Here is a 112,658-nt window from a genome sequence, read left to right on the forward strand (position 1 = left end):
TTATTTTATTATGCATTTTACAAGTTTGAGACCAGTAGCTAAGAGAGTATATGAAGGGTCATGGTGAAAAAATTAAGTAAAACTGTAGGCCTCTTTGAGTAATAAAAAAGTTAAATTGAACATAAGGGAAGAGATGTTACTGAAAAAAGTTATATGAACATACACGTCTTTAAAAGTTATATGAACATACACGTCTTTAAAAGTTATATGAACATACACGTCTTTAAAAGTTATATGAACATACACGTCTTTAAAAGTTATATGAACATACACGTCTTAAAAGGGGCAATTCAGAACCAAAATATGCGCACATAAATAGAACTTAATTCCTTTTTCATGCACTTTCCTGTCTGTGCGCATTCTGACCTTGAACTTTGGGGAAATGCATGTACCAGCCAGCTATTCGTTTGGGTTGGAGATTGCAAAAATGGACGTGTGGCAGAGGTGTCTACGGATATGCGTATTCTGACCTTGACTTAATTCCACCAGCTTTATGTGTGAGAAAACCATTAATAAGTTTGAGCAACCTGTCAGGTTCCAAGTGGGAAAATAGCTACTTAATTTTTTCCTTTTAATTACCAAACTGAATACTGCCGTTTAACCTTTGTGCACTCTCGAATGTTAATTATATGCTCCGACTTCCACTATTTTCCATTTGTAGCCTATCATGTTAAATATTGTCCACTATCCACCATCAGTAATACAAGTTCCGAGTTTTAATACCCACATAACTAATTTTAGTATTAGTACCCTTCAATTTGTAGCCTGCATTTTGAGGGAGGGAGGGAGGGAGTAGGAGAGAGGATGCAAGGAATCAAGGGAAGAATGCATCTCATGTCTTAATAGGACATTCTGGTTTGAACAGAAGTAAAACATTGATCTCCAACAACCTCCAGCTGTATTGCGGTTTAACGGAACCATCTACGGGGAAAAGGTGCAGGGATCTTAGACTTCCTTATAGAAAGCTGAGACGCCCAACCCGGGTGTGAACATGGCAGAGCGATGGTTCCAGAGGAGAACAGAGAGGATGACACAGTGGACCCTCAGGGGTTCTGTGAGAGAGCTGTGTGAAAGTGAGGCTTCATGCTGATATCATACTGTTCTGCTCTGTTATACAAACATTCCAAATCAGCTTGGCTTTGAAACAATCCATTCTGATATAAGTCTAAAATGTTTAATGTTTTTCTAATTCAGCAAAAAAATATCCAGACATTATTAGAACAACTGCAAAAGAAGCTGGAGAAATCTAACGACCTAGATGTGCCTGTTTCTTTTCCGGAGTCTGCTGGATTCTCCGTGAAACACATTGTGTATAGCTAGTATACCATAACTGTTACAAACATATTATGGTACTACAATGCATTTTTAAACAGAGAAGACGGACCGTCTGACCGCATACAGCTTTACACATGGTCCTCATACTGTCCCGATATTATGAGCATTCTTTGTACAAATTTCAAGGTGAGAAAATAATACTAAAATCACAGAAGCATGCTATAGTAGCACTATAGTAAAACGGATAGGTCCTTTATCTTAACACTGTTATAGCTAAGTTGACAAACGTATTTACATGGCACAAGGTCAGTGAAAGAGCCAGACCAAACCCTGGGTATAGGGGCTCAGTGAATGAGTGGAATGTGAACAGGTGGGTCAGTGCACCAAAGGAGATGCTGTAGAAGTACAGAGTACCGGCCGGCCAATCCAGATAGACACCTACTCTGTTGGTGCGGGATGAGTGGACAGGTAAGATGGTTTTATGATAATTGTGCCAGAAAGTATGTCATCAGAGCACTCCAGACACTAGGACTTGTTGTTGAGTCCAATCACTAGCTTCCCCTGTCCTGCTTATTGTTCTACATGCCACCCCTATATCAACCCTCTTCCCCCTCCACTCTACCTCCCAGTAACAGCGTTCAGTCAGACCCTCTCTACACAGCACTTGTGACCATTCCTCAAACTTCTCTGGGTGATCAGGATACAGCTGTTCCTTTTTTTCCCCCATGTCACGTTTCTGTTCTCCTTAGACCGAATCAGATACCTGTATGCTGTGTTTAGGTCCAATGTGAGCTTGCAAGCATATGTTGGACAGGATGAAATCAATTGTAAAAACCATTGCAAACCATTAATATTGCATTCTTGACAATTTCATTTTACAGTCGTGACTTACATTTCAAGTGCCCAGCTTTGATCTGTCATTTTCTATTGTGGTCCACACTATATAAATAACAGAGGAACATATTAGTGATATTTTCTTCATAAAACAAAAATCACACACAAGCTAGGTTGGTTACAGATTTTCATGCAAATATATTTTTAAAAATGCATAAAAAGAAAATGTGCATTTTCCCACCAGAGATGTGTTTCCATCAAATTGACTTGTTGGGGTTAAAAGGCTGTGTGTGATGACATAATTCAAAAAAATATATATTTTGCATTTAAATTCCCATGTACCGAATAAAAAATACAAGTTAAATGGGTTTCCATCTCATTTTCAACTCTACTGATGGTTTTCTCACAACCAAATGTTGCGTTATATAGCGAGTGTGCCCACTCTGGTATTGGCACGTGCACTCTAGCCAACAGCTTGCAGATACAGTGCGGGCAGGGTGCGAATTACAGGGGAGCCAGAGGGCGCTCAGCTACCCTGAATGAGACCTAGCTCCCTTAAATGCAGCTAAAGTCTAACCTTGGAGGGGTCTCTAAATAATGCTAATTTAACCATTCTCCTATTTGTTTAAAATGCAGTGGTAAATATGTTTTACAGTGGTAAATATTGAAATAAAAGCTTCCAAATGAAACAAACACCCACACCACTCTGTCGTAGAAATAAATAGCTTGAACTATATGGCTGCACAAACAATCTCCCTGTCCATGGCGCTGTCCACTCAGGTTTGCTGAATTTCAGGTCTCAGCTGAGGTCTCATAGATTTTCTTTTGTACTTGCTAATTTCCCCCCCAAAATTGCCATGCAACCTTGATAAAAATAGCCTTAGTTGCAATACATGAGATTTATCATTGTTTGCGTTTGTCCGTCAGCTGTTTAGATGGCTCATTGCTTTGTTTTTTAGGTGCGAGCGGGTATTGGTGTTCTCTGTGCTGTCTGTGGCCAGAAGTAGTAGACCATTTATTTTCTATCTATATTTGTTTTATTTTTTGGATAAGCTGATGATGGTCGCCAATATCACTAGACAACTAGCCTACAGCTAGACCCAAATGCGCATCTAATACATCCAATATTAATGAAAGTAGGACTATAGTTCTCCTTTGGTTAGAAGCATTCCATTTAGCAATAGAAGCCTACATTATTTTGGATTTGTGTGCCCATGAGAACTGTTTTCATGGCGAAATACAGTGCATTTTACGAGATCTCCAAGATCCAGGAATTGTACAGGGTTTAAGTTCAATGTTCTAATTAAATAGGTAAATGCCTAATATAGACAAATAACACTGTCATTCATGTCATTAATGTAAGGGAAAAGAGGTAGTGTTTAATGTCACACGATCTGTGAAGACTCCAATCATTCAATTCATGAATTATGGACAACTCATGAACTAGGGTGTAAACAACATGTTTTGATTCAACTCCTACCTGTGTATCAGTGGAGGCTGCTGGAGGCTGCTAATAGCTGGAATGGAGTCAATGGAGTGATATCAACCATCAAACATGTGGTTGATATCATTCCATTGACTCCATTCCAGCCATTATTATGAGCCATCCTCCCCTCAGCAGCCTCCACTGCTGTGTATTATATTGAATGTAGGCTACCTGTTCTGCATGTGTTCATGTGTGTAAAATTGTCTCGGCTGAGAGGGTAGACTACCGGCAGTGGTGTAGGCCTTGTGGAGGGTAAACAACTAAACGCAGTTTACCCACCTTTTTCAGAAAAATGCATTGAAAGAATAGGGACTGTTTATTTTTTCACTGCGACCAGCAATCAGTTTAGCCACCTATTTTCTTACCTCTACATAACTGGCTACGGTAGACCTATTTGAAGTTCATGGTAATAGGCCTACACATTGTAACCTAATCTAGTAAATTGATTGTGTTTTTCCCGCGACAGTTTCAGCCCTATTTCAGGTGTCCCGACTTATCAGGCTACAAAAAAGGTACATTTGTAAGCAAGACACATCAATTAATGTAGGCCTAATCAATGGAAATCGCTGAATGACATTAGGCACACTTTCTGGTGTTTTGTCAACAGATTTCTATTTCCATTCATCAAAAGGCACGAGTATACATGCATTGCACTGCTTGGATTATTTTGGAGTGGACGAGCATGCCTACTTTTTGAAGTGATTTGTTTGAAAATCAGATGAAGGCATCATGACTGGTTGTGTTCATGCCACACTAAGAGTAACGTTTTGTGTGGACAGTGGAGATTATTTGTTTATAGAACGTGATAACACTCAACAGTGAACCTTTATATATTCTTACAGGACTACAAGGCCAGTAGGCCTACTGTGGCATATTGTACTTTATTGAAGAAACACTGCCTGAATTGGAAAGAAATTTGGTAGGGAGAGTAATTTTGTATTATTTGGAAGTCGTTATCTTAAAGGGATACATTAGGGATTTTGGCAATGAGACTCTTTATCTACAGTACTTCCCCAGAGTCAGATAAACTCGTGGTTACCATTGTTATGTCTGGGTGCAGTTTGAAGGAAGTTGCTAACTAGCGCAATGGTTAACTAGCGTTAGCATGCTAGCAGATATCCATAGACTTCCAGTCATTGCACTAAAGCTAGTTAGCATTGGCTCAGAAAACTAACATCCTTCATATTGGACACAGAGACATAAAAACAGTATCCATGAGCTCATCTGACTCTGAGAAAGTCGATAAAGGGCCTCATTGCCAAAATCCTAAAGTATTCCTTTAACCAAAGCAACCAATGCAAGGTGCTTTGTTTTATATTGATATTTAAATTGTCTATCACAAGTTGCTGTATTCCATATCACTTTCATTTATAATGTGGTAATTAATTAAAAGTTGGTCTTCAATAACTATTTTCACAAGAGTAACCTTGATTTAGGCATAATTTGGCTTAGTAATTGTCTGCAATTAAACAACCTTGTTAGCTAACTAAATCCTAGTAATTAACATATTTCAAGTCTAATCGTTTTATTTCAGTTGGAATATGTCACATTCTTCCATTTATCTTTTTGATGTTTCTATTTTGTTCTAACCGACTTGCCAAAACTATAGTTTGTTAACAAGAAATTTGTGGAGTGGTTGAAAAACGAGTTTTAATGACTCCAACCTAAGTGTATGTAAACCTCCAACTTCAACTGTAGATGAGGCTAAATGTAAGAGTACAGCCATTACGAATTATGTGTGGCAGAAGAGGTGGAACAGTGAGCCCAAGTGCTGGGATTTATATGCCCTACAAATAAAGTTTGGTTGACCAAGATTCAAAGGTCAGATTAGGAAGGAAGAGGGGGTGTTTGCTCAGTTGTGCCTAGGACATTGTACATTGAACTCATTCTGGTTGGCAAGCATGTGAATGGTTTGTGTGCGGAGTGTATTGTTGATGGCAGTACCAGTATGTGGAAGAGGGGAAAATATTGATACGTAGGGTTTAATGCTGGGCTCCTTTTTTAATTGTTCTTAGTTGTACAGGATTAGGTAGGAGGGTTTAGTTTTTCTTAATGTTAGTTATTTTTTTTGTTTAAAGTCCAAACTGAAATAGCTAACTATCCTTACCTTAACATAATAGCTAGTTAGGTAACTGTTGGCGAGTAAATGACTGGGACGATTACCATGGAAGTAATGGTTGAGTCCAACTCAATGGATGGCAAATTCGACTCTCTGTTATATCAACTTTGGAACGAGTAATAGCTACCCGGTCTGTTTGTTGAGAACACTCTAACGCAGTTAACATTTTCAATTCTGATTTCTTAATTGTGATTTTTTTCATTACAAATGAATAAATCCTTTGGTGGCATCCCATAGTGGTGGCATCCCATATAATCTGGCGGTCAGACAGTTTTTAATGGTCATTATGAATTAAGACGCTTTATGTTGGTGTTAACTTTATTTTGGCAGTTACATGCAGCAGCAGGCTGCACAGAAAATGGAACAGGCGGATAGGGGAAACATGACATTGATGTAAATGACATGTTACAGGTTATTGTGATGGGCTGTCGCTGTTAAGTAGCTCTCTGTAACCCTGGAGGGACATCCATCTGTAGTAAGCGAAACACCTGGTGCGTTGGCAAATTCATTGACAACTTCGGCTTTAGTTTATATAGAGTGGCTAGGACCTGTTATTCTGAAATGGGTGCGAGAAGGTGAAGTTCGTAATGTGGCTCGAGCACTTTCACTGAGAGGCTGAATTTTTTTCTTCTTCTTAAAACTGAAGAATGGGCGCATATCCGCAGCTATAAATGTAGGCCCAACCTTTTGCTCTTGTAATTTCTTTGGACCGGTCAGAATCAGCTGCAAATAGCTGCTCGACAGCAGAGGGGAGACAAAGTTGTGCTGTTATTGCGTTTTCGTCTTGTTCTGGTGGTATGAATACTGGGGTGGTGTCAGCGTAAATGTGTCAACATGTTTGTGTTGTTGGCAGCTGTATAGGCTATTCTCGTTGAGCAGTGGCGACAAACTCTGTCTGTCCATCTCCATTGTAATCTACTGGGAAGACTAAATGTTCCCAAACTGTAGATTTAAACGACAGAGAATCCTCCTGGTTTATCGACCCCACTACTTACCGCTGTACAGAACTAGTTCCCGGCTGCGCCTCTCAAACGGATAGTTTGAAATGCAGCAATTAAGATTATAATTTTGATTACAAAGTGAGGATAGGATCTAGTTGTTTTAACGGAATAGCCTTAAATGTTTTTATCATCTCTGATTTTCTCAAGAGGCATACAAAGCAGCGTAGGCATAGCCTATAGGCCTAGTGTTTTTATTTTGTAAATATTTTTTTATGTATATTTTCTGGTTCAGAGGGCCCTTACCGAATGGTTCAGTACAAATACGTGTACCAGTACACCCCTACAAGGTATGACACAAGGAATCATGTAGTACCCAAATAAGTGTTAAACAAATCCAAAATATATGATATATTTGAGATTCTTCAAATAGCCACCCTTTGCCTTGACAGCTTTGCACGCTCTTGGCATTCTCTCAACCGGCTTCACCTGGAATGCTTTTCCAACAATCTTGAAGGAGTTTCCACAGCATGAGCACTTGTTGGCTGCTTTTCCTTCACTCTGCGCACCAACTCATCCCAAACCATCTCAATTTGGTTGTTGTCGGGGATTGTGGAGGGCAGGTCATCTGATGCAGCACTCCATCACTTTCCTTGGTAAAATAGCCCTTACACAGCCCGGAAGTGTGTTGGGTAATTGTCCTGTTGAAAAACAAATGATAGTGGGACTAAGCGCAAACCAGATGGGATGGCGTATCGCTGCAGAATGCTGCAGTAGCCATGCTGGTTAAGTGTGCCTTGTATTCTAAATAAATCACAGACTGTGTCACCAGCAAAGCACCCACACACCATAACACCTCCTCCTCCATGCTTTACGGTGGGAAATACACATGCAGAGATCATCCGTTCACCCACACAGCGTCTCACAAAGACACAGCGGTTGGAACCCAAAATCTCCAATTTGGACTCCAGACCAAAGGACAGATTTCCACTGGTCTAATGTCCATTGCTTGTGTTTCTTGGCCCAAGCAAGTCTCTTATTATTATTGGTGCCCTTTAGTAGTCGTTTCTTTGCAGCAATTCAACCACGAAGGCCTGATTCACGCAGTCTCCTCTGAACAGTTGATGTTGATGTTGAGATGTGTCTGTTACTTGAACTCTGTGAAGCATTTATTTGGGCTGCAATCTGAGGTGCAGTTAACTCTAATCAACTTAACCTCTGCAGCGGGGCTAACTCTGGGTCTTCCATTCCTATGGCGGTCCTCATGAGAGCCAGTTTAATCATAGCGCTTGATGGTTTTTGCGACTGCACTTCAAGAAACTTTCAAAGTTCTTGACATTTTCCATATTGACTGACCTTCATATCTTAAAGTAATGTTAGACTTTAATTTCTCTTTGCTTATCTGAGCTGTTCTTGCCATAATATGGACTTGGACTTTTACCAAATCGGGCTATCTTCTGTATACCACCCCTACCTTGTCACAACACAATGATTAGCTCAAACGCATTAAGGAGGAAAGAAATTCCACAAATTAATTTTTAGCAAGGCACACCTGTTAATTGAAATGCATTCCAGGTGACTACCTCATAAAGCTGGTTGAGAGAATGCCAAGAGTGTACAAAGCTGTCATCAAGGCAAAGGGTGGCTATTTGAAGAATCTCAAATATAAAATATATTTTAATTTGTTTAACATTTTTTTGTTTACTACATGATTCCTTATGTGTTATTTCATAGTTTTGATGTCTTCAATATTATTCTACAATATAGAAAATAGTCAAAATAAAGAAAAACCCTTGAATGAGTAGGTGTTCTAAAACTTTTGACCGGTAGTGTACATCAGGGATGGAGCGATAAATACACACAACCACATTAGAGAGACACGTACACAGGCCATGGGCATTGCGATACACTGAGTCTTAGGTGTACATCAGGGATAGAGAGAGATCCGTACACTGCTACCTGTGAGGCCCCACCAGGTAGGGCAGTGTGATGTGAGTTTGAGGACTCCGGAGGCGAACATCATTCTGAAAAGCAGCTAGCGGATCAACCTGAGGGTCACATGGTCATGCTCTCTGCCCCACAACCACCCTGGTACAGACTTCAATGGGGCATTGAGCACATACAGGAACCCTGTCTCCAGGAGAAGAAACTCCCTGGATACCAGGGATACCAGGGGAGGAGAGTGGAAAACAGAGAGAGCAAGGTGGAGAGTGTTAGAGACTGAGCATGCCCAGACAGGGTTGTTGTTGTAGTGATGTTTTCATCATGGTGTTAATATTACATTTTTTATTTAACTAGGCAAGTCAGTTAAGAACAAATTCGTATTTACAATGACGGCCTACCGGGGAACAGTTGGTTAACTGCCTTGTTCAGGGGCAGAACGACAGGTTTTTACCTTGTCAGCTCGGGGATTCGATCGAGCGACGTTGCGGTTACTGGCCCAACGCTCTAACCACTAGGATACCCGCCGCCCTATGTGGATGTTATCAATGTTGTACATTTTATACACTTTTTCTGAAAAAAATATTGTTAACCAAGACCAAAAAATGTTTACCTTTTGATGGGTAGGCGCCAGCCATCTCTGGCAACGTGGGTCACCACAGAGTGAAGGCAGTGATCTCTCAATAAATAGCCGTAACCTTGTTAATAATTACCTGCGGTAAACCAAAAATAATTTGAGGAGATGGAAACTCCATTTAAATCGTATTAATGCCAATTGTGTCTGTTGCCCATGCATCGTCAATGAGCCGCACGTTGTATTCTGGGCTATTTTGGGGCAAGGGGAGCTCTCCTTCAAGGAGTGAATGGGAGTCAATTGGGCGCTAGCTCAAAAACCCAACATTAGCATGTATTTTGTGAACAAGAAGTACAACATTACAAATATTTTCAGAGATGTAAGATAACTAACTTCTTCTCTGTAATGTCATATAGCTTTGGAATCGTGACATTACGTACTTTTGAGGAAAATAGATTTCTCGACTCATACTCTGATTTTGAAAGGGGATTGCGTGAAAATCAGCGTAGCAACCGTGTGATGCAGCATTACAACGTGAACTTAATTGGTCGACAGTCTGCTCGGTGGGGCGTTATACAGTCCTCCAGTCATTGCCCGATTGGATTCGTCTCTTATTTTCTCTAATATCTCTGGGTAAGCACACAAGCTTTACATGGGTACCCATACAGCCAAAAGAGTTCAAGAAGAAACTCACTCACTTTTGTACATCGCCTTGGCCCGTACAATTGACCTTATTTTAGCGCCCCAAAATGTAATACTTCCAGATCAACTGTAATGTCAATACCATTGTAAAGCACAATTTCTCCCCTTTCCATCAATATTAATGACATGACCTCCAAGCTGCCCATTTCTGCATAATTCAATGAGCTCCGTCTGGTCTTTTTAAAAATGGCAGGTGGGGAAGCGAAACTAATGCGTGGTAGTGAGAAGGAGAGGAGATGTGTGGGAAAACTGCTTTTTTTCACTCGGATCTGTCCAATTTATCACCTTATCGCCTCTAAAATGTAAATAAAACACTATAAAAAGTTTATATAATGTGTCATTAAATACCTATTTGAAGGTTTGTGTCGAATTTGAATCGGGTTTTAGGGCGGTGCTAAAGTGATCTTCAGAAGTAAATAGCGGCTTTGAGAGTCATGATCGCTTACAGTGATGACGCAAAAAATGACTAGGTATCCCCCCCTTATCCCCGTCACTGTCCATTTCTTGTTTTTAAACAATGCGAGAAGTGCTACACCTGGTGGAGAGAGATTGTAAGACATAAATAGTTGCTTTATGCGTGCTGTACGTTACGGCATGACACGTCACGATGTAACGGAGGGTCAGTTTTTTAAACTTTTCTCCAATACTACAGAGCCATTACCATGTTGATCAACACTTGAATAGAAACGTAGTTCACACCCCAAATTTTGAAGTCAGCACAGTCGTTACAGTCCCATTAGTTTTCTTTGGAGCCTCGTTTGAATGTCGCGGTTGCGCACATTTGTACGGAATGGGGTGAGTTTACATTACTTGAAGTTGTATGGAAGGAATCTGGAGAGGGTGGGAGGGTTTAGGATCCTGGGGCTCTGGTGTGACACATGGGCTGAGCATATTAACAGGGTAGTCCTCAAATGAGAAAAAAAATGAATGTGATGCGTTGCTTGTCAGGAATGTATTGGGGTGCAGATAGAATGGCAGTGATAATGATATATAAAGCGCTGTTAAGGTCATCACTGGGTTATGGAAGTATAGCATATGGATCAGCAGCTCAGACATCTTTTAAAAAGCTAGATTTAATGCAGGCCCAAGCCCTAAGAATATGTTGTGGAGTACTCAGGACCTCCCTGGTGGCAGCGATGCAGGTAGAGTTGGGAGAGACGTGGTTAAAGACGACAACAGCTAGCCATGACATATTGGGTAAATCTACAAGGACATAAGGCTACACAGCCTACAAAAAAAGGTAATTCTAGAGTGCAGGGAACATGAATGAAATCTGAATACAAGCTAGGCAATGGCATGGCGAGAGAGATTGGGTTATTTGGGAGGGCGTTTAGCCCCTCTGTGGTTCTTCCTGCTATCCCACCTTGGTTTCTCCCTCAGCCAGTGATACATCTAGGGTTGATTGAGAGGGTAAGATATGTTGAGGAAGGAGTAGATTCAGTTGTAAGTGAACATTTAAGGCCACAATACTATGCTTTCTTGAATATATTCACAGATGGACTCAAACAGGGAGGACAGGTGCAGCTTTTAATGTTCCTGAGTTTAAGGTGGCGGTGACAAAAAGAGAAATGGATCATTTATCTGTTTAATCAATGGAGTTGTTGGCCTTACTATTGGTTGCAGAGTGAGTGGAGGAGGTGAGGCCAGACAGAGTAGTCATCTGCTCGGACTCCTGTGCAGCACTGAGGAGCTTAAGTTAGTGTCTCAGAGCGACATGATGTACTGTATGAGGTTTTGCGGTGCTTGTATAGGGTGAAAAAAATTGGGGTATTTGTGATGTTCCTCATGTGGGAGTAGAGGGGAATGAGGATGTGGATGTTATTACCAAGCAGGCTCTTAAAACATCCTAATGTTGAGATGGAAATGTCTAATCAGTAAAGCAGCAGCCAAGGGGTTAATAAGAACAGTGGTTAAAAACAAATGGCAAGAGTTGTGGAACAGGGAGAAAAAGGCAAGACACCTGTACAAGATCCAGGAAAAGGTGGAGGCAGGGAGGTCCTCAGGCCGAGATAGTAGGAAAGTATAGTCACAAGACTGGGACACACAAGGCTCAATAGTACATTAAAATTGGTGGGGAAACAGACTGGGAGGTGTTATTATTGTCAGGAGGTGGAGACAGTGGAATATTTTCTATTTCAGTGCCAGAAATATGAGGGAAAGGGAGCGATTGTTATTAGATTTGAGGAGTAATGAGGTAATGAAGAGCCAGGATTAAGTGAACTGCTGGGGAAATCTTCAGGGGATGTAGTATTTAATTATGTATTTTGTTTCCTTAGGGAGACGAGAATATTGGATAGCATTTAGATCTTCACAGAAGAAGTAGCTTTACGTGGGTAGAACTCATTGCCAACAGTGACCATAGCATTGTGACGCAGAACAGTGGGCTGAGAATAGAACATTCGGAAGGCGAGTTGGTACCATGGTGCTCAATAGGAGCTGGCAAGGTGAAAAATCCTGTTTTTTCAGGATTTTGCATACAGTAATTTTATGAAACTGGGCTCCATGGTGGATGCAATGTCATGTGTCCAGTCTATTCGGCTTGGTATCCACTAGATTCGACAGCCCAAATTGTCTAGAACGTAAAAATTAATAACAAATTAGCTTATTGGTCTTAATTTAAAAATTAACAATTATATTTTAGAAATAGATACATTTTAGAAATATGCAGGGTTTATGACTGTGGCTATGGAATCTAGTGATGACCCTCCATCTCATCCCTTGGCAGTAGTGCTGTAGATTACTTTATTACTGACCTCAACCCATAGTCTCTCAGAGCGTTCTAAATTAGCCCACTGACACCCCTATCAGATCACAGCAAAATCACAGTCTACTTGAACAGAGCAATACTTAAATCACGAGGCATCAAAGCCAAAGGAACTGCATAATAATAAGAAATGCTATAGATGGAAGGAAAGTGGTATAGAAACATACCAAAAAACACAATTAGGCAACAACAAATTCAATCCCTTCTAGACAACTTCCTGGACAAAACGTTTCACTGTAATAGTGAAGGCGTAACTTGACAGTAGAAAACCTAAACAGTATATTTGACCTCTCAGCTTCCCTATCAAATCAAAAAAATTAAAGCAGACAACCTAAGAAAATTAACAATGACAAAAGGTTTGATGACAAAAGAATAAAAATAAATAAGAAATTGAGAAACCCTTCCAACCAAAAACAAATATTATAGACCCAGAAAATCTGAGCCTTCAATATGGTGAATCACTAAAATACAGAAATACACTATGGAAAAAGGAGGAACAGCACATCAGAAATCAGCTCAATGTAATTGAAGAATCCATAGAATCAAACCACTTCTGCAAAAATTGGAGCACACTAAACAAACAAGAGTTATCTATCCAAAATGGTGATGTATGGATAAACCACTTCTCCTATTTTTTGGCTCTATAACAAAGAACAAACAGCAAAAACATATACATGATCAAATACAAATTTTGAATCAACTATTAAAGACTACCAGAACCAACTGAATTCTCCAATTACATTGAATGAACTACAGGACAAAATACAAACCCTCCGACCCAAAAGGCCTGTGCTGTTGATGGTATCCTAAATGAAATGATAAAATATACAGACCACAAATTCCAATTGGCTTTACTTAAACTTTTTAACATCATCCTCAGCTCTGGCATTTCCCCCAATATTTGGAATCAAGGACTGACCCCAATAACTACTGTGGGATATGCCTCAACAGCAACCGTGGGAAAATCCTCTGCATTATCATTAACAGCATACTCATACATTTCCTCAGTGAAAACAATGTACTGAGAAAATGTCAAATTGGCTTTTTACCAAATTATTGTACGACAGACCATGTATTAACCATGCACACCCTAATTGACAAAAAAACAAAGGCAAAGTCTTCTCATGCTTTGTTGATTTAAAAAAAACTTGACTCAATTTGGCATGAGGGTCTGCGATACAAATTGATGGAAAGCGGTGTTGGGGGAAAAACATACAACATTATAAAATCCATGTACACAAACAACAAGTGTGCGGTTAAAATTGCCAAAAAACAACATTTCTTTCCACAGGGTCGTGGGGTAAGACAGGGATGCAGCTTGAGCCCAACTCTCTTCAACATCGACATACTGTATATATCAACGAATTGGCGATAATGAACTTCCCAGTATGGCTTTACTGCCATACAATAACTCGACAGTCTGCAGCATCTGACTAGAATCTGAAGTCAAATGTCTACTGTTTGCTGATGATCTGGTGCTTCTGTCCACAACCAAGGAGGGCCTACAGCAGCACCTAGATCTTCTGCAAAGATACTGCCAGACCTGGGCCCTGACAGTAAATCGCAGTAGGACAAAAATAATGGTGTTCCAAAAAAGGTCCAGTTGCCAGGACCACGAATACAAATTCCATCTACACACCGTTGCCCTAGAGCACACAAAAACTATACAGTTGAAGTCGGAAGTTTACATACACTTAGGTTGGAGTCATTAAAACTCGTTTTTCAACCACTCCACAAATTTCTTGTTAACTAACTATAGTTTTTAGGACAAGTCGGTTAGGACATCTACTTTGTGCATGACACAAGTCACTTTTCCAACAATTGTTTACAGACAGATTATTTCAATCATAATTCACTGTATCACAATTCCAGTGGGTCAGAAGTTTACATACACTAAGTTGACTGTGCCTTGGAAAATTCTAGAAAATGATGTACCTGTGGAAGTATTTCAAGGCCTGCCTTCAAACTCAGTGCCTCTTTGCTTAACATCATGGGAAAATCTAAAGAAATCAGGCAAGACCTCAGACAAAAAATTGTAGACCTTCACAAGTCTGGTTCGTCCTTGGGAGCAATTTCCAAACGCCTGAAGGTACCACGTTCATTTATACAAACAATAGTACGCAAGTATAAACACCATGGGACCACGCAGCCGTCATACCACTCAGGAAGGAGACACGTTCGGTCTCCTAGAGATGAACGTACTTTGGTGCGAAAAGTGCAAATGAATCTCAGAACAGCAGCAAAGGACCTTGTGAATATGCTGGAGGAAACGGGTACAAAAGTATCTATATCCACAGTAAAACGAGTCCTATATCGACAGAACCTGAAAGGCCAATCAGCAAGGAAGAGGCCACTGCTCCAAAACCGCCATAAGAAAGCCAGACTACGGTTTGCATCTGCACATGGGGGACAAAGATCGATTGGAGTAATGTCCTCTGGTCTGATGAAACAAAAATAGAACTGTTTGGCCATAATGACCATCGTTATGTTTGAAGGAAAAAGGGGGAGGCTTGCAAGCCGAAGAATACCATCCCAACCGTGAAGCATGGGGGTGGCAGTATCATGTTGTGGGGGTGCTTTGCTGCAGGAGGGATTGGTGCACTTCACAAAATAGATGGCATCATGAGGGAGGAAAATTATGTGGATATATTGAAGCAACATTTCAAGACATCAGTCAGGAAGTTAAAGCTTGGTCGCAAATGGGTCTTCCAAATGGACAATGATCCCAAGCATACTTCCAAAGTTGTGGCAAAATGGCTTAAGGACAACAAAGTCAAGGTATTGGAGTGGCCATCACAAAGCCCTGACCTCAATCCTATAGAAAATGTGTGGGCAAAACTGAAAAAGCGTGTGCGAGAAATGAGGCCTACAAACCTGACTCAGTTACACCAGCTCTGTCAGGAGGAATGGGCCAAACTTCCCCCAACTTATTGTGGGAAGCTTGTGGAATGCTACCAGAAACGTTTGACTCAAGTTAAACAATTTAAAGGCAATGCTATACAAATACTAAATACTAGACTTCAACTGTACGTACCTCGGTCTAAATATCAGCACCACAGGTATCTTCCACAAAGCTGTGAACAATCTGAGAGACAAGGCAAGAATGGCCTTTTACGCCATCAAAAAGAAACATCAAATTTGACATACCAGTTAGGACCTGTCAAAAAATACTTGAATCAATTATAGAACCCATTGCCCTTTATGGTTGTGAGGTCTGGGGTCCGCTCACCATAGAATAATTCACAAATTGGGACAAACACCAAATTGAGACTCTGCAGAATATATAAAAATATCCTCTGTGTACAAGGTAAAACACCAAATAATGCATGTAGAGCAGAATTGGGCCGATAGCCGCCAATATCAAAATCCAGAAAAGAACTGTTAAATTCTACAACCACCTAAAAGGAAGTGATGCCCAGACCTAAAATTAAGGAAAGCTTTGACTATGTAAAGACTCAGTGAGCATAGCCTTGCTATTGAGAGAGGCTGCCGACGGCAGACCTGGCTCCCAAAAGAAGACAGGCTATGTGCACACTGCCCACAAAATGAGTTGGAAACTGAGCTGCACTTCCTAACCTACTGCCAAATGTATGACCACAATAGACAGATATTTCCCCTCAGATTAAACACTCACAAAGAATTAGAAAACAAATCAAATGTTGATAACTGCCCATATATATTGGGTGAAATACCATAGTGTGCCATCACAGCATCTAGATACCACAACAATCATAGCGAACTGGTTAGAAAGCAATGACTGTATGCTAGAAAGCTATCCTACCTAAAATGGGACAGCTAGCTTGATAGCTCATCTGGTATGTGCAGGTAGAGGGAGACAATGGCGAACATGTAGATGAGAGCCATGCGCCAGAGGAACAGGCGGCGCGGCAGAGTGATACAGCCCATGTCTGCGCTGTGTGGAGCCCTTTACTGGGTGTCTCCTCTCCATTTACATTACATTTACATTTAAGTCATTTAGCAGACGCTCTTATCCAGAGCGACTTACAAATCCTCTGCTCCTGCAACAGGGACCATCAATAGGCTACTGTAGCGGGACTGGAAGACAAGCACTGAGATGGAGACCATTCTAATGCGGTGTTCACATGCATACAAACTAGGAAACTCGGAAATGTCCGACATGCTACCTGGTTGAATGCGGCACGTGTACGAGGAGACTAGAGGTCGACCGATTAATCGGAATGGCCGATTCATTTTCATAACAATCGGAAATCGGTAATTTTGGGCGCAGATTTTGCAGAATTAAAAAAAAAAAATCTTTTTTTTTTTTTTACACCTTTATTTAACTAGGCAAGTCAGTTAAGAACACATTCTTATTTTCAATGACGGCCTATGAACAGTGGGTTAACTGCCTTGTTCAGGGGAAGAACGACAGATTTTTACCTTGTCAGCTCAGGGATTCAATCTTGCAACCTTACAGTTAACTAGTCCAACGCTCTAACCACCTGCCTCACGAGGAGCCCGCCTGTTACGCGAATGAAGTAAGAAGCCAAGGTAAGTTGCTAGCTAGCATTAAACTTATCTTATAAAAAACAATCAATCAATCATAATCACTAGTTATAACTACACATGGTTGATGATATTACTAGTTTATCTAGCGTGTTCTGCGTTGCATATAATCGATGCAGTGCGCATTTGCAAAAAAGGACTGTCGTTGCTCCAACGTGTACCTAGCCATAATTATGACATAACATTGAAGGTTGTGCAATGTAACAGGAATATTTAGACTTATGGATGCCACCCGTTAGATAAAATACGGAACAGTTACGTTTCACTGAAAGAATAAATGTTTTGTTTTCGAGATGATAGTTTCCGGATTCAACCATATTAATAACCTAAGGCTCATATTTCTATGTGTTATGTTATAATTAAGTCTATGATTTGATAGAGCAGTCTGACTGAGCGATGGTGGGCACCAGCATGCTCGTAAGCATTCATTTCGAACAGCACTTTCGTGCTTTTTGCCAGCAGCTCTGCTGTTATGAATTCAAGCCTATGAACTCCCGAGATTAGGCTGGTGTAACCGATGTGAAATGGCTAGCTAGTTAGCGGGGTGCGCGCTAATAGCGTTTCAAACGTCACTCGCTCTGAGACTTGGAGTAGTTGTTCCCCTTGCTCTGCATGGGTAACGCTGCTTCGAGGGTGGCTGTTGTCGATGTGTTCCTGGTTCGAGCCCAGGTAGCAGCGAGGAGAGGGATGGAAGCTATACTGTTACACTGGCAATACTAAATTGCCTATAAGAACATCCAATAGTCAAAGGTATATGAAATACAAATCGTAGAGAGAGAAATAGTCCTATAATAACTACAACATAAAACTTCTTACCTGGGAATATTGAAGACTCATGTTAAAAGGAACCACCAGCTTTCATATGTTCTCATGTTCTGAGCAAGGAACTTAAACTTTAGCTTTCTTACATGGCACATATTGCACTTTTACTTTCTTCTCCAACACTTTGTTTTTGCATCATTTAAACCAAATTGAACATGTTTTATTATTTATTTGAGGCTAAATATATTTAATTGATGTATTATATTAAGTTAAAATAAGTGTTCATTCAGTATTGTTGTAATTGTCATTATTACAAATCGGCATCTGATTTTTTGGTCCCCCAATAATCGGTATCGGCGTTGAAAAATCATAATCTGTCGACCTCTAGTAGAGACACGTCGCTACAGGTGGATGAAAATGTTCAGCGGGAAAGGAAAAGACTGCAGCACATGCGCAGGATAGACACCCTAAACCCAGTTTCTAAACCCAGAGGCGCAACATCACGAGACTCCCGGGAACATTTACGAAAAAGACCAGGCCGTGGTCTGGGGTTAGAGAAGTCAACGAGATAAGTGAAACATTCTTCCTTATTTGTAAATTTTCTCGAAATCTAAAGGAACAACTTAGATTGGAGCCAATATCTTCAGTAGTTGAACATGTTATCACTCCAACCCCGTGAAAGTGACACACTGACATGTTTCATTTTAGTCAAACTATACATCGAAGGTGTGTCTGATTTGACAACCTGCACAGGTCGAACTGCGCATAGGCATGAGCTTAGCTAGCCAACGTCCCCATGACATCGCCTACAACTTGATCAGGGATTTATATTGGAGAAGCAGTTCCTGCCCATCTTCATACTGTACCGTCTTAGCCCTAAATCACGTAGCTCTGGTCCTGAGCTTGACGTTATACGTGCGGCCTCAAACACCAAACTTGTCTTTTCTCGTTTACAAATGAATCATGATTTCAAAGCAATGTTATCTGCTTTGACATTGAGGCAGGAACAGGCACTGGCAAGCTGTTTTTCACTGTATCAAATTACATTTTATTCATCACATGCCTCGTAAACAACAGGTGTAGACTAACAGTAAAATAGTTACGGCCCTTTCCAACAATGCAAAGGGAAAGAAAACAGAAATAATAGAAAAGTAGTAACACGTAATAATAAATACACAATGAGTAGCGATAACGTGTCTATATACATGGGGTACCAGCACCGATTCGATGTGCGAAGGCATGATGCAATTGAGGCAGATATGTACATATAACTAGGAATAAAGTGACTAGTCAACAGGACTAGTTTAGTTTATTGTGCAGGACTGATCATCTCAGGCAACGAGCAGACAGACAGTCATGGCAATAACAGATACATGCAGACACTAAGCAACAAAGTCTATGTATGTATGTACGTACATTCAAGTCCTACAGCGAAAGAGAGACTGGTTATATTCATTAACAGTAGAACAGATCACTGTACCCTTACTTCTCTTACACCATATAAATCAAACTTCCAGAATTTCATTAGACTTGACGAATATAATTTTACATTATAAAAATACTAAAATCTGATTGTAGCACACATTTACACAAACACAAGTAGCATCTCAACAATGAACAAAAATGTGTCATCGCAATTAGTTTTGTTTTCCAGCATTTACATGATCGTTAAAGACAGGAGAGTTCAGTAGTATGGAGACCTGGAAGGCTGCAGTCATGACAGCCAGGAGGATGGCAGGAGGCTGTCCACAGGGCATGTGTGTTAGCCCAAATATCGTCTGACAGACAATTAAAACACTTATTTCTACAATTTTGTTCTCTACCATGGCCATCTACAGTAGTGACTACCCTGTACGGAGCGGTCTATCAATAAATACCATGTCTGCTTTAGCATGGCCGGCTAGTGACTGCTGAGACTGGATGGAGAGGGATAGCTTCAACCATGTTTTGGAATGTCTATTATATCAAAAACAGAGAGAAATGACAGACTGCCTCCCTAAATGGCTTCTGTAGAGTAACTCAATGGACAATGAGAGACAATTTCTCCAACTTGTCAACTGTGTGTTTGTTTGTGTGTGTAATTTGTGGGGTCCTACCTAACCTTAAGACATTCCATCTGTTTAAGGCAGACACAAATCACGATTATTTGGATTGCTAGACTCAAGTGTGTGTCATGTGGTCCCGTCAGCTCCAGTGCCGCTGGTCTGTCTGCTGGTCAACAGAGGGGGTATGGCCTCTTGGTCTGATTCTCTGATGAAGATAACAGCATCACCACTAACATTAATCAGACACTGAGCCTGGAGAGAGAGAGACCAAGAGGGAGAGAAACCGAGAGAGAGAGAGAGAGAGAGAGGGGGGGGGGGGGGGAGGACAGACATGAGGTTCTTTAACCTGTTGGTTCTTTGAGAAAATCTTGTAATGCTATAGGCCTCCAGTTCTTTAACTAACAGAGCAAATTAACAGTGTGTTTTTGTACCTGGTTCTTGTTGGGGTTTTCCATGAAGACACACTCCTTCATGCTGTATGACACTAAGGCGTTGCCCCCCAGAGCTGCTACATGGGCACGGACCATGGCAAACACCTCCGCTATGAAGGAATGGAGGAAGCCACTTACACCCCCCTCCTAACACACACACACACACACACACACACACACACACACACACACGTAAATATGAAATATGCTAACCATTGCGATATCACTGCTATGAGCGAGCAGAGGAACCGACTACGCACACCACAGAAACATGTAAAAATGTCCTATTCATCCCCGATGACATCTTCAGGAATCTATCACACAGACATGTGTATGCGTGTACCTCTCGTAGTGACGTGGTCTCCCTAATGAAGAACATGTTGATGATTCCTAAGTATTTCACAATGCGCGTCCCAGGAAGGAAGGACAGAGGAGTCATCTTCACCACAGTAACAGGGGCACCGCACGGCAACGACCTGGTGGAGCGTAGCGACCGGGACCGCCCCTCTGGGAGAGGACTGCAGCGCTCTGAAGACGAGACTGGAGGAGGGGTGGTGGGGGGAGAGAAAAGGAGTGAGAAAAAACAACAGGAATGGATGGCAATAACAGACTCAGCCTTTAGATGGCGCTAAATAGAATAGCAGACATGATGGGCTATGAGCTGGAAGAAAATGGATGCAGAGTGTGGAATTTGAATATAAACTATAAGCTGTGTGTGTATGTGAGCATGTGTGCACAGTAGGACAGCATGGTGACAGTATAATCACAATGATGAAAGCGTAAGCTGCCAGGCAGTGACAGACAAACAGCCATACAGCCTCAACATTGGCCAGGCCTCAGCCACGTGTATGTATTTACAGTGCCTTCAGAAAATATTCATACCACTTAACTTATTCAACATTTTGTTGTTATAGCCGGATTCAAAACTGATTAAATACAACAACAACAAAAAATCACCCATCTACACACAATACCCCATCATTTGCAAATGTATTGAAAATGATATACAGCATAAGTATTCACATCCCTTTGCTATGACACTCCAAATTGAGCTCAAGTGCATCGAATTTCCTTTGATCATCCTTGAGATTTCACTACAACTTGATTGGAGTCCACCTGTGGCCAATTTAATTGTTTAAACATGATTTAGAAACAAACACTATTTACACAGTTGACAGCGCACGACAGAGCAGAAACTATACCATGAAGTCCAAGGAACTGTCCGTAGATCTCCGAGATATATGCCTCATCACAAATTTATCTGGGGAAGGGTATAAAACAATTTCTAGAGTGTTGAAAGTTTCCAAGAGCACAGTGGTCTCCATCGTTGAGAAATGGAAAAGCAGGAACAACGAATGGAGCCAAATACAGAGTGCAAACGACCTTGGAATGTAAATCTTCGCCCCAGTCTAACAGGACAGTGACCCCAAGCACACAGCCAAAGCAACGCTGCAATGGCTTCAGAACAAGAATGTGAGTCGTTGAGTGGCTCAGCCAAAGCCCAAACTTGAATCCCATTGAAAATCTGTGGAGACTTAAAGATTGCTGTTCACCGCCGCTCTCCATGTAACTTATGAGCGCTTGAGAACATCTGTAAGGAAGAATGGGATAAAATTCCCAAATTCAGATGTGCAAAGCTGATCCAGACATACCCAAGACGACTCAAAGCTGTAATCGCCACCATAGGTGCTTCTACAAAGTATTGACTCAGGGGTGTGAATACTGAGATATCTGTATTTTATTTTCAATAGATTTTCTAAAAATTTCTGAAAACATGTTTTCACCATGTCATTATGGGGTATTGTATATAGATGAATGGGGGGGGGGGGGATTATTTAATACATGTTGAATTCAGGCTGTAACAAAATTTGAAATAAGTCAAGGGGTATGAATACTTTCTGAAGGCACTGTACCTGTGTGTGGGTGTGAGAGTCCCTATGTGCGGTTTTTTGAATTAGCGTGTGTGTGTGTGTATGATCGATACAGAACAGAAACACAAGGCAGTCTGCTAAGCAGAATGATTGAAACAAGCCAGAGTGTGAAAGATGTTCCATCTTTTAACATAGTGAATGACGCTTCAATCAGACCAGGAACCTTCACAGACAATTTGAACAACATTAAGTCTGCATCTCAAATCACTCCCCAGTTAGTGCATTACACAGGGATCTGCCATATGGCTCTGATCCGAAGTAGTGCATTATAAAAGGGGATACAGTATGATTTGAGATGGGTTGTGACATTTAAACCCAGTTAATTATGCTAGTTATTATCACAGTTTATGAAAGTTTATTTACGTAGTGCAGAAATATCAAAATGCATTTCCCCCAGTCAACAGCTTTAGTGGGACATTTTAAGTGCGTTTTAAGCATGTTTTAAGATACTCTTTGACGTTTACTTCCTCCATGTCAGTCACTATTGCGAGTCAGAGGTTATCCACTGGCTGTTGGTTGGCTATCCCTCTGAGGGGCGGGGCTTCAACTTTCACACTCTAGCTAAACAGCTAGAGACGCTCCACCCCCCAGCGGCATGCGGGGAGGGATGTGTGCGTGTGTACCAGAGTGTGCTAGCAACTGTGTCCTCCTACTTGTCTTAACTGATCCTCGTCTTATGGTGTGAGCTTTCAGCCTAAGCAGCTCTAGCCAGGTGCTGCATCTGTCTGCAAAGGAACCGTAATCAACCGAGGGAGCTGGAGAAAAACACACACACACCACATACATGCACGCACACACAGACCCCACGTACACATGCACACAGACAGAACACAACATCCACACCGCATACATGCGCGCGTGCACACACACACACACACACCACGTACCGAAAACCGCATACATACATGACATAACATAATACAGACGCACATAAAGAAAAGAACACGGGACAAAATAAAAAATGTAAGGATGAGAACTTAAAACAGGACCGTGGTAGCCATGGCAGCAGGTAGGGGGTGGGATGGGGTGGGGTGTGGGGGGGGGGCCTACCTCGAGACGAGTGGACCATGGCACTCTCAGGAACACCTGTCGACACACACACACACAACATGATCCACCGCCAGGTGTGTTGACTCTTCAGACACTTCCTTTCCTACGTTCTATTCCCTAGTCCTACTACCTGGTCCTATACCCACATCTTGTTCCCTAGTCCTAAATCCCATCTTCTAGTCTTGGTTGATGTGGAAGGCAGCCATTTTAGTTCAACCCCTCCTCTCTCTCCAGACCAATGACGAGCAGGATTGTTTCTCTTCTAGACATACAGACAGAGCTGCAGGTCTAAAATACCTGAAAGAAGATTTACCTGGGCATACTGTTACAGTATTTACCTGGTGATACAGTCTCAGGTGGTAAATTCACATTTAACACAACCACCACAGAACACATTGAAAAAGACAGAACACTATGGGTTAAGGGAGCTTCAAGGGTGAGAGGTTACAGGTAGTTAGGGGGTTTCTGATGTTATGACTGCTAAGGGATAGTTATTGGAGGTTAAAGGTTAGGCGGTTGTTAGTGGTTAAGGTTATAGGTTATAAGGGGTAAGGTGTGGTGTTGTACCTGAAGGCTTGGCTGAAGGCTGGTTGTTGGAGATGGTTGACTCTCCACACAGCTCCATAGAAAACTGGAGCTGCTCCTCATTCTCACCACTCCCTGGAAAACAAACAAACACACAGAGTTCAATCTCTTTCCCCCCTCAACCCACCCGAGTATACCAACTCAAGTAGAGGGTCTTATCTCTTCAGCTCGCCATAACTCCAGAACCTTCTCTAAGCCTTGACATATAGGCTTTCAGAATACTGACCCCTGGTGAGAGCCCTGTCTGCTGCCTGCTGAGTCTCCTTGTCAAAACTCATGGCTACGGCTGTCACCGCCACCTGGAGGGGAGAGGGGATGTGAGAAAATGAGAGAGAATGAAACTCTTTTTACCTTGTTGCTATCATTTAATGACACAAATGTAAAATAAAGATACTGACCAAAACTAAGTTAAGATGGACAAGATAGGAGAGGTGTGCTCAGGTATGTATGTCCTCTCACCTGTATGAGTTCTTCTTCTGGTACAGCTACAGTGAAGTTCAGATGGCAAAGACAGCAGGGGATCATGGAACGCAGCTTAAAGTATAGACTCTACACACACAGACAAATAAAAAGCAGACAGATCAATTTAATATGGAAGTAAGAGGAACACCAACGCCTAACCCGTGCTTCCCTCTTGTGTGTGGTCTTACTTTGAGCAAGTTCTCACAGAGGTCAGTGAAGATCTTGTTGAGGCCCTGGTTGGTCAGATTGGCATTACTGAGTCTGTAGACCCGGACAGATGTAAACATCTTGGGAAGAATGGAAGAGAATGAGTAAGATATTATAAATCGCGAAATAAGTAGTAGTCGTCGTCGTCGTAGTGTTTCAGTGTGCTAGTCTGACCTGTAGTCCTGAAGTCCAGTTGTGAATCCCAGGCATGACCTCCGTGTTACAGCTGTAGAACCCTGGAGAGAGACAGACGGATGGACGGACATGGTGAAAGAGCAGAGTTGAATAGAAAATACAATTTCTAGTAGAACAGTGTGTATACCTGCAGGTATGGGGGCATCAGTAAGTAGGGATTGGATGTCCTCTACTGCATCAGTGTCATCAATCTGAAGACAGGAGAAGAAATGCATTAACACACCACATCCTATACTATGCCCACACACTACAATTTACACATCCAACATAACACACCCACCCTACAGTACACACACACACCCACCCTACAGTACACACATACACACCCTACAGTAGAGGACACCCAGCCAGCCATACCTCCAGTACAAAGGCATCCTTCTTGCCGTGGGACAGGTCTAGTTCGGACAGCTCATCTGAACTCTCAGAGGTAGACCTGAACAGTCTGCTGGACCGCTGTCTGTCAGGGATAGGAGACCCCACCACCTCCTCTATACACTCCTACAACAAGAGCAATAAAAACAACACAACAATAGGTGTGTGTGTGGCTCCGACCAACCCTGTCCAGGTTGTGAGCCGCTGAGTTAGTCACAGTCCCATAGCAACACCATCAGTTCAAACCACAAAATAAGTAGCTACTTCCATATCACATCCAATTCACCCACACCCAAGAAGGCACTATCATCAGAGTAAGTTTTATATTAGTTAATAGCACACACAACTATTTAGTGGAGGGAGGAAATGTGAGAAGACTCTTCAGGGGCTGGGTTAACGCAGAATTTAGCTTTTTTCACTCCGAAAATTTCAGATAAAATATCTTGCTGCGTTTTTTAAATGCAGATCTAAAATGCTTCTTATTGTAAATTCTGCTTCAATCATGGTTTGCGCCAAATCATCATTGGAAGAGGACAAATTTCATGCTTTAGTTCCACTTCTCCACTCAGATGAAATATCTTTGCTCTAGTCATTGGATCACCAGACAGAGCTCTGACTGGTGTAGGTTACTTTTCCCAAGTACTTTCCTCCGGTGTAGTTTTTCTCCAGTAATAAGTTAAAATGCAAACAAAACATAAGGAAATGTAGCTGGCTACATTCTTTCTGTGATAAACATTAGAAATATGATGGCCATGCATCGTTTTTGCTAAAAGAAAATACCTTGCTTTTGAATTGTAAGCTAATTTACATGTGTTAATGCTAGCCAAGTAGCATTGCACTGCTGTTGTCATCTGATAAACTATTTTCTGCCATATCTGTTGCACTAATGTATTTTGTGATAAGAAAAACTATAGCCCCTTGAAAATGCATGAGCATACAAGCTGTGTTCTTGAGTGTACTATCATTGAGCTCTGATTCTAGACTGTACTTAGCGTTGTGATTCTAGGGTGTATGCATTTCCGTAGATCTGTGATTCTGGACTGTACTCATACAGCTGTAATTGTAGGACTAGTCATATTGTGATTCTAGAGTATTGTACTCATATAGAGGTTTAATTCTTGAAAAGCTGTAGTTCTCATACAGAGCTGTGATTCCAGAGTATTGTACTCATAGAGGTTTAATTCTTGAAAGGCTGTAGTTCTCATACAGAGCTGTGATTCCAGAGTATTGTACTCATAGAGGTTTAATTCTTGAAGGGCCGTAGTTCTCATACAGAGCTGTGATTCTAGAGGGTGTTGTACTCATACAGAGTTGATTAATAGAGAGGGTAGTGTGGCATGCATCACTAATTGGGCATGCTCAGTACCGTATTCAGGCCGGTGAATGCCTCAGGGTCCAACGTAAATAACTTCTTAACAACCAGAGAAAGACAGGAGATAACTATCACTTTCATATTTACACAGAATTACACCTACACACATATGGCTGTGTGTGTGTGTGTCTCACCGGGGGGTGTATGTTGTAGAGCTCCTTGTTCTTGGCGATGGTGTCATCGATGCGTTTCTGTATGGTGGAGATGTGTTGGTCGTAGCTCAGGTCACTGGGGGTCTTACCAGCTATCTGGATACCACCTGGAGCTGGCAGCGCTGACAGGTACACACCCGTTGCAGACTGGACACACATACACGACACACACACACGTCAAAGAGAGGGATACACACACCCGTCAGATACACACCTTGTAGAAGACTGGAGGAGAGGTAGGCACGCACGCACGCACGCACGCACACCACACACACACAGACTTACAGCTAGTCCCAGAAGCATGTTTTCTCCCACACTGATCTGAATGCGGAGTCCAAACAGAGCATTCATGGAGCGCAGTTTGAGTTTGTTCATCAGCTGTGTGTGGAGCTCATACTCCATGAAGGGGAGGAGGTTAGAGATGGATGTAGCATTCACCTCCCCTTGGGCCTTCTTCTTCGTTCGACACAACCTGCAATATAACATCATTTTACACACCTCCCTGGACCACCTTCCTCATACGAAACAACATAATAAACATAGAAACGTCCCTTTTTCAGGACCCTGTCTTTCAAAGATAATTCGGAAGAATCCCAATAACTTCACAGATCTTCATTGTAAAGGGTTTAAACACGGTTTCCCATGCTTTCCAAACAATTAATGAACATGCACCTCTAGAACGGTCGTTAAGACACTAACAGCTTACAGACGGTAAGCAATTAAGGTCACAGTTATTATTTAGGACACTAAAGAGGCCTTTCTACCGACTCTGAAAAACACAAAAAGAAAGATCCCCATGGTCCCTGCTCATCTGCGTGAATGTGCCTTAGGCATGCTGCAAGGAGGCATGAGGACTACAGATGTTGCCAGGGCAATAAATTGCAATGTCCGTACTGTGAGACGCCTAAGACAGCGCTACAGGGACGGCTGATCATCCTCGCAGTGGCAGGCCACGTGTAACAATACCTGTACAGGATCGGTACATCCGAACATCACACCTGCGGGACAAGTACAGGATGGCAACAACAACTGCCCGAGTTACACCAGGAACGCACAATCCCTCCATCAGTGCTCAGACTGTCCGCGATAGGCTGAACTGAGGGCTTGTAGGCCTGTTGTAAGGCAGGTCGTCACCAGACATCACCGTCAACAACATCGCCTATGGGCACAAACCCACCGTCGCTGGAACAGGACTGGCAAAAAGTGCTCTTCACTGACGAGTTGCGGTTTTGTCTCAACAGGGGTGATGGTCAGATTCGCGTTTATCGCCGAAGGAATGAGTGTTACACCGAGGCCTGTACTCTGGAGCGGGATCGATTTAGAGGGTCCGTCATGGTCTGGGACGGTGTGTCGTAGCATCATCGAACTGAGCTTGTTGTCATTGCAGGCAATCTCTACGCTGTGAATTACAGGGAAGATATCCTCCTCCCTCATGTGGTACCCTTCCTGCAAGACAGGAAGGGTGAAGAGCCTGGATCTCAATCCCATTGAGCAAGTCTGGGACCTGTTGGATCGGAGGGTGAGGGCTAGATTCCCCCCAGAAATGTCCAGGAACTTGCAGGTGCCTTGGTGGAAGTGGGGTAACATCTCACAGTAAGATAGTAAATCTGGTGCAGTCTATGAGGAGATGCACTGCAGTACTTAATGCAGCTGGTGGCCACACCAGATACTGACTGTTACTTTTACATTTTGACCGACCCCCCCCCCCCCCCTTTGTTCAGGGACACATTATTCAATTTCTGTTAATCACATGTCTGTGAAACTTGTTCAGTTTATGTCTCAGTTGTTGAATCTTGTTATGTTCATACAAATATTTACACATGAAACACTGAAAATAAACGCAGTTGACAGTGAGAGGACGTTTCTTTTTTTGCTGAGTTTATTACCCACACATAGACAGGATATATGGTGGTAGTGTGTGTATGTTACCTGGCCTGTATGAGGCAGCCCTTCCCAGTAACCTCAGCCTCAGCAGGTAGGTCTATGGTAGTAAAGAGCACATCAGGGACCTTCTGTCTCCTACAGTGGTAGCAGTATGTAAGCTGAGCTGGGAACGGCATGTTGAACTCATCATACGGGATGTGAACAAACCCGCAGCTAGGGGGCGACGCATCCTCAAACCTGGAATACACACACACACACACACACACACACACACACACACACACGCAGCTCAGAAAGACTGCTAGAACACCATTTTTTTTTTTCATTCAATTAATCCAATTCATTCAGAATACCACTCTACATTTAGAAGCAATCAATGACTAGGTTAGTCCAAAACCTCCCGGCCACTCAAATCTTCTCACACCTACACTTACACCCATCCAGCAGTGTGTGTGTGTGTGTGTTCCTACCCCAGCCAGGTTGAGCTAACTTCCCCCTCGCCCCTCTCCGACCCCACCATGCCGGGGTGTGGTTGCCGTGATAACCTGTGGTCGCTGCCGCCGATGTCCAGACAGCCCTCACGCATGAATCTGGGATTCAACATGGCCGCCGTGCCAGATGCAGACAGGATACACACCTCCTCACTGTGGGAACAGGAGGGAGGGGAGAGGGAGGAGAAGAGAGGGTGGAGAGAGAGATGGTGGATAACTTTAGATCCACATAACTTTCTTTCCCTATAATGCACTAACAGACTTTGAAATACAGCTTTGGTCTTTGTATTGTGTGAGTATGGTGAGTATGGTGTGTGAGTATGGTGAGTATGGTGTGTATGGTGTGTGTATGGTGTGTGTGTGTATGGTGTGTGTGTGTATGGTGTGTGTGTGTGTGTGTGTATGGTGTGTGTGTGTGTGTGTGTGTGTGTGTGTGTGTGTGTGTGTGTGTGTGTGTATGGTGTGTGTGTGTGTGTGTGTATGGTGTGTGTGTGTGTGTGTGTATGGTGTGTGTGTGTGTGTGTGTATGGTGTGTGTGTGTGTGTGTATGGTGTGTGTGTGTGTGTGTATGGTGTGTGTGTGTGTGTGTATGGTGTGTGTATGGTGTGTGTGTGTGTGTGTATGGTGTGTGTATGGTGTGTGTGTGTGTGTGTGTGTGTGTGTGTGTGTGTGTGTGTGTGTGTGTGTGTGTGTGTGTGTGTGTGTGTGTGTGTGTGTGTGTGTGTGCGCAGTGTACCAGATGCTGGTGCTCTCGCTGTATCCCACCACAGCGTGGCAACCCAGGGCTTTTGCATGAGACTTGATCTCCTGACGAATCTCCTCCCACCACGCGTCCCTCGTCTCTGGCTCGTCTGCAACACAAACACACATAACGTCATACACAGCAACACAGACACACACACACACACAGCGACACAGGCACACACACACTGGCTGGATACCAGACTGTCTACCAGAAACTAGCGACAGTCAGAAATTAGCTGACTATCAGAAACTAAAACCTATTAGAAACCTGCAACTTTTAGAAACTTACTGACCATCAGTGGTGACTATTAGAAACTAGAAGTATCGAAACTAGCGATTACCAGAAAATAAGAAGCAACAGAGAATCAACTGACACTTTTTTTTTGCTGATTGTGTTAAAATGGTGCATCATAGCAAGCAGATACCACTTAACCAACTGTCAGTTCGTAACACAGTGAACATGATGTTGATGACGATGATGAACATAATGAAGATGTTTAGTTAGTGTCTGGGCTGTTCTCCTCTCATAGCATCATCTCCAGGCCAGCCAATCACAGGAAGACAGGAATGTAGGGTGGCGTCCTAACCCCCTACATCTCCTTAACTTCATTCCCATAAAGTATTGTGTTCAGTAGTTCACACCAAATCAAAAAAATATATAATAATAAAAAAAATTAAAACAAATAGGAGTATTCGTATTGGACAAGTTCCTTCCTGTTTCAAAATATTATCTACAGTTTGAGGATCCTGAACAAGACCCTGGCCTCACATAAGAGCAGGCAAGGAGGAGAAGAGGCCCTTCTCAGAGCCTTCATCATACTCAAATGAGGGACACCTGGTGTAGGCTGAACCATGGTCCTTAAAAATAACCATGGGTCCACTCTGTACCTCCTGGGACAGGCCACATGCTCAAATAGAGATAGAGACGATAGAGAGGGAAGAAGGTAGAGAGAAAGAGGAAAACGGAGACACAGGGAGGAAGGAAGGACGTGAGATGGATGGATAAATGGCTCAGGCATAACAGACCCAGAGCAGAGCAGGGTCCTCTCTAAAAGAAGCAGCATGTCTCACAGGTACGCTCACATCCCCACGCATGGGCAGAGGGCCATATTCATTCATCACAGAGCTTGAACCAACACAGCCCTCTAACTACACTACTCCCTGTATCGCACTCCCTCCATTCTTGTACCCCCCTCCATCCTCTTGTCTCTTCCCTCCTCCCAGCATGAATACAGCCCAGTGGATCCAGGGATGATGCACATGCCCAGTCTGTCTCAGTTTTAACCTGGACAGGCTTCTTAGAGGAGCATTACTGAAGCGCAGGGAGAACGTTAGGGATGCAATGTGTCACACACTGCTGTAGCAGCTTGGGATGGTGGGCTAGCCAAGGGGGAAGAGGGGGGGGGGGGGGGGGGGGCTTAGCGCATGCTCAGCACACACACATACACAGAGACTAGGAGAGGAGGATGGCAGCTCAGTGAAAGAAACAGAGCTTTAGTTTAGAGCTTTAACTAGATGCTTGCAGATACCCATATTTGTGTGCCTGGGTGGGTGGGTGGGTGGGTGTGTTTCAGTGAGCTACCATGTCTCCAGTGTGTGAGACCAGTAGAAGGAGGGAGGTACCTGCAGCGACACTATTCCAGTCTAGCAGTTTGTAAGAGCGTGTGTTACCCAACACTGGGCCAGAACAACACACACCATTAGTACAGAAAGAGAGAGGAAAAAGAGAAGATACAAACTACAACACAACAGCACCACAGTAATTGCAGACACAGACCACTGAGTCAATACCAGAGTCTAGCAGAGAGAGAAGGAGAGAAAGAAATCAAGAAAGAGAGAGAGAAGCAAGAACAAGGTAGAGAGAAAAGCAGATATGGTGAGAAGAATGATCAAAGAGATGCTGTGGAATTAGAAAAGCAGGGAGAGAGGTATAGGCTAAAGAGAGGAGAGAAAGAGAAGAGGCATTCACTAGCAGATAGCTCTACAGTCTAAGGCAGGGGTATGAAACATACAGGGGGGGACCAATCCGGCACGCAGGTAGTTTGAGTAATAAAACATTTATACACAGACACTGAGTATACAAAACATTAAGAACACCTGCTCTTTTCATGACAGACTGACCAGGGGAATCCAGGTGAAGGCTATGATCCCTTACTGATGTCCCTTAATAATGTTCCCTTAAAGGGTAGAGCGAATGCCTGGTACACTCTGGAATTATCAGAAGTCATTCATAAAATAAATGATGCCTGGAACACAGGCTTTAGGCCTGGACTGGCAAGTTATTAAACTGAGGAATCTTTGTGTAAGAGAAATCAGAAAGGCTAAACATGATTATTATGTAACAGCCATTTCAGATTGTAATGGGAACACGGCTAAATTGTGGAAAACTGTCAAATCCCTGAAGGGTTCTACTTCCTCCTCTCTGCCACAACAAATTAATGTACTTTTAAAAAATGCTGTCATTTTATTTCAGCGGGCTCTCTTTTGGAAAGAACTTCTAAGCCTATTCATAATTATATTGGGCTGGATGTTAATAGGGGAAACACCCTGAACGATCAGAGAAATTATAGTCAAAGCTTTTCTTTTAGGCTATTTACCGAAAAAGATGTCCTGGAAGCTTTGCTAGCAATAGAGAAGAACTCCACAGGGCCCGACTAACCGGATCCCGGTCTGCTTAAGTGTGCAGCACCCATCATTGTTGGCTTAATAAACACAAAAGTTTATTTAATACTGGTATCAGGAAATATTCCAAAAGCATGGAAATCAGCTCGTGCTGCCACTCCATAAGGGCAGGGATAGTAGTGATCTTAATCATTGTCACCCCATTTCAAGGCGTCCTTATCTAGCTACGATTCTTGAAACCTTGGTAAATTTACAACTTTGATCTTTTTTATCTGACAAATGTATTTTGAATGTAAATCAATTGGGGTTTAGGCCTGGGCATAGCACTATTACAGCAACCACTTTAGTTATTAATGATCTTGTCCATGCTTTTGACACTAAAATTAAGTGTGTTGCTTTGTTTGTGGACCTGTCAAAAGCTTTTGATACTGCTATTTCATTGTTGTCCTCAATAGGCCTGAGCTCTGACGCCTGTTCATGGTTAGCTAGCTAGCGAACGTTACGGATGTAAACCATTTGCATTCTCAGAAACCCTACCTGCGGGGTTAGCTTTAGCTACATGCAGAAATATACTGCAGCTATGACAATGTTTGTATTGGATGGTGGTAGTATGAGTTGGGATTATGCCAGTTCATTGTTAGCTAGCTAGCTACAGTACATGTCTAAACAAAACACTTAGCCAGATGATTACATGACCCATCATGTTAGCCAGGTGTGTCTGGGGGTGATTAAGGCCATCTATTGTATTTCATGGACATGTGTACACATCTAGACAGTAGTGACCCATCCACTTAACTAGATGTGGCTGGGAGGTTGATTATAGCATTTCCTTCACATGACCCATTAATTTAGACAAGTGTGTCAGGTAACCGTCATGTAATAATGATAAAATATTTGTATCTGGAAACTTTCTGTTTTTGATATTGCTACTATGCAAGTAACCATTTTACTGTACTGTTTACACCTTCTGTATCCTGTGCATGTGACAAATCAACTTTTTTTTTTATATATATAGTGTGTGTTTACCAGATACTAATTTGAAGAACAACATGACCTGCACCAAAGTCAGTTGAGGATATAGGCCAAGGACTAGGCCAAGGATATAGGATATAGGCCAAGGATATAGGCCAAGGACTGTATTTTTACCTGGAGTTTTTCCTTATTGTTGGTTACTACTTTCACCGCTTTTAGTCTTGAAATCTTTGGTTGTTTACTAAACTAATCACTATGTTTAGCAAATGGCCTCACATGTAAATCTTTAAAGAGATGGGAGGGCCTAAGGCTTAAGAGGGTGTAAACAATGCTGAATGGGTGTAGACAAAGAAAGTTCAAGGACATTTTCTCAAAAATGGGGTTACAAATTAATCAACATTCAAAGCAGAATTACTTTCCCATTGTTCTTCAACTGCAGTGTATGATATACCATTTTCTAGCTGAGTCTCTACTTTAATCCAATGTGAAAAACACATTTTCAAATTTTACAACATAAGACCGAATCGAGGCGGTCGGTCGGTCAAATACGCAGATGATACTACTATGTATGCCCAAACTGTGGCCACAAAGTTCGAAGCACAGAATCATCTAGAATGCAAGTGTATGCTGTAGCGTTAAGACTTCCCTTCACTGGAACTAAGGGGCCTAGCCAGAACCATGAAAAACAGCCCCAGACCATTATTCCTCCTCCACCAAACATTACAGTTGGCACTATGCATAGGGGCAGGTAGCGTTCTCCAGGCATCCGCCAAACCCAGATATGTTCGTCAGTTGGTGAAGCATGATTCATCACTCCAGAGAAGGTGTTTCCACTGCTTCAGAGTCCAATGGCGGCGAGTTTTACACCACTCCAGCCGAAGCTTGGCATTGCGCATGGTGATCTTAGGCTTGTGTGCGGCCATGGAAACCCACTTCATGAAGCTCCTGACGAACAGTTGTTGTGCCGACGTTGCTTCCAGAGGCAGTTTGGAACTCGCTAGTGAGTGTTGCAACTAGGGTTGCACATTTTAGGTAATATTCAGAGGTCAAAACTTTCCGTGGAAATTAACGGGAATATATGGGAATGAATACTGATACCATTTAAGATGTTTTTTTTGCATTGGATATATTTACCATATCATATGGAGACATACACCTTTTACCTTATCATAAGTAGACATAATTGCAAATGATTAAATCCTTCCAATAGAAATTTAAAAAACAATTTAGTTACGAATTGAACTTCAATTAAGAGTTGACTCTTCACATGGGATGATTTTATTTAAAAATATATATATATTACCTTTAACTGGGCAAGACGGCCTAGGAACAGTGGGTTAACTTCTTAATAGGGGGCGCTGTTTTCACTTTGGGAAAAAATCGTGCCCAAATGAAACGGCCTCGTACTCTGTTCTAGATCATACGATATGCATATTATTATTACTATTGGATAGAAAACACTCTGAAGTTTCTAAAACTGTTTGAATTATATCTGTGAGTATAACAGGACTCATTTGGCAGAAAACTTCCAAACAGGAAATGTTTGGGTGTCTGTGTAAGGCCTATTCAATTGCCTTATATTTATGGATCTGTATGCACTTCATACGCCTTCCACTAGATGTCAACAGGCAGTAGAATGTTGAATGGGGTGTCTAGCTTGATGTGAGACCGAATGAGAGCTTTTGTAGTGACAGGTCCGCCTAATTGGCAGTATTTTGCTGCGCACTAGAGAGCACCATATTCTTTTCTGAAATGCGTTAGGTAGACACAACGAAATGATCCGTCTTGGACGTTATTGGATACATATGAGAAAGACATCATAAAGATGGATTTTCAACTGAGTTTGACCAGTTTATTCGACGTTTGTGACTTTTGGAATTTTTCGTTCCATGCGCCAAGAGTTCATGGACATGTGTACTCCACCATGCTAGCCAAAGTTGCTAATGGAAATGGACATTCTAAAACAAAAGAACGATTTATTCTGGAACTAGGACTCCTTGCACTACATTCTGATGGGAGATCATCAAAGATAAGAGAATATTTATGATGTTATTTCGTATTTTTGTGGAATATGTTGGCTCCAACATGGCGGAGAATGGCTGGGCGCTGTCTCAGATTATTGCATGCTGTACTTTGTACTAAAGTAATTTTTTAAAATCTAACACAGCGGTTGCATTAAGAACCAGTGTATTTTTTAGCAAAGTTTATGTTGAGTTTTTTGGTTAGATTACGTGACTGTCCAAAAATCATCTGATGAAGTTGTTCAAAGGTTAGTGATTAATTTTATCTCTATTTGTGAGATAAAAAAAAAATGGCGTTGTGTGTTTGGCTATTGTGGTGAGCTAACATAAATATATAGTGTTTTCGCTGTAAAACATTTAAAAAAAATCGGAAATGTTGGCTGGATTCACAAGATGTTTATCTTTCATTTGCTGTATTGGACTTGTGATTTCATGAAATTATATTATATGATATCCCTGTGGCGCTAGGCTAGTCAGCTTTTTTGATGAGGATGATCCCAGATCCGGGAGGGGGGGGGGGGGGGGGGGGGGGGGGGGTGGTCGATAGAGGTCTTAACTGCCTTGTTCAGGGGCAGAACAACAGATTTTTACCTTGTCAGCTCAGGGATTCTATCTTGCAACTTTTCGGTAACTAGTCCAATACTCTAACCACTAGGCTACCTGCCGCCCCGATTTCACTGAATAAAGGGAATATTGAATGATCCCCAATGCTCCATCGCATCTCCCAAAAACGTTTTCAACATACATCTGTATGTCTAGAAATTAATGCTTTGGTTGTCTTCCTCTCAGGCTTCCATGTCTTCTCCCTGGACGACCTCAATGTCCACCTCTTGAACATCAGACTCTGAGGCCTCATCTTCACTGTCACTTTCCAACCTTGTTGAGGATGGCTTGTTGTCAGGCTCAAAAAGCCTCAAATTTGCCCGGATGGCCACCAATCTTTTAACCCTTGTATTGGTGTGTTCCCAAACAAGGACCAGTTGCGCTCTGAGGCGGCTGATGTTGGTGGGATTTGGAGGATGGAGGCGGCAACAGGAGAAAGAGCCTGATCCACAAAGTCCCTTCCACCAGGTGGCTGATGAGATATGTTGGTACGACTGCCATATTGCATCTCCATCCCAAAGCCCTTGCTTGGAAGTGCAATTCGCCAGACTGCCAAGGACCTTGCCCTCATCCAGGCCAAGGTGGCAAGACACAGTACTGATGACACCATAGGCCTTGTTGATCTCTGCACCAGACAGGATGCTCTTGCCAGCATAGTTGGGGTCCAACATGTAAGCTGTGGCGTGTATGGGCTTCAGGCAGAAGTCTTTACGCTTTTTGATGCTTTTCAGAACTGCAGTTTCCAGTGAAGTGGGCAGGGCAGTACAGATTTCTTCTCTTACATCTGCAAGCAGAGTCTGAGCATCAGACAGGATGGCATTGTCTCCCTCCATCCGTGCAATGGCTACTGCTATAGGTTTCAGGAGTTTCAGGCTGCTTACCACTCTCTCCCAAAATACATCATCCAGGAGGATCCTCTTGATGGGGCTGTCCATATCGGCAGACTGTGATATGGCCATTTCTTGGAGAGACTTCCTCTCCAAAAGACTGTCAAACATGATGACAACACCACCCCAACGGGTGTTGCTGGGCAGCTTCAATGTGGTGCTCTTATTCTTCTCATTTTGCTTGGTGAGAAGAATTACTGCTATAACTTGATGACCCTTCACATACCTAACCATTTCCTTGGCTGTCTTGTAGAGTGTATCCATTGTTTTCAGTGCCATGATGTCCTTGAGGAGCAGATTCAATGCATGACCAGCACAGCCAACAGGTGTGATGTGAGGGTAGGAATCCTCCACTTTAGACCAAGCAGGCTTCATATTCGCAGCATTGTCTATCACTAGTGCAAATACCTTCTGTGGTCCAAGGTCATTGATGACTGCCTTCAGCTCATCTGCAATGTAGAGACCGGTGTGTCTGTGCTCTTGTAGAATACTGGTTGATGGGTTGAGATGTAGTTAATTATTCCTTGCCCACAAACATTCGACCACCCATCAGAGATGATCGCAATACAGTCTGCTTTCTCTATGATTTGCTTGACCTTCACTTGAACTCTGTTGAACTCTGCATCCAGCAAATTAGTAGATAGAGCATGTCTGGTTGGAGGGGTGTATGCTGGGCGAAGAACATTCAGAAATCTCTTCCAATACACATTGTCTGTGAGCATCAGAGGTGAACCAGTTGCATACACAGCTCGAGCAAGACATCAGCATTTCTCTGACTACGTTCCACCATTGAGTCAAAAAACCTTCTGATTCCAGGAGGACCATGAGCTGTTGCTATAGATAAGGTGTCTGATTCATGAATTTCACCTCGAATAGAAGTAGAGGGACTTTTGTCATAGGTTGCTTGTTGTGAGCGCTGAGGGAACTTTATGCAGTTGGCCAGATGATTCTGCATCTTTGTTGCATTGTTCACATATGATTTGGCACGGTATTTGCAAATGTACACAGCTTTTCTTTCTACATTAGCTCGAGTGAAATGGCTCCACACATTAGATAGTGCCCGTGGCATTTTCCATTAAAGATTAGGGAAAAAATGAATACAAATTTAATTAAATACAATTCCATGTACAGATAAATAGTTAAGCAGTTAGATTTTGTAAGATAAATGTTTTAAAATGAAACATGTATGGAAACAGGTGACTTCACACTCAGTTAGCAGGCTCAAGCAAGCTAAAACCCACATGGTAGCACAAACTAACTAGCAGAAATTGTTAACAAGTTAGAAATGATTTAAACACACTTTGCTGTAGGCTACTAGTTAACAAAAAAATAATGTCATAGAAAATATATTCACCCCACCTAGTATTGTGATCAAAACTTACCAGAAAGCATGTAGTCCTTGGCTCAGACAGTGTAGTAGTGTGCTCAAAAGCATCTCATTAGCGTGCAAGATCTTGAGAATCAGCTGTTTATGTGATGGAAGAATGCACTGTGCATGCGGAGGGTTGCAATTCCATTAAATTGGGGATATTTTAACCAAAATATGCCACAAGACCTAGAATTGCCTTGTGTATCCCACAAAAAAGGTTCACTGTTATAAGCTAACTTTTTAAATGAAATTCCCAAAATTCCCAGGCTTAACTTCCCATAGAAAATTTCCCGGATATATCTTAGAAAGTTTCCGACCCTTTGCAACCCTAGTTGCAACCGAGGACAGACGAGTTCTGTGAGCTTGTGTGCCCTACCAATTCACGATTGAGCCGTTGTTGCTCCTAGACGTTTCCACTTCACAATAACAGCACTTACAGTTGACCGGGGCAGCTCTAGCAGGGCAGAAATTACGAACTGACTTGATGGAAAGGTGGCATCGTATGACGTTGAAAGTCACTGAACTCTTCAGTAAGGTCATTCTACTGTCTATGGAGATTGCATGGCTGTGTGCTCAATTTTATACACCTGTCAGCTCTACATCCCAGGAGAGAGGGAGGTTTAGCTTGTCAGCCAGCAGAAACTAACTTTTCTCCTAACCATGTAACATCTAACACTACACCACACCAGACAGACAGCTCAGATGACACTTTACTGGGTGTAAAGTCAGCTACCAAATCATAGGAATCCGACAGGACAGATAACTTCTCTTCCACTGTATTTCACCTTTTTTTCCGATGATGACCATCTACCACTCCCACTGTAATCAGACAAACAAGGCCCGAAAAGGCCCATATACTAACTCTAAAACTACCTGGCAAACGTCACATTGTCCTGCAATCAGCGTTGTTTTTAGCCTGTTACAACAGATACATGTGGATTTGATAACTTTTCAGAAACGCACATAGAATCACTTGAAAAGTGAAATATACTTGACGTGTAAAAAGACGCTTTATCAGCGCATGCTCGCTGAGGTTTTATTAATTAGTGGGTCCATCTCTAGTAAGGCTTTAGAACAGGATGACAGAATGAGGCAGAGAAAAGTGTAGAGTGTATAGGTAGTACAGTGGTTGCTCAACTCAAAGTTCTGCAATTATGCTGCGGGACAGAGGTAATTTGTGGTTTAGTACGGTACCCTGCGTCACTACTTCATTGCTCCAGACCAGCGCATGGGGGAGATAGAGCATGGATTATGCTTTTGGGTACCAAGGCGCTACTGTGTCTCTAACTGACAATGAATGGGGCGGCATAAGCCAAAATAGAAACTGATAATTGTGCACGACTTCAGTATTACTTACTAAAACTGTTGTTACACTAAGGTTTTTATTCTAAGAGAAACAGACTACAATTAGTGTGTGGAAATGTTAGGATTATTTCGCTCTTACTGTAGTACTGTAGCCTACTCCCAACCGGTCTCATTGTACAGTGGTCTAAAACACTGCATCGCAGTGCAAGCTGTGTTGCTACAGATGCCAGCCGTGACCGGGAGACCCATGACGTGACGGTAGGCTTTTGGTTTCTCTCCCTCTAAAAACAGAAATAAATCATTCTAAATAACAAACTGGCTATATTTACAAATTAGTAACAATGCCTCACCCCATATTCAAGAATGGCCTTTCTCGCTCATTTTACATTATTTGAAAACAAAGTAATCTCCAAAATGTATTTTTTTTTTTAAATAAAGCGATTAATAATAATAATTTAGCAGAGTGGCGCATAATGGAATTTCCTTGCAGTTCTCCAGCTGAATCCACTGAAATAGCGGTGGGCGCACGAGGTTCAAGGCACGAGGGCAGGGGGCACGGGATGGGCCGCAGAGCCGGACACAGAAGACGGACCTAGCCCATGGGGAAGGGAGGAGGTTGTTTTCTCCAGTAGATTTTCCATTCCTACTGAATGCCCTAATCTGCTCACTTAAATGAATAGAGATCCTGGTCACGGTGCTACAGTATGTTACAGCATAATCAAAATGAGGACAATCGCAGATTGTCGTGGAATTATTCAGTCAATAATAATTCTAAAATACCAGAGCATGTGCGTTCAAATAGAATTTTATTACATAACATAACACAAGCCGAGCTGATTCATGAAACAACTGTCTTCCCAATCTTGGCACAGACTTCTTATACCTTTGTACTCCTTACGTCATACTGATAGTAACTCCTCTTAATGGTTCATCCCCTCTGGCATTTAGCCACCATTACCTTATTGCCTTGCACTAAGTTTAGTTTCATATTAGGGCATGGAACCTGTAGAGCCACAGAAATAGTTCATGCATGTAGGACCATAGTAACAGACCTTGGCACTCTACAGAAATAACCATACATGTCATACTGCTAACTCCTCTGAAAAGGACACCTGCAGACTGGAAAAGGACCAAGAGGTGAAACCATAGCAACAGTACATAGTTGGCCATAACCCAGTTACAGGAATCACCAGTTGTGTCTAAACCCCAGACAGGTGCATGTCTAATGGTGTCTAATGACCCAGAGCACATATAGAGTGCACTAGTTTTGCTGGCTCCTTCTGAAATAAATAATTGACACATATGTACTGAAAAATTCATAATACGATCTACTGTATACTTCTAGCTTATTGTAAACTGAAAGTCACACCTTTCCAGTTCTCATCCCGCCCCAAACTCCACCCTTAACACAGTTACCATTCAAAAACGAGCTGTTTATCTAAAAAGAAAAAGACATTGCGACCAAAGAGAACAGATGAAATGGACATCCTTTTCATCAAGCCAGCTTCTTTCTATGGTGCCATCTGTTCCAGGGTTAGGACCGTAACCACGAGAGGACTTGAAAATGAGCCCGAGCTGAGAGGATCACCAAAACTAAAAGGTATTTTGGTTTCAGTGTATTTTCTTCAAAAATTAATTGTATATAGCCTATCAATGTGTAGGAATACTGTGTTATAAAATTTATGATTAAATAAAGGTTAAATAAAAATGATTGTGTACTAAAAATGTGAATGGTTTTTGCAGAGCATACAAAGAACCATCCAACAATCATCCGTGGAGATCAGTGGACAAAGGGCTGGACAACGGGCCGCACCGATTATTATGGCTTTATTCAGATTACAATCGCTCGCTTTTGTTTTTTTGAAAACAAAATCATCTCCAAAATATTGTTATATATTATCAAGTTGATGGCACAGTCCTATAGCCTCGGCACCTACATAAAGCTGAGTGACTCACTCATTCAGGGCTTTGGATCAGAATAAATAAGTACCAACATTCTTTCTGATAGTCTTTAATAAAGAAATGTTTTGGTTATCCTAACCTGGACACCATGTACAGTATTATAATAGCCCATTATGGGCTGTTAGCAGGACAACATACCTTAACCAACACCTCTCTTTATTTTTTATACTTTGTGGATGGGGTCTCCTGAGTGGGGTCTCCCGAGTGGCACAGATGCAGGTTCGATACCCGTGCCGGTCGCCACCGGGAGACCCATATGTAATTATTGGAGGCAACATGAGTCTCACTCAAGAGGTGTAGGTCTTATTTATTTAAATAGGATTTGATGCAATAGTCTACCCGCTGTGGTCAACTATTTTAGCAGGCATGGGTACTGGTCTTGATAAATCAATTAGATTTTTATTTTCACAGAATCTCAGTTTAGGTATTGGTTAGACTACAATTATACAATTAGGGTGTGGAAACGTTATGCTCTTAGTACTGTAGCCTACTCCCGACCGTCACGTTGTATAGCGCCATATTTTCCGTTCCATCTAAAAACTCAACGGACACTGAAAGCTTAACCTGTCTGGGAACGGGGTTCTCTCGCCAACAGCCAATGAAATTGCAGGGCGCCAAATTCAATCAACAGAAATCTCATAAATCAAATTTCTCAAACATACAAGTATTAGGCACCATTTTAAAGATCAAATTCTCATTAATCCAGCCACAGTGTCTGATTTCAAAAAGGCTTTACAGCAAAAGCTCCACAAATGATTATGTTAGGTCACCACCAAGTCACAGAAAAACACAGCAATTTTTCCAGACAAAAAGAGTTGTCACAAAAAGCAGAAATAGAGATCAAATTAATCAATAACCATTGATGATCTTCATCAGATGACACTCATAGGACTTCATGTTACACAATACATGTATGTTTTGTTCGATAAAGTGAATATGTATATCCAAAAATTTCATTTTACATTGACGTGTTATGTTCAGTAGTTCCAAAAAATGAGGTGATTTTGCAGAGAGCCACATCAATTCACAGAAATACTCATAATAAACATTGATAATAGATACAACTATTACATATGGAACTTTAGATAAACCTCTCCTTAATGCAACCGCTGTGTCAGATTTCAAAAAAACTTGACGGAAAAAGCATAATCTGAGTACGGCACTCAGAGCCCAAAACAGCCAAAGAAATATCCGCCATATTGTGCAGTCAACATTAGTCAGAAATAGCATTATAAATATTCACTTACCTTTGATGATCTTCATCAGAATGCACTCCCAGGAATCCCAGTTCCACAATAAATGTTTGATTTGTTCGATAAAGTTCATAATTTATGTCCAAACACCCTTTTGTTAGGGCGTTTAGTAAACAAATCGAAACTCACGAGCCGCGGGCAAGTCCAGCGGAAATGTCGGACGAAAATTCCCAAAAATTATATTACTGGTAGTAGAAACATATCAAACGATGTATAGAATCAATCTGTAGGGTGTTTATTTCATAAATGTTCAATAATGTCCCAACCGGAGAATTCCTCTGTCTGTAGAAAAGCCATGGAACGAAAGCTACTTCTCACATGAACGAGCGTCAAGAGTTTGCGGCACTCTGCCAGACCACTGACTCAAAGAGCCCTTATGAGCCCCTCCTTTACAGTAGAAGCCTCAAACAAGTTTCTAAAGACGGTTGACATCTAATGGAAGCCTTAGGAAGTGCAAAATGACCCCACAGACACTGTGTATTCAATATGCCAAGCTTTGAAAAACTACAAACCTCAGATTTCCCACTTCCTGGTTGGATTTTTCTCAGGTTTTCGCCTGCCATATGAGTTCCGTTATACCCCCTATACAGACATCATTCAAACAGTTTTAGAAATTTCAGAGTGTTTTCTATCCAAATCTACTAATACTATGCATATTAGCAACTGGGACTGAGTAGCAGGCAGTTTACTCTGGGCATGCTTTTCATCTGTTGGTAACAGTAACAGTAAAGACAACCAATCCCCTCCTGGTTCAAGAGCCCTGCTGTCTAATATTTGTTTCTGCAGCAAACCATTTGTGATAGTTGTACAACTTTATGAGCTGGGGTGTCTGTCCTTGCATTAGTTTATGTTCGCTTGCGCATCTTAGCATTTAGCTAGCATCCGCTATGGGAATTCGCTAGTACTTTGTTAGCATTATTATTTATTTTTACTTTTGGAAAAAAATAGCGCCCCCTTCTGTGCACTGCCAGTAATACCGTAAACCCCGGTTTGGTACAGTAATAGTAATTAGGTATGAAAACCTGGATACCGCCCAACCCTAATTAACTCTAGCTGACTAACACACTGATCCCACTATGTGTGACACACCCCTCACCCATTGGGTGAGCGGGTCATGTCATAAACATGATCGAACTAGCCTGGAAACTACAGTGCAACATGTAATACAACATGTGTTTTCCTATAGCCAGGACGGTGCATTCTTGTGGAACTCACCGGGGTTGTGTATGCGGTCCAGCAGCTTGACCGAGCGGGTGCTGACCACGCCCCCGACGTGAACCAAGAAGCCAGGGGGGAAACAGGTCAACGTGAAGATGGGGAACTCCTGAAAAGATACAAATAGGGTCAGTTACAATAAAAGTCAGGTTAGGAGTCAGGGTTCAAACCTGTCTCCGGGACATCTGGTTACAAGGGAAACAGTAGAATTAAGGATTGGCATGCTCAACCCTGTCTTCTTCAACCAATAACATGCAGGGTTGTAAGGGCATAAGATAGAAGAGAAAAACCCATACTGACTTATAGTCTCTGCCCACACATATATACAGTGCCTTCGGAAAGTATTCAGACCCCTTGACTTTTTCAAAAAAAATTTAGGTTAAAGCCTTATTCTAAAATGAATTATTTTTTTCCCTCATCAATCTACACAGAATACCCAAAATGACAAAGCAAAAACAATTTTTTAGAAATGTTTATTAAAAATTAAATGTACATAAGTACTCAGACCCTTTACTCAGTACTTTGCTAAAGCACCTTTGGCAGTGATTACAGCCTTGAGTCTTCTTGGGTATGACGCTACAAGCTTGGCACAATTCTATTTGGGGAGTTTCTCCCATTCTTCTCTGCAGATCTTTCCATGTTCTGTCAGGTTGGATGGGGAGCATTGCTGCACAGCTGTCCTTCAGGTCTCTCCAAAGATGTTCGATCGGGTTCAAGTCCGGGTTTTGGCTGGGCCACTCAGACTTGTCCCGAAGTCACTCCTGCGTTGTCTTGGCTGTGTGCTTAGGGTCGTTGTCATATTGGAAGGTGAACCTTCACCCCAGGCTGAGGTACTCAGCGCTCTGGAGCAGGTTTTCATCAAGGATCACTCTGTATTTGCTCTGTTCATCTTTCCCTCGATCCTGACTAGTCTCCCAGTCCCTGCCGCTGAAAGACATCCCCAAAGCATGATACTGCCATCACCATGTTTCACCGTAGGGATGGTGCCAGATTTCTTCCAGACTTGACGCTTGGCATTCAGGCCAAAGAATTCAATCTTGGTTTCATCAGACTAGAGAATCTTGTTTCTCATGGTCTGAGTCTTTAGGTGCCATTTGGCAAACTCCAAGTGGGATGTCATGTGCCTTTTACTGAGGAGTGGCATCCATCTGGCCACTCTACCATAAAGGCCTGTTTGGTGGAGTGCTGCAGAGATGGTTGTCCTTCTGAAAGGTTCTCCCATCTCCCTCGAGGAACTCTAGAACTCTTACAGAGTGACTATCGTGTTCTTTGTCACCTCCCTGACCAAGGCCCTTCTACCCCGATTGCTCTGTTTGGCCGGGCGGCCAGCTCTAGGAAGAGTCTTCGTTGTTCCAAGCTTCTTCCACTTTAAGAATTATGGTGGCCACTGTGTTCTTGGGAACCTTCAATGCTGCAGAAATGTTTTGGTACCCTTCACCAGATCTGTGCCGACACAATCCTGTCTCGGATCTTTATAGACAATTCCTACAACCTCATGGCTTGGTTTTTGCTCTGACATGCACTGTCAACTGTGGGACCTTATACAGACAGATGTGTGCCTTTACAAATCATGTCCAATCAATTGATTGGGGGAGGTGACCAAGAACCGGATGGTCACTCTGACAGAGCTCCAGAGTTCCTCTGTGGAGATGGGAGGACCTTCCAGAAGGACAACCATCTCTGCAGCACTCCACCAAACAGGCATTTATGGTAGAGTGGCCAGATAGAAGCCACTCAGTAAAAGGCACAACAGCCCGCTTGGACTTTGCCAAAAGACATCTAAAGGACTCTTAATGGGAGAAACTCCCAAATACAGGTGTGCCAAGCTTGTAGTGTCATACCCAAGAAGACTTGAGGCTACAATCGCTGCCAAAGGTGCTTCAACAAAGTACTGAGTAAAGGTTCTGAATACTTATGTAAATATACATATTTTTTCATACGTTTGCAAAAAAATCTAAAAAACAGTTTTTGCTTCGTCATTATGGAGTAAATGTGTGTAGATTGATGAAGTAAAAAATAATACATTTCAGAATAAGGCTGTAACGTAACAAAATGTGGAAAAAGTCATGGTGTCTGAATACTTTCCGAATGCACTGTAAGGAGAGGATACCACTGTAAACTGTTGAGAAGCAGTGCAACTAAAGACTAAAACACCGGAGCAGAACTCAGGCAGGAAAGAGAGGTTTGCTAGAAGCATCCAGAATAAACACTGTGTGTGTGTGTGTGTCATACCCTGGTGTTTACAAATATACCAGAGGATGAGGCTCCCTGAGAGGAAGGAGTGGTCAAGAAGATGGAGAGACGGAACATTATTCACTCTAACATAATCATACTTCACCCTCACAAACTCTTCACAATTCACCCTTTCACACAGCTAAATGCAGTGCAGTGTGTGTCCGGTGTGTGTGCTTACCCTCTGCTCCAGAGCTGATTGGGTATGTTGTCTGAGGAGGGTCTTCAGAGGCCCAGCCTCTTTTCCAACGCTGCCCCCACTCCCCATCCCTGATAGGACGAGAGAACAACACTTCACCAATCACATCGCTTCATCACAGAAAGCTGGCATTCGTTGACAACCACAAGTATGTAAGTAGCCTTGCACGAGCCTTAGCTTGTGCGAGCTGGAACACCTCGACAACCATGCAAATCCCAGATGAATAGTGTCCCTTAGACTACTAAGCTAATATCTACATAGCATGTATCATACACCTTTGTTAATGACAACATTCCCATAAATCTACCTGTGAGGATAGAGAAAGTTCACATAGCTGCTTTACTATCCCCTCTGTACACTACAGCATACTACGCCACCATAGAGACTTGCAAATGGGGGTGATTGTGTGGGGTCTGGACATGCCTTAAACCACACATTGGGGTAGAGAAACATGGGCAGGGGGTCACTCCAGGGCAGTTAGTATCGGGGCCAGAGACCAGCAGGGATGAACATTTCACCCAGGTTAAGTGGGGTAAAGTTTGAGAGGAGCACATGTATGGCTGTTAGAGGTTGTAGATACCGTTTGTAAAAGGTGTTTTAGTGCTTCATGACTTCTGAACTCTGTGCCCTACCAGTGACTTTAATAAAGGCTATTTAAGTGTAACAAGTGTTATAAGGGGTGTTGTTGGGCTTCATGACTCCTGCAGGCTGTTAGTGTTAGAGACAGTTATAGACCTTCATAACTGTCCTACCGGAGGCCGCCAGCATCAGCTCTTCACTGAATGATACAGTCTTTCTCAACACAGACCCCTCTGATTGGACAGAGGGAAGAGGGGGTGGGGTGTAGGCTCTGAGGGCAGACCCAATGCTGCACAGGATTAGCCCAGAGGAAGGAAGGGACGGGGAATCGAAGGAGGGGGTGAGGGAACTGGGACAGAGGAAGACCCCAGGACGAGACACAAACCTCTCTGCAGAGAAAGAGGTGAAGAGAGAGAGAAAGAGAGAGAGGCAGGAGGTAGGGAGACAGAAAACAAGGATAAAAACAAGAAAACAGCAAGAAAAGCAGAAAAGAAAGAGACAGTGGAGGAGAGTCACATGATTTGAAATCTGACAGGGAAAAAAAGGAAGGGACATAAAACTCCTTTAGGAAGAAAAGAGTTGGGGAAGAAAGGAAGTGAGGGGGATCAAAGGGTTTATTTCCACCAGTAGGGGGAGCCATGTCCTGTGCGGGTTATTATGTGGTAACACCAGAACTCTATGGTCAACAGCTGTTGTCAGTGTGATTCTAACAAAATGACTTGAAATAAATCAAAACAATGAACTGGGATAGCAAAATAAACAACACAGTGAGTTTCTGAGTGGGGATGAGGAAAGGTGCAGAGAGGGGAGGAGAGGGTGAGGTCTTACCAATCCTGGGTGTCAGACTGAGGTCTGTGTCTGAGGAGGAGGACTGGCGACTGCATGGCTTGGATGGAGAGAAGGGAGGAGGAGAGGAGGAAGGAAGGGTTCTGAGAGGCGTGGGGGGGCCGGAGAGGGGATGGGGGGGGTCCTCACTGAACACGGGCCTGCCAGGAGAACACACACACCCATCAGTCAGTGTGGGTGTGGTGTGGAGAGATGCTTTGCTGATAGATGTATGTGAAGTGTGTGGAGTGCAAATTACTTGGCCGTGGAACAGAAAGCCAAGCACATGAAGCGTAAGCACAGTGTTTCCCTTAGATTAATTTAGCAGCAGTGGGGGCCACCGCTGCTAAAGCATTGCCGCCACTCCAAAACATCTGACTAAAATAGGTGCTTCAACAAAGTACTGAGTAAAGGGCATGGCCGATTTAATTAGGGCCGATTTCAAGTTTTCATAACAAATCGGAAAATCGGCATTTCTGGACACATTTTTGGATTCTAATTAAGTCTATGATTTGATAGAGCAGTCTGACTGAGCGGTGGTAGGCAGCAGCAGGCTCGTAAACATTCATTCAAACAGCACTTTCCTGCGTTTGCCAGCAGCTCTTCGCTGTGCTTCAAGCATTGTGCGATTTATGACTACAAGCCTATCAACTACCGAGATTAGGCTGGCAATACTATGGTGCGAATAAGAAAATCCAATAGTCAAAGGTATATTAAATACAAAATGATAGAGGGAGAAATAGTCAGATAATTCCTATAATAACTACAACCTAAAACTTCTTCACTGGGAATATTCTAGACTCATGTTAAAAGGAACCACCAGCTTTCATGTTCTGAGCAAGGAACTTAAACGTTAGGTTTTTTACATGGCACATATTGCACGTTTACTTTCTTCTCCAACACTGTGGTTTTGCATTATTATAACCAAATTGAACATGTTTCATTATTTATTTGAGACTAAGTTGATTTTATTTACATATTATATTAAGTTCAAATAAAAGTGTTCATTGTTCATTCAGTATAGTTGTAATTGTCATCATTACAAATATATATATAAAAATCGTCCGATTAATCGGTATCAGCTTTTTTTGGTCCTCGAAATATCGGTATCGGCGTTGAAAAACCATAATCGGTCGACCTCTAGTCTGAATTACTTATGTAAATGTGATATTTAAGTAAAAATAAATAATACATTTAAAAAAATTCTAAAACCTGTTTTTGCTTCGCCATTATGGAGTATTATGTGTAGATTGATGGGAGGGAAAACTATTTAAACAATTGTAAAATAAGGCTGCAACGTAACAAAATGTGGAAAGAGTCAAGGGGTCTGAATAGTTTCCAAATGCACTGTATATATAGTACCAGTCCAAAGTTTGAACACACCTACTCAATTAAGGGTTTTTCTCAAGTTAGACTATTTCTACATTGTAGAACACTAATGAAGACATCAAAACCATGAAATAACACATATGGAATCATGTAGTACCCAAAAATGTGTTAAACAAATCAAAATATATTGTGAATGAGATTCTTCAAAGTAGCCACCCTTTGCCTTGATGACAGCTTTGAACACTTGGCAATTCTCTCAACCAGCCTCATGATGAAAATTTCAATGTGAACAGTTCCTATTTGGGTAAACCAAAATGTTTTTATATGTAGGTATCAGTATTTTGTCTCCCCCATACCCCAACTTCTTATCTTGCCAAATTTTTAAGGAGTTTTGTTTACACACCTCCTTGACGGTATACATTTTCCATACCTGGAATGCATGGATTTTTACAAATTATCTTTGAAAGACAGGGTCCTGAAAAAGGGACGTTTCTTTTTTTGCTGAGTTTACTACAAGGACACCAATAATAAGAAGAGACTGGCTTGGGCCAAGAAACACGAGCAATATGGACATGAGACCAGTGGAAATCTGTCCTTTGGTCCAAGAAATCTCAAATTTGGACTTCGGGTTCCAACCGCCGTGTCTTGGTGAGACACAGAGTAGGTGAACGGAAGATCTCTGCATGTGTGTTTCCCACTGTAATGAATGGGGGGAGGAAGTGTGATGGTGCTTTGCTGGTGACACTGTCTGATTTATTTAGAATTCAAGGCACACTTAACCAGCATGGCTACAACAGCATTCTGCAGTGATACGCCATCCCATCTGGTTTGCGCTTAGTGGGACTATCATTTGTTTTCAACAGGACAATGACCCAAACACACCTCCAGGCTGTGTAAGGGAAATTTGACCAAGAAGGAGAGTGATGGAGTGCTGCATCAGATAACCTGGCCTCCACAATCATCTGACCTCAACCCAATTGAGATGGTTTGGAATAAGTGACAAGGGAAAACATATGTGGGATCTCCTTCAAGACTGTGGGAAAAGCATTTCAGGTGCAGCTGGTTGAAAGAATGCCAAGTATGTGAACATTTTTGTTCTTTTTTAATTTAACCTTTATTTAACCTAGACAAGTCAATTCTTATTTACAATGACGGTCTACACCGGCCAAACCCAGACGACTCTGAGCCAATTGTGCGCCCCCTATGGGACTCCCAATCACGGCCGGTGGTGATACAGCCTGGATCAAGACAAAGGGTGGCTACTTTGAAGAATCTAAAATATATTTTGATTTGTTGAACACTTTTTTGGTGACTACATGATTCCATGTGTTATTTCACTGTTTTGATGTCTCCACTATTATTCTACAATATAGAAAATAGTAAAAATAAAGAAAAACTCTTGAATGAGTAGGTGTGTACAAACTTTTGACTGGTACTGGTACTGTGTGTGTGTGTGTGTGTGTGTGTGTGTGTGTGTGTGTGTGTGTGTGTGTGTGTGTCTGTGTCTGTGTCTGTGTCTGTGTCTGTGTCTGTGTCTGTGTCTGTGTCTGTGTGTATATATATATATATATATATATATATATATATATAATTTATTTTAAAAAAATGGGGGGGTGTAAACTTTTCAGTGTAAACTTAAATGACTAAAACCAGATAAAGTTTAGAAAGATAATGGACCTATATACACTGAACAAAAATACAAATGCAACAATTTCAAATGTCACGGAGTTAATGTTCATATAAGGAAATCAGTTAATTTAAATAAATTCATTAGGCCCTAATCTATGGATTTCTGCACTGTCGGAACTACAAGCACAAGCATTTTGCTACACTCGCATTAATATCTGCTAACCTATGTGTATGTGACCAATACAATTGGATGACTGGGAATATAGATATACACCTGTTGGTTAAAAAAATAAAATAATTAAAAGTAGGGGCGTGGATCAGAAAACCAGTCAGTATCTGGTTCAACCACCATTTGCCTCATGCAGTGCAACACATCTCCTTCACATAGAGTTGATCAGGTTGTTGATTGCGGCCTGTAGAATGTTGTCCCACTCCTCTTCAATGGCTGTGCAAAGTTGCTGGATATTGACGGGAACTGGAACACGCCGTCGTTCGAGTCGATCCAGAGCATTCCAAACATGCTCAATGCCTGCCCATACCATAACCTCACCACCACCATGAGGCATTCTGTTCACATCAGCAAACCGCTCGCCCACACAACGGTACAGTTGAAACCGGGATTTATCCTTGAAGAGCACACTTCTCCTGAGTGCCAGTTGCCATTGAAGCATTTGCCCACTGAAGTCTGTTACGACACCGAACTGCAGTTGGGTCAAGACCATGGTGAGGAGGACAAGCACGCAGATGAGCTTCCCTGAGACTGTTTTTGACAGTTTGTGCAGAAATTCTTCAGTTGTGCAAACCCACAATTTCATCAGCTGTCCAGGTGGCTGGTCTCAGATGATCCCACAGGTGAAGAAGCCGGATGTAGAGGTCCTGGGCTAGTTACACTTGGTCTACGGAGGCCAGTTAGATGTACTGCCCAATTCTCTAAAACAAACATCCAATTCTCTGGCAACAGCTCTGGTGGACATTCCTGCAGTTAACATGTCATAATACGCCCTCTCAAAACTTTAGACATCTGTGGCATTGTGTTGTGTGACAAAACTAAACATTTCGAGTGGTCCCAGCACAAGGTTCACCTGTGTAACGAGCATGCCATTTAATCAGTTTCTTGATATTCCACATCTTTCAGGTGGATGGATTATCTTGTCAAAGGAGAATTACTCACTAACAGGGATGTATACAAATTGGTGCACAAAATGTGAGAGAAATAAGCTTTTTGTGCATATGTAACATTTCTGTGATCTGTTATTTCAGCTGATGAAACATGGGACCAACACTTTACATGTAGCGTTGATATTTATATTTAATCATTTATTTTACCCACTTTTCGCCCCAATTTTGTGGGATCCAATTGGTAGTTACAGTCTTGTCTCATCGTTGCAACTCCCGTACGGACTCAGGAGAGGCGAAGGTTGAGAGCCGTGCGTCTTCCGAAACACAACCCAACCAAGCCGCACTGCTTCTTGACACAATGCCCACTTAAGCTGGAAGCCAGCTGCACCAAGCCCGACGACCGTGTCAGCGTGCACTGCGCCCGGTCCGCCACAGGAGTCACTAGTGCGCGATGGGACAAGGACATCCCTGCCGGCCAAACCCTCCCCTAGCCAATTGTGCACCGCCCCATGGGTCTCCCGGTCACGTCCGGCTGCGACAGAGTCTGTACTCGAATCCAGAATCTCTAGTGGCACAGCTAGCACTGTGATGCAGTGGCTTAGACCACTGCGCCACTCGGAAGGACTCGTTGATATTTTTGTTCAGTATATTTTTTTATATATAAGATTATCTTTCAGAACTAACAGCCAGGGAGAAACTAAATTACCAAATTTACATGGCATGGGGCCCCCATTGATTTAGTTATAACGTTTAAGTGACTCAGCATAAGAACACGGCACAAGCCATGGCAAAATGTGTAGAATTGCAGGAAATTTGCTTTAAAACAGCAACAGTTTGTCTCTGCGGCCAAGAGGGCTTCTAAAATCTTGGGTCGGGGACCGCACCATTGGCCACGCCCACTAACACACGTTTGCAACACCCACCACTTAAGCACCATTGTGATCCAGAAAAAAAACTTTACCACCGCTGCTGAAAAAAATTCTACGGAAAACACTGGTAAACAGAAACACAGATACTATATGTCCAACTGAGGAGGAAAGCACGGCAGAAACACACACACACAACATGGGCCATACCAACACAACACCAAAGGAATGAGCAGTTTCTTGTAGTGGAATTTTCAATTCACTTCCAGAATAGACTGAATTGAAATGGAATTGAGCCCAACAGGCTCCTGAGTGACTGCGCCTTGGAGACAAATAAAGTTGACTAAACTAAAACTGGACTAAGAGGGGTGCTGAGGAAAGGTGGAAGGGATGGATCTGCTTGGGTGGGTATCTAATGTCTAACAGTGGGAGTGGCTCTGCCTGTAGGGGCTCTATGATTGGCTGAGGGGGACACAGGAAGAGTTTGGGGCTGTGGATGTCACCATCTTCTCATCTAATGGCAAGGAAGAAGGGGCTCTCTGGGTTACTTTTTATTTTAGGAAGGGGGTGGTAATTATCTCTCTCGTTTCTCTGTCCCTTGCTCTTTTGCTCTGGCTTTCCCTTTCCCCCCCTTTACCTCTGTCTCCTTACCTCTCTTTAATAATCTCTCCCTCCCTCTCTATGTACCAGTGAAGACCCATGTAGGAACACAGAAGTTCTGGGACAATATTTCTCTCCCTCAATCCCCTTCTCTCTCTTTCTCACTCTGAATCAGCCTTCCTCTTTCCCTCCCTCCCTCACTCTCCCTCTTTTTCTCTGTCCGTACCAGTGAAGACCAGAGTAGGGACAGAGACAGAGAAGTTCTGGGAGTGGGACAGTCTCTGAGAGTTGCAGGTTGAGTGGACAGGGCTGTTGTGGGTGGAGCGACATCCGTGGGCCAGAGGAGACCTGAACCATTCACCACGCAGAGACGGACAGAGTGGACGAATCCAAACGCACACAGCAAGAGAAGAGCCAATCCGTGTGCAGCAAAGGTAGAGAAGAAGAGAAACACAACACACCACAACATTGCAGCAAAGAAAAATAGAGTACAACAAAAGACAAGACAAAATATGAGGTTCTCTACCCCTCCTTTTGCATTTTAACATGCACCTACATGCTGTAGCTCCTTTCATCCCTCCCCTCCATCCATTCCCTTTTCCATTCCTCTCTGACCGTGCACTAGCAGTAACAAGCTCATGCACAGCCCTCAGACATATAACTCATCTAGAACTCACTAGAGAACAGAGAGAGAGGGAGGCTGTACAGGGAGGGGGGCTGTGTGTATGTCCCAGATAAGGAATGTAGCCATGTCACATGATTATAATACACAAACACTAGGGCTGGGCAATACAGCCAAAATATCATATCACAATATTTTTTCCAATTTATTTTACGGTATGACTATTTTATGTTTTTGAATAATAAAATAACTTTATATGCTTGATGAGTGGTTAATGACATTAGGGTGGCAACACAAATAAAGTGATTTCAATGGGGCTTTCTCCACTCTGTTTCATACTGTTAAATCCAACCTCAAACTAAAAAACATTTAATCAATTTCAGCATTTCCACACTGTGCCACGCAAGGCAGCATGATACGGGCAAAGAATCTAAGACTAGTTAATTGGTGAACTGTTGGAATCATGGAAATATAATTATTATTGTAATTAAATAGTTGGAATATAGTGGGAAGCACAATGAATACATAGTTGTTTGAACGAATGAATAAGCCAGGGAGGAATTATTGACAGATGACCATAATTGTAATGTTACATTACATGGTGTCTTACCTCATGTAGCTAGCTAGCTAACATATTTATGCTTTGCCTATTCTTCTTTGATTTAGAATATACCGTAGCACAAACAACATGCTTGCTCTGACTGAGTACATTTAGCAAGCTAGCTAGCCTACTAACTAGTGATCAGCATTAGCGGCTAACTCCCTAAGAAATTACAAACTAGCAGACAGTAAGATACACAAACTAATAGTGTACTTATAGAACGCTTGTGGAAAGTAGCATGTCACCAACATCTTGTTGCATCTATCTGACCATGCAGACTGAACAGCATAAAAGTGCTTGTGACTCAGTGGTCGAGCAACTGCTCTTTCATGTGACAGGGGTCAGAGCTTGGTGTGGAAAGCAGCATGCAGCTGGACGATAGGTGAAAGACGACTCAAGTAGCAAACGGAGCAAACTATAAAAACTGACATCACAAGCCCCAGATTTCCGTATCACATTTAACAACCAAAGTATTGAAATACCATTATAGGAGGGTAAAGAAAAAATCCAAACCGGTCCGTGCATCAATACCGCCCTGCCCTAAAACAGACCAAAATGTTGAGAGCTCCAAAAACACAAACAGGAGTCAGTACAATGGCAGGAGACAGACACTCTCTCCCTCTCTCGCATGCACACACAGGCTCCATGCTCATGCGATTATTCAATACTCACTCTCTGCTGTCCTTGGAAGGAGAGTTGCAGGCATTGGATGCGGGGGCGGTGTTGGGGAGTGTGTGTGTGTTGGTGTGTGTGGTGGTGTTGGGAGCCATCCCAGGGCTGAGTTTGTCCAGAGTGCAGGCGGTGCCGATGGCTCGGACCACCAGACCTGACTCTCCCTCCAGATCAAAGCACTGCAGGTACCCCACCACCGCATTACCACCCATCTCCAACACTTTCAGACCTATCTTCCGCTGCAGCTCACCTACACACAAACACAGAAGAAGAGAAGGTTTAATTTAATGGAGTGGCTGCGGTTCTGGATTTTCTGGAAACCTGATTTGCCATGGCTAAGGATACAGAGATTTCTGTTCTTGCACAGGATTTTATTTTACGTAGCTGCTGCTCAGTGCTCCGCTGCCGCTTCCCTGTCCTTGATCGGCAATGAACGCCTTTGTCTGGTGTAGCCTTCAAATTTCCATGCCTCAGTAGGCAATTAAGCATAAGCGCGATTCCATGGTCCTTTTTCAGGAGGGGAGTTAGGCTACATGTTGTACACAAAAAATATGAACATGTTTGTACAAACTCGCAGATTGTTTTTTGCCTCAATGCAAAACTCAAGTGGGGTCTAATTAGGGATGTAATGTTATTTTTTTATCAACATTGCAAACATTGGCTAAGCAGGATGCAGACAGGCAGTCAAAGTAGTAGTGTTCTTTTTCAGCAACTCTGACTAATGGATACAATACGGCAGCAACTACAAAGATTAGCCTACATCATCACACAAAACGCAGATTGTTTTTACTCCTATGTGATGTGTAGGGACTGTGTCCTGCTTGTGCACCTGCATTATCAGTTACAACAGTCTGACGGTTGTAGCCTTCATAACGGCCTTGAATGTTCCCTGGGTTTTGATGTAGTATGTATAGGGGTAAGGTGACTAAGCATTAGGACATATGATAAACAGAGTAGCAGTAGTGTATATGATGATTGTACGTGAGTGTGTGTAGAGTCAGTATAAATGTGTATGCATGTTATGTGTGAGCATCAGGTGTGTGCGTATACGCGCGTGCGAGTGAGTGTAGAGTCATGTGAGTTTGCATAGAGACACTAACCCACAAGGGTCAACTCCAATAATCAATGTAGCCATTTAGTTAACTTTTTAGCAGTCTTATGGCTTGGGGATAGAAGCTGTTCAGGAGCCTGTTGGGTGTCAGACTTGATCCACCCGTACCGCTTGCCTTGCGGAACCAGAGTAACAGTCTATGACTTGGGTGGCTGGAGTCATTTTTCCAGGCCTTCCTTTCACACCGCTTGATATAGAGGTCCTGGATGGCAGGGAACTCGGCCCCAGTGATGTACTGGGTTGTCCGCAACACTCTCTGTAGAGCCATGCGATCGAGGGTGGTGCAGTTGCCATAACAAGTAGCGATCCAGCCAATCAAGATGCTCTCAATGGTGCAGCAGTATAACATTTTGAGGATATGAGGGCTCATGCCAAACATTTTCAACCTCCTGAGGGGGAAGAGGCGTTGTCGCTCCTTCTTCACGACTGTGTGTGTGAACCATTTTAAGTCCTTAGTAATTTGGACACGAGGAACTTGAAACTCTTGACCCACCCCACTGCAGACCTGTCAATATGGATGGGAGCGTGCTCACTCCCCCCCCCCCCCCCCCCCCCCCCCCCCCCCCTTCCTGTAGTCCACGCTCAGCTCCTTGGTCTTACTGAAGTTGAGGGAGTGGTTGTTGTCCCGGCACCACACTGTCAGGTCACTGACCACCTCCCTGTAGGCGGTCTCATCGTCGCCGGTGATCAGGCCTACCGCCGTTGTGTCGTGCATGGCTACGCAGCCGTGGGAGTACAGGAGGGGACTAAGTACACACCCTTGTGGGGCCCCGGTGTTGAGGGTCAGCATGGCGGAGGTGATGTTGCCTACTCTCACCACCTGGATTCGGCCTGTCAAAGTCCAGGATCCTGTTGCAGAGGGAGATGTTCAGTCCCAAGGTCCTAAGCTTGATGATGGAGCTGATGTGTGCCATAACTAGCCTTTCAAAGCACTTCATGATTACAGATGTGAGTAATACAGAGCGGTAGTTATGGCATGAAGCCTTCGACCTCTTGGAAACAGGAATGATGGTGGTCAGTTTAAGACATGTAGGGATTACAAACTGGGAAAGTGGAAGTTGAAAATGACCGTGAATATGCCTGCCAGCTGTTCTGTGCATGCTCTGAGAACGCTCTGAGATACCTTCTGGCCCGTGGCCTTGCGAGTGTTGACCTGATCAAAGAACTTACTCATGTTGGCCTCGGAGAGCGAGATCAACAAGATGGCGCCGACAGACATGGTCGCCCTGTTTCTAGCTCCTAGCCAACTTTGAATACATTTTTCTATTTGCGCAGAAATAAATTTGCGTTATTACCTACAGCCTAAAATAACTTTTGGATATTAGATCGACGGTCACTCACCAGCATTTTTACTAGAAATGTGAATCTCCTGAATTATAATGTTTTACTCCCCCAAGGAGTCCACTCATCACTGGGGCTGCTCCAAGACGCCGTCGATGGAGAAGAGGAATAAAGAGTGGGCTTTTCATCCGACTCAGGAGGCGTGCATATTATCCACCGATTCGGAGTATATTACTCGCTAATGTTCAGTCCCTGGACAATAAAGTAGACGAATTCAAGGAGAGGATCTCCTTCCAGAGAGATATCAGGGACTAACATACTAGGCTTGAGCAATATACAGTTTATACCGTGTAAAGGGGTATTTTGAAATACCGATGGTATGAGGGGTTGGGGGTACCCCCGCCTCATGGGAGCTGCGTGCTACACCATTGCTTATAGCTAGCAATAAGTTAAGTATAAGTATAAGAAATCTAAAATGTGTCAAATAAATTATATCTAGCTCAGGGCTCCATCTGTGCATTTAATTTGCTTGCCAAGTGGCTAGATTTCAAGATCAAGCTTCTTGGTTACAGCAGATACATTAAATCACCTCCTGGATCAAGATCCCTGTTGCCTAAATTGTTCTATGTGTAAAAAAAATATTTCAAAAATAGCACCCCTTGTGTGCACATTCGGTAATACCGTATACCACGGTATAGTACAGCAACAGTATGATAATCATACTATCAGGATATCGGCCCAACCCTATAACATTCTCTTTCACAGAATCATGGCTCACTCCGGATATGCTGTCCCTGTCCATTCAGCCAGCGGGGTTCTCCATACATCATACAGACAGAAAGAAGTTAAGGTGGAGGTGTACGTTTCATGATTAACTACTCATGGTGTGACTCTGGTAGCGTACCGGAGCTCAAGTCCTTTTGTTATCCAGATCTGGAATACCCCACCATCAAATGCCAACCGCGTTACCTCCCGAGAGAATCATCTTCGGCCATCGTCACGGCCGTGTATATTCCCCCCAAGCTGACACCACGATGGCGCTCAAAGAACTACACTGGTCTATGTGAAAACTGGAAACTGTATATCCTGAGGCCATATTTATTGTAGCTGGGGACTTAATAAAGGAAATATGAGAAAAACGCTACGGAAATTTTAGCAACAGATCTCCTGTGCTACCCGCTCATCGAGCACTCTTGACCATTGCTACTGCCCCTCCGGGTCGGCTACAAGGCCCGACTCCATTCTACTCCTCCCTTCCTATAGGCAGAAATTTAAACAGGAAGTACCCGTGATAAGTATTGTTCAATGTTGGTCTGTCCAATCAAAATATATGCTTCAAGATTGTTTTGATAAAGTGGACTGGGATATGTTCCGGGTTGCCTCAGAATAGTATTTACGTATACAGAGACTTGGTGCCTGAGTTCATCAGGATGTGCATAGAGGATGTTGTTCCCACTGTGACGATTTTAACTTATCCAAACCAAAACTTGTGGATAGACGGCAGAATTTGCGCAAAACTTAAAGTGCAAACCACAGCATTTAACCACGGCAAGGTGACTGAGAACATGGAAGAGTACAAAACAGTCCAGCTATGCCCTCCATGAGACAATCAAACTGGCAAAATGACAGAACAGGGGCAAAGTGGAGTTGCAATTCAACGGCTCAGACAAGAGACGTACAGTGCATTTGGAAAGTATTGAGACCACTTGACTTATTCCTCATTTTGTTACAGCCTTATTCTACAATGGATTCAATTATTTTTTTCCCCTTATCAATCTACACACAATACCCCATGATAAAGCACACAGGTTTGTAGAAATGTTTGCAAATGTGTTAAAAATAAAAATGAAATATCACATTTACATAAGTATTCAGACCCTTTATTGGGTTCGTTGAAGCACCTTTGGCAGCAATTAAAGTCTTCTTGGGTATGACACTACAAGCTTGGCACACCTATATTTGGGGAGTTTCTCCCATTTTTCTGTGCAAATCCTCTCAAGCTCTGTCAGGTTGGATGGGGAGTGTCGCTGCACGGCTGTCCTTCAGGTCTCTCCAGAGATGTTCGATCAGGTTCAAGTCCGGGCTCTGGCTGGGCCACTCAAGGACATTCAGAGACTTGTCCCGAAGCCACTCCTGCTTTGTCTTGGCTGTGTGCTTACGATCGTTGTCCTATTGGAAGGTGAACATTCGCCTCAGGTTGAGATCCTGAGCGCTCTGGAGCAGGTTTTCATCAAGGATCTCTCTGTACTTTGCTCCATTAATCTTTCCCTCGATCCTGACTAGTCTCTCAGTCCATGCCGCTGAAAAACATCCCCACAGCATAATGCTTCCACCACCATGTTTCACCGTAGGGATGGTGCCAGGTTTCCTCCAGACGTGACGCTTGGCATTCAGGCCAAAGAGTTCAACCTTTGTTTCATCAGACCAGAGAATCCTTTAAGTGCCTTTTGGCAAACTCCAAGCAGGCCGTCATGTGCATTCTACTGAGGAGTGGCTTTCGTCTGGCCACTCTACCACAAAGGCCTGATTGGTGGAGTGCTGCAGAGGTGGTTGTCCTTCTGGAAGATGTGTGCCTTTCCAAAAAGTTCTAAAAACATGTTTTCACTTGGTCATTGTGGGTGAGGTAAATGGGTGAGAATAAATGTAATCAATTTTGAATTCAGGCTGTAACACAGCAAAATGTGGAATAAGTCAAGGGGTATGAATACTTTGAAGACACGAAAATATCCTCAAATAAAAAGGTGACATTCCTGTACTGTCGCCTCATAAAACATTTGATCTCATTCCCAAAATGCTGGAGTATAGAGACCAATTAAAAATTTTAGCTTCACTGAACAAATAAAAACACAGGGGAGTGTATACATAGAGTGTTTGATAGTGGTGTTATATACCAGACATGAGAGAGATGAGTCTCTGTCGGGCCTCGTTAGAAGCTCTGGGGGTTCTGATGCGGTCAATCCACTGGTACTCTGGGTCCTCGTTCACCACCAGCTCCTCAACAAAGCCATGGACCAGCGCCACGCGGTAACACCTCGGGATAGACGTTGCTAACACACAGAGACGTGCATAAACACACACATTATCGTAATTTCTTGTGACTAGACCTCATCTCTACTATAGTACAGCCCCATAGCGAACCAGACTCACTGCAGAAGAATTTGACACCGCAAGAGGACTGTCTGAAGCGGTTCAGGTCATTGAAGAGGTCCACCTTCACCAGAACATTAATCTCCCCTCTGATACCTACAAGAGAGGAGATCAACAGAAACATTACTACCAGTCAGAAACAGCATCTAACCCTAGAAACACCAACTCTTAAATAACACGTTACTGTCCTCTCTAACACCAGGAAGACAGGAACTACATCATCATGACCCAACGGACACAGTTAAAGAACAGCTTTTAATAAGGCAGTTTTTTTTTACAGCAGAGCAACAACATGCATTTACAGGCTGTTACACAGAGAACACTGTGTGTTCCTTTAGAGGCCTGGCTCTATATCTAACAAGTCCAACTGTGGCAATGCACCTTTTGATGGGGAAGTATATGACTGACATCCTTAGTGTCAGATGGGGAACTATATAACAGACTCAGTGTATAGCATGGTAGATAGGGAATTCTACAAGATCGTTCCATTTGACTGTGATCACTTTTTGACTTTTGATTTGAACGAAACTTTCCATACAAGATTATTTTTTTTTTTTAATGTATAAGCTTTTAAATTATATCAAACTCATCCGTAAAAATGTTCCAGTGATGAAGAACTGGAGGTCTCATGGTATGGTGTGCAAAATGGGTCAACTTAGAGAACCTCCATCTTCTGAATGTTTTGGCAATGAGGTGAAAAAAGTCACTTTCTGACCATGGGCAAATATATATTGAATGTTTCATACAAATCAAAAGGGGTTAGTCAGAAAGTGAATTAAATCAAATAGAATGACCCTATAAAAAACGCACCGTGTATAGTGTCGTAGATGGGGAACCATCCAGAGATGACAGTAGCAGCCTCGCAGGAGAGCAGAGGGTCGATGTCAATGTAGACCTTCCCTATTGCATCGTTGGCACTGTAAGTGTCATGGTCCAACACTGTGATTTGTAACGGCTCATCCTGCAAGTCCTCATCATCCACCTACAGGAAGGGTGACAAAGTTGAGGAAACAAGGATACAGGACTATCATGTTGACTGTAGCATATTTACACTGTAATCCAATGCCATTCACAAATACCTCCTGCAACCAATTTCACAAAGAAATAAGTCAAGCCATATCCAGACATTTTACCTCAAATTTGAACCACTCTGAGTTCCACTGTGGGTTAAGTGACTTGGGGAAGACGTCCGTTTTGAAAGTTGTGTTGCCAAACTTGACCTGTAAGAACATCAATGAAGAAGACAACAAGGCTAGGACTGCAGCACTGGAACACAGTATATACTGTACGTGTTGAAATGGTTGTAGGATTACGTTGACCTGATGTTTTTTCAGGATGCTCACCTCTACAAAGGCATCAGTGAGGTCGCTGGCTCTGTCCATGACAGGTAAGTGGCGCCCTGCCACAATCTTAGCTTTCAGCTTCCCCGGCATGATTCAGCTTTGTCTTAACCTGTTGGGGATGGGGGCGCTGTTTAGACTACTTATGCTAATTTGGCTAATTTTTTAAACGGCTTCCCACAAAATCCTTGATCGTACAATATGCATATTATTATTATTATTGGATAGAAAACAGTCTATAGTTTCTATAGGAGTTGAAATTTTGTCTCTAAGTGGAACAGAGCCCATTCTACAGCAATTTCCCTGACATGGAGTCAGATTTGAGAAATGTTGGCCACTGTTCTGAAGTCATTTAAAAGGGCACTGTCGTTGCTATGACTATACGGACACTTCTTACGTCTTCCCCTGGATGCCTTTACGTGATGACGATTCCAACGGGGTCGATTGCGCGTTCACAGGCCCTACAAATGAAAAAACCCTGAAGCTAGTCATTCTTTGGGAGCTGCGTCATGAGCCAAGAGGACACCGGCGCGCACTTGTTCCAAGCGTTAGTTTAGCCTGTTATATTTCTCCGGTCATCTTTTCACTCGTTATAGGAGTTAAAAACATCATAAGGTAGTTAATTTAAAGCGTTTTATAGCAATTTATATCCGTTTAGTGCGATTTTGGGACATTTATTTTTGCAACGATGTGAAAAGTTGGGCACGCTTTTCAGTTCATCCCGAACGCAGTTGACATTTCCACATGGCAAGAGGACAGCTTTCCACCAAAAGACGATTTCTCCCAAGAAAGGATCCTTTGCCCAAGATACTGATGGAAGAACAGCTCAAGGTAGGACATTTTTATTATGATAAATCGTGTTTCTGTCGAAACATTTTAGTGGCTTAGGACGCCATGTTTTTTGACGTAGCTTCGCTTGGCGCAAACTGTATTGAAAAGTAAGGATAAATTAAAAAATGTAATAACGCAATTGTATTAAGAATTAAATTGTCTATCAATCCCTGTCCACCCTGTATTTTTTAGTCTCGTTTATGAGTATTTATGTATAAGAGTAGATCACTGTCTAAGTGGCGCAAGGACATTTTCTGACCAACTGAGCTACATTTCACATTGTCTAACCATGATTTTGGGGGCTAAATATAAACATTTTCGATCAAACTGTATATGCATGTTGTAATGTGATGTTACAGGAGTGTCATCGGAAGAATTCTGAGAAGGTTAGTGAAAAAATTAATATCTTTTGGCGATGTTGACTTTTATCGCTCACTTTGGCTAGAATCAATGCTGGGCTGCTAATTGCTATGTGCTAAGCTAATATAACGATTTATTGTGTTTTCGCTGTAAGACACTTAGAAAATCTGAAATATTGTCTGTATTCACAGGATCTGTGTCTTTCGATTCGTGTATGCTGTGTATTTTTACGAAATGTTTGATGATTAGTAGTTAGGTAAACACGTTGCTCATTGTAATTATTCTAGTCCATTTGTGATGGTGGGTGCAATTGTAAACTATGAAGTCTACCTGAAATATGCACTTTTTTCTAACAAAACCTATCCCATACCATAAATATGTTATCAGACTGTCATCTAATGAGTTTTTTTGTTGGTTAGGGGCTATAAATATCTTAGTTTAGCCGAATTGGTGATGGCTACTGGTGTTGGTGGACAAATAAAAGATGGTGGATTATGCTAATGTGTTTTTAGGTAATAGATGTACATCTTTACATATTGTGTCTTCCCTGTAAAACATTTTAAAAATCGGAAATGTTGACTGGATTCACAAGATCTGTGTCTTTCATTAGCTGTATTGGACTTTAATGTGTGAAAGTTAAATATTTTTAAAAAATATTTTTTTTGAATTTCGCGGCACTGGTTTTTCAGTGGGGGGGGGGGGAGGTGCCGCTAGCGCCACGCTGATCCTAGACAGGTTAACCTGCAGATGCAAGAATTAAAAGGTAAATAATTTCATTATTATAATGCCTAAGTAAGAGGACGTCTGCACTCTTTTAAGATCCTTATTACTGAAGTGTCTGTTCCAGGTGCGTAAGAGTCAAAATAAGAATACTGGAAGAGATGGAGACCCGCACACTGTCAAAGAAGTGTTTACACCTTTCATTTATGCACTATGATTTGATGGGCACCATGACATTTTAATAAACATCTTATTTTGCATTCAAGTCCCAGTTTTGGATTCATTCTTTTTTTCGACAGTGCACAGGTCTCCATCTCTTCCATTATTAAAATGCCAACACGTGTACTGTTCACCTGTATTCATCAGACAATGATAAAAGATGAATTAATTAATGAGCTAACAAACCTAAGGTCCCACTGCAGTTGTGCTACTAAGAACGCTGACAGTCCTGTTTGGCACTGACATGGGCACGTGGTCATGTGACATAGGTTGCTGACAGTTAAAGAGTAGGAATAACTCGAAAAGTGAGGAGTAAAGAAGTCTCAAGGTATTGCTCACCTGAGATAGAGTACCTTACGATAAGGTGTAGACCACACTATCTATATTATTCGCAGCCGTCTATTTACCACCACAAACCGATGCTGGCACTAAGACCACACTCAACCAACTCTATAAGGCCATAAGAAAACAAGAAAATGCTCATCCAGAAGCGGCACTCCTAGTGGCTGGGGACTTTAATGCAGGCAAACTTAAATCAGTTTTACCAGCATGTCACATGTGCAACCAGAGAAAAAAAAAAACAACCTCTAAACCACCTTTACTCCACACATAGATATGCATACAAAGCTCTTCCCCGCCCTGCATTTGGCAAATCTGACCATAATTCTATCCTCCTGATTCCTGCTCACAAGCTTAAACTAAAGCAGGAAGTACCAGTGACTTTCACAATACGGAAGTGGTCAGATGACATGGATGCTACGCTACAGGACTGTTTTGATAGCATAGACTGGAATATGTTCCCGGGATTCATCCAATGGCATTGATGAGTATACCACCTCAGTCATCGGCTTCATCGATGACGTTGTCCCCTCAATGACCGTAAGTACATATCCCAACCAGAAGCCATGGATTACAGGCAACATCCGCAACCAATCTGGACGCTTATAAGAAATCCTGCTATGCCCTCAGACAAACCATAAAACAAACAAAACTTCAATACAGGATTAAGATTGAATCCTACTACACCAGCTCTGACGTTTGTCGGATGTGGCAAGGCTTGAAAACTATTAAGGACTACAAAGGGAAAGCCAGCCACGAACTGCCCAGTGACGCGAGCCTACCAGACGAGCTAAATGCCTATTATGCTCGCTTCGAGGCAAGTAACACTGAAGCATGCACGAGAGCACCAGCTGTTCTGGACGACTGTGTGATAACACTCTCGGTAGCCGATGTGAGCAAGACCTTTAAACAGGTCAACATTCACAAAGCCACGTGGCCAGACAGATTACCAGGACGTATACTCCGAGCATGTGCTGACCAACCGGCAAGTGTCTTCACTGACATTTTCAACCACTCCCTGACCGAGTCTGTAATACCTACTTCTTTCAAGCAGACCAAGGAAGTGAAGGTAATCTGCCTAAATGATTACCACCCTGTAGCACTCACGTAGGTAGCTATGAAGTGCTTTGAAAGGCTCGTCATGAATTACATTAACAGCACAGCAGTGCTGTTAATGTAATTCTAGGGCCTAGACCCACTCCAATTCGCATTCCAACCCAACAGATCCACAGATGATGCAATCTCAATTGCACTCCACACTGCCCTTTCCCACCTGGACAAAAGGAACACCTATGGGAGTATGCTGTTCATTGACTACAGCTCAGCGTTCAACACCATAGTGCCCAGGAAGCTCATCACTAAGCTAAGGACCCTGGGACTATATATATATATATATATATATATATAATTTTTTTTAATAATAATAATGACAATTACAACAATACTGAATGAACACTTATTTGAACTTAATAGAATACAGAAATAAAATCAATTTAGTCTCAAATAAATAATGAAACATGTTCAATTTGGTTTAAATAATGCAAAACCACAGTGTTGGAGAAGAAAGTAAAAGAGCAATATGTGCCATGTAAAACAGCTAACGTTTAAGTTCCTCGCTCAGAACATATGAAAGCTGGCGGTTCCTTTTAACATGAGTCTTCAATATTCCCAGTTAAGAAGTTTTAGGTTGTAGTTATTATGACACGTCGACTATTTCTCTCTATACCATTTGTATTTCATATACCTTTGACTATTGGATGTTCTTATAGGCACTAAAGTATTGCCAGCCTAATCTCGGGAGTTGATAGGCTTGAAGTCATAAACAGCGCTGTGCTTCAAGCATTGCGAAGATTTGCTGGCAAACGCAGGAAAGTGCTGTTTGAATGAATGCTTACGAGCCTGCTCCTGCCTATCACCGCTCAGTCAGACTGCTCTCTCAAATTTCAAATCATAGACTTAATTATAATAAACACACGAAATACGAGCCTTAGGTCATTACTATGGTAAAAACTGGAAACTATAATTTCGAAAACAAAACGTTTATTCTTTCAGTGAAATACGGAACCGTTCCATATTTTATTGAACGGGTGGCAACCCTAAGTCTAAATATTGCTGTTACATTGCACAACCTTCAATGTTATGTCATAATTATGTAAAATTCAGGCAAATTAATTATGGTCTTTGTTAGGAAGAAATGGCCTTCACACAGATCGCAACGAGCCAGGCAGCCCAAAGCGCTGCATATACCCTGACTCTGCTTGCACTGAACGCAAGAGAAGTGACACAAATTCTCTGGTTAATATTGCCTGCTAACATTAACTTTTTTTAACCTAATATGCAGGTTTAAAAATACATACTTGTGTATTGATTTTAAGAAAGGCATTTATGTTTAGGTACATTGGTGCAACGATTGTGCTTTCTTCGCAAATGCGCTTTTGTTCGCGAAGATGAAGTAGGCTGTGATTCGATGATAAATTAACAGGAACTGCATTGATTATATGCAACGCAGGACAAGCTAGTTAAACTAGTAATATCATAAACCATGTGTAGTTAACTAGTGACTATGTTAAGATAGTTTTTTTATAAGATAAGTTTAATGCTAGCCAGCAACTTACCTAGGCTACTTGCTGCACTCGCGTAACAGGTGGTCAGCCTGCCACGCAGTCTCCTCGTGGATTGCAATGTAATCGGCGCCCAAAAATGCTGATTACCGATTGTTATGAAAACTTGAAATCGGCCCTTAATTAAATCGGCCATGCCGATTAATCGATCGACCTCTAGACACAACAGTGGTAGGCCTGATCACTGATCACCAACCTCTCCCTCAGTGTGAGCAAGACAAAGGAGCTGATCGTGGACTACAGGAAAAGGTGGGCCGAACAAGCCCCCATTAACATCGCCGTCGCTGTAGTGGAGGGGGTCGAGAGTTAAGTTCCTTGGTGTCCACATCACCAACGAACTATCATGGTCCAAAGACACCAAGACAAAACATTTTGCCCCTCAGGAGACTGAAAAGATTTGGCATGAGTCCCCCAGATCTTAAAAAAATGTCTACAGCTGCACCATCAACAGCATCCTGACCGCATCACCGCCTGGTATGGCAACTGCTCGGCATCTGACCATAAGGCGCTACCGAGGGTAGTGCGTACGGGCCAATACATCACTGGGGCCAAGCTTCCTGCCATCCAGGACCTACTAAATAGGTGGTGTCAGAGGAAAGCCCATAAAATTGTCAGAGACTCCAGTCGCCCAAGTCATAGACCATTTTCTCTCTGCCTCCGCATGGCAAGCGGTACCGGAGCGCCAAGTCCAAGACCAAAAGGCTCCTTAACAGCTTCTACCTCCAAGCCATAAGACTGCTTAACAATTAATCAAATGGCCACCAGGCTATTTACATTGACATAACATTTTATTTCATTTGTAACTTTGCATTGGGACTTTTGACTTGTATACTAATGCAAATCTATATGTTACATGTAGTTAAGTTTATGCTACCCACCCTTTAAGACCAATAAGTAGGGTGTCCACCCACTCCGCTCAGAATGGGTGAAAAGGCGCTTTGGTGATGACATATCACTTCCTTATGTTATAAAACATTTTACCAAGACAAATATGATTATTAATGTTGTGAATTGTTCAGTGGGGTCTATGTTTAACATGTCATTAAGATAATATCCAAAGGTTTAGATTCCGTAAGCTAATACATCCGATAATAGGCACCAAGCTCTGTTGACAGCAGTACAGGTTTCGCGTAACAACTTTTGAGAACTTTATATTTTGTGGTCGTCGTCGTCTTTAAAGTTATTTCTGCAGGGTCGCAACGAGCTGAATTAAAGGTAAAATACTTTGAAAATAAAAAGCTTGGTATACGCTAGAGATGTAACGATTCACCTATACACATCGGTCCCTGATTAAAATGTTTAAGTGACTGCATCGGTCCACAGAGCCCAAAATCTATCTAAATGAAGCATGCATCAACAGGTTCAAAAGTTATGAATTGTTTTGCTCATATTAACGTTTTGCTCATATTACTTTCCTTCTACCTTCCGAAAATACCTAATCTTAACCTGTTTGGGCTGCAGGGGCAGTATTGAGTAGCCTGGATGAAAGGTGCCCATTTCAAACGGCCTCATACTCAATTCTTGCTCGTACAATATGCATATTATTATTACTATTGGATAGAAAACACTCTCTAGTTTCTAAAACCATTTGAATTATATCTGTGAGTAAAACAGAACTCATTTTGCAGCAAACTTCCTGACAGGAAGTGGAAAATCTGAAATCGATGCTCTGTTCTAGGGCCTGCCTATAAATGTCCTTGATATTTATTAGAATACATGCACTTCAAACGTCTTCGTCTTCACTAGATGTCGACAGGCAGTGAGAGAAGAAATGGAGTGTATAACTTGATCTGGGGTCGAATAAAAGCTCTTTGTATGACGTGTCACCAGTTTCCTGTTTTCTGGAGAGCGCGTGAAGGGACCTGGTTTTGCCTTCTGATAAGCTGTCGTTATAGAAGACTAATATCTCCGGCTTTGATTTTATTTGATACATGTGACAATATCATCGTAAAGTATGTTTTTTCAATATAGTTTTATTAGATTATTGAAATTTATTCGGGACGTTAGGCGTGTTGCGTTGTGTGCCTTTGTTCAGGAAGGAGAGCTTCGCGCTACTTTGCTAGCTTTCCGTGCTAATTGACTGGAGAAGAGGACATTCTAAATCCAAACAACGATTGTTCTGGACAAAGGACCCCTTGTACAACATTCTGATGGAAGATCGTCAAAAGTAGGACCCATTTTATGATGCTATTTCATATATCTGTCGAACATGTTGTACTAGTAGTTTGCGCCCAGATTTTGGGCACGCTCTCGCCATAACGTAAACTGCATATCGTAATGAAGTTATTTTTAGAATTCTAACACGGCGATTGCATTAAGAACTAGTGTATCTATCATTTCCTATACAACATGTATTTTTTAGTAACGTTCATGTATAGTTATTTGGTCAGAAGAAGTGAGTGTCAAAAATATCCGCACATTCTGGGAAAAAGATGCTACGTTAGCACAATGTATAACCACTGATTTCAGCTCTAAATATGCACATTTTCGAACAAAACATAAGTGTATGTATAACCTGATGTTATAGGACTATCATCTGATGAAGCTTATCAAGGTTAGTCAAAAATTATATATCTTTTGCTGGTTTGTTACGATCGCTAACTTTTGCTGCTGGGGAATGGCTTGTGTTTCTGGCTATTGTGGTAAGCTAATATAATGCTATATTGTGGTTTCGCTGTAAAACACTTAAAATCTGAAATATTGGCTGGAATCACAAGATGCCTGTCTTTCATTTGCTGTACACCATGTATTTTTCAGAAATGTTTTATGATGAGTATTTAGGTATTTGACGTTGGTGTCTGTAATTACACTGGCTGCTTCGGTGCCATTTCTGACGGTAGCTGTGATGGTAGCTGCAATGTAAAACTGATTTATAGCTCAAATATGCACATTTTTCGAACAAAACATAGATTTATTGAATAACATGTTATAAGACTGTCATCTGATGAAGTTGTTTCTTGGTTAGTTTGGTTGGTTGTTGGTTAGTTAGGTTGGTTTTGTGCATGCTACCTGTGCTGTGAAAAATGTCTGTCTTTTTTGTATTTGGTGGTGAGCTAACATAAATATACGTGGTGTTTCCGCTGTAAAACATTTTAAAAGTCGGACATGTTGGCTGTATTCACAAGATGTTTATCTTTCAAGTGCTGTATTGGACTTGTTAATGTGTGAAAGTTAAATATTTCAAAAAAATATATTTTGAATTTCGCGCCCTGCACTTGAGCTGGCTGTTGTCAAAAGTGTACCGACCTCGGGCTTGCAGCCAGGAGAAGTTTTAAGTGACAACTGATGTGTCCTCTCCTTCAGTATCGAACTAAGCATGTAACGGTTGACATTTTGATCTACAAGTAATGTTGCATGCCTAACAACCCCCAGGCAATATGAGCGGTGCGGAGCACCGGCGGAGAAACAATCTTCGCAAAATCAGTCGCTAGGAAATTCCTGAAAAAATATTAATTCGCTCGCGCGCTGTGCCCGGCGGCGTGGCACCTTCAGCACTCATATGCTAAAAACAGCTTACGCAATATTAGGCTTTATTTATACTGAACAAAAATATAAAACAACATGTAAAGTGTTGGTCCTATGTTTCATAAGCTGACATAAAAGATCCCAGTTCCGAGTTAGTTATTTTGAGCGCGACAGAAATCATGCTTGATTGACAGCATGGCCAATGTTGAATGTTAATCATTTTAAGCTTGGAAAAGAGACCCTTAAACCCAGAATTGGGACCACACAGCCACTCCACTGAATAGCAGGCTAGTGATCCCAGGCTGTATCACAACCGGCCGTGATCGGGAGTCCCATAGGATGGCGCACAATTGGTCCAGCGTCGTCCGGGTTAGACCGTCATTGGAAATAAGAGTTTGTTCTAGGGATGCACAATATAATTGGTGAACATATCGGAAACGGACAATATTAGCAATAAATGCCAACATCGGTATCGGCCCGATGTCTAGTGTAACGCCGATGTGCAAAACCGATGTCAACGCTGACATGCATACATATACAACGTAGGTACATGACGTAATGACGCCACGTAGAATTTTGCGCTACACATGCAACACAGCATTCCTAACCTAGCCCATAATGTCTGCTGTGTGGATCGAGCAGTCAACAAGTCGAGCAGTCATTTGAAAGAGCAAGGAAATTTCAGCGAGCCAACTCAAAGGCAAAATCCATTAACTCTAAGAAAATGGAATTCATTGCCCTTGACAATAAACCAATCTCTGTGGGTGATGTGTGCTTTCGTAACTGGTCGAGCACCGGTACACACTACCAAGTGAGCTATTTTTAAGATGTTGCCCTATAGTTGCCCTACTGAAATCAAAACAGACTGGCTCATCACACCCTTAATGGAGAGTATGCGGTCTATTGAGGGCGGACTACTCTCATATCTTTTGGTCCTGCCCCGCAATCGAAACTTACTGGGGAGAAATAAGATCTAACATTGGAAAAATAATGGGATTTGACATAGAACAAACATTCATTTCTTTGTACATGGGTGAAATACCAGATAACTTACACAATAGAGAAAAGTACCTCTTGAAGGTCCTACTGGCAGCCAGTAAAAAGGCTATCACTAGGAAATGGCTACAAAAAGACCCTCCCACAGTGACACAATGGATAGACATTGTAGAAGAAATACACCACATGGAGCGTATGACCTTTGCTTTAAGAACTCAACAGGAGAGAGGTCAGGAATACTGGGAGAAATGGGTTTCATACTTGGAAAAGGTCTAATTCAAAGATGCTAATGTAACTAATATGATGATATGATGTTGAAGGTATGAAGTGCACTGTAACTGCCAGATCATTTTTGTTCTTTTATTTTACTTTATTTGTACTTTCTTTGTGTTCCTACAATAAAAACAAAGTATAAAAAAAGAAAAAAAAGAAGTGCCTCTTTGAAAGTGATGCAGTAGGTTACAATTGGTGGAATCATGCCATATTTAGACTAGATCATGTTAAACAAGGTTGGACTGTGAAGCAATGGAATGGAGTATCAGTCTACTCGGTAACACTAACAGAACACAACTGTGAAGGTTCACACAAATATTAGCGTTGCAGCTCTTATCGCCAGACTGTGACTGTGTGAAATCCCCTCCCCAGTCAGCCTAGTGTGTGTATTGAGATTCATATTGCACTGTACAGCTTTACCTAAGGATTGGGGATCAATGAAATGGGGCTACTCAATACCCAAGCAATTTTTTCCCAACGTCCTCCTCAGAGTTACCAGACTCCAAAACATCCACGCAGTATTGTTTTTCCTCAGGAATAGTGTTCAATACACATAGTTTGACAATAGAGGTGGCTCAATTCTCAGTTGTTTCAGAGTCCCGCAATAAGAGCTACGATGCTAATGTTCTCTGGGTGTCACTGAGTAGACTGATACCCCATGTCATTGATCCACAATCCATAGGCAAGGCTGTACAGTGAAATAAGTATGCCCCCAACGCAATTTTAAAGTATAATACATCCAGACTGATTTCAACAGATTTGTCAAATAATCTCATTATTGTCTTTTGTTGATGATCCATTCAATTATGGCATAATTCTACTTTAAATATTCATTTACATCACTGTCAAAGACATACTTTATTTTGAAGGCTAACCACATAGTCCACTATTGTGACTAATCCTTATTGTGGCTAGCTTCACATAAATGTGTTCGACCACCATTAATCAAATAGGAACCGTCTTATAAATTAGGGTTATTTTAGATGATGACACATAGCTATATAGTTAGCTAGCTAACTATAGCTAGCTACTGAAACAGAGGTCGTTTTGCTATGTTTTTGGGGAAGAACATTGTTTGCATCCATGAGCTAGCTAGCTTTTATTATGACCAGCACTGTAGGTGTGCGAGACAACTTCACCAGCATCATAGCATACGTACCGATGAATCGTTGTGACATATGAAATACGAGTGAGTGTAATCAATGTGTAATAACTACGTAAAAAAATGATGAACGTGTTAAATTATTATGTGACGTGAAGTCATATTCAGGTCCTGATTGGTCAAATAGTGTTATTTGACATGTCTCTTTTTTGACATGCAAAGACCCAAACAGCGTTCCATATAAATCCTGGATGAGAATGAAACGACTAAACAAATGAACAACGAAACAGCAAGTAAGTGAAATAAATAGGTTTTGATTATGTTTTACTGGTAATGGGGACATACGTAAATGCCAACAAAATTACTTTCGGGTCAGTGTGGTGTGTGTAACCTTTATTTAACAAGGCAAGTCAGTTAAGAACAAATTCTTATTTACAATGACGGTCTACCCCGGCCAAACCCAGACGACGCTGGGCCAACTGTGCGCCGCCCTATGGGACTCCCAATCATGGCCGGATGTGATAAAGCCTGGATTCGAACCAGGAACTGTAGTGACGCCTCTTGCACTGAGATGCAGTGCCTCAGACCAGTCTAATCAAAGCTACTGTAGATATAACGTGATTTTAAGTAATTTTATCTGTGGCCAATGACCTTGAGCCTTCTTGGATGGGCACTTCTAATACAACTCTATGGCAGCACCCAAGGGACTTGAATTTTCGAGCTCTACCCTGAGATTTGGCAGTGAAGTAGTGTCCCCATTGAGTGACAGAACACTGAGCCAATCAAGGAGCAACTAGAGAACATTACCAACCCCTTCGCTCTGTATCTTCCACTGGCTCCCCCACAGAAATTACCTGCATTTTGGAGCTGCCTGACTCAAGAAAGCAAAAAAGAGACTATGTTTGTATGCGGCTTTATTAACTCAATGCCCTAAATAGGGTGAAAAATACCCTACATAATGCCTGTTTTTTAATAATTACTTCAAACTATGGCAAGCAGCTGGGACATATGGTAATAGTATGAAACTGGGCTCCATGGTGGATGCAATGAACTAGTTTTTATCAGAAAAGAACGCACACATGTTCATGTGTCCAGCCTACCAGTAGTTAGCTACAAGTTAGCTAGCATTACGGCATTGCAGTTGACAGTGACATGCGTAGATAGCTATGTCTGTGCGACTGGGTCGCCCCACAAAATTGACATCTGTTACAAACAGCATAGGTAGCTAATATATTAAGCAAGTTGGCTATCTATGTTATTAGACGTCATTGAGTGTCGTTACCAGGACTATGACTTACGAGAAAGTTGGGGACCCAGTAGCGTTTTTTCAGCTGGACATTGTTGACAGCCCGCGCGCCTGACCTCCGCCTCTCTCCCAATCATGACGGGAAGGTTATCCTCTCAAAGACCGGGTAGATGTGGCTAATATTCACTATTCGACGCTATATGGCCATTCACTGCTACAACTGGGTTACTTATGTTAAAATAATAATTTGCTAAGCTAATAAAAAAATACACATTGCTGTTAGCGTCCGGACTGTACGAATGGAAAATGCTAGCGCCTCGTCATTAACACTAAAAAGTAGTTCCGGGGCACGACGTTTCGGAATTTTTCACAATAAAAGTCCACTATTCTAGGTGCCAAATTAAAAGTGGGGTTGGGATTACTCACTAGGGCAGGGGTATTCAACTCTTACCCTCGAGGTCCGGAGCCTACTGGTTAGCTGTTCTACCTGATAATTATTTGTACACACAGGGGCGCATTTAGTGATTTGGAGGCCCCAATCAGAGGCCAGTCTGCAACAGTGCTTGAGGATTATTTTAATCTATGTTGAGGATGGCAGGGAAATCGTAGATTAAAACCCCATCGATTTTGTCTGTAGAGCACACTTCTGACAAAACAGAATTACGTTTTTTTTCTGCAATGTTGCAAATTAGCATATGGTAACATGTGTCCTTCCTGGTCTGAAAACAGTGATGGACATAGCAACAACACACATCATTCTTCTTCTTCTTTGGAATTTAACCCCCCCAATTTGACTATTATATATATATCGATTATACTTTGTGACACAAAATGGGAAAAGGTGAGAAAAAAATAAATAGAAAAAAACTTCCAACTAACCTTACACTTCAACTTCCAAATAACCTAAAACCCACTACCCCATTCCACTACTTTGACCGCATCTGCTCCTGCACCATCCAATCAAAATCTTGCTGCTGGGAGCCAGCGGACCATTCAAACTGGTTTTGCCATTCAAGAGAGGAGTGACAGCGATGTGACTTTGGAGGTATGCCAACGCGAGACTACTACTAACCTGACATATGGAATTGTTTTAAGATGGTCATACCAAGAAAAATGTAGCTTTTTGATTTTGAATTTGAGGACCCCTGGTAGGTATAAAATCAATATATATTTATTTTAAATGATTTGATGCAACATTGAATTTGGCCTTGGGCCTATTGGCCCATAGAAATGCATTGAATAACTGTTTCATACACGGAAAAAATGAGAGTACATTTTTTTATCAAAAGGAAGTATGTCTTGAAATGTCTGTCCTATATCTGAGAAGTATAAGAAAGCTCAGAAAAAAAAGGTTTTACCATGGAACTACCTGTATACCTTTGACATAGAAATGCCCTATTCAGTTCCATACATTTTTCAGCCCGGTACCGGGTTACCTTCAGATGAGTTCCGTGACACACGTTGGGGTCGTAGACAACATTTTTCCATAGAGGAGATGCTACGGACGTTTTCATGACCAGGCCGATTTTCGAGATGTCTCCAGGTTTGACATGCATTGCCTCCATCGCAGATGCAGAAGGCCGACATCGGCGGATGCAGTGGATTGAGACGCAGATATTCTAAATAAATCACCAGCAAAGCACACCCACAGCATCACACCTCCTCCTCCATGCTTCACGGTGTGAACCACACATGTGGAGATTATCCGTTCACATACTCTGCATCTCACAAAGACACAGCAGACAGACCAAAGGACATATTTCCACAGGTCTAATGTCCATTGCTCAGAAGAGACTGTGTGAATCAGGCCTTCATGGTGGAATTGCTGCAAAGAAACCACTACTAAAGGACACCAATTAGAAGAAGAGACTTGCTTGAGCCAAGAAACACGAGCAATGGACATTAGACCGGTGGAAATCTGTCCTTTGATCTGTAGAGTCCGAATTTGAGATGTTTGGCTCCAACCGCCGTGTCTTTGTGAGATGCAGAGTAGGTGGATGGATGATCTCCACAAGTGTGGTTCCAACCGTGAAGCATGGAGAAGGAGGTGTGATGGTGTACGGGTGCTTTGCTGGTGACACTGTCAGTGACTTATTTAGAATTAAAGGCACACTTAACCAGCATGGCTACCACAGCATACGGCAGCGATACAACATCCCATCTGGTATGCGCTTAGTGGGACTATCATGTTTTTCAACAGGACAATGACCCAAAACACACCTCCAGGTTGTGTAAGCGCTATTTGACCAAGAAGGAGAGTGATGGAGTGCTGCATCAGATGACCTGGCCTCCACATTCACCCGTTTGCTCAGTGTATGTGGTAACTCCTTCAAAACTGTTGGAAAAGCATTCCTCATGAAGCTGGTTGAGAGAATGCCAAGAGTGTGCAAAACTGACATCAAGGAAAAGGGTGGCTACTTTGAAGAATCTAAAATATTAAATATATTTTGATTTGTTTGACACTTTTTTGGTTACTACACGATTCCATGTGTGTTATTTCATAGTTTTGATGTCTTCACTGTGAGCCAAGCCACATTCTACAATGTAGAAAATATAAAATAAAATAAGAAATCCTTGAATGAGTAGGTGTCTCCAAACTTTTGACTGGTACTGTATGTATACAGTGCCTTCGGAAAGTATTCAGAGCCCTTCACTTTTTCCACATTTTGTTACGTTACAGCCTTATTCTAAAATTGATCAAATAAAATAAATCCTCAGAAATCTACACATAACACACCATAATGACGAAGTGAAAACAGTTTTTTGAAATTTTAGGCAATGGATTAAAAATTAAAAACAGAAATACCTTATTTACGTAATTATTCCGACCCTTTGCTATGAGACTTGAAATTGAGCAAAGGTGCATCCTGTTTCCATTGATCATCCTTGAGATGTTTCTACAACTTGATTGGAGTCCATCTGTGGGAAATTCAATTGATTGGACCTGATTTGGAAAGGCACACACCTGTCTATATAAGGTCCCACAGTTGACAGTGCATGTCAGAGCAAAAACCAAGCCATGAGGTTGAAGGAATTGTCCGTAGAGCGCCGAGACAGGATTGTGTCGAGGGACAGATCTGGGAAGGGTACCAAAAAATGTCTGTAGCGTTTAAGGTTCCCAAGAACACAGTGGCTTCCAACATTCTTAAATGGAAGAAGATTGGAACCACAAAGACTCTTCCTAGAGCTGGCTGCCCGGCCAAACTGAGCAATCGGGGGAAAAGGGTCTTGGTCAAAGAGGTGACCAAGAACACGATGGTCACTCTGACAGAGCTCTAGAGTTCCTCTGTGAATATGGGAGAACCTTCCAGAAGGACAACCATCTCTACAGCACTCCACCAATCAGGCCTTTATGGTAGAGTGGCCAGACGGAAGCCACTCCTCAGTAAAAGGCACATGACAGACCGCTTAGAGTTTGCCAGACCATGAGAAATAAGATTCTCTGGTCTGATGAAACCAAGATTGAACTCTGGCCTATTGCCAAGCGTCACATCTGGAGGAAACCGAACACCATCCCTACGGTGAAGCATGATGGTGGCAGTATCATGCTTTGGGGATATCTTTCAGCGGCAGGGACTGGGAGAATAGTAGGATTGAGGCAAAGATTAACGGCGCAAAGTACACAGAGATCGTTGATGAAAACCGTATACAGAGCGCTCAGGACCTCATACTGGGGCGACGGTTCACCTTCCAACAGGACAATGCAGGAGTGGCTTCGGGACAAGTCTCTGAATGTCCTTGAGTGGCCCAGCCAGAGCCCGGACTTAAAGCCGATCGAACATCTCTGAAGAGACCTGAATATAGCTGTGCAGCAACGCTCCCCTTCCAACCTGATAGAGCTTGAGAGGATCTGCAGAGAAGAATGGGGGAAACTCCCCTTAAACAGGTGTGCCAAGCTTGTAGTGTCATACGCAAGAAGATTCGAGGCTGTAATCGCTCCCAAAGGTACTTCAACAAAGTACTGAGTAAAGGGTCTGAATACTTATTTAACTGTGATATTTCAGTTTATTTTTACATTTGCTAAAATATCTAAAAACCTGTTTTTGCTTTGTCATTATGTGGTTTTGTGTGTAGATTGTTGAGGGGTATTTTTTTTAAACCACTTTAGAATAAGGTTGTAACGTAACAAAGTGGAAAAAGTCAAGGGGTCTGAATACTTTCGAATGGACTGTACAGACATAGACCTCTATACCAGGCGGTGTCAGAGGAAGGTCCTAAAAAGGGTCAAAGACTCTAGCCACCTAAATCATAGACTGTTCTCTCTGCTACCACATGGTAAGCGGTACCGGAGCGCCAAGTGTGGGACCAAAAGGTTCCTAAACAGCTTCTACCCACAAGCCATTAGACTGCTGAACATTTAATCAAATGCCTACCCAGACTATTTGCATTGATCCCCTTTTTTGTTGTTATTGCACTGACTCTCTTCCACTGGTTCTATGCGCACGCACGCACGCACGCACGCACGCACGCACGCACGCACGCACGCACGCACGCACGCACGCACGCACGCACGCACGCACGCACGCACGCACGCACGCACGCACGCACGCACGCACGCACGCACGCACGCACGCACGCACACACTTACTTGTTGGGCAAGCCTGGGCAGGTTGTGGAAGGCTTCTGAATAATCCTCCCCCATATCACCTCCAACCTGGAACACACAGATGAGGTAACTCCTTTTCTGTTTTTTGTGATAGGTGTGTATGGAAAAACTGGTATGTGACAAATTCTGCCTCCCACTCTCCCTTGCCCTCCACTCCAAACTCTCTCTCTCTCTATTCTTCTCCCCCTATCCTTACCGCTCTTTCTTGGGTAGGTCTTCTCTTGGGACTGTCCTCAATGGCAGGACTGAAACCTGCAGCAGAGAGAGAGGGAGAAATGTTGGGAAACAAACTGCCACTAAAATTAGGAGTATTTACAAGAAAGAAACAAACAAACAGACAGACACACACACTTTATCTCCTTGGTTCTAGTTCAAAGTTAAATCATAGATCTAACTCTAAACACACAATCAGCTGGTCATAACAATGGAAATGACACATACGAATCTGAACATACTGCGCACACACACACATGCACACTTCTCGCTTCCCGTACAACCCTCTACTGCTGATGTTCCAACAAGTGTCCTCTGCTTGATTCAGGGTCATGTTAACCCGCTGAGCTAAAGGCATCGGGTCTGGTTAACAACAACAGGCTTCTGGACTCAGAAACACTAGCCAGGCGTGTGCGCACACAAACAAACAATAAAAAGTATTTAGAGGGCAAGTTGGTTTGGATGATATCTATGAGGGTGCCCATGTTTACGGCTTTGGGGTGGTACCTGGTAGGTTCATTGATCATTTGTGTGAGATTGAGGGCATAAAGTTTAGATTGTAGGATGGCTGGGGTGTTAAGCATGTCCCAGTTTAGGTCACCTAGCAGCACGAGCTCCGAAGATAGATGGGGGGCAATCAGTTCACATATGGTGTCCAGAGCACAGCTGGGGGCAGAGGGTGGTCTTTAGCAGACGGCAACGGTGAGAGACTTGTTTTTAGAGAGGTGGATTTTTAAAAGTAGAAGTTCAAATTGTTTGGGTACAGACCTGGATAGTAGGACCGAACTCTGCAGGCTATCTCTGCAGTAGATTGCAACACCGCCCCCCTTGGCCGTTCTATCTTGTCTGAAAATGTTGTAGTTAGGGATGAAGATTTCAGAGTTTTTGGTGGTCTTCCTAAGCCAGGATTCAGACACGGCTAGGACATCCGGGTTGGCAGAGTGTGCTAAAGCAGTGAATAAAACAAACTTAGGGAGGAGGCTTCTAATGTTAACATGCATGAAACCAAGGGTATTACGGTTACAGAAGTCAACAAATGAGAGCGCCTGGGGAATAGGAGTGGAGCTAGGCACTGCAGGGCCAGGATTCACCTCTACATCGCCAGAAGAACAGAGGAGTAGGATAAGGGTATGGCTAAAAGCTATGAGAATTGGTTGTCTAGGACGTCCGGAACAGAGAGTAAAAGGAGCAGGTTTCTGGGGGCGTTAAAATAGCTTCAAGGTATAATGTACAGACAAAGGTATGGTAGGATGTGAATGCAGTGGAGGTAAACCTAGGCATTGAGTGATGAGAGAGATATTGTCTCTAGAAACATCATTGAAACCAGGTGATGTTATCGCATGTGTGGGTGGTGGAACTGAAAGGTTGGATAAGGTATAATGAGCAGGGCTAGAGGCTCTACAGTGAAATAAGCCAATAAACACTAACCAGAACAGCAATAGACAAGGCATATTTACATTAAGGAGAGGCATGCTTAGCTGAGTGATCACAAGGGTCCAGTGACTAGTGAGGTTGGTTGGGGTCACGGCGATTCAGACAGCTAGCCGGGCCATGGGTAGCAAGCTGGCAGAAGATGGAGGTCCGTTTTTAGCCACCTCGTGCGTTTCCGTCGGTAGATTAGTGGGGTTCCTTGTGGTAGAGGGGACCAATCCAATTGGCAAAATAGTTATAGTTATATGTCATTACAGGAAAATGGTCCAATTCACACACTTATCAAGAGAACACGTGGTCATCCCTACTGCCTCTAATCTGGTGGACTCACTAAATGCAAATGCTTAGTTTTTAAATGATGTCTAAGTGTTGGAGTGTGCCCCTGGCTATCCATAAAAAAAATACTGTCTGGTTTGCTTAATATAAGGATTGGAAAATTATTCAGATTTTTACTTTTGATACTTAAGTATATTTAAAACCAAATACTTTTAGACTTTTACTTAAGTAGTATTTTTTCTGGGTGACTTAAGTTTACTTTCTATTCATTTTCTATTAAGGTATATTTACTTTTACTAAAGTATTACAATTGGCTACTTTTTCCACCCTTTGTGACCCTGAAGAGGCAGATTGTGTTAATGCCGTAACAGGTTAGCGTCAATTCTTCATACATCATTATTTTTATGCTAGGTTGTAAGTGCATATGTTAGAAAATAAGAACCCTAACTCATGTAGCTCAATATTCAATTCATTCAGCAGGAATCTCTATTCCGTTACATTAATGTCAAAGAGCAGGTGAAAGCTAATATCTGGGCTCGGGCCTCCATCATGTTGCTTTAACCTGTCCTGCTTTCCCCTTCTTTCTCTCCAGCCATAGCATGTGATCTTCATCGGTTTACTTATTAATTGAGATGGAAACCAGGACACCGGTGTGTGTGTGTGTGTGTGTGTGACAGAAACAGGAAGTTGGTAATCCAATCAAAAGACGTGCACGCACTACGCCTGCTAGCTGGCTCCTGTGTAAAACTAGGGCCAGCCAGCAGGTGTACAATAGCCAACTCTAAAGCTGATTGGTTGACACTAAATGTTCATTTCCATTCACTTTAAGCTACAAACGCCCGCACTGTTGATTCTGAAGGCCTGAGGGCTGATTTTAGACCCCTGGCAACACATGATGGCTGAATATGATTGGATAAAAGATCTAACATAAAGACCAGCCCTCCAAATCTCAACCTGGGGCTGGACCAAGTAGTGCAACCAAGAGGGAAGCTATGAAATGAAGAGTATAACTCTTACTCTGGGGAATAATTTAATACATATTTGTGGGAAAATATATTTAAAAACAAATTATATTCTGATAATGTTTAGGCCAGCAGAGAAGGCCTTGCTGGCCCTGACGGCCTACCATTTTCCATATGCACAAAAAGCTTATTTCTCTCAAATGTTGTGCACAAATTTGTTTACATCCCTGTTAGTGAGCATTTCTCCTTTACCAAAAGAATCCATCCACCTGACAGGTGTGGCATAACAAGAAGCTGATTAAACAGCATGATCATTACCCATTTTCCACAAGGTGCCGGGGACAAAAAAAGGCCATTCTAAAATGTGCAGTTTTGTCACACAACACAATGCCACTGATGTCTCAAGTTTTTAGGTAGCGTGCAATTGGCATGCTGACTGCAGGAATGTCCACCAGAGCTGTTGCCAGACAATTTCTCTATAAGCTGCCTCCAATGTCGTTTTATAGAATTTGGCAGTACGTCCAACCGGCCTCACAATCACAAACCATGTGTATGGCATTGTGTGGGTGAGCGGTTTGCTGATGTCAACATTGTGAACAGAGTGCCCCATGGTGGTGGTGGGGTTATGGTTTGAGCAGGCAAAAGCTACATACAACAAAGACATTTATATTGTATCTATGGCATTTTGAATGCATAGCGATACCGTGACGAGATCCTGAGGCCTAATGTCATGCCATTCATCCGCTGACATCACCTCACGTGACAGCATGATAATGCACGGTTCCATGTCGCAAGGATCTGTACACAATTCCTGGAAGCTGAAAATGTCCCAGTTTTTCCATGGTCTGCATACTCACCTGACATGTCACCCATTGAGCATGTTTAGGATGCTCTGAAACGGCAGGTACCACAGCATATTCCAGTTCCCGCCAATATCCAGCAACTTCGCAAAGCCATTGAAGAGGAGTGGGACAACATTCCAAAGGCCACAATCAACAGCCTGATCAACTCTATGCGAAGGAGATGTGTCGCGCTGCACACCAGATACAGACTGGTTTTCTGACCACGCCTCTACCTTTTTTTTTTTTTACAGTATCTGTGACCAACAGATGCATATCTGTATTCCTAGTCATGTGAAATCCATAGATTAGGGCCTAATGAATTTATTTAAATTGACTGATTTCCTTATATGGGAAAGGAAAAGGGGTACCTAGTCAGTTGTACAACTGAATGCATCAACTGAAATGTGTCTTCCGCATTTAACCCTCTGAATCAGAGAGGTGCGGGGGGCTGCCTTAATCGACATCCACGTCTTCGGAATCCAGGGAACAGTGGGTTAACTATCTTGCTCAGGGGCAGAATGACTGATTTTTACCTTGTCAGCTCAGGGATTCGATCCAGCAACCTTTCAGTTACAGGCCCAACGCTCTAACCACTAGGCTACTATTTTCATTTTAAACGTGGCAAATAGTACTTAAATTAAAAAAAATATGCAAACTGGATTTTTGCATTACAGTTTGTCCGATTATGCGCACATAAACGGTCAAATAAATTGCGAATTAGCTATTGATTTATCCTTACCCAATTTACATTTTCAATTTAGTTTTGGCAGCTATATGCTTCCATACAATACAAGCTCTCAAGACTCTATTTAAAGTTTAAATGCAATGATCGTGAAAAGTGCTTCTTTTGATTTTACATGCATTTTCCTATATCTGGCTACTCTGACTAGGTTGTGCTAACGGATGTCTATTTACATTAAGGAAGCCTTATGAAGAAAGTTTAGAATTGTGAGTACAATTATATTTTTGTGAAAATGTATTATTTATCTAAAACAAGCACTTTCTTCTATCTGGATACTCTGGCTAGGCTGTAGATATACCATACATACTCAGATATGGTGAAAATTGATCATTCATAAAGATACATATTTTCCTTTAATGCGCTTGTATGGTATATACACGGGGTATATAAAGCATTAGGAACACCTGCTATTTCCTTGACATAGACTGACCAGGAGAATCCAGGTGAAAGCAATGCTCCATTGAGGTCACCCACTTCAAATCAGTGTAGGGGAGGTAGGGGGAAGAGAAGCAGTGGCATAAAGTATTTAAGTAAAAATATTTTAAAGTACTACTTAAGTTATTTGGGGTATCTGTACTTCACAATATATATTTAACAACTTTTACTTTACTACATTCCTAAGAAAATATTGTACTTTTTACTCCATACATTTTCCATGACACCCAAAAGTACTGGTTATATTTCAAATGCTTAGCAGGACAGGGAAATGGTCCAATTCACATACACTTCAAGAGAACATCCCTACTGCCTCTCATCTGGTGGACTCACTAAACAAAAATGCTTCGTTTGTAAATGACGTCCGAGTGTTGGTGTGTCCCTGGCTATCCTTGAATAAAAAAAATACTAGAAAATGGTGCCATCTGGTTTTCTTAATATAAAGGAATGTACAATTATTTTACTTAATACTTAAGTATATTTAAAACCATATACTTTTACTCAAGTAGTACTTTACTTGGTGACTTTTACATTAGTTATTTTTTATTAAGGTATCTTTACTTTTACTCAAGTAAGACAATTGTGTACTTTTTTCACCACTGGGGAGATGCATTTCTGAGAGAGCATTAGATGCATTTCTGATTTAACAGTTGGCCAAAGAAAGTTGTATTGTACAAAACATGTGGATACACAAAAACAAGAGTTTGAGTCATTTCTGTTTATTAGATCCTACAGTCAGAGAACTAACCGTAATGCTCCAATCAGAAAGACCCCCCCCCCCCCATCAACACACGCATTTGACACCTCAAACCCCACCCACTGACCAATCTCACTCCCTAGCTGCTCCGTCCTGTTCCAACACACTTGATTCTACAAACCAACTGCTCCACAGGACCGTGATTAGCTGAATCAGGTATTATTCTAGAGCCAGGTCCGCTGGTGCTGGATGCTGTAAGTCTGCATCTCAAATGACACCCATTATTTATATAGTGCACTACTTTATAGCAGCCTCCTCAGGTTAGACACAGGGCACTGGTCAAAAAGTTGGACATATGTCATCTACAGGGTATAGTGTGTGATTTGGGATGGAGCCATAGACTACAGTAAGACTATATATGTAATCTGACTAAACTTTATACTGGCTGAGTTCGACCAGGAGAAGCTGCTAGTTCATATCAGCTACTACTACACACACACACACACACTTTCCAGTCGTGAAGTAAATCAGCATCCCATTAAGAACAGTTAGAGAGAAATCATAAACCCAGGGTAAGAACATACAGTGTTTGAGAAGCAGAGAGCAATTGTTTAGTGAGCATGACTTCCGCTAGAGAGGGTGCTGCTACGGTCAGCAGACACAGTCACACACACACACAGGGAGCAGTCCCCAGGAATTGATTAGTTGGCCTTGGAAGGGGGAGGGGGTGATTACACACATCTAGTACTGGGCTTCCAACTCCATTAAGCAAAGAATTCTGAGCAGGGGCGTGCAGGGATGGGGCAGCCTGCTACATGCTAACCAGAGGGAGGGGAGGGGGACTCCTTTTAGCCACACCTCTGGAGTGCAGTCAGCTACAAAAGGCCCACCCAGCCAGCTAGCTGCCATGATGATAGCACACAGACACACAGGAGATACAGTCGAGCCATGGACACACATGCACTTCTCACACACACTAACACTTTCTCTCTTTAGAAACACAAATGTCTGAAGTTAAGTCTTCATGACAGACAGACTACCACAGCTGTCTCCAGCAGCCATTACTCCTGTCCTCCACTCTCCTCCACCTCCATCCCTCCTCCATTCTCCATCCCCTTGTCAGCCTCCTCCTGGTCATCACAGCAGAGAGAGCAAGAGAGATATTAATACAGTTTAGTTCAATGTTCAGAGGTGATGTAGCTTCATAGACAGGTTGGCTGACAACGTCATGAAAATGATGCGTCTATGGCCAGAAGGCGTGCGTTGTTATGATTCTGAATGGTCAGATAGCAACAATGACAAGCTGCTACCATGTAGGGAATTGTAGGTGGCTCGTTAATGATACCATGTCTTGTTTTTAGGTGTTTTGACTGATGTCATGTCTATGCTAATATGGTTAAAATAACAATATATTTGAGAGACATGTGCTCATAACGCAAATTTAAGTTTTCAATAAACATTTGGAAACTAAATATAGTTTGGATGTTGTCAGTCTTAGCCAACCCAGCATATTTTGCCACATAGTTGCACATAGTGTTGTCATGGTACCAGAATTGACTTCAATACCAGGTTTAGTATCACAATACTCGATACCACAGAAAAAAAACAAGACATATTAACCAAAGTCACAGAATGGCACTTGATCCAAACAGATAAACTCAGCTACTGCTCTGTTCAATCGTTGGGCACCTTTTGAGTTCAATATCATTACATGTGCATGTTTTGTTTTTTTCATCAACATTATTCAGACACAGCCATGTACAGTGCATTTGGAAAGTATTCAGACCACTTGACTTTATCTACATTTTGTTGCGTTGTTAAATAAATGTAATACATTTTAGATTGTATGTAAATAAGGCATCTGTTTTTTTATTTTCAATAAATTGGCAAAAAATTCAAAACCCTGTTTAAGCTTTGTCATTATGGGGTATTGTGTGTATATTGAGAGAAAAATATATATTTTATCCAATTTAGAATAAGGATGTAGCGTAACAAAATGTAGAAAAAGTAAATGGGTCTGAATGCTTTCCAAATGAATCAATTATACAATCAATTTGACTTGGTTTTTACCAACTACACAACGGTAATCATTTATTTGAATGGTAAATCTTGATTTACCCAGTTTATCAATAGAGATGTAGCCTAGGCCTATCCACAATACAGGTGAAGGCATTTTCAATAGGAGTGTGTACATGCACTGAGTTATTGAGCTTGTGTTGGCTGATTTCATGGGGCTAAGATGACAAACAACCTGCTTTCCTTCCATTTGGGACTTATTATACTGATCAACAACATTTGCATAGAAGTATCTTAATTTATAAATTACTAAGTGGAGCAGGCACGGTGCAAGCTATAATAAGGGGTCGACTGCGCTGACAGACAGGCTTGATCCGCGAGACACATGACAGAATTACTGAAAGTAACACATTCTAATACCATTTTTTTTACATTTTCATGTTCTAGTATTGAAAAAGTACCAAAGTTTTGGTATACCGTCAGTTTTGTTGATTAACTTCTTAATAGGGGGCGCTGTTTTCACTTTGGGGAAAAATTGTGCCCAAATTAAACAGCCTCGTACTCTGTTCTAGATCATACAATATGCATATTATTATTACCATTGGATAGAAAACACTGGGAGCAAACCTCCAAACAGGAAGTGAAAATTCTGAAAATGGGGCTCTGTGTCAGAGCCTGCCTATTCAACTGGCTTATATTTATGGATCTGTATGCACTTCATACACCTTCCACTAGATGTCAACAGGCAGTAGAATGTTGAATGGGGTGTCTAGCTTGATGTGAGACCGAATGAGCACTTTTGGAGTGACAGGTCCACTCTTGTCAGTATTCAACTACGCACCAGGGAACCTCGCATTGTCTTCTGAAATGCGTTACGTATACACGACGAAATGCTCCGGCTCTGATTTTATTGGATACATATGAGAAAAACATCAAAGTAGGATTTTCAACCGAGTTTGACCAGTTTATTGGGAATTTTTCGTTCCACGCGTAAAGATTTCTTGGACATGTGCCCTCCACATGGCTAGCCAAAGTTGCTAATTCGACAGAAGAAATGGACATTCTAAAACAAAACAACGATTTATTCTGGAACTAGGACTCCTTGCACAACATTCTGATGGAAGATCATCAAAAGTAAGAGAATATTTATGTTATTTCGTATTTGTGTGGTTTGTGTTGGCTCCAACAAGGCAGAGAATTGGTGAGCGCTGTCTCACAATATTGCATGCTGTATGTTGTACTAAAGATATATTTTTTAAATCTAACACAGCGGTTGCATTAAGAACCAGTGTATCTTTCATTTGCTGCACAGCATGTATTTTTTAGTAAAGTTTATGATGAGTTTTTTGGTTAGATTACGTGACTGTCCAAAATTTCTCTGGACAATTTGGTGCATCATGGCTACGTATTCACAATGTAAAACCAGGATTTGTAGCTCTAAATATGCACATTTTCGTACAAAACATAAATGTATTGTATAACATGATGTTATTAGACTGTCATCTGATGAAGTTGTTCAAAGGTTAGTGATTAATTTTATCTCTATTTGTGGATTTTGTGAAAGCTATCTTTCTGGTGAATAAATGGCGTTGTGTGTTTGGCTATTGTGGTGAGCTAATAAATATATATTGTGTTTTCGCTGTAAAACATTTTAAAAGTCGGAAATGATGGCTGGATTCACAAGATGTTTATCTTTCATTTGCTGTATTGGACTTGTGATTTCATGAAATTATATGATATCCCTGTCGCGCTAGGCTATGCTAGTCAGCTTTTTTGATGAGGAGGATCCCGGATCCGGGAGGGTGACTCGTTAGAGGTTATTAACAACCAACCTGTCTATAGGATGCTAAGTGTGAGTTAGTTTGCCCTCTGGTGGTTAATTTAGAGAACTACAACCTTGTTCTGTGTTTTCTTCAGTATTCCATCACCACTTACATTGGGGCCAGGGGAATTGTGTGGTGTGGAGGAACTAGGAAAAGTGTGTAGGGGCTAAGGGCTGTTTGTCTCACCTTAGCATCCCTCTCAGCAAACTTCTGGAACATGTTGGCATAGAGCCTCTTGTCCTTCTCATGCTGCTCCTTAACCTGTTTCTGGCACAGAGCCACCTGGAAGGGTAGAAAAAGACCCAGATCAGACAGACAGCAGGGAGAGATGGGACATCCAGAAGAGAGGGAAGTTTCGACTGAGGCACACAAAGACCATTCTAGTACATTACCTGGCTTTTGGCGGCCTTGTTGCTAGGATACAGTTGTATGACACGCTGGAAGTCTGCTCTCGCCCTATCAAACTCCTTCATGGCAAACAGCGCCTCCCCCCTCCGGAATAGAGCCTTTTCATTGGTCTCATCCAGCTCCAGGGCCTACACACATGAATGAGAGAGAGCAGAAACCATAGGTGAATAAGTGTGGCGTTAATATTCAGGTAGTCAGATATGTTCAGATACAGTCAGGTGTGTGTCTTCTGAGTGAGTGTACCTTGTCACAGTTGTTGAAAGTAGAGCTTGGTTCCTGTAGCTTGAGGAAGCACATGGCGAGGTTGAGGTGAGCAGCCAACCGCAGGGCCTGAGCCTTTTGCTCCTCCCCCTCGGGTAAACTCGATTCATTCTCCAGCCAGGACACAATCCTTTTATACTGGACAGACGCCTGGCGATACTTTCCCTCCTACAGACAAACACATATCATATTACTTCCTGTGTAAATCTGCACCGATGTTTGAAGCTACTTCTCTTCACACAAAGAAACGTTAATACACACCCACCTTGAAGTACTGTGTTCCCTTCTCCTTGACAATGATGCTCTGCTCCAGTTTCTCTGCTGAGTTCATTTCCCAGGATTCCTTGGCCTGGGGAACAGGAAATACTTTAGTCAGCCAGCTAGCATATCACCTCTCAGAACACCAGACACATCTAGGGAAATTTTCAGTAGGCAAAATGTGTGGATATGCCATGAATAAAATGCAGAAGGGATGTTTCTGGACAGGACCATCTAGTTGATATGGCTAAAGGATGAGGGGTCATACCTTCTCGAAGGTGGTCAGTTTGAGTTTGTACTGCAGAGTGGCTTCACCAGGAATATTGTACTTGCTGTTGCCTGTGTTTCCATAGCCATACCTTCACACACACACACACACACACACACACACACACACACACTTAGATATCCATACATACAGAGCACAGGGAGCTGCTGAGGGGAGAACAGCTCATAATGGCCAGAACGGCGCAAATGGAAAGGCATCAAACACATGGAAACCAAGTGTTTAATACCATTTCGCTCCAGTCATTAACACGAGCCCGTTCTCCACAATTAAGGTGCCACCAACCTCCTGTGACACAGAGTGCAGACAACTCGGCTAATATGCCCAGAGAACACACAATTAAACATTTCTCAAAACAACATAATATGCACACTAAGTTTGTAGTGAGTATTACTTGGGTTTGATGAAGAAGAGGGACTCCTCTCCCTGCTCCATAGCCGTCAGGGCTTTTTCCACTCCGCTTGGCAGACCCAGGCTCTCTCCATCTCCCAACTCAAACTTTAGCTCCCTCTTGTCAAACACCTTGCCCTCACAGCTGCCCTCCAAACACACTGCAGGGGAAAGAGAGGTAGGTGTGTGAGAGCTGGTAGGTCTTAGTTTGGTTTGTTCCTTATTGATGATGATACGTTTGTGTGCACGCTCGTACCTTCTACGGCAGCGCCTTCATTAGGCTTGGTGTATCCCTCTCCCTTAGTGATGATGCGACGGATGATTCCTCCATCCTCTCCCTCAGTGATGTCCTCCCCTCGAAACTCAAACAACTCCACCTAACACACAAAACATTCAATTTGAGCACTCTTACAAAGTCACACGTCAATGTCGGCACAGAATGTTTATCTCAAAAACACAACTTCTCAATCCCTGACAGAGGGTTACCTGGAAGACAAGTGTAGCGTTGGGGGGTATCTTCGGGGGGCTGCCAGCAGTGCCGTATGCATACTCTGGTTTACAGATCAGCTGGCTGATCTCTCCTACTTTCATAGTAGCCACTCCCAGGTCCCACGCCTTGATGACCTGGCCTACACACCCACACACACACAGTTATAGTAGCTACACCAAGGTCCATCACCTTGATCACCTGGCCTACACTAACAGACAGACACACACCTTTGCCCAGCTCAAAGGAAAACTTCTCTCCTCGTTCACGACTGGAGTCAAACAGGGTTCCATCCAGCAGTGTGCCAACATAGTGAACAAACACCTTGTCTCCAGTCATAGGCAGCTCTGTCCCTGTGCCTTCCTGCTTCACCAACTAGAGATCGAGGGGAGGGAGAGACTGAAGATTAGTTGTGCTGTAGCAATGCATGTGGCCTAGTACACTGAACAAAAATTCAACCTAACATGTAAAGTGTTGGTCCCATGTTTCATGAGCTGAAATAAAAGATCACAGAAATGTTCCAATACAGACAAAAAACGCTTATTTTTCTCTTATTTGTTTTACATTCCTGTTCATGAGCATTTCTCCTTTGCCAAGATAATCCACCCACCAGACAGGTGTGGAATATCAAGAAGCTGATTAAACAGTATGATCATTACACAGGTGCACCTTGTGCTGGGGGTCAATAAAAGGCCACTAAAATGTGCAGTTTTGTCACAACGCCACAGATGCTTCAAGTTGAGGGATCGTACAATTGGCATGCGGGCTGCTGGAATGTCCACCAGAGCTGTTGCAAGAGAATGTAATGTTCATTTCTCTACCATAAGCCATTAAATGTCATTCGAGAATTTGGCAGTATATCCAACCGGCATTCGAGAATTTGGCAGTACATCCAACCATGTTTGGGATGCTCTGGATTGACATTGTGTTCCAGTTTCAGCCAATATCCAGCAACTTCGCACAGCCTTTGAAGAGGAGCGGGCCAACATTTCACACACCACAATCAACAGCCTGATCAACTCTATGCAAAGGAAATGTGTAGCGCTACATGAGGAAAATAATGGTCACACCAGATACTGACTGTTTTCCTAGTCATGTGAAATCCATAGATTAGGGCATAATGAGTTTATTTCATAACTCAGTAAAGTCTGAAATTGTTGGTTGCGTTTATTTGTTTCCAATGGAATGCTGCATGGTTGTTACCAGAGGCAGTTGCAGCACCTTCTGTGTGTGGTGCATACCTTAGATATATTATTGTCTCGGCCGTAGGCCTTTATCATGGTGGCAAGGCATATGAACTTAAAGCTTCTAGATCTGCTGGCTATCGAAGATGGGGGTAGCTAGCCAGTTAGCTTGCTAACCATGTTAGTCAAACAGATATTTATCGCTGGCTAACGTTAGCAAACGGCAAAACCCAACGGTTGCCAATTCAGTCGTTGTACTGCGAAAAACCATCTAAGTAGTCTTAAGTTAACCTAGTTAACCAAATAACGAAAATAAAATGTTAAAAAATAGTTTAGGCTACTGTAGTTCTGGTAATATCATTCATTGCATTGGCTAGATAAGCGAGCAAGCCCACGTTAGCTAAGCTAGCTGACTAACTAACGTAGCTTTCTCAGTTACCTTTAAAACCCCTCCATCTTTCTTCTGCGTGATATCCTCTCCCTCCATCGGGATGTTGTTCTGTTCTTCGTTGGTCACCTCTTCAGCAGTCATAGCCCTGGAGCCCCTGGCCTGAAACAATTATGTCTGCTGACGTTTGCTAGCTAACAATACGGCTGGCTAGTAGGGCGCAAGCTAGCTATATAACTAACTATGGTTCGGAAAGGCCAGCTTCGCCACAAATCAGCTAGATCAAGAATCCGTTTGTCTTGTTAGCTATATTTAGCGCGAAATTATGCCGGATATCGACCGTTGTGCACCAGTCTCCAAACTGAATGTTTGCTATTGAGCTGCTTGGCTAATAAGTCAAGGAGTCCACGTTGCTGTGTTTGCTTAGTTCTAGCATCTGGAGGAAAAGCCGAGAACTTTCCAGATACGCAGCGATGAAAGGGGGGTGGCGGAATTGTCATCGTCGTGTGAAGCAAGTGACTCAATTGCCGTCTAATGAAACACACATAATGTACATTAGCTCACACATTGTTTTATGGTGTGATAAACACATGTATTGGGATCTTTTTTAAAACAATGTTTTATTTGGCGGAAATATGGCGTATTCAGGACAACTCGGAAACTTAAAATGTCGACTTGTAAACATTGTAGAAAGATGAGGCCCGAGTTTCCCAATTGGAAATGGTCAGAATCAACTAATATGAAGCTCTACGCAAATAACTTGCTTTAATTTTAACTCGGAGTTTTCGACTTGTCGTGAATAAACTCTCAAATAATCCTTTTTTTTTTTTCCAAATAAAAGCCCAGTCAGACCAGCGCTGTGTTCAAGACAATTTAGAACTCGGAAATGTCTGACTTGGAAACTAGTTGTAGGAAGATGAGGTTTGGAAACTTGGAAACGATCAGAATCAACCAATAGGAAGCTCTATGCTCATTTTAACTCAGAGGTTCTGAATTTCAGGGTAGTCTTTAACATTTATTTTTTTATTTCACCTTTATTTAACCAGGTAGGCTAGTTGAGAACAAGTTCTCATTTGCAACTGCGACCTGGTCAAGATAAAGCATAGCAGTGTGAACAGACAACAACACAGAGTTACACATGGAGTAAACAATAAACAAGTCAATAACATGGTAGAAAAAAGAGAATCTATATACAATGTGTGCAAAAGGCATGAGGTAGGCAATAAATCGAATAATTACAATTTAGCAGATTAACACTGGAGTGGTAAATCATCAGATGATCATGTGCAAGAAGAGATACTGGTGTGCAAAAGAGCAGAAAAGTAAATAAATAAAAGCAGTATGGGGGTGAGGTAGGTAAATTGGGTGGGTAGTTTACAGATGGACTATGTACAGCTGCAGCGATCGGTTAGCTGCTCGGATAGCAGATTTTTAAAGTTGTTGAGGGAGATAAAAGTCTCCAACTTCAGAGATTTTTGCAATTCGTTCCAGTCGCAGGCAGCAGAGAACTGGAAGGAAAGGCGTCCAAATGAGGTTTTGGCTTTAGGGATGATCAGTGAGATACACCTGCTGGAGCGCGTGCTACGGGTGGGTGTAGCCATCGTGACCAGTGAACTGAGATAAGGCGGCACTTTACCTAGCATAGCCTTGTAGATGACCTGGAGCCAGTGGGTCTGACGACGAACATGTAGCGAGGGCCAGCCGACTAGGGCGTACAGGTCGCAGTGGTGGTTCGTATAAGGTGCTTTAGTAACAAAACGGATGGCACTGTGATAAACTGCATCTAGTTTGCTGAGTAGAGTATTGGAAGCTATTTTGTAGATGACATCGCCGAAGTCGAGGATCGGTAGGATAGTCAGTTTTACTAGGGTAAGTTTGGCGGCGTGAGTGAAGGAGGCTTTGTTCCGGAATAGAAAGCCGACTCTAGATTTGATTTTGGATTGGAGATGTTTGATATGAGTCTGGAAGGAGAGTTTGCAGTCTAGCCAGACACCTAGGTACTTATAGATGTCCACATATTCTAGGTCGGAACCGTCCAGGGTGGTGATGCTAGTCGGGCGTGCGGGTGCAGGCAGCGAACGGTTGAAAAGCATGCATTTGGTTTTACTAGCGTTTAAGAGCAGTTGGAGGCCACGGAAGGAGTGTTGTATGGCATTGAAGCTCGTTTGGAGGTTAAATAGCACAGTGTCCAGGGAAGGGCCGGAAGTATACAGAATGGTGTCGTCTGCGTAGAGGTGGATCAGGGAATCGCCCGCAGCAAGAGCAACATCATTGATGTATACAGAGAAAAGAGTCGGCCCGAGAATTGAACCCTGTGGTACCCCCATAGAGACTGCCAGAGGACCGGACAACATGCCCTCCGATTTGACACACTGAACTCTGTCTGCAAAGTAGTTGGTGAACCAGGCAAGGCAGTCATTAGAAAAACCGAGGCTATTGAGTCTGCCGATAAGAATATGGTGATTGACAGAGTCGAAAGCCTTGGCCAGGTCGATGAAGACGGCTGCACAGTAATGTCTTTTATCGATGGCGGTTATGATATCGTTTAGTACCTTGAGCGTGGCTGAGGTGCACCCGTGACCGGCTCGGAAACCGGATTGCACAGCGGAGAAGGTACGGTGGGATTCGAGATGGTCAGTGATCTGTTTGTTGACTTGGCTTTCGAAGACCTTAGCTAGGCAGGGCAGGATGGATATAGGTCTGTAACAGTTTGGGTCCAGGGTGTCTCCCCCTTTGAAGAGGGGGATGACAGCGGCAGCTTTCCAATCCTTGGGGATCTCAGATGATACGAAGGAGAGGTTGAACAGGCTGGTAATAAGGGGTGCGACAATGGCGGCGGACAGTTTCAGAAATAGTGGGTCCAGATTGTCAAGCCCAGCTGATTTGTATGGGTCCAGGTTTTCCAGCTCTTTCAGAACATCTGCTATCTGGATATGGGTAAAGGAGAAGCTGGGGAGGCTTGGGCGAGTAGCAGCGGGGGGGGGGGCGGGGCTGTTGGCCAAGGTTGGAGTCGCCAGGTGGAAGGCATGGCCAGCCATTGAGAAATGTTTGTTGAAGTTTTCGATTATCACGGACTTATCAGTGGTGACCGTGTTATCTAGCCTCAGTGCAGTGGGCAGCTGGGAGGAGGTGCTCTTGTTTTCCATGGACTTTACAGTATCCCAGAACTTTTTGGAGTTAGAGCTACAGGATGCAAATTTCTGCTTGAAAAAGCTGGCCTTTGCTTTCCTGACTGACTTGGTTCCTGACTTCCCTGAACAGTTGCATATCGCGGGGGCTCTTCGATGCTATTGCAGTTCGCCACAGGATGTTTTTGTGCTGGTCGAGGGCAGTCAGGTCTGGAGTGAACCAAGGGCTATATCTGTTCTTGGTTCTGCATTTTTTGAACGGAGCATGCTTGTCTAATATGGTGAGGAAGTAACTTTTAAAGAATGACCAGGCATCCTCAACTGACGGGATGAGGTCAATATCCTTCCAGGGTACCTGGGCCAGGTCGATTAGAAAGGCCTGCTCGCAGAAGTGTTTTAGGGAGCGTTTGACAGTGATGAGGGGTGGTCGTTTGACCATGCACCCGTGGCGGATACAGGCAATGAGGCAGTGATCGCTGAGATCTTGATTGAAGACAGCAGAGGTGTATTTGGAGGGCAAGTTGGTCAGAATAATGTCTATTAGGGTGCCCTTGTTTACGGATTTAGGGTTGTACCTGGTGGGTTCCTTGATGATTTGTGTGAGATTGAGGGCATCAAGCTTAGATTGTAGGACTGCCGGGGTGTTAAGCATATCCCAGTTTAGGTCACCTAACAGAACAAACTCTGAAGCTAGATGGGGAGCAATCAATTCACAGATGGTGTCCAGGGCACAGCTGGGAGCTGAGGGGGGTCGGTAGCAGGTGGCAACAGTGAGAGACTTATTTCTGGAGAGATTAATTTTTAAAATTAGAAGTTTGAACTGTTTGGGCATAGACTTGGAAAGTATGACAGAACTTTGCAGGCTATCTCTGCAGTAGATTGCAACTCCTCCCCCTTTGGCAGTTCTATCTTGACGGAAAGTGTTATAGTTGGGTATGGAAATCTCAGAGTTTTTGGTGGCCTTCCTAAGCCAGGATTCAGACACGGCAAGGACATCAGGGTTGGCAGAGTGTGCTAAAGCGGTGAGTAAGGCAAACTTAGGGAGGAGGCTTCTGATGTTGACATGCATGAGGCCAAGGCTTTTTCGATCACAGAAGTCAACAAATGAGGGTGACTGGGGACATGCAGGGCCTGGGTTTACCTCCACATCACCCGGGGAACAGAGGAGTAGTAGGATGAGGGTGCGGCTAAAGGCTATCAAAACTGGTCGCCTAGAGCGTTGGGGACAAGGAATAAAAGGAGCAGATTTATGGGCGTGGTAGAATAGATTCTGGGCATAATGTGCAGACCAGGGTATGGTGGGGCACGGGTACAGCGGAGGCAAGCCCAGGCACTGGGTGATGATAAGAGAGGTTGTATCTCTGGACATGCTGGTCTCAATGGGTGAGGTCACCGCATGTGTGGGGGGTGGGACAAAGGAGGTATCAGAGGTACGGAGAGTGGAACTACGGGGTCCATTGCAAACCAAAACAATGATAACTAGCCTGAACAACAGTATGCAAGGCATATTGATATTTGAGAGAGACATACAATAAGGCATAAAGTGATTGCAGGTCATGATTGGGAGAGCTAGCTAAAACAACAGGTGAGATAACAGCAGCTAGTCAGCTAACACAGCAACAGAAGGTAAAATGGCGACGACTAGGCAGAGAGGGTCGGATTAACTACACACAGATCCTGAGTTAAGGCACAGAGCCGACAGATAAAACACAAATAAACAGAATGGAGTACCATGAATTAATGGACAGTCAAGCAGGCATCAGCTATGTAGCCAAGTGATCATAGTGTCCAGGGGGCAGCCGTAGATGGAGCAGTGAGGCCTCCACTAAGCTAGCACGCGTTTAAAGTTAGTAGCCCGGCGGGTGGTCTGCTCAGACAGAGGGGGTCTGCTCAGACGGAGGCCGGTTGAGGGCACCGGTTGAGGGCACGTCTGCAGACCAGACATGGTCGTGTCGACAGAGAATCCAAGCCGGATAGCGATGGCGAAAGAGAGGTTGTGAATTGTAGAATTGTGTTTGCTAACTGGTGCTAGCTTCCTGGCTGCGCTAGCTGCAAGATAAGCTAGCAGTTAGCAGACCGGGGCAGGCAAGTTAGCCTTTGGGGGACGTCGCGATGGGGGGGGAAGTCTGTTTTTGCCTCTTCGTGCGGTGACGTCGATAGACCAGTCGTGGAATTATCAGGGTTCCAGGTAGCACTAGGTAGCTAACAGGCCTAGTAGGTTAGCAGGATGGGCCTTCAGTGGGCGTCACGCCTGCGGGGCCTGTTGGAGTCCTCGGGCAGATTATGTCGGTATTCCAGTCGTAGAGGATCGGCGGGGTTCCGTGCTCCGTACCGGCAGTAAAGGGGTCCGGATATTGTAGCCCAGGAGTGGGCTTCAGTGGTAGCACAGGAGCCCTAGCCGGGCTAGCTTCAGGCTAATTGGTGCTTGCTCCGGGAGGTAAACGCTAGCCAGGAGTGGTCACCCGGGATTGTGGTTAGCTAGTTGCGAAGATCCAGATGAAAATGTTCAGAGTTTGCGGTAGGAATCCGGGGATATGGAGAGAAATAGGTCCGTTATGCTCTGGTTTTAGTCACGTTGTTCGAACTAGCGAGAGCTTTCCGAGCTAAAGGTTAGCTGATGACCGCTAGCAATGGTTTGCTAACTGATAGCTGGTAGGCAGTTAGCTGGCTATCTTCAGTAGATGGATTCCAGATCAGAAGTAAATAGAAATACTTTAGAAAAAAGCAGATCCACGCCACATTGGGTGAGGCGGGTTGCAGGAGAGTATTTAGAAGTTGAGGTTTAAGAAAGTATTTTTAAAAGATATGCGAAGAAAAAGATGTAAAAAGATATATACAAGGGACACGGGACACGACAGGACAAAGACGTCTACACTGCTACGCCAGCTTGGATACTATGAGGTCTGAGCATAGATGATAGAGAAAGAGACATATATCACTGGCAAAAAGAAATCTAGTCAAGGTGGTTGAACAGGGAAGGGAAAATTGAGCATGTTCGCGTGGATCACTTTGTCAAGACCAGGAGAGAATGACTGCCCCCTCTCTTTGAAGACACTGAAGTTAAAGGCCGACCGCAGTACTGCATGCATGTTTCTAATACAATACTGGTACCAATAATTGCTTCTAATACACCACATGTATCTCCTTGAACTGATTATTTAGAAAATGCACACGGGGACACTTAAAGTCAATCTTAAATGGAACACATTGTTTATTATCAGTTAACTGGAGAGGTTCCAACAAACTTGATGCACCATAGTGAACGTCTGTCAGGAGCTCTAACGGGGCAGTCCCGTTAGATCGCTTATATACAGACAAGTTATAATTGCATGATTTAGCTTATTTATAATTCATTCATCATTAATGTTTGCTTAATTCATAAGAACTAACCAATACTGGGTCATGCATATGACAGACCAACACCTCACAAGGCCTTTTCCTTGCTGAGATATTGACACTGAGATATCTTTCGTCCTCAAAACAAGGGTCTGGGCATACTGCCAAATTGCAGATATTGATAGTGAGGATACGCTTAGTCAGTCACTTGCATGAACACAGAAAACAGTTATTAGAAAAGCACATGAATAGAGCACAGAAATGGATTATTAGAAAAGCACAAAAACAAACATTTCCATCACATTATCCATAGTGCTGGAGATCAGAGGTGTCTGGTGTGAGAATGGCAGATTGAGTAGTGCAGAAAGTGTCGTATGCTTAGGCAGTGAAGAGAGTAGTAGAGGAAGATGGGTTCAGGGTGAGGGATCCTAAGAGGGTCCCAATGAGTAGGCCGAGGCCAATAGAGTGATAGGAATAACATGTGCTTCAGCAAGTTTTTTTTTGGGGGGGGGGGGGCATTCATGGCAATGGTTGTCAATTGTACCGCAGGAATGGAACACAATTCAGAGGATAGATGGGGTGGCAGCTGCAGAGAAGTACTTGGGTGTACAAGATTTTACTGCAGAAGACTTACACAATGTTTTGAATGATAGTGTCCCGTCCTCCCAGGCTGCTTGCGTGTAGTAGGATCTGATAGGGCCAAAGTAGTGGAATTGTGGTGAGGTTTTAATGGGTGCAGGGTTAGTTGGTTGGGCAACTTTTTCACAAAGTGTAATGAATTCCTCTCCAAGGCAATTAGCAATTTAGTACTGGGAGGTGTGCCCCTGTTTTCTCAGCGGCAGCGGGCTCGTCGCAAAACTAAGACTGTCGCCGAAACTAAGACTGCCGAAAGGAAGCCTCCACACCACACTCTCACTTTAGCATCTTACCTAGTTATTTTCACATCATCTCATTTTGTTATTTTGTAGCTTTGGCAACTATGTGTGTGTTTTCTATACCTGTTCGCTCCTCTCCCTGTAGGCTTTACAGACGCTCCCCACCCCTTGGCTGCAACCCTTTTAATTTAGTGTAGCCTGCCTACACAACCCATGTGGAATTCCTGGTCTCTGGCAGCGTTTGGAACTGCCGATCTGCAGTCAAGAATGCAGAGTTCATCTCGGCCTATGCTGCCCTTCAGTCCCTTTACTTTTTTGGCCCTGACGGAGACATGGATCACCCCAGAGAACACCGCTACTCCAGCTGCTCTTTCTTCATCTGACCATGTTTTTTCTCATGGTCCGAGAGCATCTGGTGGTGGCACACTGCTACTCATTTCTCCTAAGTGGAGATTTTCTCTTTTCTCCCTCTCTCACCTGTCCATCTCCTCATTTGAATTCCATGCTGTCACTGTCACTTGTCCACTCAAGCTTAACATTGTTGTCATCTGTTGTCCACCAGGTGTCCTTAGAGAGTTCTTCAATGAGCTTGACACCTTGATAAGCTAATTTCCTGACGATGGCTCACTGCTCTTCGTACTTGGTGACTTCAATGCCAGTTGGCAGTATGCATTTAGGCAGGTAGCATTCTCCTGGCATCCGCTAAACCCAGATTAGTCCGTCGGACTGCCAGATGGTGAAGCGTGATTCATCACTCCAGAGAATGCGTTTCCACTGCTCCAGAGTCCAATGGAGGCCAGCGTTACACCACTTCAGCTGACACTTGGCATTGCGCATGGTGATCTTGGGCTTGTGTGTGGCTGCTCGGCCATGGAAACCCATTTCATGAAGTTCCAGACGAACAGTTCTTGTTCTGATGTTGCTTCCAGAGGCAGTTTGGAATTCGGTAGTGACAGTTGTAACCTAGGACAGACGATTTTTATGCGCTACATGCTTCAGCATTGGCAGTTCCTTTCTGTGAGCTTGTGTGGCCTACCACTTCGCTACTGAGCCATTGTTGTTCCTAGATGTTTCCAATTCACAATAACAGCACTTACAGTTGAGCGGGGCAGCTCTTGCAGGGCAGACATTTGACAAACTGACTTGTTCGAAAGGTGGCATCCTATGACGGTGTCACGTTGAAAGTTACTGAGCTCTTCAGTAAGGCCATTCTACTGCCAATATTTGTCTATGGAGATTGCATGGCTGTGTGCTCGATTTTATACACCTGTCAACAACAGGTGTGACTGCAATAGCCAAATCCACTAATTTGAAGGGGTGTTGACAGACTTTTGTATATACTGTATAGTGTATCTTAAATATTCCCACAGCACCCCCCTCGCACCACCTCCCAAAATAAAAAATACTTTTGTGAACTAACACTCACATGTTACTTTTTCCCCCCTTACAGCTCTGACTTGGCTGATAGCTACTTTATTGAGGAAAAATGTACTTACTGTGATATGTGGTTGCCCCAACTAGCTCTCTTAAGATGAATGCACTAACTGTAAGTCTCTCTGGATAAGAGGGTCTGCTAAATGACAAAAATGAATTTCATACTACAGAATAGTTGGCTGCATGCACCTATACTATTTGTTGCGGCCCACCATAATACACAATAATATATTTTTAAGTTTGCTGTTATTTTTGCATCAGGTGACAGAAATCTAAATTCACTACCAGCGCTTTGAAAAGTTTATTTAATTATACTTTCTTTTGGATATATTATCTCACATTCCTACTGCCAAGAGGACCAACCACACGGACAACCAGTAAAGTATGTTAAAATACTTTTATTCAACATTCTGGCTTATAAGTGGACATTTTCCAAACAAATGTATGGCATTAATCTCAGACTGTGAACCAGAGGTATCACAGTCTCGTTCAAATATTTTTTATTGAACACACACAGGAATGGTGTATAGGTATGAAAGGCAGGTATACAATTTTTAACTAAACATAAAAGAGCAGACAGAAATAAAAAGACCCAGAGTTCTGGGTACAAAACAAATATTACAAAACAAGACATACAGAACAAGGACAGGTAGAAAGAGGGTAGGTGTCACCCCCCACTTATTCCCCCCCTTTATCCCTCCCCCGCTTCTTCCCCCCCTTTATCCCTTCCCCTTATTCCCCTCCCGACTGCTCGGGTGGCGGTGCCAGCACATGCTGCCCAAAGGTGGATTAAAATATTACAATTGAGAGTGCGTTAAAAAGTACAAATTCCCAGCGCCGAATGGTCCAAGTAAGAGAGGAAAGGCTGCCAGATTTGATCAAATGTTGATAATTTATTGTTCAGAATATATCTAATCCTTTCTAAGTGTACAGTGTTTGCCAATTCGCTGAGCCATAATTTGGTAGTGGGCGCTTCCTTCTTTTTCCAAAACAACAAGATTAGTTTTTTTGCCGAAATGAGACTGTAAGAGATGAGTTGTTTTTGGGGGTTGGTTAATCCGTTTAGGGAATCAGACACTCCCAGGATTATCAGAAGCGGGTCTGGGTCAATTGAAGTCTCCAGAAATTCAGAGAGGATCCTAAAAATTTCACACCAGTAACCATACAATCTAGAGCATAGGACAAAGCAGTGGAGTAGTGTACCCTGTGCAGCCTGACAATTATCACACATAGGGGATGTATCAGGAAATATCCTATGCAGTTTTGTTTTGGAATAGTGTAATCTGTGTAATACCTTTAATTGTATGAGACGATGTCTGGAGTTAATGGAGCAGGTGTGGATATACTCCAAGCCATCTTTCCAATCTGCCACCGAAATGTCAGTCCCTAGTTCTTCCTCCCATTTTGCCTTAATGGCATCTGTAGAAGGTGTGCTAACCGATTGAAAAGCATCATATAGCCTCCCGGGTGGCGCAGTGGTCTAGGACACTGCATCGCAGTGCTAACTGCGCCACCGGAGTCTCTGGGTTCGCGCCCAGGCTCTGTCGCAGCCGGCCGCGACCGGGAGGTCCGTGGGGCGACGCACAATTGGCATAGCGTCGTCCGGGGTAGGGAGGGTTTGGCCGGTAGGGATATCCTTGTCTCATCGCGCTCCAGCGACTCCTGTGGCGGGCCGGGCGCAGTGCGCGCCAGCCAAGGGGGCCAGGTACACGGTGTTTCCTCCGACACATTGGTGCGGCTGGCTTCCGGGTTGGAGGCGCGCTGTGTTAAGAAGCAGTACGGCTGGTTGGGTTGTGCTTCAGAGGACGCATGGCTTTCGACCTTCGTCTCTCCCGAGCCCGTACGGGAGTTGTAGCGATGAGACAAGGTAGTAATTACTAGCGATTGGACACCACGAAAAATTGGGGAGAAAATGGGATAAAAAAAAAAAAATTAAATTAAAAAAGAAAAAAAAAGAAAAGCATCATATAAACGAGATATCAGTTTGTCTGAGGTGGGGGATGTTTTTATGCATCCGTCAAACATGGAAGGCTTAGCGTTCCCAAATGTTGGGAGGTGTTTCCTAACATAGTCTCTGATTTGTAGGTATCTGAAAAAGTTACTTCTGGGAAGATTATAAGTTTCCCTCAGCAACTCAAAGGAAGCAAAGGTCCCTTCTATATATAAATCCCCTATGGTACTTATCCCCAGCTCTCCCCATTGCTCAAAGGTGTTATCAAGGTTGGAGGGGTTCCTGGCAACAGGGAGCATGAATGACATTGGTCTAAGCTCAAAGTGGGTTTTAATTTGCTTCCAGATTCGGACTGTGCTATGTATAATAGGATTGTTATGATAAAGTGACCTCTCCAGATTGACAGGCGACAAAATCACAGCACCAATAGAGAAGGGGTGACACTCCTCCCGCTCCATACTAAGCCAGCTGGGTGACGGACGTGCGTCATCCAGCAAAAACGTAACAGCGCGGAGGTTAGCGGCCCAGTAATAAAATATAAAATTTGGGAGAGACAATCCTCCTTCCATTTTGGATTTGCAGAGGTGTTTTTTACCTATCCTGTGTGTTTTATAATCCCAGATGAAAGGATTGATAATTGAGTCCAGTTGTTTATGAAAAGATTTAGGTATGAATACTGGGATGTTCTGGTATAGGTAGAGCAGTTGTGGGAGGAAGACCATTTTAATGGCATTAATTCTTCCGAGCAGAGAAATTGGGAGTTCTCCAAAATTGTATGTTTGTCTTGAGTTTTTGCATCAGAGAGGGGAAATTCTCTTTAAATAGTAAGGAGTATTGTTTGGTAACTACAATTCCTAGATAGGTAAATTTTTCTGAAGATAACTTAACTGGAAGATGTTCTAGCCAGGAGGTGTTTTGTAACCGTATGGGCATTAATTCACTCTTGTTCCAATTTATTCTGTATCCCGAGAAGGTACCAAACAAATTAATCACATCAAGAATAGCTGGAATACTAGCTTGGGGTTCTGTTACATAGAGGAGAATGTCATCTGCGTATAGGGAAATCTTATTTAGAGTATCTTTAGTATTATAGCCGTGTATTGCTGCATCAGATCTAATCGCCTGAGCGAGAGGTTCAATGATTAGGGCGAAGAGCATAGGCGACAGCGCACAACCCTGCCCTGTCTCTCTGTAGAGGTTAAATCGGGGCGACAATGATTGGTTAGTGAGTATTCTCGCACAGGGGTTCCTATATAAAAGCTGGATCCAATTTATGAACCCATCTCCAATATTAAATTTCTGTAGGACTTTGAATAGATAGGACCACTCAACTTGGTCAAAAGCCTTCTCGGAGTCAAGAGATATAACGGCAAGGTCCACGTTTGGTAACCTCTGAGAATACATAATGTTGAAGAGGCGCCTGAGATTGAAGAATGAGTTTCTGTTCGGGAGAAAGCCGGTCTGGTGCGAATGGACCAGTTTGCCAATTAAAGTGCTAAGCCTGTTAGCCAGGGTTTTTGCTAAAATCTTTTGGTCTGTATTGAGGGATATTGGTCAGTATGACCCTACCTCTTCCGGATCTTTACCCTTCTTATGTATAACTGTAATGAATGCTTCATCCAAAGTAGATGGGAGAGCTCCATCCTCTCCGGCCTGAACCAACATTTTGTGCAGGTAGGGAGAGAGCATGTTGCTGAATGTTTTATAGAATTCACCAGGGTATCCATCTGGGCCCGGGGTCTTGCCACTCTTTAGAGTTTTGATTGTTTCTCGAATTTCTTCAAGAGATATTTCCTTTTTCAGGAAGTTAGAATCTTCCTGGTTCAGGGCAGGAAGATTACAGTCCTCCAAAAAGTTAATAATAATTAAGGGGTTAGGATCTGCTTTAGATGTATATAGAGTCTCATAAAACTGACGGAATCTGTCATTGATGTCTTTGGGGGAAGAGAGTAATTCCCCAGATGCAGATTTAACTTTGTGAATCATTCGGTCACTCACATTTTTTCGAAGTTGTCTGGCGAGTAATTTGTGTGGTTTGTCCCCAAACTCAAAATATTTTTGCTTGGCGTAGAGAAAAGATTTAGCAATTTTAGCTGAGAGAATCTGATTATATTCAAATTTTAAAGAGGTAATTTTTTTATGTTTCTCCATAGATGGATGTCTAGCATTCTCCCTATCCAGTAAGTGAATTTGTCCCTCCAATTATACCAATTTTCCCCTGTTTTGCCTACTCCTGGCAGTCTGATAGGAGATGATACAGCCTCTCAAATAAGCCTTAAGTGTTTCCCACAGTAATGCTGGGGAAGTCTCTGTGTTGTCGTTGGTATCAAAGAAAAATTTAATTTGGTCTTTAAGATGTTCACAGAATGTTGGTTCTGTGAGGAGCTGAGGATTTAACCTCCAGACCCTCTCGTTTGGTACAATATCACCCAATCTCAGGGAGAAGGTGAGTGGACTGTGGTCCGAGATTATAATATCATGATACTTCACTTTACAGGTATAGGGGAGTAGTTTAGCATCAACCAAAAAGTAGTCAATTTGAGTATAAACATTGTGAACATGAGAGTAAAAGGAGTATTCCCTACCCGTAGGGTTAGTGATCCTCCATATATCAAATAAGTTAGAATTCTTTATGTAGGTATTCAAGAATTCACTTGAATAGGAGGTGGGGGTTCGCCGGGTAGAGGATCTGTCCAAATATTGGTCTAGCACACAGTTAAGGTCCCCTCCAATGATGAGGTTAGTATGGGAGATATCTGGAATCAGGGCAAGGACTCTTTTGAAAAAAGAGGGGTTATCAATGTTTGGCCCATAGATATTTAGTAGAGTTACAGAAGTAGAGTGGATCTCTCCTATTACGATCACATAACGACCCTCTTTATCCACAATAGTGGTTTTATGTAGAAAGGGAATTCCTTTCCGTACCAGAATCGCTGTGCCTCTCGTTTTGGCAGAGAAGTTAGAGTGATACACTTGCCCCACCCACCTACATTTAAGTCTGCTATGAGAATTATTTTTCAGATGGGTTTCTTGCAAAAATATAATATCAGACGAGAGTGCTTTCAAGTGGGCTAGGACCTTGCCTCTCTTTTTTTTTTTTGGGGGGGGGTGGTTCAGCTTAATATTGCGGAAAGAATGTTGCTTCCAATGTAATTGTCTGCATCATTTCCAATCCCCCATATTTTTTTGGGTAAATATATATATCCATTCACGTATGCATACATATACACATATATACATACACATACCTACATAGACATACATACTTTTTTTAAAGAGTATACCTTTATTATTATTCCCCGCAAACCCTACCACCGATCCCCCAATTGGAGTAAACTGATAAACATTTCTGTTTTTACCTTCAATTTATACATCTTATACACATTTTACAGACAGTCTACTTTATAATAGTTCTCTCTTGTTTGTTCTTAGTCCTTCCTCTATTTCTGTTGTCCATCCAGTTTGATTTCCACTTGTAACTGTGCTATTTCACAATAGCTCCGCACCTATACACATTTCACAGATCCCGTATGCCCTACATTGTTTATCTTGTTATTAGTCCCACCCTTCAGCTCCACTCAACCTTTCCCATCTATCTTCCAACATCATCCATTTCGGATTTTTATTTGCCATATATTTTTCAACTGTGCTGTGATGCTTCACAAAAGATTTGAATCTTCCTATTCTCGTAGCTTCCACGGATTGTAAATTAAAAATAAACATTTTTGCTAAAATAATTATTATATTATTGATTGATTGACTATGGCTTTTCAGATCCCCCAGTATTGCTATCTGTAGCGTTAGTTCTACGCAAATGTTGCAATTCTTCAACCATTCCTGGACCTGTGACCAAAAACGAGCTACATGCGGACAATACCAAAATAAATGGTCTAATGACTCTGCCTCCTCACAGCAGAATCTACAGAGCTGGGAAGATTGTATCCCCCATATATATAACATTCTATTAGTTGCAAGAATTTTGTACAATAATTTAAATTGAAAAATTCGAAGTTTTGAATCCGGCGTTGTTTTGCGTATCAATCCATAAACCATGTGCCATGGAATGGGTACATCGAAAATCTCTTCCCAACTATTTTGCAATTTATATGGCACAGCTGTAAGTTTTTTGGTCCTTAAATTAAATTGGTATATGTTTTTATTTATCACACTTTTCTTTAACCATTTATGTTCTTTAATATAAGGCCGACATACAAGTTCCTTACTTTTATCCCCTTCCACCTGCCTCTTCCATTTTTGTGGTAATGCTGCAATTAATTGGTTGTAATTTTGGGTAGAGCAGACATTTCCATATGTCTGTGTTAGCTGCATGTGTGACATTACTCCACCAGTCCTATTTATGATATCATTCACAAAAATTATACCTTTTTTAAACATTTCTTCGATAAATACAGTTTTTTTATCTATTACTATGTTTGAATTTAACCACAAGATTTGTTGTACTATTTGTTCCGTCCTTTCAGGTGGATTAAACTGAAATTGCAACCAACTTTCTAAGGCTTGTTTAAAAAAGAAAGATATTTTGGAGATGATTTCCTTTTCAAGCAACCGAAAGTGAGCAGGTGTAATCTGAATAAAGGGAAAAAGGCCCTTCTTAAACATAGGATGAGACATTCGTACCAATCTACTAGAGAACCAGTTTGGATTTAAGTATAACTTTTGTATGACCGATGCCTTTAGTGAGAGGTCTAATGCTTTAATATTTAATAATTTCTGCCCTCCGAATTCATATTCGTTATATAAATAGGCCCTTTTAATTTTATCTGGCTTGCCGTTCCAAATAAAATTGAATATTTTTTGTTCATATAATTTAAAAAGCAGGTCACTAGGTGTAGGCAAAACCATAAGCAAATAGGTAAACTGTGATATGATTAAAGAGTTAATCAGGGTGATTTTCCCACAAATAGACAGGTATTTTCCTTTCCATGGTAGCAAGATCTTATCTATTTTTGCTAACTTTCTATAAAAATTTATTGGAGTGAGATCATTTCTTTCTTTTGGGATTTGTATACCGAGTATGTCCACATCACCGTCAGACCATTTAATTGGTAAACTACATGGCAATGTAAAATGTGTATTTTTTTGTGATCCAATACGTAATATGGTACATTTATCATAATTTGTTTTTAATCCAGAGAGGATAGCAAATGTATCTAGATCCTCTAAGAGGCCGTGGAGAGATTCTAGTTGTGGTTTTAAAAGAAAACATGAATCATCAGCGTACAATGACACCTTAGTTTTTAGGCCCTGGATTTCTAATCCCTTAATATTAATGTTTGATCTAATTTTAACAGCTAACATTTCGATGGCAATAATAAATAGATATGCCGATAGTGGACAACCTTGTTTTACTCCTCTAGATAGTTTAAAACTTTCTGAGATGTAGCCATTATTTACTATTTTACACCTAGGGTTACTATACATAATTTTTACCCATTTTATAAGAGATTCCCCAAAATTGAAATATTCTAGGCATTTATATATAAACTCCAGTCGTACTTTATCAAAGGCCTTTTCAAAATCAGCTATGAAAACCAGGCCTGGTGTCCCCGATATTTCATAGTGTTCCATTGTTTCCAGTACTTGCCTTATATTATCTCCAATGTATCGTCCATGTAAAAAACCTGTCTGATTAGGATGAATAATATCTGACAAAACTTTTTTTATTCTATGCGCCAAGCATTTTGCTAGGATTTTTGTATCACAACACTGAAGTGTAAGAGGTCTCCAATTTTTTAAATGGACTGGATCTTTATATACAGGTATCCCTCGTTTATCGCGGGGGTTACGTTCCGAAAATGACCCGCGATAAGTGAAATCCGCGAAATAGAATTTTTTTTTTTTTTTACAATTAGCAACTATTACATGTATACAAATACAGTGACTCACGTGTAGGCCGTTTCACTGCTCTTCAGAGCGTTTCGTCGACATTATGGGTTTAGGAGATGTTCGAAATTACAAGATAATTTGGCCAACTTAATGTAAATTTGCCAAGCTGTTTTATGTACGTACACATAACTGCACGAGACGACAAAATGATAGCACAATTCGTAGCATGTTTTGATACAAGAAGCGGGAGTGAGTTTTTAGCGAATCAGAATGCAGAGCACAATGCACCAAAAAAAAAAATGCATTATTATCAAAAATGCATTATGAAAATCCGCGAAATAGCGAATCCGCGATAAGTGAACCGCGAAGTGGCGAGGGATCACTGTATACCACTTGGGTCCTGTTTCAGTAATAATGATATCACACCTTCTTGTTGCGTGTCTGATAATCTATCATTTATATAGGAGTGGTTAAAACAAGCTAATAATGGTCCTTTGAGTATATAAAAAAAATGTTTGTATACTTCCACTGGTATGCCATCCAGTCCTGGAGTTTTCCCATCCTTAAAGGCCCCAATTGCATCAAGTAGTTCCTCCTCTGTAATTAGGCCTTCACATGAGTCTTTCTGTACAGATGTTAATTTTACATTATTCTTAGGGAAAAAATCCATACAATTAGTTTCAGTTAGTGGAGATGGAGGAGCCTGAAACGAAAATATATTCTTAAAGTACTTTACTTCCTCTTTCAAAATATCATTTGGTGAATCATGCGTGACTCCATCATTTGTAACAAGTTTTAATACGTTTTTTTTGGTAGCATTTCTATATTGAAGATTGAAAAAGAATTTGGTGCATTTTTCCCCATATTCCATCCAGTTCGCTTTATTTTTGTAATATATTACACTGGATCTTTCTTGAATAAGTTCCTCCATTTCTTTTTGTTTTTCCTCTAACTTATTCTGTGCCTCTATGGTACCGTTTTTATTGTTATCTAACTGTACTGTTAGTCCTTCAATTTCCTTTGTTAATATGGACTCTTTTGATCGAAATTGCTTTTGTTTTATAGATGAGTATTGAATTGCATGGCCTCTAAAGGCACACTTAAAAATGTCCCATACAATATGGGGATCTGCTGTACCTATGTTATGTCTAAAAAAGTCATTTATAAACTCTTCTGTCCTAGTTCTAAACAATTTATCATCTAGTAGGCTTTGATTAAATTTCCAATATCCTCGCCGACGTGGAAATTCTGTAAGAGTAATATATATGCCAATTATGTGATGGTCCGACCGCATTCTGTCCCCTATCAAACACTTTTTAACTTTTGGTGCCAGAGAGAATGATATAAGAAAGTAGTCAAGGCGACTAGCTTGATTAAGCCTCCGCCATGTATATCTCACTAGGTCAGGGTATTTAAGTCTCCATATATCCACTAATTCCAATATATCCATGACATTCCTGATTTCCTTAATAAGTGCCTGAGGGTGATAGTTTGTAGTGTGATTTCCTTTCCGGTCCATAGAGGTATTTAAGACCGTATTAAAATCTCCCACTATAATAATAGAGTCTAGTGTTGCTTGTAGAGTTGATACATTCTCATATATATTGTCAAAGAAGCTTGGATCATCATTATTCGGACCGTATAGGTTAATAAGCCATATATGTTTATTGTCCAATAACATATTTAAAATAATCCATCTACCTTGAGGATCTGTTTGGACAAGTTGCACATTTGGATCAAAGTTATTATTAATTAAAACCATCACCCCTTTTGAATTTCTTTGCCCATGGGAGAAATATATTTTGCCCCCCCAGTTCTTTTTCCACAAAACTTCATCTAAAACTGTCGAATGGGTTTCCTGTAAACAGCAGATATTATAATCCTTCTCTTTTAGCCAGGTAAATACTGATCGTCTTTTCTTATTATCTGCTAAGCCATTACAATTGTAACTGGCTATACTTATTTTACCACTTACCATAATGAGACACACCTTTCAATTATTTTTATCAAAATATATGTTTGTAAACGTCCTATTAAAAAGTAACATAATGATTGAGTGTCTATATAGTTGTACCATGACATTTGCATCTCCACTAAGCAAACCTCCAATTGGTCCCCACTATTCCACCCGCCCCATCTCGAGTTGGGTTGTCATCCCAATGCCCGGCAGACCACCCCCGACCCCCCGCATCGCACAGCCCCGGACCGACTGGGATCCATCCTTCGAAAAGTGCACACAGCACCATCCACCGAACCGAAGCAGATCCATTGCCAAATGCATTTCCATCGCCCTCACCTCGATTTTTATTACATATTGCTGTGAATCATCCTCTATAGTCCCTAACATCTTTTACTTCTTCCTTCGCAACAGTTGTGGGATACACACATACACCCACACACATTCAGCCCTTACCCCCACACAACCATAAGCTCACCCTCTCAACAATTGCACCATCCCAGAGCCCAACTCAAGATGGGTCATGATTTACAAATGTACTTGCAGTTGCAGCTGCATGAGAAGGCCTGCAAGACCGCGCAAAAAATGAGCATAAATGTAGAGATTTATTTACCATTGTCACATCCTAGATGATGGAGGTCAAATGTACACCTTCTTCCTGAAACACCCACAATACGGTCATCCATTTTGACCATGTTCCCAAGCATCTCCATGCAGTCCGATTGGTTTCGTGCCACCAGGGCCACAATAATATACCCCCTCTCTGAATGTCCGAGTGTGACCCCCTCCCCATGGGTTACTGCAGCTAGTGTTGCCAGCACTGCCACTGCCTGGGTGGGGGCACCCCACCGGAATCCCCACCGGCTAGGTACAAGGTCGTCAAGGTTCTCATTAGCAGCTTTGAGAATTTCCTTGTTTATTATGCTCTCCCTTTAGGGGGCTTTGGCTTTGCAGGACCAACCCTGCCAAGCAGGCTCAGAATCTTGAGGGGGCAGTGCTGCTCATGGTCCCTGTCCTCATTTTGGCTGCATACAGACCGTTTACAGCATGCACATAAAACAGTTAGGGACTTCTCCTTAGTATCTGGGCCATTCATGTGGGTGTCTAGGGTATAGGGCCATGGACCGTACCATTAAAATAGGATAATAAATAATTTGATATAATTTATTTTAAAAATGTAGTTCCCCATGATAGGACAATAAATAAATAAGACATATAATTCATTATAAAAGTATATCCATCATTTGAACAACATTGAAAGCCCTCTCATACCCGGCCCACAGCAATACACTGGCTCTGGGATATGCAACTATTTCATTACTCACTCACTCAACTTTCCAAACATAACAAATAAAAATAAACACACACCACACCATCCACACATACTGTGCCTTCTGTTTACTTAGTTTTTATCTTCACTATGTAGAAATAGTGCTTGTGTTCAATTAGTTATATGTGAAGATTTATAGAAAAGCTATATTTTGTATTGTATTGTTACAATCAGTAACCAGGCTTGAATTGTGTTTATTTTCCTCATCTATGAGAACTTTGTAATTTTTAAAATAACCATGGAGTAATCTTTGTGTCTCTGAACAACTGGTTATCAATATATAGTTTATCCACAACGAGAGCTACTCGTTTCGCTTTTAATCTATTTTCTTTGAAAATTGGATACAGAACTTTGCGCCGTTCTGCAATTTCTTTCGGAAACTGATCATTCATGCCAATTTTGGTCCCAGCAAGTCTTTTACCCAGGCTTTTAACCATTATTTTATCTTTAAATGAAGCAAATTTGGCAACGATTGGGCGTTCGTACCTCTGCCCTCTCTGTCCGAGGCGGTGTACACGTTCAAGTTGGATCTTATCGATAACTTCGGTGGAATCTGAAGCGCTGCAAAAAGGAACTCTCTAACTACAGATTCAGGAACCTCTCCTTCTTTCTCTTGGATACCTGTAAGTACCAAATTCTCTCTCATGGATCTAGTTTGTATGTCCAGTAAGCATTCTTTCAGAACGTTGTTCTCCTTTTTAAATTCATTCATTTCGGTT

General features: G+C 42.3%; 2 protein-coding genes across 13 annotated transcripts; both read right to left on the bottom strand.

Annotated features, from left to right (window-relative positions):
• Nucleotides 1-19,194: 19,194 nt before the first annotated feature.
• Nucleotides 19,195-79,196, bottom strand: LOC129866981 (C2 domain-containing protein 5-like). 12 transcript variants are annotated; one of them, XM_055940048.1, is made up of 30 exons: nt 79,179-79,196; nt 78,965-79,030; nt 62,208-62,316; nt 61,998-62,084; nt 61,675-61,846; nt 60,865-60,960; nt 60,609-60,764; nt 55,326-55,575; nt 47,891-48,048; nt 46,466-46,554; nt 44,053-44,161; nt 31,467-31,520; nt 29,836-29,950; nt 29,079-29,252; nt 28,654-28,845; nt 27,010-27,196; nt 26,707-26,871; nt 26,567-26,611; nt 25,186-25,326; nt 24,956-25,019; nt 24,808-24,869; nt 24,615-24,713; nt 24,424-24,513; nt 24,191-24,263; nt 23,947-24,039; nt 23,380-23,415; nt 22,953-23,084; nt 20,742-20,938; nt 20,399-20,545; nt 19,195-20,219 (listed from the first exon to the last, which is right to left on the bottom strand). In XM_055940048.1, the coding sequence occupies exons 3-30, from the start codon at nt 62,295-62,297 to the stop codon at nt 20,094-20,096; spliced, it is 3,399 nt and encodes a 1,132-aa protein (XP_055796023.1). In that variant the 5' UTR covers nt 62,298-62,316; nt 78,965-79,030; nt 79,179-79,196; the 3' UTR covers nt 19,195-20,093. The 12 variants fall into 12 exon arrangements, with proteins under 12 accessions (XP_055796023.1, XP_055796024.1, XP_055796030.1 ...); XM_055940049.1 differs by lacking the exons at nt 78,965-79,030; nt 79,179-79,196 and adding an exon at nt 74,429-74,714 and having other exon boundaries at nt 26,567-26,608; XM_055940055.1 differs by lacking the exons at nt 78,965-79,030; nt 79,179-79,196 and adding an exon at nt 74,429-74,714 and having other exon boundaries at nt 22,983-23,054.
• A 5,208-nt stretch (nt 79,197-84,404) lies between these two features.
• On the bottom strand, nt 84,405-92,582 carry LOC129866984 (peptidyl-prolyl cis-trans isomerase FKBP4-like). Its single transcript, XM_055940061.1, has 11 exons — nt 92,133-92,582; nt 90,740-90,884; nt 90,509-90,651; nt 90,279-90,399; nt 90,027-90,183; nt 89,615-89,705; nt 89,354-89,437; nt 89,071-89,256; nt 88,812-88,955; nt 88,606-88,701; nt 84,405-85,710 (listed from the first exon to the last, which is right to left on the bottom strand). Exons 1-11 carry the CDS (start codon nt 92,223-92,225, stop codon nt 85,642-85,644), a joined length of 1,329 nt encoding a protein of 442 aa, XP_055796036.1. The 5' UTR covers nt 92,226-92,582; the 3' UTR covers nt 84,405-85,641.
• Between the last annotated feature and the right edge of the window lie 20,076 nt (nt 92,583-112,658).

The sequence above is a fragment of the Salvelinus fontinalis genome, chromosome 12 (genome assembly GCF_029448725.1).
Source record: "Salvelinus fontinalis isolate EN_2023a chromosome 12, ASM2944872v1, whole genome shotgun sequence".
NCBI lineage: Eukaryota > Metazoa > Chordata > Actinopteri > Salmoniformes > Salmonidae > Salvelinus > Salvelinus fontinalis.

Excerpts from the sequence above, each read along its gene's own strand:
- LOC129866984 (XM_055940061.1), bottom strand. The coding sequence starts at position 92,225 with ATGACTGCTGAAGAGGTGACCAACGAAGAACAGAACAACATCCCGATG. Across the intron at positions 90,652-90,739 it reads TTCCTTTGAGCTGGGCAAAG|GCCAGGTCATCAAGGCGTGG; the intron begins GTGTGTGTCTGT and ends GTGGGTGTGTAG. Across the intron at positions 88,956-89,070 it reads CTTTCAACAACTGTGACAAG|GCCCTGGAGCTGGATGAGAC; the intron begins GTACACTCACTC and ends TCATGTGTGTAG.
- LOC129866981 (XM_055940048.1), bottom strand. The coding sequence starts at position 62,297 with ATGCCGGGGAAGCTGAAAGCTAAGATTGTGGCAGGGCGCCACTTACCT. Across the intron at positions 60,961-61,674 it reads CATCTACGACACTATACACG|GTATCAGAGGGGAGATTAAT; the intron begins GTGCGTTTTTTA and ends CCTCTCTTGTAG. Across the intron at positions 24,040-24,190 it reads AGACAGGGCTCTCACCAGGG|GGAGTGGTGAGAATGAGGAG; the intron begins GTCAGTATTCTG and ends TTTGTTTTCCAG.